Below are 125614 nucleotides of genomic sequence, written 5' to 3'. Positions count from 1 at the left end.
GGGCCCTTCACTGAACTGGACAGCAGATCTCTTGTTATGCTGCAGGGAAAGTTGGGTGACACGCTCTTGTGGAGTTGTAATGGCGGTGATTGATCAGTACCCAGCTTTCACAGGAACAGATATCATTATAAATAAATAGACAATAAAAGACAAATTGGGAGTTTGGGATTTGATGACTATAAATTCAAAGATTTACCAATTTCTCACATAAGGGTGACTGTCACTTTAAATCCACCAGGAGGGGCGGAGCCAGGCAGACAGAGGACCCGCCCAGGCTAGGAGAGGAGCTTTGCTGCAAAGCATCATGGTCCTGATTTTATTGCAGCATTACAAGTGGTTTCTGGGTCCCAGTAATGTCATATTTTGCCATGAGAACCCCGATATCTGTCTCTTCCTATTGGCCGATACTGCCACCAAAGAGGGAGGGGATTCTAAGCAATATAAAAATGGGGTCCCTCTCCTTCGATTATAAACTTGGAATATATTACTGCAAACCTGCAGCGACTGATAACCAAGGCCAGAGCGGAGGGCGATCACTACCGGGGTACCCGCAGGAGGAGGATCTGTTCCTCCATAGTGTCCCCGCTATTTTCACGTGTATCTAAGCCTATCATGTGTGATACTGTCTGTGTAGCCGCTGTATCTAATCTTGTCATGTGTGATACTGTCTGCTGAGCTGTGTATCTAATCCTATCATGTGCGATACTGTCTGCTGAGCGGTGTATCTAATCCTATCATGTGTGATACTGTCTGTGTAGCCGGTGTATCTAATCCTATCATGTGTGATACTGTCTGCTGAGCCAGTGTATCTAATCCTATCGTGTGATACAGTCTGCTGAGCTGTGTATGTAATCCTATCATGTGTGATACTGTCTACTGAGCCAGTGTATCTAATCCTATTATGTGTGATACTGTCTGCTGAGCCGTGTATCTAATCCTATCATGTGTGATACTGACTGCTGAGCTGTGTATCTAATCCCATCATGTGTGATACTGTCTGTGTAGCCGGTGTATCTAATCCTATCATGTGTGATACTGTCTGCTGAGCCAGTGTATCTAATCCTATCATGTGTGATACAGTCTGCTGAGCTGTGTATCTAATCCTATCATGTGTGATACTGTCTACTGAGCCAGTGTATCTAATCCTATTATGTGTGATACTGTCTGCTGAGCCATGTATCTAATCCTATCGGGTGATACTGTCTGCTGAGCTGTGTAATCCTATCATGTGTGATACTGCCTGCTGAGCCATGTATCTAATCCTGTCATGTGTGATCACAGTGATAACCAGTGGAGAATGGGTTAACCCCCCGCTTGCCATTAGAGCCAGGTAAGGTAACACCCAGTGAATTCCGTGTAGGGTGCTGCAGTCTACTCCTCTGCGCCCTGCCCGCCTTCCTCTGGAATATGTGAGTCTACGCCGTGCTTCTGGTAGTCAGCCGGGGTCGGTGCAGGTAAAATATGACATTGTCCCGTGCGCTGCAGGTCACGGCCCCTGGGGGCATTGTCACCTTTACCTCTTAGTATTATGTAACGCTGCACTTATAGGGTTTCATATGTAGTGGAGAGAAATGGAACGTTTTCACCTGTGGCCATATAGACCAATTAAAGGGATAGTTCAGTTTGTGTCTCTTCCATCCACGTGCCCATAGATAACCACAGTCTGAGGATCGGTCCTGTACAGGTGTATCTAATCCTGCATGGGGGAATATAGCAAGTGGATTCCCTGGTGGCCAGTGGTGGATTCGTCTTTCTTTCCCTGGGGGCCAGTGGTGGATTGATCTTTCTTTCCCTGGTGGTCAGTGGTGGATTGACCTTGCTTTCCCTGGTGATCGGTGGTGGATTGACCTTGTTTTCCCTGGTGATCGGTGGTGGATTGATCTTTCTTTCCCTGGTGATCAGTGGTGGATTGATCTTGCTTTCCCTGGTGATCAGTGGTGGATTGATCTTGCTTTCCCTGGTGATCAGTGGTGGATTGATCTTGCTTTCCCTGGTGATCGGTGGTGGATTGGTCTTCCTTTCCCTGGTGGTCAGTGGTGGATTCGTCTTTCTTTCATTGGTGGTTAGAGGTGGATTGATCTTTCTTTCCCTGGTGGTCAGTGGTGGATTGACCTTGCTTTCCATGGTGATCGGTGGTGGATTGACCTTGCTTTCCCTGGTGATCGGTGGTGGATTGATCTTGCTTTCCCTGGTGATCGGTGGTGGATTGATCTTGCTTTCCCTGGTGATCGGTGGTGGATTGATCTTGCTTTCCCTGGTGATGAGTGGTGGATTGATCTTGCTTTCCCTGGTGATCAGTGGTGGATTGATCTTGCTTTCCCTGGTGAATAGTGGTGGATTGATCTTGCTTTCCCTGGTGATCAGTGGTGGATTGATCTTGCTTTCCCTGGTGATCAGTGGTGGATTGATCTTGCTTTCCCTGGTGATCAGTGGTGGATTGATCTTGCTTTCCCTGGTGATCAGTGGTGGATTGATCTTGCTTTCCCTGGTGATCAGTGGTGGATTGATCTTGCTTTCCCTGGTGATCAGTGGTGGATTGATTTCTCTTTCCCTGGTGGCCAGTGGTGGATTGATCTTTCTTTCCCTGGTGGCCAGTGGTGGATTGATCTTTCTTTCCCTGGTGGCCAGTGGTGGATTGATCTTTCTTTCCCTGGTGTAAAGGATCTGCCAGGCACAGCTTCGGGGTTAACTCCCAGAACTAATCAGTCAGCACCTGAGAATACATCCCTGAGACTGACTCCTGCTTCCACCATTCAGGCTGGCAGGCTTAGGAGTGGGAGAGCCTATCGTAACCTGGCCAGACTCAGCTAGCTCCCGCCCTCGGTCTATTTAAGCCTGCACTTCCTGTCCCTCGGTGCTTGTTATTGCTTGTGTTTCCCTCCTTGTGGTTTCCTGGCCCAGCTACAGCTCCTTCTATTTTTGATCCTGCTCCATACAGACCCTGGCTTACCGACTACTCTTCTGCTTTTCGTTTTGTACCTCGCACACTCCTGGTTTGACTCGGCTCGTTCACCACTCTGGTTGCTCACGGTGTTGCCGTGGGCAACGGCCCCTTTTCCTTGCTTGTGTTCCTTTGTATGTTTGTCGTGCACTTACTGAGCGCAGGGACCGCCGCCCAGTTGTACCCCGTTGCCTAGGGCGGGTCGTTGCAAGTAGGCAGGGACAGAGTGGCGGGTAGATTAGGGCTCAATTGTCCGTCTCCCTACCCCCTGCCATTACACCTGGTGGCCAGTCGTGGATTGATCTTTCTTTCCCTGGTGGCCAGTGGTGGATTGATCTTTCTATCCCTGGTGGCCAGTGGTGGATTCGTCTTTCTTTCCCTGGTGATCAGTGGTGGATTTATTTCTCTTTCCCTGGTGGCCAGTGGTGGATTGATCTTTCTATCCCTGGTGGCCAGTGGTGGATTCGTCTTTCTTTCCCTGGTGATCAGTGGTGGATTTATTTCTCTTTCCCTGGTGGCCAGTGGTGGATTGATCTTTCTTTCCCTGGTGGCCAGTGGTGGATTGATCTTTCTTTCCCTGGTGGCCAGTCGTGGATTGATCTTTCTTTCCCTGGTGGCCAGTGGTGGATTGATCTTTCTATCCCTGGTGGCCAGTGGTGGATTCGTCTTTCTTTCCCTGGTGATCAGTGGTGGATTGATTTCTCTTTCCCTGGTGGCCAGTGGTGGATTGATCTTTCTTTCCCTGGTGGCCAGTGGTGGATTGATCTTTCTTTCCCTGGTGGCCAGTGGTTACATAGTTACATAGTTAGTACGTCTGAAAAAAGACACATGTCCATCAAGTTCAACCAAGGGATGGGAAAAGGGAAGGAAAAATTTCTACACATAGGAGCTAATATTTTTTTGTTCTAGGAAATTATCTAACCCTTTTTTAAAGCCAACTACTGTCCCTGCTGTGACCAGCTCCTGCGGTAGGCTATTCCATAAATTCACAGTTCACAGTGGTGGATTGATCTTTCTTTCCCTGGTGGCCAGTCGTGGATTGATCTTTCTTTCCCTGGTGGCCAATGGTGGATTGATCTTTCTATCCCTGGTGGCCAGTGGTGGATTCGTCTTTCTTTCCCTGGTGATCAGTGGTGGATTGATTTCTCTTTCCCTGGTGATCACTGATTTATTGATCTTGCTTTCCCTGGTGATCAGTGGTGGATTGATCTTGCTTTCCCTGGTGGTCAGTGGTGGATTGATCTTGCTTTCCCTGGTGGTCAGTGGTGGATTGATCTTGCTCTCCCTGGTGGTCAGTGGTGGATTGATCTTGCTTTCCCTGGTGGCCAGTGGTGGATTGGTCTTGCTTTCCCTAGTGGCCACCAGCCCAACAGGGGACATGAATGTTATATAAGACACTACATATCTGTAACATGTCACTGAGTATGTTACTTGGCACTGGGTATATACAGTATCTAGTACCTATGCCCAGTTACATACCCAGTGACGTTTTGCTGATCTTTAGGATCATATACAACATTTAGTCCCAGTGGTTCCCTGCTGGGCTGGTGGTCAGAAGAATGTAAAATGCCCATTGAAAAATGTATTTTTGAATTCCTGGTGCCTTTTGGTACAACATATATAAAATGCAGTGCCCAGTAACATATCCAGTGACTTAGTTTCTGAAATGTAGTGTCTTATACAACATTCAGGTCTCCTGCCGGGCTGGTGGTCAGTAAAATGTAAATGCCCATAGAAACATGTATTTTTTTAAATTCCTGGTGCCCTTTGGTACAACATATACAGCATCCAGTGCCCAGTAACATACCCGGTATTGGGTTGCTGATCTGTAGGGTCATATGCGACATTAAGTCCCCTGCTGGGCTGGTGATCAATAGTATAAAAAAATGTTGTGATTATTATATGCTGTGACCCCGTGTTATATACCCTGTGTTATATACAGTGCCCAGCTCACGGTACACAAGTAGTATATACCATATTCAGTCTCTTGGGGCAGGCTCACATTCTCTGGGTCCTGGGCAAGTATTAGTGACATCACCAAGCAGGCACGTCAGCGGAGACACTTAGCCAATCAGCATTGCTGGACCCTATGTGTGGGGCAAAAGAGTGCCTCGAGCCCTGCCTAGTTGCCCCACCACTCTGGTAAATGTTTGGGGTATATTAGTAGGGCCTATATTCCCCTATAGCAGTCCCTGCCTCGATGAACAAAAACAAGGAGAGCGTATAAAACTTTTGGTGTCCCCGAAGGGGTAGCCGTATGTGGAAGCCACTCACTTTCCCCAACTAATCCAAATGTGCATTTTATCAGTGCTATCAGGGCTACCACTCAGCTATTTAATGTGTACGGCTCCTTTAAGTGTCAGTCTTTACTGTGGTTCTAGGATTTTATTCATGAACCAGGAAGCTGAAAATGGACAATATGCAAAAAGAAATCTGTGGCATGTTATTAGATGTATGGTGACTTCAGCTCACGGTTTTGTAATGTGTATTGCTGCTTTTGTGTCAGTCTTTACTGTAATTCTAGAATTGTATTCATGAACCAGGGAGCTGAAAATCGACAGCTAGGAGTACAATATGCAAAATCAAATATGTGGCATGTTATTCGAAGTGTAAGGACTTCAACTCACAGCTTTGTAATGTGTATTGCTGCTTTGTGTCAGTCTTTACTGTGGTTCTAGAATTTTATTCATGAACCAGGAAGCTGAAAATGGACAGATAGGGGTACAGTATGCAAAAACATATCTGTTGCATGTTATTCGAAGTGTGAGGACTTCAACTCACAGCTTTGTAATGTGTATTGCTGCTTTGTGTCAGTCTTTACTGTGGTTCTAGCATTTTATTCATGAACCAGGAAGCTGAAAATGGACAATATGCAAAAATAAATCTGTGGCATGTTATTAGAGGTAGGAGGACTTTAGCTCACAGCTTTGTAATGTGTATCTCTGCTTTGTGTCAGTCTTTACTGTGGTTCTAGCATTTTATTCATGAACCAGAAGCTCAAGATGAGTAGTTAGGGGTACACCGGAAAGTTGTAGCCTCGGGGACCTTCTGGCTTGAGGGTGCAGGTGACTTTGAGTTTTGGACGTCTCTTCCTGGCATGAAAGACGGCGGATTACTGAGATCGGAGACAGGAAGAGACTGATCGCTAATTACCTGCTGCGCACACGAGCGGGAATCTCGGGTTTGATTACAAGATTACATGGAAATTGCGCATTTCCCAGAGATTCGGAAGAATGAAAAAAATAAATATTTCAATAATTATCCGGATGAATGCGGCGACCACATCGGGGGAGGGGAAATATTCGGCGCAGAACTTCTATACGTTTTATTTGTCTTGATAACGTAGACGAATAAAGTTTCTTAGTTGTGGGTTTGGGCATATATGGGCAGTTTCCTACTCGTTGCCAACCAGGGAAGATGGGCCCTGGAGCCTAAGGATGCCCAATAGTCCCCTGTGCCCCATATGAGGAATACCGTAAAGGACCTAGGCTAGGTTGGACCCTGGTCAACCGTCGGCACTCCATCTGTTGTAAAAACTACAACTCCCAGCATTCCCTGACACCCAAGGATATTGGTATTCCAGCAAAATGCTGTCAGAGAATGCTGGGAGTTGTAGTGTCACAACAGCTGGAGTGCGAAAGGTTGCGGACCCTCTGCTATCGGAATTACTCCCTTTATCAGCATTCAGATTTATCAGCCCGGTGTCCTGGATTCACTGATGAGAAGTGCATAACACTGTTATGGAGGAACATGAGCTGATACTGTTATGGGGCACTGTGTGGCACACTATGATGGAAGCACTGGAGCTGCAATTTATAAAGGGTGCAGTCAGTGGGGATGATACTGTTGAGGGGCACTGTGAAGCTGACACTGTTATGGTGGTGCTATTATGCATAAGCTGTCACTGACACTGTTATGGGGGATCAATGTGGCGGTCATTTTTATGGGTCCCTGTGTGGTCGCTTAAGGGAGAATGGTGGGTGACATTGTTGGGTGGGGGCACTGTGGTTGGGTCAGTTATGGAGGAAATGGTGGATGACACTGTAGAGGGGCACTGTGTCTGGCTCTGTTATGGGGGCACTATGTGGTTGGGTCAGTTATGGAGGGAATGGTGGGTTACACTAGGGGGGCACTGTGGCTTGCTCTGTATGTGGTTGGGTCAGTTATGGAGGGAATGGCGGGTGACACTGTTGGGGGGACTCTGTGGCTGGCTCTATTATGGGTCACTGTGTGGTTAGGTCAGTTATGGAGAGAATAGTGGGTGACACTTTTGGGGGGGCACTGTGGCTGGCTCTGTTATGGAGGCACTGTGTGGTTGGGTCAGTTATGGAGGGAATGGTGGGTGACACTGTTGGGGGCGCTCTTTGGCTGGCTCTGTTATGGGGGCACTGTGGGTGGAGCGGTCATGTGGTCAGCTGCCATACTTCTATGTACTGATCACTGTACAGCTTCACGAGCAGCACAACCTCGTGTACAATCCTGGAGAGCCCCGTCCAGAGCGCATACATAGGGCATGAACCCGCAGGTGTCCTGTATACGCACGGAAACAGTTAAAAATGTGGCGCTATCGGTGAAATTGATCCCGGCCAAAACCTTATCTGAATCAGTGATGGGGGAGGGGGTATCGGTTACAGAGGAGAACATGGAGCAGGCCTCGTGATGACGTGAATGGCCCGGAGTCATCTGGCCTGTGTACAACATAGGTGTGTCCCAGGGATCGGAAACAAGCCGAGGGTGCCGTACCTGACACAGGCCGCAGCACAACCCTCATAACATGAACAGTCCAGTAAACAGAATCCTCCTCTTCAGTCACCTGGTTCTGGGTGACCACCAATATGGCCGCCAATACGACCCCCTTACCTTGTGCCCGGTTATTACCAGTGATATGAATGCAGGGGAGGCACCAGCCCCCGTCTTCCCTGCCTCCTTCCAATGATACAGGAAATCCTATGACCTCGTGGCATTTTCATCGGTTTCTACATCGACCACCTAAATACAGAAGTGTCCCGTTTTATTTCCAGCCAATTTTGTAACGTTTTCCGTAGACCGTTCCGGCAGGATCTACCGCTTTATTCGTTTATTTAAATATTATATATGTTATATCTTATATATAGTATTATTTATTCCATCATATCATAACAGGGGGGAGACTGTCAATGCAGGTGACCGGGTGACCAAAGACTGTTCTCCATAACCTCCAATATGGCTGACTATGGCTACAATTTGGCTCTGTGTAATAAAAATGGCCACCATTAAAGAGACAGCAGTGAATTAATATCTCTACCCGCTGATATAACGCACTGCTAACGTTTATAATACAGTTTATTTCACTCGCCGGTTGCGTGAAACGCGACAATCTGTTTCCATTTGAGAACATCTGTCGCCAGGAAGCTCTTGGAGTTTGTCCCTTCGAGTAGTTGGGTTCCAAGTAGGACATCTTTATAAGGTGGCAGTGTGCCCGTAGGAACAGCTGTGCGGCTGCGACGTCGCTGACACCTCCGGTGCTCGGCTGGCAGGAGATGTTACAGCTGACGCGTTTCATTTTCCTAAGTACAGGAAATATTCCTATATGACAAGTGCAATAAAACGCAGATGAGCCGGGAAATGACTGCTGACTGGTCCTGGGGGACTCCATTACTGCTAATAAACTGCCTGCACGCAACATATCATTTCACCCAGCTTTCCCAGACTCCTGAATGGCAACTCTGCTTGATTATAAAGTGATAAATACACCGGCAGATTTACTGTTCAGGAGTCTGGTAAAGCTGGATGAACTGAACTGAGAGTAATAATGGCAGTCATATTGAATGTCACCCAGCTTTCCCAGAAACAAAAACAATCTCATAATACACACCTCAGCTGCTGCAGAACCTCATAATACTCACCACAGCTGCTGCAGAACCTCATAATACTCACCACAGCTGCTGCAGAACCTCATTATACACACCACAGCTGCTGCAGAACCTCATAATACACACCTCAGCTGCTGTAGAACCTCACTATACACACCACAGCTGCTGCAGAACCTAATAATACACACCTCAGCTGCTGCAGAACCTCACTATACACACCACAGCTGCTGCAGAACCTAATAATACACACCTCAGCTGCTGCAGAACCTCACTATACACACCACAGCTGCTGCAGAACCTCATAATACTCACCACAGCTGCTGCAGAACCTCATAATACACACCTCAGCTGCTGCAGAACCTCCTTACACACCTCAGCTGCTGCATAACGTCATAATACACCCCTCAGCTGCTGCAGAACATCATAATATACACCTCAGCTGCTGCAGAACATCATAATATACACTTCAGCTGCTGCAGAACATCATAATACACAACTCAGCTGCTGCAGAACATCATAATAGTCACCTCAGCTGCTGGATTTGGACTCCTGGCTGTTCTTTGCCTCTATTATGATAACGCTGCAGCCTGTACAGAGCGATTCTGATAGAAGAATCTATCTATCTATCTATCTATCTCATATCTATCTATCTCATATCTATCTATCTCATATCTATCTATCTCATATCTATCTATCTCATATCTATCTATCTATCTAATATCTATCTATCTAATATCTATCTATCTATCTATCTATCTATCTATCTATCTATCTATCTATCTATCTATCTATCTATCTATCTCATATCTATCTATCTATCTATCTATCTATCTCATATCTATCTATCTATCTATCTATCTCATATCTATCTATCTATCTATCTATCTATCTATCTATCTATCTATCTATCTATCTATCTATCTATCTATCTATCTATCTATCTATCTATCTCTCTCATATCTATCTATCTATCTCATATCTATCTCATATCTATCTATCTATCTCATATCTATCTATCTCATATCTATCTATCTATCTATCTCATATCTATCTATCTCATATCTATCTATCTATCTATCTATCTCATATCTATCTATCTATCTATCTACCTCATATCTATCTATCTATCTACCTCATATCTATCTATCTATCTCATATCTATCTATCTCATATCTATCTATCTCATATCTATCTATCTATCTATCTATCTATCTATCTATCTACCTCATATCTATCTATCTATCTCATATCTATCTATCTCATATCTATCTATCTCATATCTATCTATCTATCTATCTATCTACCTCATATCTATCTATCTATCTATCTATCTATCTATCTATCTATCTATCTATCTATCTATCTATCTATCTCATATCTATCTATCTATCTATCTATCTATCTATCTATCTATCTATCTATCTATCTATCTATCTATCTCATATCTATCTATCTATCTCATATCTATCTATCTATCTCATATCTATCTATCTATCTATCTATCTATCTATCTATCTATCTATCTATCTATCTATCTATCTATCTCATATCTATCTATCTATCTATCTATCTATCTATCTATCTATCTATCTATCTATCTATCTCTCTCCTTGACACAACCCTCATGTGGCCGCACGTCCGGTCTGTTCACCCCGACCAGTGCCAGGGAACAGGTGAGGGAGTTGTCTACCTGCTCGGCCTGCACCTCACTGCTTAAAGGGGAATTCCACTTTTAACAATTGCCTGGCATGTCCTAGGGGCAGGCCAGGAGGTAACACTGGTGGGGTCTTTGAGCTGCCACCCTCACTGATGCCCTGCGACTAGTAGTTGACCCCACCTGCCAGCTTATATACGATCACTTGTAATGGTGTGAATATCCCTTTAAGAGGGTATTGTTGTGGGGCACTGACCAGGGCATCCGTGGCAGGAAGTAATGGGTCACATAATGAATCTTCTGTGCCACTGCAATCTGGGGGGGGGGGGGGGGGAGTTATTTTGTAAATTTGGATGGCATCCATGCCTTCGCTGGTTTTCAGATTCTGCTGATGGGCATTCTTCTCGGAGACGGCGCGGGCACGGCGGCGGTAATGAAGCATTGCAGATTTAATTTACATGAAAGACATAATTACCCTCATTTCTTCTACAGCGGGGAGACGGGCGCTGCGTCCCTGAAATACACAAACAAAACGGCAAGCAGCCGACGCGCCTAGCGCCCGCTAGAGACGACGGAGATCGCCAATAACTCCCAGGGTCGTACCAACGACCTTGTCCGTTTATAGGGGTGAACCCCTATTAATATTGTAGATCCCCGTTCATAGAAGTCCCAATTCCTGAAACCCACTGGGCCGGGACCACCACATATAACATTGTGCCCACCTGAATCAATGGCGCCCTGGTCCACATGACATGGCTCATAGAGGGGGGTCTGGATGGGGTTGAACCCCCAAAAATGCCATGTTCCTATAGGGCAATTAAATACTTGTGCCATATGGGAATTTCAGCATCGACCACGCTTGGTGGCATCTCGCTATGCCACGGTATCCGCCAGCGCCGCGGTTGTGGCATCGAGTGTTTCGGGGGAACATAATAATTAATCGATCACGCATGACACCGGAATATCGCCCACCTCCCGATCCTCGCTCTGAATGTGTCGCTGGTGGGAGTTAGAGGAAAGGGGTGAGGGGCTGCCGGAGGGGGGGGGGCAGCTTTAACTTCTTTCAATTCTCTAAGGGGACGGCAAGTTTTATACAAAGCCTTTTCACTTTTATTCAATAGGACAGAAGGCGGTAGTCAGGGTCACCAGCCTGCACCCCCTCCTCCTGAAACTCACCCCCCACCCCCACCATTGACTACAACGCCAGCCTGCGGATTGGCTGCATTTCAAATTCTGCAAAAGAATAGGAAGGAGAATGGGGGGGGGGGTGTTAACTCCTTCTGCATCTCAAGGCTGCCGAATATTGTTCTAGAAGGCAGGGAGGGGCGGGAAGGAAGGAGTTAACAGGAAAAGCGAGACAGTAAATAAGTAACGAGGAGGCATTGTATAGAAATGTAATGTGATATATGAAGAGCGAATGTGTGAGCGGAAAGATAGATATGAGGTAGATAGATAGATAGATAGATAGATAGATAGATAGATAGATAGATAGATAGATAGATAGATAGATAGATTCCCTCTTTGTCGTGAGCTATAAGATAAATAGGGGTTTGACTATACGTAGTTGGGATATATACATGTGTTCGGATTATAGTAACATGCCGCCCCCTGGTGGTATATTGTAATGTTTGTTAGATAGCTAGAAGATAAGTTGTACTGTGCAGTATCCATATATACAGAATAATACAGATACTGGGAATTACACCCAGTATACAGGACAGGAGAAGTGGTACTGTGGAGTGTGTATATATATACAGAATAATACAGATACTGAGAATTACACCCAGTATACAGGACAGGAGAAGTGGTACTGTGCAGTGTATATATACAGAATAATACAGATACTGAGAATTACACCCAGTATACAGGACAGGAGAAGTGGTACTGTGCAGTGTATATATATACAGAATAATACAGATACTGAGAATTACACCCAGTATACAGGACAGGAGAAGTGGTACTGTGCAGTGTCCATATATACAGAATAATACAGATACTGAGAATTACACCCAGTATACAGGACAGGAGAAGTGGTACTGTGCAGTGTCCATATATACAGAATAATACAGATACTGAGCATTATACCCAGTATACAGGACAGGGGAAGTGGTACTGTGCAGTGTATATATATACAGAATAATACAGATACTGAGAATTACACCCAGTATACAGGACAGGAGAAGTGGTACTGTGCAGTGTCCATATATACAGAATAATACAGATACTGAGAATTACACCCAGTATACAGGACAGGAGAAGTGGTACTGTGCAGTGTCCATATATACAGAATAATACAGATACTGAGAATTACACCCAGTATACAGGACAGGAGAAGTGGTACTGTGCAGTGTCCATATATACAGAATAATACAGATACTGAGAATTACACCCAGTATACAGGACAGGAGGAGCGGGTGTGTGCTGTCTGTGTGTTGGAGGAAGCTCTTTCCGGGTGTCGGCTCTTTCCTCTCCAGGGAGAGAGTTTGCTGCTTGGGATGAGAGGAAGTTCTTCCCAGCCAAGTGCTTCTCAGCCTCCTGTTACCCGGTCTAGGCCGGCGGGTAGCGGGAGCGTTCAGCAACCGGCCGAAGTTGTGGGGGTGAGAAGATCTAGTCGGGGTCACAGCGATGTGGCCCCGATCCTGCCCCCGCCTGAAACCAGGTCAGAAAGCCAGGAAAGCCGCAAGGTTCCTGGTGTTGCAGCCAGCAGGATCGCTCCTGGAGATGTGCAGCAGAGCATGCATGATGGTGTGGAGGCAGATTGGGGTGAACTACGTGCCACGGAGTCAACAACCACCTTTAGCTCCCGTGTTGCGGAGTGCCTCCGTGGGTATGAGGACGCCGGGAAGGCCATTCGGAAGCTCCAGGAGGAGCTGAAAGCAGCCCGGGTTCGGTCGCACGTCACTTCTGGAGCAAAGAGGTTGGTAGTAATGGCGACTATCAGGGATCTCAAATCTGAGGTGGATGCCCTGAAAGAAAAGCGCAAGTTTATTTTGGAGAATAGTGGACCTTTCAAGGAGAAACTCCTTAATGATGATCGGTTCCGGGCAATGAAGGGTGTCTGTGACCCTGGAAAGCAGACGGATGATGAGGGTGAGGAGGAGGAGATGTGTCCGGGTGCGTCTGGTCAGTGGAGTACGTGCAGCGAGCTGCCTGCAGAGCAAGTGGCTTTACCCATGGACTCCAGCTCAGCCGGTGAGGGGGACACCTGTGACCAGGACATCAGCAGCAGCAATTCAGGTGGGAGACTGATGGCGGAAATACGGCAGCTCCAGTCTCCGGTGAGCCTGCAGCATTTTTCTTTTGGCGCGGACTTGGGTCCAGAGGAGAATGTTAATGCCAAGCGCGCAGCAAAGCGCAAAGCCCGGCGGCGACTAAAATCCAGAAAGGCTGGAAAAATCGTGGAGGAGGTCAGTTTTAAGTTTGTTCCCCACCCAGTGCTACCCCAGCTGGCCGCAGGGTCAGCTCGCTGCACAAGCCCCGTGATCCAGCCTAGCCCGGGCCCTGAAGTGGGTCCGGTGCAGGAAAGCGGGGAGATTAATGATGGCGTGATAATGGAGGCTGATGTCCCTGCTTGTCGTAGTAGCGGTGGCGTTTTTGGTGGCGTTTTTAAGGCGTCAATAGCGCCAGATAATGTTGGTGGCCCAGCGTTGGGTGCAGAACAAAGCTCTGGTGCTCAGGTTTCCTCCTCAGTAATGGGGGGCGGCCCGACACCAGAGCTGGCAGCGAATATTCCAGTGTCCCTGGAACCCGTTGGTGCTACTGAGCGGCGGCAGCATGAAGGGGCTGCTGGGACTGACGTCACGGTTGAATGTCCCCCCAAGCTTGCGGTCATTGGGTCCGGTGGCGCAGTCACTAGTATTCCTTTGGTGGCTGCGTCACATGAATCCCCAGCCCGGGAGCCAGCTTTGCCAGGGGTGAGGGCGAGTCTGGGCATTGCTGGCTCTAAGAAGGAAGGATTGTCTCAAGTAAATAAATGTCACGCTAATGAGGTTGAGGGGAAACCTGATGACACCGAGGCGATAACATCCGGCCCAGAAACCCTTTTTACTGCTGGTCCAGAGGGTGAGGGTATGAATGGTGCCGGTACAAGTGCTGCTAATAATGGTGAGGGTATGAATGGTGCCGGTACAAGTGCTGCTAATAATGGTGAGGGTATGAATGGCGCAGGTACGAGTGATATTGATAATGGTCCCTCTCCTGTGTCTGGGGCCGGGGTGAGTGGTGGGAATGTTACTGCCAGGGGTATGAGGTCTAGTGAGGCCGGTCCATCTGCCCCCCCAGGGGTGACTACTCGCAGTTATGCCAGTGTCACTGCTGGGGCCTCCTCCTCATCTTCAGGCTCTGGGGACGGTATTTTACAGCGGCGCCTCCTGGAGGCCCTTAAAAAGGGTGAGAGAACAATAATGGTAGAGGGCCGAGCGGTTGATCTGTCCTTCTGGATAGACAGGCATGGCCTGACTGCTTTCCGAGAAGAAAGGGAAGGGGAAACTGTGTGGACCCTTCCGACAGCTGGGCCTGGGGGGGCTCGTAGGAATGTTGTTCGTCTTCGCTGGAGAGGCAATGATACGTGCCCACCTAGGGCAAAAATAGTTGAGCTTCTGTTGAAGATGAATTTCAGGGCGATCGACATCTTTGCCCTGATACATCCCTATGGCACCCCAGTATTTGACATCAGCTTTGTTCGGCCGGAGGGCCTGGAGCTCTTTTGGTCAAATTATGAGCTGGTGAAGAATGAGCCCGGCTGGCGAGACTTCGCTGTACAAGCGTTGTCTCGTCAGAGCGAAATCAAGAAGGTGACCGTCCTAACTTGCAATGAGTGTCTTTCTTGTATGGACATTATGACCTGGCTCAGCAGGTACGGGGAGGTAACGGAGGTCCCCAAAAAAAACAGGGATGAATTTGGCATCTGGTCAGGGGCCTGGACCTTTATGGTTAAATTAAAGCGTTCAGGAAGTACTGTCACCCACATCCCTTCCTCAGCCTTTTTAGGAAGGGACCGAATCCTGGCCTTTTACCAGGGGCAGCCGAAGCTCTGCCACAGGTGTGGTGACCCCACGCACTTCAGTGCCAACTGCAGAGTGCAGAAGTGTGCGTTGTGCGGGGGGATAGGTCACCTTGCCACATCCTGTGGGGATATTCGGTGTCACCTGTGTGGGGATCTAGGTCACCCATTCAGTCGCTGCCCTCGTTCCTTTGCCAACGCCATGGCGGGCCCGGCAGGAGAAAGCCGAGAGGTTGCTCCTGCCGTGGTTGGCACTGGTGGAGGTGAAGGGGCTGAGGGGCCAGGGAAGAAAGGCAAGTCACCCTCCAAGTTAAGGCGATTGGAGAACCGTCGAAGGAGTAGGGAACTCGGGGAGCCCCAGGCAACTGGGGTAACCCTTGGCCCTGCTCCGGGGGCGAGTGTCATTGCTACTGAGGCCCTGGGGGAACAGGACTTGAATGAAGAGGTCAGGAGGTTGGAGAGGGAGGAGGAAGCCGCTTCTTCATGTTCCTCGCTATATGAAAGTATGGATGAGGACAGTAGACGGTGGCTAGATGAAAAGCGCAAGCAGGGTGCTAAAAAGAAAAAAAAGGGAGATAAGAAATCTTCTCCCCTGGTCCAGGTGCCTAAGGAAAGCCCAACCGACTCACCTCTTGTTGTTCTCTCAAACCGCTTTCAAACCCTGAGGGACATCTCCTCTTCAGATGAGGAGTGTGGGGGCGAGGATGTGGCGAAGGTGACGAGGGGGTCTGTGGGGGGCGTCCAGCTTCTTGCCTCAGGGCATGCGGAACCCTCAGGGAGAAGCGCTGTCCCGGAGCCTGGAGGTGAGGTTGATAGTGGTGCTGGTGAGGAGGTGGAGGAAGGGAAGGATATGGACACATCAGCATCCCTCAAAAGGGCCCTCGGCTCTTCATCAGACAGTGATAAAAACCAGGGGAAGGGCAAGGGGAAGGGGAAAAAGGTCATCTAATTCAATCACCCAGGATGGCGGCACCCACCCCGTTGACGCTGGCATCTATTAATGTCGCCAGCATTAAATCTGACAAGGCTAGATTTGCGGCCTTTGATTTTCTCGGCCGAATTGAGGCCGACATTTTATTTTTGCAAGAGACCAGGCTGACAGACTTGGCAGCCATACATAAAGCGAAAAAGGAGTGGAGGCGTGGACCATCTTATTGGTCTCTTGCGGCCGAGCCGGGTAGCGGGGTGGCGGTTCTTTTCACCGCATCGGTAGAATGCAGACGGGTTATTGAATTAGAAATGGGGAGGTGCCTGATCTTGGATGTCCTCATGAAGGGACAGGAGCTCAGGCTCATTAACATCTATGGTCCCCAAACCAGCTGGGACCGGAAAAGTCTCTTTATGAGGATCAAGCCCTATCTTTTTACGAGTCGGCAGGTGGTCTTTGGAGGGGACTTCAATGCTGCCACGAGGTCCCAAGATAGGGGAGGTTCCAGAGACAGGCTGACTTATGACTGTGTGGCCCTAAATAGGATAGCTAGTGAGGCTCGCCTGGTGGATGTCCACATCCGGCACACCCCAGGCCACGCGGGATTCACCTTTTATCGAGGTAGTTGTAGGTCTAGAATAGATAGGTTTTATTTAAAGGAGGATGCCATCTCTTCGGCAGTGTCCGTCGTTGAGGTGGAGTTCTCCGACCACTGTTTAATTTTATTTTCTCTGAATGTTGCAGAGACCCCCCGGATGGGAAGAGGCTTTTGGAGGCTCAATTCGTCTCTCTTGGAAGAAGCGGAGATAAGACGGTCCTTTGAGGATTTCTTTCAGAGCCAGGTACCATTACTGGATCTTTGTAGCAGTAAGTCGGAGTGGTGGGAGATGTTCAAAAAAAGGGTGGCGAGTTTCTTCCGCCAGCTCTCGAGCCTCAGGAGCCTGGACAGGTATCGCCTGTATCAGGGCCTGAGGAGGAAACTCGAGCATCTTGTCTCGACTGGAGGTGACCGCGAGGACATTTCCAGAGTGAAATCTTTGCTTAAGAGTTGCCAGTATGATAGACACGCATCTTTAGTTTTTGAGAGGGATTTTGGGAAGTACCGCTCGCCCGACCCCTACAAGAACTGCAAGATGTCAGTAAATAGTAAAGTGGTTTCAGGACTGATGGACAGTACAGGATCCCTGAAAAGGTCCAGATCAGGGATCTTGGAGGTCGTCAGATCCTTTTACTCGCACCTCTTGGGAAAGATGGATCTTGATCGGGATGCGATGTCGGCTTTCCTGGCTGAAACTGTCCCCGAACCAGGAGTAGACCCCTCTCTTGGTGTCTTGGCAGAGGCGATCAGGGAAGAGGAAGTGAGACTGGCGATTGAAGGGCTTGCCCTCAAGAAGTCGCCGGGTCCAGATGGCTTAACGTCTGAATTTTACAAGACCTTTAAGGACATTTTAGTTCCCCTGTTGACTGAGGTGTTGAATGAGTGTCTTTCCTCGGGCACTTTGCCGAAGTCAATGAGGAGGTCGGCCCTGATCATCCTGTCAAAGGGTAAAGACCCATCGCACATTGAGAATTGGCGTCCCATAGCGCTACTCAATGTGGACAGAAAGGTTCTGGCAAAGGTGCTGTTTAATCGGCTGGTGAAATTTGCACCCCGGCTCCTTTCGGGGGCTCAGCATTGCTCTGTTCCAGGCCGCAGCGCGTTTAGCGCTGTACTCGGTGTCCGAGAGGCAGTGGAGCAGAGTAGGGCGGGCCGTTGGAAGGGGTACTTGCTGTCCTTGGATCAGGCAAAAGCGTTTGATCGGGTTGATCACGAGTATCTCTGGTCGGTCCTTCTGAGGTATGGTCTGCCGGGGGGGTTTGTTGATTGGCTTAAGATCTTGTATGCAGGGGCAGAGAGTTTTCCGCTTGTGAACGGTTGGATTGGCCGCTCTTTTGAGGTTGGGTCTGGGGTTCGCCAGGGTTGCCCGCTGAGCCCGCTTTTATACGTGTTCGCGATTGACCCCTTCCTTAGGAGGGTAGATCGTGGACCGTTGGTGGGAGTCAGCATGGACTTGGCAGCCTCGGAAGCCACTCTGAGAGTGGTGGCGTATGCGGATGACGTCACCGTCTTTGTGTCCTCGAGAGGGGAGGCAGAGTGGGTGATGTCTGAAGTTGACCGCTACTCGGAGGCATCCGGGTCCATGATCAACCAGGATAAGTGTAAGAGTCTCTGGCTGGGAGGGGGAGATCCTACCTTTGATCTCTCGGACACTCTTCCAGGGCCTCAGGAGTTTGTAAAAATTCTCGGCATCGAATTTGGCCAGGGGGATTACCCCAAACAAAATTGGGACAGCAGGCTAAAGATCGCCGCTCAGAAGGTCGACCAGTGGAAGGGTTGGTCTTTGACCCTCAGGGAAAGGGTCAACTTGATCAAAACTTACCTGCTCCCTTTGTTAATCTATTTGGGCAGTGTCTGCATCTTGCCAGAACCTCTCTGGACTCGGGTCTACAGCTTGTTCTTCCAGATGTTATGGGGGAATAAGCTGAACCTAGTCAAGAGGGAGGTGACATACCGTACGAGGAGACTAGGGGGGTTGTGTATGGTCAACCCTGTGGTATTCCTGGTTAATACCTTTGTAAAGATCAACATGTCAAACCTCTGGCAAGAGAGGGCTCCTCCGTGGGTAGTCTCCTGCAGGGGGTGGTTTCGGCCTTTCTTCCAGGAATGGGAGACAGGAGGGCAAGTGAAGGACCTTCGCACGCCGCATGGGCATCTTCCGGCTTACGCTACCGTGGTTCTGAAAACAATTCGCCGGTGGGGTCTGGGGATGTGGGAGATCAGGACTCTGTCAAGGAGGCTCCTTGACAACAGAGTTCTGTTGACCCATTTCCAGAAGCCCCTGGCGCTCAGGGACTGCCCAAGTCGGGATCTGGAGGTTGGTTTGAGGGTTTTAAATTCTAGTAGGATCCCTTTAAAGTTTTGGGACTTGGCTTGGCGTTGCTTCCATGGGAAACTGTATGTGAGGGACAACTTGAAACACAGGAACCCTGAGGAAAGGGGTTGTCCCCGGGAGGAGTGTGGCGGCGTGCTGGAAAGCATGGAGCACTTCCTGCTTCATTGTCCCCTCAATACAGGGGTCTACAGCAGGGTGGGTGCCTCCATTGGTTGGCCTGGTCTGACCGGTCTCTCCTATGCGGAATGGGCCTATGGAACATTCAGACACCTGGGTGGTCGAGATCGGGGCACTTTATTCTTAGTCAGCTTAGCGGTCAGGTACGGCACGTGGAACGCACGGTGTTTTGTATCAACCAGACAAAAAACCCTCCCGGAGGAAGAGGTGGTGAGGAACATTCTCGGTGACCTGGGGAAGGTTCGTTCTTTGGAGTTCGAGAGACTGGGCACGAGTAGGGCCTCCATGCTTTGGAGGGGTTTCTCCTTCAGCGTGCCCTAGTCTAGTCGTCTCTATTCCTGGTGAGGGGCTAATGCTGTCACTGTAGCTTTTTGTTTTCTGTATAGTTGATGATGGATATAGGGCTTGCAGGTACCGAACCAGGGCCTTGTGGGTAGGATTTGTTAAGGATGTTTTATGTGTTATGTCAGGTAATGTAGGCCATTGTACAGGCTGAGTCTTTACTTACTATATCTTGTAGAGTGTAGTATTTTTGTATAGATGTGAGGGGGTTAGGTGTTAGGTGGGGAGGGGGGAAAGGGGGGTTCAAATAATAAGAAAAAGCCGGGCCCGATCAAAGAGACATTGAAGGATGGACGATGGTGTCGGTCGGAGCTTAGGTAAGGACTTTGGACTGGACATTGGTCTTGAATTGGGTATAATGTAGATATTATATATATATATATGTATGTTCAGTATTGTTTTGTATATATTGTATATATTGGTTACTAATTGGTATTCATATTGCGGATTTGTGGTTAAGAAAAAGGGTGGAGGGAAAAAAAAAATAAATAAAAAAAAAAAAAAATGTAAAAATGTAAAAAAAAAAAAAAAAATAATAAAAAAAAAAAATGTAAAAATGTAAAAAACAAAAAAAAATTATAAAAAAAAAAAAAAAAAAAAAAGGGGGGGTTATTTGCCGATTAGGCTCATGTTGTGTTTTCTCATGTAGGAATTTCTCATTTTTCCTTGGTAATATATTTTGATGGGCACATGGACCGGTTAGGGTCAGTTTTTGGTTTTATTGTGGTTTAACAATTTTATTTATTTTATTTTTTAGACTGTTACTGATTTTGTTCTTTTGAGGCGTCTGGATTGATGTTGTGACTATGAGTTTTGTGTATTTGTATTTATACTGATGTGAGTGACGTGTGGATGATGAGAGTGATGTGTGGATGATGTGAGTTATAATACAGAAGACTGAGTGCTGGTAGGAATGTGATCTGGACCAGAGAGGAGACGGCCGAGATTCATAATGTGTTTAGAACTTGTTCGTTTTGTGTTGGTTTATGACCCGTGTATTGTATGTGCGGATTTATGGCATGTGTATGTTTAACATTTATTAAAAAGATGAGAAGTGGTACTGTGCAGTGTCTATATATACAGAATAATACAGATACTGAGAATTACACCCAGTATACAGGACAGGAGAAGTGGTACTGTGCAGTGTCCATATATATACAGAATAATACAGATACTGAGAATTACACCCAGTATACAGGACAGGAGAAGTGGTACTGTGCAGTGTCCATATATATACAGAATAATACAGATACTGAGAATTACACCCAGTATACAGGACAGGAGAAGTGGTACTGTGCAGGGCTCTGATATTTTTACATATACTGAATATGTACACATCCTAAATGCAACAAATTATAGGAAGTGATACTTTGCATACACAATGACAAGCCAATATGTATGTCTAGTACTGATCAGACATTTCCCACTGTGCCAGGTAACAATTACATCTTCTGCCATAATAGTTATATACTTCTACATAGGGGGTAGTATATAGGAGTTCTATTCTTGTATATAGGGGGCAGTATTATAGTAGTTATATTCTTGTTTATAGGAGGCAGTATTATAGTAGTTATATTCTTGTATATAGGAGGCAGTATTATAGTAGTTATATTCTTGTATATAGGGGGCAGTATTATAGTAGTTATATTCTTGTATATAGGAGCAGTATTATAGTAGTTATATTCCTGTATATAGGGGCAGTATTATAGTAGTTATATTCTTGTATATAGGGGCAGTATTATAGTAGTTATATTCTTGTATATAGGGGCAGTATTATAGTAGTTATATTCTTGTATATAGGAACAGTATTATAGTAGTTATATTCTTGTATATAGGAGCAGCATTATAGTAGTTATATTCTTGTATATGAGGCAGTATTATAGTAGTTATATTCTTGTATATAGGGGCAGTATTATAGTAGTTATATTCTTGTATATAGGGGGCAGTATTATAGTAGTTATATTCTTGTATATAGGGGCAGTATTATAGTAGTTATATACTTGTATATAGGGGGCAGTATTATAGTAGTTATATTCTTGTATATAGGGGGCAGTATTATAGCAGTTATATTCTTGTATATAGGAGCAGCATTATAGTAGTTATATTCTTGTATAAGTTGCAGATTCTGCTGCGGATCTGCCCAAAATGTGCAGTAAATTGATGCGGACTAGCTGCTGCGGACTGCGGTAAAAGTACTTCCCTTCTCCCTATCAGTGCAGGATAGAGAGAAGGGACAGCACTTTCCCTAGTGAAAGTAAACGAATTTCATACTTACCGCCCGTTGTCTTGGTGACGCGTCCCTCTTTCGGCATCCAGCCCGACCTCCCTGGATGACGCGCCAGTCCATGTGACCGCTGCAGCCTGTGCTTGGCCTGTGATTGGCTGCAGCCGTCACTTAGACTGAAACGTCATCCTGGGAGGCCGGACTGGAGACAGAAGCAGGGAGTTCTCGGTAAGTATGAACTTATATTTTTTTACAGGTTGCTGTATATTGGGATCGGTAGTCACTGTCCCGGGTGCAGAAACAGTTACTGCCGATTGCTTAACTCTTTCAGCACCCTGGACAGTGACTATTTACAGACGTCTCCTAGCAACGCTCCCGTCATTACGGGAGCCCCATTGACTTCCTCAGTCTGGCTGTAGACCTAGAAATACATAGGTCCAGCCAGAATGAAGAAATGTCAAGTTAAAAAAGCAAGACGCATCCGCAGCACACATAACATGTGCATGACAGCTGCGGACTTCATTGCGGAAATTAGAATCTCCATTGAAGTCAATGGAGAAATTCCGCCATGAGTCCGCCACTGCTCCGCAACAGACAGAGCATGCTGCGGACACCAAATTCCGTTCCGCAGCCTATGCTCCGCAGCGGAATTTTACGCATCGTCTAAACGAACACTGCTAAATTAAAGTGTAAGTCAATGGACAAACGGCTCCGCTGCGGAGTGTCCGCAGCGGAATTTAAGTGAAATTCCGCCACGTGTGAACCCAGCCTTATAGTAGTTATATTCTTGTATATGGGGGTAGTATTATAGTAGTTATATTCTTGTATATAGGAGCAGTATTATAGTAGTTATATTCTTGTATATAGGGGCAGTATTATAGTAGTTATATTCTTGTATATAGGGGGCAGTATTATAGTAGTTATATTCTTGTATATAGGAGCAGTAGTATAGTAGTTATATTCTTGTATATAGGGGGCAGTATTATAGTAGTTATATTCTTGTATATAGGAGGCAGTATTATAGTAGTTATATTCTTGTATATAGGGGCAGTATTATAGTAGTTATATTCTTGTATATAGGAGCAGTATTATAGTAGTTATATTCTTGTATATAAGGGCAGTATTATAGTAGTTATATTCTTGTATATAGGAGGCAGTATTATAGTAGTTATATTCTTGTATATAGGGGCAGTATTATAGTAGTTATATTCTTGTATATAGGGGGCAGTATTATAGTAGTTATATTCTTATATATAGGGGGCAGTATTATAGTAGTTATATTCTTGTATATAGGGGCAGTATTATAATAGTTATATTCTTGTATATAGGGGGCAGTATTATAGTAGTTATATTCTTGTATATAGGAGCAGTATTATAGTAGTTATATTCTTGTATATAGGGGCAGTATTATAGTAGTTATATTCTTGTATATAGGGAGCAGTATTATAGTAGTTATATTCTTGTATATAGGAGCAGTATTATAGTAGTTATATTCTTGTATATAGGGGCAGTATTATAGTAGTTATATTCTTGTATATAGGAGCAATATTATAGTAGTTATATTCTTGTATATAGGAGCAGTATTATAGTAGTTATATTCTTGTATATAGGGGCAGTATTATAGTAGTTATATTCTTGTATATAGGGAGCAGTATTATAGTAGTTATATACTTGTATATAGGGGCAGTATTATATAGTAGTTATATTCTTGTATATAGGAGCAGTATTATAGTAGTTATATTCTTGTATATAGGGGGCAGTATTATAGTAGTTATATTCTTGTATATAGGGGCAGTATTATAATAGTTATATTCTTGTATATAGGAGCAGTATAAGGCTGGGTTCACACGTGGCGGAATTTCACTTAAATTCCGCTGCGGACACTCCGCAGCGTTAATCCGCAGCGGAGCCGTTTGTCCATTGACTTACACTTTAATTTAGCAGTGTTCGTTTAGACGAGGCGTAAAATTCCGCTGCGGAGCATAGGCTGCGGAGCGGAATTTGGTGTCCGCAGCATGCTCTGTCTGTTGCGGAGCAGTGGCGGACTCATGGCGGAATTTCTCCATTGACTTCAATGGAGATTCTAATTTCCGCAATGAAGTCCGCAGCTGTCATGCACATGTTATGTGTGCTGCGGATCCGTCTTGCTTTTTTAACTTGACATTTCTTCATTCTGGCTGGACCTATGTATTTCTAGGTCTACAGCCAGACTGAGGAAGTCAATGGGGCTCCCGTAATGACGGGAGCGTTGCTAGGAGACTGTAAATAGTCACTGTCCAGGGTGCTGAAAGAGTTATTCGATCGGCAGTAACTGTTTCTGCACCCGGGACAGTGACTACCGATCCCAATATACAGCAACCTGTAAAAAAATATAAGTTCATACTTACCGAGAACTCCCTGCGTCTGTCTCCAGTCCGGCCTCCCAGGATGACGTTTCAGTCTAAGTGACGGCTGCAGCCAATCACAGGCCAAGCACAGGCTGCAGCGGTCACATGGACTGCCGCGTCATCCAGGGAGATCGGGCTGGATGCCGAAGGAGGGACGCGTCATAAAGACAACGGGCGGTAAGTATGAATTTCTTTGACTTTCACAAGGGAAAGTGCTGTCCCTTCTCTCTATCCTGCACTGAATAGGGAGAAGGGAAGTACTTTTACCGCAGTCCGCAGCGGCCAGTCCGCATCAATGTACTGCACATTTTGTGCAGATCCGCAGCAGAATCTGCAACGCAGATTCTGTGCGGCATTGATGCGGACAGTTGCGGAGGAAATCCGCCACGTGTGGTCATGCCCTTATAGTAGTTGTATTCTTGTATATAGGGGGCAGTATTATAATAGTTATATTCTTGTATATAGGGGGCAGTATTATAGTAGTTATATTCTTGTATATAGGAGCAGTATTATAGTAGTTATATTCTTGTATATAGGGGCAGTATTATAGTAGGTATATTCTTGTATATAGGGGCAGTATTATAGTAGTTATATTCTTGTATATAGGGGCAGTATTATAGTAGTTATATTCTTGTATATAGGGGGCAGTATTATAGTAGTTATATTCTTGTATATAGGGGCAGTATTATAGTAGGTATATTCTTGTATATAGGGGGCAGTATTATAGTAGGTATATTCTTGTATATAGGGGCAGTATTATAGTAGGTATATTCTTGTATATAGGGGGCAGTATTATAGTAGTTATATTCTTGTATATAGGGGGCAGTATTATAGTAGTTATATTCTTGTATATAGGGGCAGTATTATAGTAGGTATATTCTTGTATATAGGGGGCAGTATTATAGTAGTTATATTCTTGTATATAGGGGGCAGTATTATAGTAGTTATATTCTTGTATATAGGGGCAGTATTATAGTAGTTATATTCTTGTATATAGGGGCAGTATTATAGTAGTTATATTCTTGTATATAGGAGCAGTGTTATAGTAGTTATATTCTTGTATATAGGGGGCAGTATTATAGTAGTTATATTCTTGTATATAGAGGCAGTATTATAGTAGTTATATTCTTATATATAGGGGGAAGTATTATAGTAGTTATATTCTTGTATATAGGAGGCAGTATTATAGTAGTTATATTCTTGTATATAGGGGCAGTATTATAGTAGTTATATTCTTGTATATAGGGGGCAGTATTATAGTTGTTATATTCATGTATATAGGAGCAGTATTATAGTAGTTATATTCTTGTATATAGGAGGCAGTATTATAGTAGTTATATTCTTGTATATAGGGAGCAGTATTATAGTAGTTATATTCTTGTATATAGGGGGCAGTATTATAGTAGTTCTTTTCTTGTATATAGGGGCAGTATTATAGTAGTTATATTCTTGTATATAGGGGCAGTATTATAGTAGGTATATTCTTGTATATAGGGGGCAGTATTATAGTAGTTATATTCTTGTATATAGGGGGTAGTATTATAGTAGTTATATTCTTGTATATAGGGGCAGTATTATAGTAGGTATATTCTTGTATATAGGGGGCAGTATTATAGTAGTTATATTCTTGTATATAGGGGGCAGTATTATAGTAGTTATATTCTTGTATATAGGGGCAGTATTATAGTAGGTATATTCTTGTATATAGGGGGCAGTATTATAGTAGGTATATTCTTGTATATAGGGGCAGTATTATAGTAGTTATATTCTTGTATATAGGGGCAGTATTATAGTAGTTATATTCTTGTATATAGGGGGCAGTATTATAGTAGTTATATTCTTGTATATAGGGGCAGTATTATAGTAGGTATATTCTTGTATATAGGGGGCAGTATTATAGTAGTTATATTCTTGTATATAGGGGCAGTATTATAGTAGTTATATTCTTGTATATAGGGGCAGTATTATAGTAGGTATATTCTTGTATATAGGGGGCAGTATTATAGTAGTTATATTCTTGTATATAGGGGGCAGTATTATAGTTGTTATATTCTTGTATATAGGGGCAGTATTATAGTAGGTATATTCTTGTATATAGGGGGCAGTATTATAGTAGTTATATTCTTGTATATAGGGGGCAGTATTATAGTAGTTATATTCTTGTATATAGGGGCAGTATTATAGTAGGTATATTCTTGTATATAGGGGGCAGTATTATAGTAGTTATATTCTTGTATATAGGGGGCAGTATTATAGTAGTTATATTCTTGTATATAGGGGCAGTATTATAGTAGTTATATTCTTGTATATAGGGGCAGTATTATAGTAGTTATATTCTTGTATATAGGAGCAGTGTTATAGTAGTTATATTCTTGTATATAGGGGGCAGTATTATAGTAGTTATATTCTTGTATATAGAGGCAGTATTATAGTAGTTATATTCTTATATATAGGGGGAAGTATTATAGTAGTTATATTCTTGTATATAGGAGGCAGTATTATAGTAGTTATATTCTTGTATATAGGGGCAGTATTATAGTAGTTATATTCTTGTATATAGGGGGCAGTATTATAGTTGTTATATTCATGTATATAGGAGCAGTATTATAGTAGTTATATTCTTGTATATAGGAGGCAGTATTATAGTAGTTATATTCTTGTATATAGGGAGCAGTATTATAGTAGTTATATTCTTGTATATAGGGGGCAGTATTATAGTAGTTCTATTCTTGTATATAGGGGCAGTATTATAGTAGTTATATTCTTGTATATAGGGAGCAATATTATAGTAGTTATATTCTTGTATATAGGGGCAGTATTATAGTAGTTATATTCTTGTATATAGGGGGCAGTATTATAGTAGTTATATTCTTGTATATAGGGGCAGTATTATAGTAGATATATTCTTGTATATAGGAGCAGTATTATAGTAGTTATATTCTTGTATATAGGGGGTAGTATTATAGTAGTTATATACTTGTATATAGGGGGCAGTATTATAGTAGTTATATTCTTGTATATAGGGGGCAGTATTATAGTAGTTATATTCTTGTATATAGGAGCAGTATTATAGTAGTTATATTCTTGTATATAGGGGCAGTATTATAGTAGTTATATTCTTGTATATAGGAGCAGTATTATAGTAGTTATATTCTTGTATATAGGAGGCAGTATTATAGTAGTTATATTCTTGTATATAGGGGCAGTATTATAGTAGTTATATTCTTGTATATAGGAGCAGTATTATAGTAGTTATATTCTTGTATATAGGAGCAGTATTATAGTAGTTATATTCTTGTATATAGGAGCAGTATTATAGTAGTTATATTCTTGTATATAGGGGCAGTATTATAGTTGTTATATTCATGTATATAGGAGCAGTATTATAGTAGTTATATTGTAGTATCGGCTCTGCTCCGAGACTCTGGAATTCCCTGACATCACTGTCCACATATGAACAGCGATGTCTGGGGTTTCCCCAGAGCCGGAGTCCCCAGCAGAGCGCTAGTATAGGCTCTGCTCCGGGACTCTGGGAAGCCTCTGACATCGCTGTCCTTACATCGACAATGATGTCAGGGGCTTCCCCAGATCAGGAGTCCCAGTGATGTCAGGAGCTTGCCCAGAGCTGGGGTCCCGGAGAAGAGCCTACTAGCGCTCTGCCCGGGACTCCAGCTCTGGGGTTGCCTCTGACATCTCTGTGCATATATGGACAGAGATGTCGGGAGCAGAGCTGGAATCCCAGGCAGAGTGCTAGAAGTGGCTCTTCTCCGGGACCCCAGCTCTGGGCAAGCCCCTGACATCACTGTGGCAGCATCTGCGGAGGTCACTGTGGCAGCATCTACAGAGGGCACTGAGGCACTATCTAGAAAGGGGCTGCCCAATCTTAACATGTGTGTCTGCCAAACGCTGCCAACTGAGCCGCCGGACTGCATTTAGCGACACTTAAACTGGAAAACTGGATTGTTGAAATAAGCACGTGGAGAAATATCTCAAATTTTAAACCTAGCGCTATTATTATAGTAATATAGTGTTATAGTAGTTCAAATAACTAATTGATTAACAATAATTTTGTATTGTATCAAATTTGAAAGTAATGCGGCCCGTCAATTTCCCATTTTTTCTATATGCGGCCCACTTACCCGGCCGAGTTTGAGACCCCCGATGTAGATAGTATTATTGTGACTCTTATACTACGCAAATACATTTTAAATGACTAACAGAACTTGTGAATTCCATCAACTAAAACACAATGAGTGGAAGGGAAACAATAAAAAAGGAATTAAGAGTTAATTTACTAAGTGATCTACCTTTACTTACTTTTATAATGTTTGTTTCTATATCTTTGCATTTTTTAAATATTTGAATTTGCTGTTTTTGTTACTGTGCTATTTATTTATTTTTTTTGCTTACTTCATCTGTATCATATTGGGGTTCACAAACTTCATGAAGGGTACGCCACAATATATTGAAGACAAGTGCATAGAGTAAAATAAAACTTGTTGCCGAAAACTGAATTTTGTGTCACAAAATAAAAAAATATCACACAAAAAATTATTCTGTGTCACCAAAAAGAAATGTCTTAAAAAAGAAAATCCGATTCACAAAATGGTAATATGTTAAATATATTAGTAATGTTACTTTGTCTTCTCATGTTCATTAAACTACATGTAACGTCTGATGTCCTCCTTTTCTAAACGTGGAGTGTCGCCAAAAGTCTCAACTTTCATATGACCATGTTTACTTACATTTGAACACTAGGTGGCAGTAAAGGCTAAAGATGTTGTTGGTAAGGTGTGTCCCCCTGTATAGTGACAATAAAAAAATGAAATAACAATAACATAATATTACTTTATGAAAAGGATGAGGTCAGAACTGCAGCATAAAATATTTTCCTCATTTCTATCATATATAATTTTATACCAAATTAAAAGGCGTAACTCCAATCAGTATATAGCTATACACGGAGTCCTTGCAGGTAAAACAAATTAGAAAAAACTCTTCTTTTATTTCATTTGTTTTTTTTTAAAATTGTAACAAGATGTGAGACCATAATGTTTTGCAGTAGGAAATGATCAGCTACTCGACTAGAAAAATTGTCCTGTCATGTTATTACTTATATATAACTGTAATACTGCCCCCTATATACAAGAATATAACTACTATAATACTGCCCCCTATATACAAGAATATAACTACTATAATACTGCCTCCTATATACAAGAATATAACTACTATAATACTGCCCCCTATGTACAAGAATATAACTACTATAATACTGCCCCTATATACAAGAATATAACTACTATAATACTGCCCCTATATACAAGAATATAACTACTATAATACTGCCCCTATATACAGGAATATAACTACTATAATACTGCCCCTATACACAAGAATATAACTACTATAATACTGCTCCTATATACAAGAATATAACTACTATAATACTGCCTCCTATATACAAGAATATAACTACTATAATACTGCCTCCTATATACAAGAATATAACTACTATAATACTGCTCCTATATACAAGAATATAACTACTATAATACTGCCCCCTATACACAAGAATATGACTACTATAATACTGCCCCCTATATACAAGAATATAACTACTATAATACTGCCACTATATACAAGAATATAACTACTATAATACTGCCCCTATATACAAGAATATAACTACTATAATACTGCCCCTATATACAAGCATATAACTACTATAATACTGCCCCTATATACAAGAATATAACTACTATAATACTGCCCCTATATACAAGAATATAACTACTATAATACTGCTCCCTATATACAAGAATATAACTACTATAATACTGCCCCCTATATACAAGAATATAACTACTATAATACTGCCCCCTATATACAAGAATATAACTACTATAACACTGTCCCCTATATACAAGAATACAACTACTATAATACTGCTCCTATATACAAGAATATAACTACTATAATACTGCCCCATATATACAAGAATATAACTACTATAATACTGCCCCTATATACAAGAATATAACTACTATAATACTGCCCCCTATATACAAGAATACAACTACTATAATACTGCTCCTATATACAAGAATATAACTACTATAATACTGCCCCATATATACAAGAATATAACTACTATAATACTGCCCCTATATACAAGAATATAACTACTATAATACTGCCCCCTATATACAAGAATATAACTACTATAATACTGCCCCCTATATACAAGAATATAACTACTATAATACTGCCCCCTATATACAAGAATATAACTACTATAATACTGCCCCCTATATACAAGAATATAACTACTATAATACTGCTCCTATATACAAGAATATAACTACTATAATACTGCCCCATATATACAAGAATATAACTACTATAATACTGCCCCTATATACAAGAATATAACTACTATAATACTGCCCCTATATACAAGAATATAACTACTCTAATACTGTCCCCTATATACAAGAATATAACTACTATAATACTGCCCCCTATATACAAGAATATAACTACTATAATACTGCTCCTATATACAAGAATATAACTACTATAATACTGCCCCTATATACAAGAATATAACTACTATAATACTGCCCCCTATATACAAGAATATAACTACTATAATACTGCTCCCTATATACAAGAATATAACTACTATAATACTGCCCTCTATATACAAGAATATAACTACTATAATACTGCTCCTATATACAAGAATATAACTACTATATGTAATGGCCGGAAGGAGGTGAAGGGAAAGTGAGCCCTAATCTACCCACCGCCCTGTCCCTGCCTACTTGCAACGACCCGCCCTAGGCGACGAGGTACAACTGGGCGGCGGTCCCTACGCTGTCTAAGTGCACAGGGAAACAAACAGGGAACATGCAAGGGAAGGGGCAGTAGCCACGGAACGCCACGAGGAAACGGAGCGGCGAACGGACAGTCAGGACCAGGACGAAGTGAGTACACCCAAGCGGGCAAGGAGACAGAAGCAAGCCAGGGGCAAAGCAAAGCAGGTCAAGCAGAACTGCAGCAAGGCAGAAGCAAGGCAGAAGCAGGCTGGAGCAAGCAGCAGTGGGGCCAGGAATCCAAAAGAATTACAAGCACTGAGGGAGAGAACAGGGCAGGTAATAAAGGACAGGGGGCGGAGCTAACTCCGACAGACCAGGCCGCGATAGGCTCTCCCACTCCTGAGCCTGCCACCCTGGTTGGTGGGAGATGGTGTCAGTCGAACAGGTCTGGCCTCAGGTGTGGATTGATTAATCCCAGGAGTATACCTAGATGACGTACCTGGCAGATCCCTAACAGTACTCCCCCTTTTATGAGGGGCCACTGGACCCTTACTAAGGGGACCCGGTTTAGTGGGGAAGAGAAGGTGGAACCTCCTGATCAATACCCCAGCGTGAACATCACGGGCAGGTACCCAAGTCCTCTCCTCCGGCCCGTATCCTCTCCAATGGACCAGGTACTGGAGGGAGCCCTGGACCATCCTACTGTCCATAATCTTGGCCACCTCGAATTCCACCCCCTCAGGGGTGAGAACGGGAACAGGAGGTATCCTCGAGGGGGACCAGGACGGGGAGCAGCGTTTAAGGAGGGAGGCATGGAAGACGTCATGTATGCGAAATGATGGGGGGAGCTCCAGACGGAAGGATACAGGGTTGAGGACTTCAATGATCTTATAAGGTCCAATAAATCGGGGAGCAAACTTCCTGGACGGGACCTTAAGGCGCAAGTTCCTGGACGACAACCAGACCAAATCCCTGACGACAAACCGGGGGTTAGCAGAACGTCTACTATCCGCCTGAATCTTTTGTGCGCTCTGGGACGCCTCTAGGTTCTTCTGAACCTGGGCCCAGACAGTGCACAGTTCCCGATGAACATCCTCTACCTCAGGATTATTGGAACAACCAGGGGAGACGGAGGAGAATCTTGGGTTAAACCCGAAATTACAGAAAAACGGGGAGACCCCTGACGAGTTACTGACCCGGTTATTCAAGGAAAATTCAGCAAGGGGAAGGAATGAGACCCAATCGAATTGACAGTCAGAGATGAAACATCTTAAATATTGTTCCAGGGATTGGTTGGTCCTTTCCGTTTGGCCATTAGTTTCGGGATGGAAGGCGGAGGAGAAGGACAGATCAATCTCCAACTTTTTACAAAAAGCTCTCCAAAATAAGGAAACAAATTGTACCCCTCTGTCAGAAACGATATTGACTGGGGCCCCATGGAGACGCAGGATGTGTTTCACAAACAAAGAAGCTAACGTCTTGGCGTTAGGTAGCTTCTTAAGGGGCACAAAGTGGCACATCTTGCTGAAGCGGTCGACTACCACCCACACCACCGACTTGCCCTGAGATGGAGGCAAATCGGTGATAAAATCCATGGAGATATGGGTCCAAGGTCTCTGGGGAATGGGCAAGGAACGTAGTAGGCCCGCAGGTCGGGACCTAGGGGTTTTGGACCTAGCGCAAACCTCACAAGCGGCGACGTAAGCCCTAACGTCTTTAGGCAACCCAGGCCACCAATAGTTTCTGGTAATGAGGTGTTTGGTGCCCAAGATGCCAGGATGACCAGATAGAGCGGAGTCATGGTTTTCCCTGAGTACCCTCAGCCGGTATTGCAGAGGAACAAACAGTTTGTCCCCAGGGACGTTCCCGGGAGCTGCACCCTGATCAGCCGCGATATCAGAAGCTAAATCAGAATCCGTGGCAGAGACGATTATACCAGGGGGTAAAATACAAGCAGGATCCTTCTCGGAAGGAGGATTGGCCATGAAACTACGTGACAGAGCATCAGCCTTAATATTCTTGGACCCAGCCCTATAGGTAACCAAGAAATTAAATCTGGTAAAGAATAGTGCCCACCGAGCTTGTCTAGGATTAAGCCTCCGGGCCGATTCTAGGAAAACCAGATTCTTGTGATCCGTAAGGACCGTTACCTGGTGTCTGGCCCCCTCCAGGAAGTGCCGCCACTCCTCAAAAGTCCATTTAATGGCTAGAAGTTCGCGGTTGCCAATATCATAGTTACTCTCCGTGGGCGAAAACTTCCTAGAGAAGTAAGCACAGGGGCGGAGATGGGTGAGGGAGCTGGTACCCTGGGACAAGACGGCCCCCACTCCGACCTCGGATGCGTCAACCTCCACAATAAATGGCTCCTCTTGGTTGGGCTGAATCAGCACGGGGGCCGAGATAAAGCACTTCTTGAGGGTCTCAAAGGCCAGGACGGCCTCAGGGGGCCAATGGAGGATATCAGCACCCTTGCGGGTAAGGTCCGTAAGAGGCATAGCGACGACCGAGAAGTTGGCAATAAATCTCCTGTAATAGTTGGCGAACCCTAAAAAACACTGTAACGCCTTAAGGGAGGCAGGTTGGACCCATTCCGCCACAGCCTGAACCTTGGCAGGGTCCATGCGGAATTCATGAGGAGTGAGGATTTGCCCTAAAAATGGTATCTCCTGTACCCCAAAGACACATTTTTCAGTCTTAGCAAACAGATTATTCTCCCGAAGGACCTGGAGCACCTTCCTGACATGCTCCACGTGGGAGGACCAGTCCTTGGAAAACACCAGTATGTCATCAAGGTACACAACAAGAAAATTACCCAGGTACTCTCTCAGGATTTCATTAATAAAATTCTGGAAGACAGCAGGGGCATTACACAACCCAAAGGGCATGACCAGGTATTCGAAATGACCCTCGGGTGTGTTGAACGCAGTTTTCCACTCATCCCCCTCTTTGATGCGGATAAGGTTATATGCCCCCCGTAGATCGAACTTAGAAAACCATTGGGCTCCCTGAACCTGATTAAAAAGTTCCGGAATCAAAGGAAGTGGGTATTGGTTCCTTACGGTGACCTTATTCAGGTTACGATAATCAATGCACGGCCTAAGACCACCATCCTTCTTCCCCACGAAGAAGAAGCCAGCACCTACAGGAGAAGTCGAGGGGCGAATGAAACCCTTGGCCAGGCATTCTTGGATATACACCCTCATGGCTTCACGTTCAGGACATGAAAGATTAAATATCCTACCCTTAGGAAGCTTGGCACCAGGCACCAAATCGATAGCGCAATCGTAATCTCTATGGGGGGGCAACACCTCGGAGGCCTCCTTAGAAAACACATCGGCGAAGTCCTGAACAAACTCAGGAAGCGTGTTTACCTCCTCCCGGGGAGAAATAGAGTTAACAGAAAGACATGACATAAGACATTCATTACCCCATTTGGTGAGATCCCCAGTATTCCAATCAAACGTGGGATTATGCAACTGCAACCAGGGAAGACCTAATACCAGATCAGACGATAATCCCTGCATCACCAGTACAGAGCACTGCTCCAAATGCATGGAGCCAACAAGGAGTTCAAAAACAGGAGTATGCTGAGTAAAATAACCATTAGCAAGGGGAGTTGAGTCGATTCCTACTACAGGGATAGGATAAGGTAAATCAATACAAGGCATCTTTAGAGACATAGCAAATTCCGCAGACATGATATTAGCAGATGACCCTGAATCCACGAAAGCACTGCCCGTGGCAGCCCGGCCAGCAAACGAGACCTGAAAGGGAAGCAAAATTTTATTGCGTTTCACATTAACGGGAAATACCTGTGCGCCCAAGTGACCTCCCCGATGATCACTTAGGCGCGGAAGTTTTCCGGCTTCTTATTCTTGCGCCTGGGACAGGTGTTCAGTAGATGCTTGTCGTCCCCACAGTAGAAGCAGAGACCATTCATTCTGCGAAACTCCCTACGTTGTCGAGGGGACATGGAGGCCCCGAGTTGCATAGGTACCTCCGAGTCCTCCGTGGAGGGGCGAGGAGACGGGACCTCGGGGGGGAATCGCAGAAAAGTCAGAGGGGAGCACACTGAAGCGTTCTAGCTGACGTTCCCTGAGACGTCGGTCAAGTCGTACTGCTAGGGCCATAACCTGGTCAAGGGAGTCAGACGAGGGGTAGTTAACCAGCAGATCCTTCAGGGCGTCAGATAATCCTAACCTAAACTGGCACCTTAGGGCCGGATCGTTCCACTGAGAAGCTACGCACCACTTCCTAAAATCAGAACAGTATTCCTCAACCGGTCTCCTACCCTGACGTAAGGTCACCAGCTGACTCTCGGCTAAGGCAGTCCTGTCAGTCTCGTCGTAAATGAGGCCGAGGGCAGAGAAAAAACGATCAACAGAGGAAAGTTCAGGGGCGTCAGGAGCCAAGGAGAAGGCCCACTCTTGGGGCCCTTCCTGGAGTCGGGATATAATGATACCCACCCGCTGGTTCTCGGAACCTGAGGAGTGGGGCTTTAGGCGGAAATACAGTCTGCAACTCTCCCGGAAGGAGAGAAACGTCTTACGGTCCCCTGAGAACCGGTCAGGTAACTTGAGGTCGGGTTCTAGAGGTGAGGTGAGGGGTACTACTAAAGCAGCGTCACCTGATTGACCCTTTGGGCCAGGGCCTGGACCTGTAGGGAGAGGCCCTGCATCTGCTGGGCCAGGGTCTCAAGGGGGTCCATGATAGCGTCAGCGTAGGAGAAATGGGTAGACTAGGTAAGGGCTTGTAATTATGTAATGGCCGGAAGGAGTTGAAGGGAAAGTGAGCCCTAATCTACCCACCGCCCTGTCCCTGCCTACTTGCAACGACCCGCCCTAGGCGACGAGGTACAACTGGGCGGCGGTCCCTACGCTGTCTAAGTGCACAGGGAAACAAACAGGGAACATGCAAGGGAAGGGGCAGTAGCCACGGAACGCCACGAGGAAACGGAGCGGCGAACGGACAGTCAGGACCAGGACGAAGTGAGTACACCCAAGCGGGCAAGGAGACAGAAGCAAGCCAGGGGCAAAGCAAAGCAGGTCAAGCAGAACTGCAGCAAGGCAGAAGCACGGCAGAAGCAGGCTGGAGCAAGCAGCAGTGGGGCCAGGAATCCAAAAGAATTACAAGCACTGAGGGAGAGAACAGGGCAGGTAATAAAGGACAGGGGGCGGAGCTAACTCCGACAGACCAGGCCGCGATAGGCTCTCCCACTCCTGAGCCTGCCACCCTGGTTGGTGGGAGATGGTGTCAGTCGAACAGGTCTGGCCTCAGGTGTGTATTGATTAATCCCAGGAGTATACCTAGATGAAGTACCTGGCAGATCCCTAACACTATAATACTGCCCCTATATACAAGAATACAACTACTATAATACTGCTCCTATATACAAGAATATAACTACTATAATACTGCTCCCTATTTACAAGAATATAACTGCTATAATACTGCCCCCTATATACAAGAATATAACTACTACAATACTGCGTCCTATATACAAGAATATAACTACTATAATACTGCTCCCTATATACAAGAATATAACTACTATAATACTGCTCCTATATACAAGACTATAACTACTATAATACTGCTCCTATATACAAGAATATAACTACTATAATACTGCCCCCTATATACAAGAATATAACTACTATAATACTGCTCCTATATACAAGAATATAACTACTATAATTATCTTTTTTATTTGAAAACTTGCAACAAAATATTACAATACCTTTGCAATACACTCATAACAGATAAAGAAAATAAACGTATGTCTCTTAATAACATCACAATCATTAAACAAACCATAATATATGAATATTGCTCCAGTATAGATTGTTTCAACTATTTTCCATGATATTATTCTAGACAGTATTCCAGGAGAGTTCTTCTTTATTGGTGACCGGGCAGCATCGCGCACACCACAGAGCGTACACGGTCACCACATTTATGACATATAGTGAACCTCTATGACATAAACTGAGTTCGGGGTAGAAGTCTCCATACAGCAGCTGAGAGTTTCACTGTCCCAATAGATGTGGTGACTGCAGGGACAGGGACACAGCAGGGACATTACTCTGTAGATAAGTCTCTTGTATAAAGAGGACATTGGTTTTGTCGTCAGACAGACGCTGGAATATTGCCTGCCGCCTGCTCCTATTCTTCACACTGTTCACATTGATGGAGGTGATTTTCAGCCTCATCCTGGTTACATGTCTTTCCTACTTTTTTTCCTTCTTCCACTGCTATGTCCTGTAACACCCCATCTTTTGGTGGACATTGGGGGGTCAGCATCTTCATCCTGGGGTTCGTCATCTGGGTTGTGTGAGGAGACTTGCTCCATCTCTGCTTCTTCTTCCTGGTCATCTTCTCCCAGCGCACAGTAACGTCCCCCAGTTATCGCCAGCACTGGAGACTCCGGTGATTTCTTTGCAGTAGTGATTTTTTTCCTAGAAGAATCATCTGTTTTACTTCTCCTTTTAACCGTCTGAAATCCCTCCTCATCCATACTGGTCGCTGCGGCTGGATCAGCTGGTTTTTTACTGGTCGCTGCGGCTGGATCAGCTGGTTTTTTACTGGTCGCTGCGGCTAGATCTGCTGGTTTTTTACTGGCCGCTGCGGCCGGATCAGCTGGTTCCTTACTGGTCGCTGCGGCTGGATCAGCTGGTTTTTTACTGGTCGCTGCGGCTAGATCAGCTGGTTCTTTACTGGTGTTGGGCAGATGTTTAGATGTTTTGGTGACAGAGCGACTGGATATTTTGCTTTTAGCATGACCTCTCTTTTCAGTGGCTGGTGACACTTGTGCAGCATCCACAGATGGGACATTCGTCTCTGGAGCAGGGTCTCTGCTACTTTGGCTCACATCATCGTTGGGACTTCCAGGTTCTGGGGTTGTATCTACACATATGGAGACATCCTCCTGCTCTTCCTCCATGGCTTCTTTAAAGGTCTCCTCCTTATTATGTTCTGCATGCGGACACTCCCGGAATGTATGTCCAGGTCCTAAGCACAGGTTACAGATGACGGGTCCTGTACAATCGTCCTTCACATGCCCAAACTGACCACATAGTGAGCACTTAATACGGGAACAGTTGAATGCCAGGTGCCTGCCCCCACATCTATGGCACAGTCGCGGTTGACCAGGGTAGTAACATACGCCTCTCTCCGAGCCCAGGTAGAAGGAGTGCGGCAGATGTCTGGTCACTCCATTCTCCTGAACCAGCTGGATCTTGACAGAATATCCTCCATTCCAGATCTCCTCCTCATCATAGATCTTTGTTGGCAGTCTCTTCACCTCACAATATCTGCTCAACCAGTGCTGCAAATCTGCCAGAGCCACCACCTCAGACTGGAACAGGACGGTGGCGGTGACTACCTGGGGTTTAGTCAGCTGGATGACATGTAGATGCTCCCACATCGCGTGCTCCTTTGTATCGTTATAAATACTCCAGAATAAGTCTAGACTATATTGCAGCTTGAAACTTATGTCATAATTCCTGCTGGAGGGAACGTGGATCAGAGCGAACACCTCAGAAGCTTTAAACTTCATAAACTCCTTCAACAAAACTTTCCCAATGTAGAGTCTGGAGGGGAGGTTTTCCTCTGGTCCTGAGTACCTGATTCTGACCGCGTTCCTCCTCTGAGGTGTGGGGTTAGTCGGTCTTGTGACGCTGGAGAACAGTCTCCTGTACTGAGGTCTGTCAGCAGGTGGGTCAGGACTGGACCTCTCCTCAGCTGATTGTACTGCAGATCCTCCTGTGTCTGCTCCTGATCGCTGTGTAACCTGCACTCCATTCACTGACACTGCGGACGGCTGAACCTCCAGGACAGGGACCGCAATGTCCACCTCAGCCTGTGCCGCTGGTTCATCAGATATCAGACTGTCAATCACCGCGCTGAGCGAGGTCTCACTTACAATATCAGGACATGAGGCACTTTCTTGCTCACTCCCAGGAGTACCACTCGCATTCACTTCATCTGTACTGCACATAGAGTCTACTGCCGTTAACCCCTCGTCAGCTGGCACACATTTCTCTGCAGCTTTAGCAGCATTTGTGTTGGCCGATTGCACAGACCCCACACATGATGGGAGATGTGATCCTCCAGCCACTGCACACTCATATCTTCCAGGGTTTCCCTGCTACACAATATTATACACAGTCTTATAGTCAGTGTCTTTTTTTGCAATGATATTTTTTCTCTTCACAGTTTGGGCTCTAGTCTCCCTTTTATTCTCCATTGCCCGGTTCTTTATTTTGGGTACTGTGCATGATTCTTTCTGCAATCTCTCCTTCAATATCACCAGCTCACGTGTGCAAACATCCAGACACTCACATTTCATCAGCTTTGCCTTTGGATCAGTCTCTTGGTTAATTTCAGTTCTCAATTTGCGAACTTGCATTTCCATTTTAAAGATATTTTTCTTTGTCATTTTTGTGCACAATTCACCAACATCATGAGATTCAGTTGACTCACCAGCCACCATTTCCAGATCATCACCTCCACCATCTCCATGCTGCAGGCCAAACTCCAGACTCTGGGCTTTCCCAGGATCATCAGCCCAGGACCCCTCCCCTCCACCTGGGTCAGAAGCCATGCATAGTCCTAACAGGGAGCTCACAAGCACACGTCTATCCTCTCCTATGGACAAGAATAGGACTACTATAATACTGCCCCTATATACAAGAATATAACTACTATAATACTGCCCCTATATACAAGAATATAACTACTATAATACTGCCCCCTATATACAAGAATATAACTACGATAATACTGCTCCTATATACAAGAATATAACTACTATAATACTGCCCCTATATACAAGAATATAACTACTATAATACTGCCTCTATATACAAGAATATAACTACTATAATACTGCTTTATATACAAGAATATAACTACTATAATACTGCTCCTATATACAAGAATATAACTACTATAATACTGCCCCTATATACAAGAATATAACTACTATAATACTGCCCCCTATATACAAGAATATAACTACTATAAGACTGCTCCTATATACAAGAATATAACTTCTATAATACTGCCTCCTATATACAAGAATATAACTACTATAATACTGCTCCTATATACAAGAATATAACTACTATAATACTGCTCCTATATACAAGAATATAACTACTATAATACTGCCCCCTATATACAAGAATATCACTACTATAGTACTGCCCCTATATACAAGAATATAACTACTATAATACTGCTCCTATATACAAGAATATAACTACTATAATACTGACCCCTATATACAAGAATATAACTACTATATTACTGCCCCCTGTATACAAGAATATAACTACTATAATACTGCTCCTATATACAAGAATATAACTACTATAATACTGCCCCTATATACAAGAATATAACTACTATAATACTGCTCCTATATACAAGAATATAACTACTATAATACTGCCCCTATATACAGGAATATAACTACTATAATACTGCCCTCTATATACAAGAATATAACTACTATAATACTGCCCCCTATATACCAGAATATAACTACTATAATACTGCTTCTATATACAAGAATATAACTACTATAATACTGCCCCTATATACAAGAATATAACTAGTATAATACCGCCCCTATATACAAGAATATAACTACTATAATACTGCCCCCTATATACAAGAATATAACTATTATAATACTGACTCCTATATACAAGAATATAACTACTATAATACTGCCCTTATATACAGGAATATAACTACTATAATACTGTTCCTATATACAAGAATATAACTACTATAATACTGCCCCTATATACAAGAATATAACTACTATAATACTGCTCATATACACAAGAATATAACTACTATAATACTGCCCCTTATATACAAGAATATAACTACTACAATACTGCTCCTATATACAAAAATATAACTACTATAATACTGCCCCCTATATACAAGAATATAACTACTATAATACTGCCCCCTATATACAAGAATATAACTACTATAATACTGCTCCTATATACAAGAATATAACTACTATAATACTGCCCCCTATATACAAGAATATAACTACTATAATACTGCCCCCTATATACAAGAATATAACTACTATAATACTGCCCCCTATATACAAGAATATAACTACTATAATACTGCCTCCTATATACAAGAATATAACTACTATAATACTGCCCCTATATACAAGAATATAACTACTATAATACTGCCCCTATATACAAGAATATAATTACTATAATACTGCCCCCTATATACAAGAATATAATTACTATAATACTGCTCCTATATACAAGAATATAACTACTATAATACTGCCCCTATATACAAGAATATAACTACTATAATACTGCTCCTATATAGAAGAATATAACTACTATAATACTGCACCTATATACAAGAATATAACTACTATAATACTGCCCCCTATATGCAAGAATTATACTACTATAATACTGGCCCTATATACAAGAATATATTTACTATATTACTGCCCCTATATACAAGAATATAACTACTATAACACTGCTCCTATATACAAGAATATAACTACTATAATACTGCCCCCTATATGCAAGAATTATACTACTATAATACTGGCCCTATATACAAGAATATATTTACTATAATACTGCCCCTATATACAAGAATATAACTACTATAATACTGCCTCCTATATACAAGAATATAACTACTATAATACTGCCTCCTATATACAAGAATATAACTACTATAATACTGCTCCTATATACAAGAATATATTTACTATAATACTGCCCCCTATATACAAGAATATAATTACTATAATACTGCCTCCTATATACAAGAATATAACTACTATAATACTGCCCCTATATACAAGAATATAACTACTATAATACTGCCCCCTATATACAAGAATATACCTACTATAATACTGCTCCTATATACAAGAATATAACTACTATAATACTGCCCCTATATACAAGAATATAACTACTATAATACTGCCTCCTATATACAAGAATATAACTACTATAATACTGCTCCTATATACAAGAATATAACTACTATAATACTGCCCCCTATATACAAGAATATAACTACTATAATACTGCCCCTATGTACAAGAATATAACTACTATAATACTGCTCCCTATATACAAGAATATAACTACTATAATACTGCCCCTATATACAGGAATATAACTACTATAATACTGCCCCTATATACAAGAATATAACTACTATAATACTGCCCCTATATACAAGAATATAACTACTATTATACTGCCCCCTATATACAAGAATATAACTACTATAATACTGCCTCCTATATACAAGAATATAACTACTATAATACTGCCTCCTATATACAAGAATATAACTACTATAATACTGCTCCTATATACAAGAATATAACTACTATAATACTGCCCCCTATATACAAGAATATAACTACTATAATACTGCCCCCTATATACAAGAATATAACTACTATAATACTGCCCCTATATACAAGAATATAATTACTATAATACTGCCCCTATATACAAGAATATAACTACTATAATAATCCTCCTATATACAAGAATATAACTACTATAATACTGCCCCTATATACAAGAATATAACTACTATAATACTGCCCCTATATACAAGAATATAACCACTATAATACTGCTCCTATATACAAGAATATAACTACTATAATACTGCTCCCTATATACAAGAATATAACTACTATAATACTGCCCCTATATACAAGAATATAATTACTATAATACTGCCCCCTATGTTTGTTAATCATCTGGTGTAGTGTATTAAAGCAGCAGAGTTTGTGTGGTAGTAGACGGGGGTTCTCTCTGGCATGAAGAGGTACGGGCAACCTGTAATCTTCTCTACTAGCCTGGCTTCCATACTGTGTGGCATGCCAGTCTGGCACCATTGCATTATGTAAAGTGTCTGCCAACCTTGTGTAACAGATGTTATGGAAAGCAGGATCAAACCTACACAAGTCGGAGACATGTAAACAGCCACATAAAAAATTGCGCCCTCGCTTAAAAGGCCGGGTAAAATGCCCTCCGGGGCCGCTCAGACATCGCTCATTGTTTCTTAGTATATAATAATAATAATGATAATAAAGAATGCTGTGATTTATTTCTGCAGTCGATTAGCTGCCACTCTGGGTACTTGGGTGCCAGTCCAGGAACGCAGATGGCAGCGCCACAAAGACCCGTGTTATGAAACAAAGTGTGCAAACAAATTCGTGTGTGCACACAAGATTATTCCGGGGTGTGCGCGGCATCGGAGCAGCTGCTCTCCCGACGACTTCTATAGGAAAATTCAATCCCAAAGTCAATAGCGGGAAACAGATGAGACCCTCACAGAGAAGACCTTGAGGATCTGGAGAGCGCGTGTTATACCGGCTGATGACAGACAGGGGGCAGCACAAGACGTCTACAGGCTTCCACACACTGCCCCCCCCCCACCCCCTGATATATACATAGTGATGTATCCTGCAGACTATTACACCACTGACCTCTCTACAGATCTGCAGAACATCGCTCCTCCACCTCCTGACAGATACATAGTGATATATCCTGCAGACTATTACACCACTGACCTCTCTACAGATCTGCAGAACATCGCTCCTCTACCTCCTGACAGATACATAGTGATATATCCTGCAGATTATTACACCACAGACCTCTCTACAGATCTGCAGAACATCGCTCCTCCACCTCCTGACAGATACATAGTGATATATCCTGCAGATTATTACACCACTGACCTCTCTACAGATCTGCAGAACATCGCTCCTCTACCTCCTGACAGATACATAGTGATATATCCTGCAGATTATTACACCACTGACCTCTCTACAGATCTGCAAAACATCGCTCCTCTACCTCCTGACAGATAGATAGTGATATATCCTGCAGATTATTACACCACTGACCTCTCTACAGATCTGCAGAACATCGCTCCTCTACCTCCTGACAGATACATAGTGATATATCCTGTAGATTATTACACCACTGACCTCTCTACAGATCTGCAGAACATTGCTCCTCTACCTCCTGACAGATACATAGTGATATATCCTGCAGATTATTACACCACTGACCTCTCTACAGATCTGCAGAACATCGCTCCTCCACCTCCTGACAGATACATAGTGATATATCCTGCAGATTATTACACCACTGACCTCTCTACAGATCTGCAGAACATCGCTCCTCCACCTCCTGACAGATACATAGTGATATATCCTGCAGATTATTACACCACTGACCTCTCTACAGATCTGCAGAACATTGCTCCTCTACCTCCTGACAGATACATAGTGATATATCCTGCAGATTATTACACCACTGACCTCTCTACAGATCTGCAGAACATCGCTCCTCCACCTCCTGACAGATACATAGTGATATATCCTGCAGATTATTACACCACTGACCTCTCTACAGATCTGCAGAACATCGCTCCTCTACCTCCTGACAGATACATAGTGATATATCCTGCAGATTATTACACCACTGACCTCTCTACAGATCTGCAGAACATCGCTCCTCCACCTCCTGACAGATACATAGTGATATATCCTGCAGATTATTACACCACTGACCTCTCTACAGATCTGCAGAACATCGCTCCTCTACATCCTGACAGATACATAGTGATATATCCTGCAGATTATTACACCACTGTCATCTACAGATCTGCAGAACATCGCTCCTCCACCTCCTGACAGATACATAGTGATATATCCTGCAGATTATTACACCACTGACCTCTCTACAGATCTGCAGAACATCGCTCCTCTACATCCTGACAGATACATAGTGATATATCCTGCAGATTATTACACCACTGACCTCTCTACAGATCTGCAGAACATCGCTCCTCTACCTCCTGACAGATACATAGTGATATATCCTGCAGATTATTACACCACTGACCTCTCTACAGATCTGCAGAACATTGCTCCTCCACCGCCTGACAGATACATAGTGATATATCCTGCAGACTATTACACCACTGACCTCTCTACAGACCTGCAGAACATTGCTCCTCTACCTCCTGACAGATACATAGTGATATATCCTGCAGACTATTACACCACTGACCTCTCTACAGATCTGCAGAACATCGCTCCTCTACCTCCTGACAGATACATAGTGATATATCCTGCAGATTATTACACCACTGACCTCTCTACAGATCTGCAGAACATCGCTCCTCCACCTCCTGACAGATACATAGTGATATATCCTGCAGATTATTACACCACTGACCTCTCTACAGATCTGCAGAACATTGCTCCTCTACCTCCTGACAGATACATAGTGATATATCCTGCAGATTATTACACCACTGACCTCTACAGATCTGCAGAACATCGCTCCTCTACCTCCTGACAGATACATAGTGATATATCCTGCAGATTATTACACCACTGACCTCTCTACAGATCTGCAGATCATCGCTCCTCTACCTCGTGACAGATACATAGTGATATATCCTGCAGATTATTACACCACTGACCTCTCTACAGATCTGCAGAACATCGCTCCTCTACCTCCTGACAGATACATAGTGATATATCCTGCAGATTATTACACCACTGACCTCTCTACAGATCTGCAGAACATCGCTCCTCTACCTCCTGACAGATACATAGTGATATATCCTGCAGATTATTACACCACTGACCTCTCTACAGATCTGCAGAACATCGCTCCTCTACCTCCTGACAGATACATAGTGATATATCCTGCAGATTATTACACCACTGACCTCTCTACAGATCTGCAGAACATCGCTCCTCCACCTCCTGACAGATACATAGTGATATATCCTGCAGATTATTACACCACTGACCTCTCTACAGATCTGCAGAACATCGCTCCTCCACCTCCTGACAGATACATAGTGATATATCCTGCAGATTATTACACCACTGACCTCTCTACAGATCTGCAGAACATTGCTCCTCCACCTCCTGACAGATACATAGTGATATGTCCTGCAGATTATTACACCACTGACCTCTCTACAGATCTGCAGAACATCGCTCCTCTACCTCCTGACAGATACACAGTGATATATCCTGCAGATTATTACACCACTGACCTCTCTACAGATCTGCAGAACATCGCTCCTCTACCTCCTGACAGATACATAGTGATATATCCTGAAGATTATTACACCACTGACCTCTCTACAGATCTGCAGAACATCGCTCCTCCACCTCCTGACAGATACATAGTGATATATCCTGCAGATTATTACACCACTGACCTCTACAGATCTGCAGAACATCGCTCCTCTACCTCCTGACAGATACATAGTGATATATCCTGCAGATTATTACACCACTGACCTCTCTACAGATCTGCAGAACATCGCTCCTCCACCTCCTGACAGATACATAGTGATATATCCTGCAGATTATTACACCACTGTCCTCTCTACAGATCTGCAGAACATCGCTCCTCTACATCCTGACAGATACATAGTGATATATCCTGCAGATTATTACACCACTGACCTCTCTACAGATCTGCAGAACATCGCTCCTCCACCTCCTGACAGATACATAGTGATATATCCTGCAGATTATTACACCACTGTCCTCTCTACAGATCTGCAGAACATCGCTCCTCTACATCCTGACAGATACATAGTGATATATCCTGCAGATTATTACACCACTGACCTCTCTACAGATCTGCAGAACCTCGCTCCTCCACCTCCTGACAGATACATAGTGATATATCCTGCAGATTATTACACCACTGTCCTCTCTACAGATCTGCAGAACATCGCTCCTCTACCTCCTGACAGATACATAGTGATATATCCTGCAGATTATTACACCACTGACCTCTCTACAGATCTGCAGAACCTCGCTCCTCCACCTCCTGACAGATACATAGTGATATATCCTGCAGATTATTACACCACTGACCTCTCTACAGATCTGCAGAACATTGCTCCTCCACCTCCTGACAGATACATAGTGATATATCCTGCAGATTATTACACCACTGACCTCTCTACAGATCTGCAGAACATCGCTCCTCTACCTCCTGACAGATACATAGTGATATATCCTGCAGATTATTACACTACTGACCTCTCTACAGATCTGCAGAACATCGCTCCTCTACCTCCTGACAGATACAGTGATATATCCTGCAGATTATTACACCACAGACCTCTCTACAGATCTGCAGAACATCGCTCCTCTACCTCCTGACAGATACATAGTGATATATCCTGCAGATTATTACACCACAGACCTCTCTACAGATCTGCAGAACATCGCTCCTCTACCTCCTGACAGATAGATAGTGATATATCCTGCAGATTATTACACCACTGACCTCTCTACAGATCTGCAGAACATTGCTCCTCTACCTCCTGACAGATATATAGTGATATATCCTGCAGATTATTACACCACTGACCTCTCTACAGATCTGCAGAACATCGCTCCTCTACCTCGTGACAGATACATAGTGATATATCCTGCAGAGTATTACACCAGTGACCTCTCTACAGATCTGCAGAACATTGCTCCTCTACCTCCTGACAGATACATAGTGATATATCCTGCAGAGTATTACACCACTGACCTTTCTACAGATCTGCAGAACATCGCTCCTCTACCTCCTGACAGATACATAGTGATATATCCTGCAGACTATTACACCACTGACCTCTCTACAGATCTGCAGAACATCGCTCCTCTACCTCCTGACAGATACATAGTGATATATCCTGCAGATTATTACACCACTGACCTCTCTACAGATCTGCAGAACATCGCTCCTCTACCTCCTGACAGATACATAGTGATATATCCTGCAGACTATTACACCACTGACCTCTCTACAGATCTGCAGAACATCGCTCCTCTACCTCCTGACAGATACATAGTGATATATCCTGCAGATTGGTACACCACTGACCTCTCTACAGATCTGCAGAACATTGCTCCTCTACGTCCTGACAGATACATAGTGACATATCCTGCAGATTATTACACCACTGACCTCTCTACAGATCTGCAGAACATTGCTCCTCTACCTCCTGACAGATACATAGTGACATATCCTGCAGATTATTACACCACTGACCTCTCTACAGATCTGCAGAACATCGATCCTCTACCTCCTGACAGATACATAGTGATATATCCTGCAGATTATTACATCACTGACCTCTCTACAGATTTGCAGAACATCGCTCCTCTACCTCCTGACAGATACATAGTGATATATTCTGCAGATTATTACACCACTGACCTCTCTACAGATCTGCAGAACATCGCTCCTCCACCTCCTGACAGATACATAGTGATATATCCTGCAGATTATTACACCACTGACCTCTCTACAGATCTGCAGAACATTGCTCCTCTAACTCCTGACAGGTACATAGTGATATATCCTGCAGATTATTGCACCACTGACCTCTCTACAGATCTGCAGAACATCGCTCCTCTACCTCCTGACAGATACATAGTGATATATCCTGCAGATTATTACACCACTGACCTCTCTACAGATCTGCAGAACATCGCTCCTCTACCTCCTGACAGATACATAGTGATATATCCTGCAGATTATTACACCACTGTCCTCTCTACAGATCTGCAGAACATCGCTCCTCCACATCCTGACAGATACATAGTGATATATCCTGCAGATTATTACACCACTGACCTCTCTACAGATCTGCAGAACCTCGCTCCTCCACCTCCTGACAGATACATAGTGATATATCCTGCAGATTATTACACCACTGACCTCTCTACAGATCTGCAGAACCTCGCTCCTCCACCTCCTGACAGACACATAGTGATATATCCTGCAGATTATTACACCACTGACCTCTCTACAGATCTGCAGAACATCGCTCCTCTACCTCCTGACAGATACATAGTGATATATCCTGCAGATTATTACACCACTGACCTCTCTAGAGATCTGCAGAACATCGCTCCTCTACCTCGTGACAGATACATAGTGATATATCCTGCAGATTATTACACCACTGACCTCTCTACAGATCTGCAGAACATCGCTCCTCTACCTCCTGACAGATACATAGTGATATATCCTGCAGATTATTACACCACTGACCTCTCTAGAGATCTGCAGAACATCGCTCCTCCACCTCCTGACAGATACATAGTGATATATCCTGCAGATTATTACACCACTGACCTCTCTACAGATCTGCAGAACATCGCTCCTCCACCTCCTGACAGATACATAGTGATATATCCTGCAGATTATTACACCACTGTCCTCTCTACAGATCTGCAGAGCATCGCTCCTCCACCTCCTGACAGATACATAGTGATATATCCTGCAGATTATTACACCACTGATCTCTCTACAGATCTGCAGAGCATCGCTCCTCTACCTCCTGACAGATACATAGTGATATATCCTGCAGATTATTACACCACTGACCTCTCTACAGATCTGCAGAACATTGCTCCTCTACCCCCTGACAAATACATAGTGATGTATCCTGCAGATTATTACACCACTGACCTCTCTACAGATCTGCAGAACATCGCTCCTCTACCTCCTGACAGATACATAGTGATATATCCTGCAGATTATTACACCACTGACCTCTCTACAGATCTGCAGAACATCGCTCCTCCACCTCCTGACAAATACATAGTGATATATCCTGCAGATTATTACACCACTGACCTCTCTACAGATCTGCAGAACATCGCTCCTCCACCTCCTGACAGATACATAGTGATATATCCTGCAGATTATTACACCACTGACCTCTCTACAGATCTGCAGAACATCGCTCCTCTACCTCCTGACAGATACATAGTGATATATCCTGCAGATTATTACACCACTGACCTCTCTACAGATCTGCAGAACATCGCTCCTCTACCTCCTGACAGATACATAGTGATATATCCTGCAGATTATTACACCACTGACCTCTCTACAGATCTGCAGAACATCGCTCCTCTACCTCCTGACAGATACATAGTGATATATCCTGCAGATTATTACACCACTGACCTCTCTACAGATCTGCAGAACATCGCTCCTCCACCTCCTGACAGATACATAGTGATATATCCTGCAGATTATTACACCACTGACCTCTCTACAGATCTGCAGAACATCGCTCCTCCACCTTCTGACAGATACATAGTGATATATCCTGCAGATTATTACACCACTGATCTCTCTACAGATCTGCAGAGCATCGCTCCTCTACCTCCTGACAGATACATAGTGATATATCCTGCAGATTATTACACCACTGACCTCTCTACAGATCTGCAGAACATCGCTCCTCCACCTTCTGACAGATACATAGTGATATATCCTGCAGATTATTACACCACTGATCTCTCTACAGATCTGCAGAGCATCGCTCCTCTACCTCCTGACAGATACATAGTGATATATCCTGCAGATTATTACACCACTGACCTCTCTACAGATCTGCAGAACATCGCTCCTCTACCTCCTGACAGATACATAGTGATATATCCTGCAGATTATTACACCACTGACCTCTCTACAGATCTGCAGAACATTGCTCCTCTACCTCCTGACAGATACATAGTGATATCCTGCAGATTATTACACCTCTGACCTCTCTACAGATCTGCAGAACATTGCTGCTCTACCTCCTGACAGATACATAGTGATATATCCTGCAGATTATTACACCACTGACCTCTCTACAGATCTGCAGAACATCGCTTCTCTACCTCCTGACAGATCCATAGTGATATATCCTGCAGAGTATTACACCACTGACCTCTCTACAGATCTGCAGAACATTGCTCCTCCACCGCCTGACAGATACATAGTGATATATCCTGCAGATTATTACACTACTGACCTCTCTACAGATCTGCAGAACATTGCTCCTCTACCTCCTGACAGATACATAGTGATATATCCTGCAGACTATTACACCACTGACCTCTCTACAGATCTGCAGAACATCGCTCCTCCACCTCCTGACAGATACATAGTGATATATCCTGCAGATTATTACACCACTGACCTCTCTACAGATCTGCAGAACATTGCTCCTCCACCTCCTGACAGATACATAGTGATATATCCTGCAGATTATTACACCACTGACCTCTCTACAGATCTGCAGAACATCGCTCCTCTACCTCCTGACAGATACATAGTGATATATCCTGCAGATTATTACACCACTGACCTCTCTACAGATCTGCAGAACATCGCTCCTCTACCTCCTGACAGATACATAGTGATATATCCTGCAGATTATTACACCACTGACCTCTCTACAGATCTGCAGAACATCGCTCCTCCACCTCCTGACAGATACATAGTGATATATCCTGCAGATTATTACACCACTGACCTCTACAGATCTGCAGAACATCGCTCCTCTACCTCCTGACAGATACATAGTGATATATCCTGCAGATTATTACACCACTGACCTCTCTACAGATCTGCAGAACATCGCTCCTCCACCTCCTGACAGATACATAGTGATATATCCTGCAGATTATTACACCACTGTCCTCTCTACAGATCTGCAGAACATCGCTCCTCTACATCCTGACAGATACATAGTGATATATCCTGCAGATTATTACACCACTGACCTCTCTACAGATCTGCAGAACCTCGCTCCTCCACCTCCTGACAGATACATAGTGATATATCCTGCAGATTATTACACCACTGTCCTCTCTACAGATCTGCAGAACATCGCTCCTCTACCTCCTGACAGATACATAGTGATATATCCTGCAGATTATTACACCACTGACCTCTCTACAGATCTGCAGAACCTCGCTCCTCCACCTCCTGACAGATACATAGTGATATATCCTGCAGATTATTACACCACTGACCTCTCTACAGATCTGCAGAACATTGCTCCTCCACCTCCTGACAGATACATAGTGATATATCCTGCAGATTATTACACCACTGACCTCTCTACAGATCTGCAGAACATCGCTCCTCTACCTCCTGACAGATACATAGTGATATATCCTGCAGATTATTACACTACTGACCTCTCTACAGATCTGCAGAACATCGCTCCTCTACCTCCTGACAGATACAGTGATATATCCTGCAGATTATTACACCACAGACCTCTCTACAGATCTGCAGAACATTGCTCCTCTACCTCGTGACAGATACATAGTGATATATCCTGCAGAGTATTACACCAGTGACCTCTCTACAGATCTGCAGAACATTGCTCCTCTACCTCCTGACAGATACATAGTGATATATCCTGCAGAGTATTACACCACTGACCTTTCTACAGATCTGCAGAACATCGCTCCTCTACCTCCTGACAGATACATAGTGATATATCCTGCAGACTATTACACCACTGACCTCTCTACAGATCTGCAGAACATCGCTCCTCTACCTCCTGACAGATACATAGTGATATATCCTGCAGATTATTACACCACTGACCTCTCTACAGATCTGCAGAACATCGCTCCTCTACCTCCTGACAGATACATAGTGATATATCCTGCAGACTATTACACCACTGACCTCTCTACAGATCTGCAGAACATCGCTCCTCTACCTCCTGACAGATACATAGTGATATATCCTGCAGATTATTACACCACTGACCTCTCTACAGATCTGCAGAACATTGCTCCTCTACGTCCTGACAGATACATAGTGACATATCCTGCAGATAATTACACCACTGACCTCTCTACAGATCTGCAGAACATTGCTCCTCTACCTCCTGACAGATACATAGTGACATATCCTGCAGATTATTACACCACTGACCTCTCTACAGATCTGCAGAACATCGATCCTCTACCTCCTGACAGATACATAGTGATATATCCTGCAGATTATTACATCACTGACCTCTCTACAGATTTGCAGAACATCGCTCCTCTACCTCCTGACAGATACATAGTGATATATTCTGCAGATTATTACACCACTGACCTCTCTACAGATCTGCAGAACATCGCTCCTCCACCTCCTGACAGATACATAGTGATATATCCTGCAGATTATTACACCACTGACCTCTCTACAGATCTGCAGAACATTGCTCCTCTAACTCCTGACAGGTACATAGTGATATATCCTGCAGATTATTGCACCACTGACCTCTCTACAGATCTGCAGAACATCGCTCCTCTACCTCCTGACAGATACATAGTGATATATCCTGCAGATTATTACACCACTGACCTCTCTAGAGATCTGCAGAACATCGCTCCTCTACCTCGTGACAGATACATAGTGATATATCCTGCAGATTATTACACCACTGACCTCTCTACAGATCTGCAGAACATCGCTCCTCTACCTCCTGACAGATACATAGTGATATATCCTGCAGATTATTACACCACTGACCTCTCTAGAGATCTGCAGAACATCGCTCCTCCACCTCCTGACAGATACATAGTGATATATCCTGCAGATTATTACACCACTGACCTCTCTACAGATCTGCAGAACATCGCTCCTCCACCTCCTGACAGATACATAGTGATATATCCTGCAGATTATTACACCACTGTCCTCTCTACAGATCTGCAGAACATCGCTCCTCTACCTCATGACAGATACATAGTGATATATCCTGCAGATTATTACACCACTGACCTCTCTACAGATCTGCAGAGCATCGCTCCTCTACCTCCTGACAGATACATAGTGATATATCCTGCAGATTATTACACCACTGACCTCTCTACAGATCTGCAGAACATCGCTCCTCCACCTCCTGACAGATACATAGTGATATATCCTGCAGATTATTACACCACTGATCTCTCTACAGATCTGCAGAGCATCGCTCCTCTACCTCCTGACAGATACATAGTGATATATCCTGCAGAGTATTACACCACTGACCTCTCTACAGATCTGCAGAACATCGCTCCTCTACCTCCTGACATACATAGTGATATATCCTGCAGATTATTACACCACTGACCTCTCTACAGATCTGCAGAACATCGCTCCTCTACCTCCTGACAGGTACATAGTGATATATCCTGCAGATTATTACACCACTGTCCTCTCTACAGATCTGCAGAACATTGCTCCTCTACCTCCTGACAGATACATAGTGCTATATCCTGCAGATTATTACACCTCTGACCTCTCTACAGATCTGCAGAACATTGCTCCTCTACCTCCTGACAGATACATAGTGATATATCCTGCAGATTATTACACCACTGACCTCTCTACAGATCTGCAGAACATCGCTCCTCTACCTCCTGACAGATACATAGTGATATATCCTGCAGATTATTACACCACTGACCTCTCTACAGATCTGCAGAACATCGCTCCTCTACCTCCTGACAGATACATAGTGATATATCCTGCAGATTATTACACCACTGACCTCTCTACAGATCTGCAGAACATCGCTCCTCTACCTCCTGACAGATACATAGTGATATATGCTGCAGATTATTACACCACTGACCTCACTACAGATCTGCAGAACATCGCTCCTCTACCTCCTGACAGATACATAGTGATATATCCTGCAGATTATTACACCACTGATCTCTCTACAGATCTGCAGAGCATTGCTCCTCTACCTCCTGACAGATACATAGTGATATATCCTGCAGATTATTACACCACTGACCTCTCTACAGATCTGCAGAACATTGCTCCTCTACCACCTGACAGATACATAGTGATATATCCTGCAGATTATTACACCACTGACCTCTCTACAGATCTGCAGAACATCGCTCCTCTACCTCCTGACAGATACATAGTGATATATCCTGCAGATTATTACACCACTGACCTCTCTACAGATCTGCAGAACATCGCTCCTCCACCTCCTGACAGATACATAGTGATATATCCTGCAGATCATTACACCACTGATCTCTCTACAGATCTGCAGAGCATCGCTCCTCTACCTCCTGACAGATACATAGTGATATATCCTGCAGATTATTACACCACTGACCTCTCTACAGATCTGCAGAACATCGCTCCTCTACCTCCTGACAGATACATAGTGATATATCCTGCAGATTATTACACCACTGACCTCTCTACAGATTTGCAGAACATCGCTCCTCTACCTCCTGACAGATACATAGTGATATATCCTGCAGATTATTACACCACTGACCTCTCTACAGATCTGCAGAACATCGCTCCTCTACCCCCTGACAAATACATAGTGATGTATCCTGCAGATTATTACACCACTGACCTCTCTACAGATCTGCAGAACATCGCTCCTCTACCTCCTGACAGATACATAGTGATATATCCTGCAGATTATTACACCACTGACCTCTCTACAGATCTGCAGAACATCGCTCCTCCACCTCCTGACAGATACATAGTGATATATCCTGCAGATTATTACACCACTGACCTCTCTACAGATCTGCAGAACATCGCTCCTCTACCTCCTGACAGATACATAGTGATATATCCTGCAGATTATTACACCACTGATCTCTCTACAGATCTGCAGAGCATTGCTCCTCTACCTCCTGACAGATACATAGTGATATATCCTGCAGATTATTACACCACTGACCTCTCTACAGATCTGCAGAACATTGCTCCTCTACCACCTGACAGATACATAGTGATATATCCTGCAGATTATTACACCACTGACCTCTCTACAGATCTGCAGAACATCGCTCCTCTACCTCCTGACAGATACATAGTGATATATCCTGCAGATTATTACACCACTGACCTCTCTACAGATCTGCAGAACATCGCTCCTCCACCTCCTGACAGATACATAGTGATATATCCTGCAGATTATTACACCACTGATCTCTCTACAGATCTGCAGAGCATCGCTCCTCTACCTCCTGACAGATACATAGTGATATATCCTGCAGATTATTACACCACTGACCTCTCTACAGATCTGCAGAACATCGCTCCTCTACCTCCTGACAGATACATAGTGATATATCCTGCAGATTATTACACCACTGACCTCTCTACAGATTTGCAGAACATCGCTCCTCTACCTCCTGACAGATACATAGTGATATATCCTGCAGATTATTACACCACTGACCCCTCTACAGATCTGCAGAACATCGCTCCTCCACCTCCTGACAGATACATAGTGATATATCCTGCAGATTATTACACCACTGACCTCTCTACAGATCTGCAGAACATTGCTCCTCCACCTCCTGACAGATACATAGTGATATATCCTGCAGATTATTACACCACTGACCTCTCTACAGATCTGCAGAACATCGCTCCTCTACCTCCTGACAGATACATAGTGATATATCCTGCAGATTATTACACCACTGACCTCTCTACAGATCTGCAGAACATCGCTCCTCCACCTCCTGACAGATACATAGTGATATATCCTGCAGATTATTACACCACTGATCTCTCTACAGATCTGCAGAGTATCGCTCCTCTACCTCCTGACAGATACATAGTGATATATCCTGCAGATTATTACACCAGTGACCTCTCTACAGATCTGCAGAACATCGCTCCTCTACCTCCTGACAGATACATAGTGATATATCCTGCAGATTATTACACCACTGACCTCTCTACAGATCTGCAGAACATCGCTCCTCCACCTTCTGACAGATACATAGTGATATATCCTGCAGATTATTACACCACTGATCTCTCTACAGATCTGCAGAGCATCGCTCCTCTACCTCCTGACAGATACATAGTGATATATCCTGCAGATTATTACACCAGTGACCTCTCTACAGATCTGCAGAACATCGCTCCTCTACCTCCTGACAGATACATAGTGATATATCCTGCAGATTATTACACCACTGACCTCTCTACAGATCTGCAGAACATTGCTCCTCTACCTCCTGACAGATACATAGTGATATCCTGCAGATTATTACACCTCTGACCTCTCTACAGATCTGCAGAGCATCGCTCCTCTACCTCCTGACAGATACATAGTGATATATCCTGCAGATTATTACACCAGTGACCTCTCTACAGATCTGCAGAACATCGCTCCTCTACCTCCTGACAGATACATAGTGATATATCCTGCAGATTATTACACCACTGACCTCTCTACAGATCTGCAGAACATCGCTCCTCCACCTTCTGACAGATACATAGTGATATATCCTGCAGATTATTACACCACTGATCTCTCTACAGATCTGCAGAGCATCGCTCCTCTACCTCCTGACAGATACATAGTGATATATCCTGCAGATTATTACACCAGTGACCTCTCTACAGATCTGCAGAACATCGCTCCTCTACCTCCTGACAGATACATAGTGATATATCCTGCAGATTATTACACCACTGACCTCTCTACAGATCTGCAGAACATTGCTCCTCTACCTCCTGACAGATACATAGTGATATCCTGCAGATTATTACACCTCTGACCTCTCTACAGATCTGCAGAACATTGCTCCTCTACCTCCTGACAGATACATAGTGATATATCCTGCAGATTATTACACCACTGACCTCTCTACAGATCTGCAGAACATCGCTTCTCTACCTCCTGACAGATCCATAGTGATATATCCTGCAGAGTATTACACCACTGACCTCTCTACAGATCTGCAGAACATTGCTCCTCCACCGCCTGACAGATACATAGTGATATATCCTGCAGATTATTACACTACTGACCTCTCTACAGATCTGCAGAACATTGCTCCTCTACCTCCTGACAGATACATAGTGATATATCCTGCAGACTATTACACCACTGACCTCTCTACAGATCTGCAGAACATCGCTCCTCCACCTCCTGACAGATACATAGTGATATATCCTGCAGATTATTACACCACTGACCTCTCTACAGATCTGCAGAACATTGCTCCTCCACCTCCTGACAGATACATAGTGATATATCCTGCAGATTATTACACCACTGACCTCTCTACAGATCTGCAGAACATCGCTCCTCTACCTCCTGACAGATACATAGTGATATATCCTGCAGATTATTACACTACTGACCTCTCTACAGATCTGCAGAACATTGCTCCTCTACCTCCTGACAGATAGATAGTGATATATCCTGCAGATTATTACACCACTGACCCCTCTACAGATCTGCAGAACATCGCTCCTCTACCTCCTGACAGATACATAGTGATATATCCTGCAGATTATTACACCACTGACCTCTCTACAGATCTGCAGAACATTGCTCCTCTACCTCCTGACAGATACATAGTGATATATCCTGCAGATTATTACACCACTGACCTCTCTACAGATCTGCAGAACATTGCTCCTCTACCTCCTGACAGATACATATTGATATATCCTGCAGATTATTACACCACTGACCTCTCTACAGATCTGCAGAACATCGCTCCTCTACCTCCTGACAGATACATAGTGATATATCCTGCAGATTATTACACCACTGACCTATCTACAGATCTGCAGAACATCGCTCCTCTACCTCCTGACAGATACATCGTGATATATCCTGCAGATTATTACACCACTGACCTCTCTACAGATCTGCAGAACATTGCCCCCTCTATCCCCTGATATATACATAGTGATATATTCTGCAGATTATTATTATTGGATGGTACTGGGAACACTGGATGGTACTCGGGGCACTGTGGATGGTCCTAGGAACACCGGATGGTACTGGGGGCACTGTGGATGGTACTGGGGGCACTGTGGATGATACTGGGACACTGTGGATGATACTGGGAACACTGGATGGTACTGGGAGCACTGTTGATGGTACTGGGGTACTGTGGATGGTACTGGGGGGCACTGTGGATGGTACTGGGGCACTGTGGATGATACTGGGAACACGGGATAGTACTGGGGCACTGTGGGGTGGTACTGGGAACACTGGATGGCACTGTGGATGGTACTGGGAACACTGGATGGTATTGGGGGCACTGTAGATGTTCCTAGGAACACTGGATGTACTGGGGGCACTGTGGATGGTACTGAGGGCACTGTGGATGGTACTGGGAACACTGGATGGTACTTGGGGCACTATGGATGGTACTGGGGTACTGTGGATGGTACTGGGGGCACTGTGGATAATACTGGGAACACGGGATTGTACTGGGAACACTGGATGGTACTGGGGGCACTGTGGATGGTACTGGGGTACTGTGGATGGTACTGGGGGCACTGTGGATAATACTGGGAACACGGGATTGTACTGGGAACACTGGATGGTACTGGGTCACTGTGGATGATACTGGGAACACTGGATGGTACTAGGGGCGCTGTGGATGGTACTGGGGCACTGTGGATGATACTGGGAACACTGGATAATACTGGGGCACTGTGGATGATACTGGGAAAACTGGATGGTATTGGGGCACTGTGGATGATACTGGGAACACTGGATGGTACTGGGGCATTGTGGATGATACTGGGAACACTGGATGGTATTGGGGCACTGTGGGTGATACTGGGAACACTGGATGGTATTGGGGCACTGTGGATTATACTGGGAACACTGGATGGTACTGGGGGCACTGTGGATGGTACTAAAAACACTGGATGTATTGGGGCACTGTGGATTATATTGGGAACACTGGATGGTACTGGGGGCACTGTGGATGGTCCTGGGAACACTGGATGGTACTGGGGGCACTGTGGATGGTACTGGGGGCACTGTGGATAATACTGGGAACACGGGATTTTACTGGGAACACTGGATGGTACTGGGGTACTGTGGGTGGTACTGGGAACACTAGATGGTACTGGGGGCACTGTGGATGGTACTGAGGCACTGTGGATGGTCCTGGGAACACTGGATGGTACTGGAGGCACTGGATTGTACTGGAGGCACTGGGGATGGTACTGGGGTCACTGCGGATGGTACTGGGTCACTGTGTATGATACTGGGAACATTGGATGGTACTAGGGGCGCTGTGGATGGTACTGGGGCACTGTGGATGATACTGGGAACACTGGATAATACTGGGGCGCTGTGGATGATACTGGGAACACGGGATAGTACTGGGAAAACTGGATGGTATTGGGGCACTGTGGATGATACTGGTAACACTGGATGGTACTGGGGCACTGTGGATGATACTGGGAACACTGGATGGTACTGGGGACACTGTGGATGGTACTAAAAACACGATGTATTGGGGCACTGTGGATTATATTTGGAACACTGGATGGTACTGGGGGCACTGTGGATGATACTGAGAGCACTGGATGGTACTGGGGACACTGTGGATGATACTGGATGGCACTGGGGGCACTGTGGATGATACTGGGAACACTGAATGGTACTGGGGACACTGTGGATGATACTCAGAACACTGGATGGTACTGGGGGCACTGTGAATGATACTGGGGCACTGTGGGTGGTAATGGGAACACTGGATGGTACTGGGGCACTGTGAATGATACTGGGGCACTGTGGGTGGTAATGGGAACACTGGATGGTACTGGGGCACTGTGGATGATACTGGGGCACTGTGGATGGTACTGGGAACACTGGATTGGGGCACTGTGGATGGTACTGGGAACACTGGATGGTACTGGGGCATTGTGGATGATACTGGGAACACTGGATGGTACTGGGGCACTGTGGATGGTACTGGGAACACTGGATGGTACTGGGGGCACTGTGGATGATACTGGGAACACTGGATGGTACTGGGCCACTGTGGATGATACTGGATGGCACTGGGGGCACTGTGGATGATACTGGGAACACTGGATAATACTGGGGCACTGTGGATGATACTGGGAAAACTGGATGGTATTGGGGCACTGTGGATGATACTGGGAACACTGGATGGTACTGGGGCATTGTGGATGATACTGGGAACACTGGATGGTATTGGGGCACTGTGGGTGATACTGGGAACACTGGATGGTATTGGGGCACTGTGGATTATACTGGGAACACTGGATGGTACTGGGGGCACTGTGGATAGTACTAAAAACACTGGATGTATTGGGGCACTGTGGATTATATTGGGAACACTGGATAGTACTGGGGGCACTGTGGATGGTCCTGGGAACACTGGATGGTACTGGGGGCACTGTGGATGGTACTGGGGGCACTGTGGATAATACTGGGAACACGGGATTTTACTGGGAACACTGGATGGTACTGGGGTACTGTGGGTGGTACTGGGAACACTGGATGGTACTGGGGGCACTGTGGATGGTACTGAGGCACTGTGGATGGTCCTGGGAACACTGGATGGTACTGGAGGCACTGGATTGTACTGGAGGCACTGGGGATGGTACTGGGGTCACTGCGGATGGTACTGGGTCACTGTGTATGATACTGGGAACACTGGATGGTACTAGGGACGCTGTGGATGGTACTGGGGCACTGTGGATGATACTGGGAACACTGGATAATACTGGGGCGCTGTGGATGATACTGGGAACACGGGATAGTACTGGGAAAACTGGATGGTATTGGGGCACTGTGGATGATACTGGTAACACTGGATGGTACTGGGGCACTGTGGATGATACTGGGAACACTGGATGGTATTGGGGCACTGTGGATTATACTGGGAACACTGGATGGTACTGGGGGCACTGTGGATGGTACTAAAAACACGATGTATTGGGGCACTGTGGATTATATTGGGAACACTGGATGGTACTGCAGATTATTACACCACTGACCTCTCTACAGATCTGCAGAACATCGCTCCTCCACCTCCTGACAGATACATAGTGATATATCCTGCAGATTATTACACCACTGACCTCTCTACAGATCTGCAGAACATCGCTCCTCCACCTCCTGACAGATACATAGTGATATATCCTGCAGATTATTACACCACTGACCTCTCTACAGATCTGCAGAACATTGCTCCTCCACCTCCTGACAGATACATAGTGATATATCCTGCAGATTATTACACCACTGACCTCTCTACAGATCTGCAGAACATTGCTCCTCTACCTCCTGACAGATACATAGTGATATATCCTGCAGATTATTACACCACTGACCTCTCTACAGATCTGCAGAACATCGCTCCTCTACCTCCTGACAGATACATAGTGATATATCCTGCAGATTATTACACCACTGACCTCTCTACAGATCTGCAGAACATTGCTCCTCTACCTCCTGACAGATACATAGTGATATATCCTGCAGATTATTACACCACTGACCTCTCTACAGATCTGCAGAACATCGCTCCTGTACCTCCTGACAGATACATAGTGATATATGCTGCAGATTATTACACCACTGACCTCTCTACAGATCTGCAGAACATCGCTCCTCCACCTCCTGACAGATACAAAGTGATATATCCTGCAGATTATTACACCACTGACCTCTCTACAGATCTGCAGAACATCGCTCCTCTACCTCCTGACAGATACATAGTGATATATCCTGCAGATTATTACACCACTGACCTCTCTACAGATCTGCAGAACATCGCTCCTCTACCTCCTGACAGATACATAGTGATATATCCTGCAGATTATTACACCACTGACCTCTCTACAGATCTGCAGAACATTGCCCCCTCTATCCCCTGATATATACATAGTGATATATTCTGCAGATTATTATTATTGGATGGTACTGGGAACACTGGATGGTACTCGGGGCACTGTGGATGGTACTGGGAACACTGGATGGTACTGGGGGCACTGTGGATGATACTGGGAACACTGGATGGTACTGGGAGCACTGTTGATGGTACTGGGGTACTGTGGATGGTACTGGGGGCACTGTGGATGGTACTGGGGCACTGTGGATGATACTGGGAACACGGGATAGTACTGGGGCACTGTGGGGTGGTACTGGGAACACTGGATGGCACTGTGGATGGTACTGGGAACACTGGATGGTACTGGGGGCACTGTAGATGTTCCTAGGAACACTGGATGGTACTGGGGGCACTGTAGATGTTCCTAGGAACACTGGATGTACTGGGGGCACTGTGGATGGTACTGGGGGCACTGTGGATGGTACTGAGGCACTGTGGATGGTACTGGGAACACTGTATCGTACTGGGAACACTGGATGGTACTTGGGGCACTATGGATGGTACTGGGGTACTGTGGATGGTACTGGGGGCACTGTGGATAATACTGGGAACACGGGATTGTACTGGGAACACTGGATGGTACTGGGGGCACTGTGGATGGTACTGGGGTACTGTGGATGGTACTGGGGGCACTGTGGATAATACTGGGAACACGGGATTGTACTGGGAACACTGGATGGTACTGGGGTACTGTGGATGGTCCTGGGAACACTGGATGGTACTGGGGTCACTGTGGATGGTACTGGGTCACTGTGGATGATACTGGGAACACTGGATGGTACTAGGGGCGCTGTGGATGGTACTGGGGCACTGTGGATGATACTGGGAACACTGGATAATACTGGGGCACTGTGGATGATACTGGGAAAACTGGATGGTATTGGGGCACTGTGGATGATACTGGGAACACTGGATGGTACTGGGGCATTGTGGATGATACTGGGAACACTGGATGGTATTGGGGCACTGTGGGTGATACTGGGAACACTGGATGGTATTGGGGCACTGTGGATTATACTGGGAACACTGGATGGTACTGGGGGCACTGTGGATGGTACTAAAAACACTGGATGTATTGGGGCACTGTGGATTATATTGGGAACACTGGATGGTACTGGGGGCACTGTGGATGGTCCTGGGAACACTGGATGGTACTGGGGGCACTGTGGATGGTACTGGGGGCACTGTGGATAATACTGGGAACACGGGATTTTACTGGGAACACTGGATGGTACTGGGGTACTGTGGGTGGTACTGGGAACACTGGATGGTACTGGGGGCACTGTGGATGGTACTGAGGCACTGTGGATGGTCCTGGGAACACTGGATGGTACTGGAGGCACTGGATTGTACTGGAGGCACTGGGGATGGTACTGGGGTCACTGCGGATGGTACTGGGTCACTGTGTATGATACTGGGAACATTGGATGGTACTAGGGGCGCTGTGGATGGTACTGGGGCACTGTGGATGATACTGGGAACACTGGATAATACTGGGGCGCTGTGGATGATACTGGGAACACGGGATAGTACTGGGAAAACTGGATGGTATTGGGGCACTGTGGATTATACTGGGAACACTGGATGGTACTGGGGACACTGTGGATGGTACTAAAAACACGATGTATTGGGGCACTGTGGATTATATTTGGAACACTGGATGGTACTGGGGGCACTGTGGATGATACTGAGAACACTGGATGGTACTGGGGACACTGTGGATGATACTGGATGGCACTGGGGGCACTGTGGATGATACTGGGAACACTGAATGGTACTGGGGACACTGTGGATGATACTCAGAACACTGGATGGTACTGGGGGCACTGTGAATGATACTGGGGCACTGTGGGTGGTAATGGGAACACTGGATGGTACTGGGGCACTGTGAATGATACTGGGGCACTGTGGGTGGTAATAGGAACACTGGATGGTACTGGGGCACTGTGGATGATACTGGGGCACTGTGGATGGTACTGGGAACACTGGATTGGGGCACTGTGGATGGTACTGGGAACACTGGATGGTACTGGGGCATTGTGGATGATACTGGGAACACTGGATGGTACTGGGGCACTGTGGATGGTACTGGGAACACTGGATGGTACTGGGGGCACTGTGGATGATACTGGGAACACTGGATGGTACTGGGCCACTGTGGATGATACTGGATGGCACTGGGGGCACTGTGGATGATACTGGGAACACTGAATGGTACTGGGGACACTGTGGATGATACTCGGAACACTGGATGGTACTCGGGGCACTGTGAATGGTACTGGGAACACTGGATGGTACTGGGGGCACTGTGGATGATACTGGGAACACTGGCTGGTATTGGGGGCACTGTGGATGGTATGTAGGGCACTGGATGGTACTCTAGGCACTGTGGATGATACTGGGAACACTGGATGGTACTGTGGGCACTGGGGATGAGACTGGGAACACTGGATGGTACTGGGGACACTGTGGATGATACTCAGAACACTGGATGATACTGGGGCACTGTGGATGATACTGGGAACACTGGATGGTACTGGGGATGATACTGGGAACACTGGATGGTACTGGGAGCACCGTGGATGATATTGGGAGAATCATCAATGGCACTGGGGGTTCTGTGGACACTGGATAGCACTGGGGGCACTGTGGATGGTACTGGGGAATAATGAATGGCACTGGAGGTACTTTGAATGGTACTGGAGGAACTGTGGATGGTACCAGGAGTATCATAAATAGTATTTGGGGTATTGTGGATGGTACTGGGGATACTGTGTATGGTACTGTGGATGGTACTGGGGGCCCTGTGAATGGCATTGGAGATACTGTGACTGCTACTAGGTGCACTGGGTATTTTACTGGGAGCACTGTGGTTGGTACTGGGGACACTGTGGATGGTACGGGAGTCACGAGGGATGGGAATGGGGTCACGATTGATGGTACTGGGGTTACTATGGATGGCACTGTGGATGGCACTGGGAGCACTTTGGATGGGACTAGGATCACTGTGGATAGTACTGGGTGCACTGTGGATGACCCTGGGGTCACTGTGAATGGTACTGGGGGTACTGTGGATGGGACGGGGGTCACTGTGGATGGCACTGGAAGCACTTTGGATGGCACTGGGGTCACTGTGGATGACACAGGTCACTGTGGATGGTACTGGGGTCACTATGGATGGCACTGGGGGCACTGTGGATGGCACTCTGGTTAGCTCTATTGTGTGCTTCAGCCTGCTACCACTAGTGAGTCCTTGGCGTCTCTGTGGCTTGGCTGGTAAAGCTCAAGTAGAATAAGTTTGTGAACCCCTTACTCTAGATCCCTTCTTCTGCTCCCTTTACCTTCCTGTCTCAAGGCCTCTGATCTCCTCTCAAGTGTCATGTCCTCCTCCTGCTCCCTGTTCACACTTGTCTCATACATATGAATACATTCTGTAGATAATCCCCTATAGACAGCAGATTATTACATCACTGTCCTCTCTAGACATCTGCAGAACATTGCTGTTTCCACTCTCCATAGACAGAGATATATTAGTATAGAATAACATGTGTCATATATATGGGCCTTAAGCCTTAAAGGGGAACTCCACTCTGCACTGATCGTTCTGTTTTCAGCAGAGTTATACTTGATGACTCACTCCCAAAATTATTTCTACTTCGGTTCTTTCACAGAAGCAATACGAGAAAGGCAAAAAAAAACAGTGACTACTCTCTGACTACGACTACAGTTACCACAGAGGTGGTCATCCAGTTTTCCTAGTGTTCTAAATTGCAAATCTGCTTAGTGAGGGAGTGATACAGGAGTGGCTGATGCAAACTTACCAATAGTCCTGTTTTCATAGGACTGTTCCTTGAACTAAACCTAAAAAGGGGCGTCCCTGGGTAGAGTGGGGGTGGAGCTTTAAAATGTATTGTGATTTGAGACTTATGGGGTAAAGCGAGTGGGGGTCATAATGGTGGCCATGTTGGTTATCACTTTGCTTTCCAGATATTTTTCATATCTCTTTCTGGGTGACAACCAATATGCCCACCGTTACGGCCCCCACAGGGGTAGTCACCCAGCTTTCCTAGGGCCCTGAATAGTAATATGTAGGCAGATTTGCCATTCAGAACTCACAGAAAAGTGGGTGACCACACTGGTGGGGCCCATAATAGCGGCCATAGTGGTTGTCACACAGCTTTAAAGGTAAAGGACATCATTTTTTTTTTCTTTTAAGTTAAGGCGGAAATGCTGTGACCCTATATTGAGACTGGAGGTGAGCAGAACTCATGGCAGCGGGCGGGCGGGCGGGCAGGCATGCGCTTCTTTTCCACGGGGACATTCTGCCGCTGTGATTGTGCGGCGTAGAGGGTTCTTGCCAGCGCAGCTCATCAGTCCTTTCCCTTTCAACATCTAATGAAACCGACGTGGCCAAACAATTGAATTTCATTCATTTCGCTAAAACGGTTCTCTAGTCCAGCTGTGCCCGGGCCCGGAGACCACTCACGCAGCCTCTTCAGGACACGGCTCCCCCTCCCGGCTCTTCTTCTTCTTCTTGGAATGAACATAGTGAGAAGCCAGTCTGTCGGCATGATGAGGCCGGACCGTGGAGCTGATTGGGCATTAAGTGGAGGCTTTGTGTGGCGCACAATGGCGACCATATGTCAGCAGCGGGAACAATGGACGTCCCAGAAGGCCGGAGCGGCGGCAGAATGTCCACACGCCGCACAGCACGTTCATCTATCGCTCTGCACACACTTCATGCAACCTCTGGGGGAGCAAAGATGGGGGGGGGGGTCCCCGGCCTGGTCCCTATTTATCATTACTGCACTGGAGCTCAGGAGAGGGGGACAAATTGGATTTATATGAGATGTGACAAAAAAAATTCCATTGATCATGAGCTTGTAATAGTAGAAGAGGCTGGAGGCGCTGCCAGGAAGTGTTATCTCTTACAGGGGCCGACCTGAAAGTCACAGGAGTCTCTGCTTCTAGAGGGAAGAGCGAGGGGTCAAAGGGATTAACTAGTGTTTGATGTCCTGATATCTATCTATCTATGTATCTCATATCTATCTATCTATCTCATATCTATCTATCTATCTATCTATCTATCTATCTATCTATCTCATATCTATCTATCTATCTATCTATCTATCTATCTCATATCTATCTATCTATCTATCTATCTCATATCTATCTATCTCATATCTATCTATCTCATCTCTATCTATCTATCTATCTATCTATCTATCTCATATCTATCTATCTATCTATCTATCTATCTCATATCTATCTATCTCATATCTATCTATCTATCTATCTATCTATCTCATATCTATCTATCTATCTATCTCATATCTATCTATCTATCTATATATCTATCTATCTCATATCTATCTATCTCATATCTATCTATCTCATATCTATCTATCTCATCTCTATCTATCTATCTATCTATCTATCTAATATCTATCTATCTATCTATCTCATATCTATCTATCTCATATCTATCTATCTCATCTCTATCTATCTATCTATCTATCTAATATCTATCTATCTATCTCATATCTATCTATCTATCTATCTCATATCTATCTATCTATCTCATATCTATCTATCTATCTATCTATCTATCTATCTATCTATCTATCTATCTCATATCTATCTATCTATCTATCTATCTATCTATATATCTATCTATCTCATATCTATCTATCTCATATCTATCTATCTCATATCTATCTATCTCATATCTATCTATCTCATCTCTATCTATCTATCTATCTATCTATCTATCTATCTATCTATCTATCTATCTATCTATCTATCTATCTATCTATCTATCTAATATCTATCTATCTATCTCATATCTATCTATCTCATATCTATCTATCTCATATCTATCTATCTCATCTCTATCTATCTATCTATCTCATATCTATCTATCTCATATCTATCTATCTATCTATCTCATCTCTATCTATCTCATCTCTATCTATCTATCTATCTATCTATCTCATATCTATCTATCTATCTATCTATCTATCTATCTATCTATCTATCTATCTATCTATCTATCTATCTATCTCATATCTATCTATCTCATATCTATCTATCTATCTATCTCATATCTATCTCATATCTATCTATCTCATCTCTATCTATCTCATATCTATCTATCTCATCTCTATCTATCTATCTATCTATCTATCTATCTATCTATCTATCTATCTATCTATCTATCTATCTATCTATCTATCTATCTATCTATCTATCTATCTATCTAATATCTATCTATCTCATATCTATCTATCTCATATCTATCTATCTCATATCTATCTATCTCATCTCTATCTATCTATCTATCTATCTATCTATCTATCTATCTATCTCATATCTATCTATCTCATAATCTATCTATCTCATATCTATCTATCTATCTCATATCTATCTATCTATCTATCTATCTATCTATCTATCTATCTATCTATCTATCTATCTATCTATCTATCTATCTCATATCTATCTATCTCATATCTATCTATCTATCTATCTCATATCTATCTATCTATCTCATATCCATCTATCTATCTATCTATCTATCTATCTCATATCTATCTATCTCATATCTATCTATCTATCTATCTATCTATCTATCTATCTATCTATCTATCTATCTATCTATCTATCTATCTATCTATCTCATATCTATCTATCTATCACATATCTATCTATCTCATATCTATCTATCTATCTATCTCATATCTATCTATCTCATATCTATCTATCTATCTATCTATCTATCTATCTATCTATCTATCTATCTATCTATCTATCTCATATCTATCTATCTATCACATATCTATCTATCTCATATCTATCTATCTATCTATCTATCTCATATCTATCTATCTATCTCATATCTATCTATCTATCCCATATCTATCTATCTATCTATCTATCTATCTATCTATCTATCTATCTATCTCATATCTATCTATCTATCTATCTATCTAATATCTATCTATCTAATATCTATCTATCTATCTCATATCTATCTATCTATCTATCTATCTATCTATCTATCTATCTATCTATCTATCTATCTATCTATCTATCTATCTCATATCTATCTATCTATCTCATATCTATCTATCTATCTATCTATCTATCTATCTATCTATCTATCTATCAGATCTCTTCATTTATTTTCTGAAATTAATTTTAATAATAATAGCTGTGTTTTAATGGTTTATATGAAGCTATTCACTCTGTGATAACACTAAGCTGCCTGAGCACAAGCACAAGAAGAGTTGTCATGGGGACACAGGTTCATAAGCTCATACAAGTTCTGTTACTTTAATCTTTGATAACTTGACAATGGAATAAGAGATTTAAAGGGAACTGAATGCAAATAATTAAAGTGGACGCTCAGCTGTGGTCTAAATCCCTTTCCCTGGGTAATGCTTACCTGCTATTATTTTATTTAGTATCAGCCTCATTAGGGCACAGCTATGATTAATGACTCCAGCCTGGCTGCAATGCCTTGTGGGGGTCTAAGGTAGTCTAAAATCCATTTATAGTCTTATTTCCCCCATGCTTTATACTGCAGCTCTTCTTCTTCTTCACATTGGCTGTTCTTTAAAAGCACAAAGATAGTAGTTCATTGAGAGCTGATCGCTCTTCATTAGTCAGGACAGTCCTTATTGGTTAGTCCGATATATACTTGCACTTAGGGCTACATGGCGACTTCAGATGCGCAAAAGTTAATTCGCCGCATCCTATCGGCATTACTAGAAGAGCGCTGTATCCCGGGCTTTATAAATACTCGGCTTTAGACGGATCAGCCGTCTTTTCTCACCTTTGTCGCTGTTCTAAAGGTCACGTCTGCCGAGTTTATTTATCACGCATCCTAAACTACGAATTTCCATTTGTCATAACGCGGTCGGCTCATCCGGCGTCTAATCCCAAACATTTTTTTTTTTTAAGTCTCTGCGTAAAATATACAACGACGACTAATAACATTTCCGAATTTGCAATTTTTCGAAGATCCCCCTGTGTTGACCTAAAGATCTCCGGTGGCGTCTCGGACACTTCTTGCTCCCGTCGAGACATTATCTCCAGCGCGGTAAATATTCAGCCAGGCGACAGGTTCAATCTCCAGGCCCCCCTCTGTGTTCCCGTCTACTCTTCATCCCCGGGGAGATGCGGTGGCTTGAGAGGGTCATAAGCTTTAGCAAAACATTGGTTTATATAGACCCCGGCATGAGACGAGGAGGTCTACCTTGACCCGGTGACTCGTCTTCTTCACTTGGAAGCTACGAGGGTCCGATGGTTGGCCGCTCAGTGGAGCGGTTATTAAAATTCATCTCCTTGGATGGCGGATGGCCATTTCACACTTCTTCACTCGATTTTTCACTCTGATGTTGCCTATTTTTTGATCTAATGCATCCCTGCTGGGAAGCGATGCTACCGTGTCCAACCGATTCTCTGAAGAAATTTGGAGCAACTGAACGAACAGCTGCAGCCCTCATTTCCCTGAGGGGACCCCCATGTTCTGAGGGTAAACAAAAGCAAAACCATGGTAGAACTAACCCCTTCCTCCCCGGTCACAGGCATTGTGTGTCGACAAGACATCTTCATGCGTTCCGGACTGTTTCGTTGGCTCTGTCCTATTTCCCGGGCAGGGGGTAGACAACCATTGTCCAAAAAACAGTGATCTCTAATCATCCTTATTATGTCGGAGATATATGATCGTTCATGGTGGCTCGGCTTATATTGGGTCAATAGTAAAGCCACCTGAGATATTTCACCTCTAAAAATTGGACATGGATGTCCAGGGCTCATGCTTCAAGTATCGACTCCGAATATTGGTCAACAACCTTCTCAATGGGAGGCATTTGGGATCCAAGGGTTGTCCGGATATGTCTGGGGAAAAAAGGACGAGAGGCGACTACGATGTAGGACCAGACATGAAGAAGGAAGGTTCCTCAAGACTTTGTCCTTCTTACTGCTCTACAATAGGAAACCGATTGATAGGAAGACAAATTATCAATAAGAATATCCTACTTGATGGCCATGAAACTTCTACTATATGACTAGATAAGAACCACTGATCGCTGGGCCGAGGGTTGGAAGGAGTAGACCATTAATTCTTGAGCGGTGGGACTCGAAAGCTGAACTTTCCATGAAATTTAGCAGTTTCCTTTCCATAATTAGCTTTTGATGATTGATCTGCAAAGTGACTTTCGGTGACATCATCGATCCAGGTTCTTGGACTTTTCTAGGACCACCCATAATTAGTCCTCAGCTATAATCTATAAATATCAAGAATCAGGAGGGTGACATTCGGTGACATCATCGATCCAGGTTCTTGGACTTTTCTAGGACCACCCATAAAAAGTCCTCGGCTATAATCTATAAATATCAAGAATCAGGAGGGTGACATTCGGTGACATCATCGATCCAGGTTCTTGGACTTTTCTAGGACCACCCATAATTAGTCCTCAGCTATAATCCATAAATATCAAGACTCAGCAAGGGTGACATTCGGTGACATCATTGATCCAGGTTCTTGGACTTTTCTAGGACCACCCATAATTAGTCCTCAGCTATAATCTATAAATATCAAGATTCAGGAGGGTGACATCATCGATCCAGGTTCTTGGACTTTTCTAGGACCTCCCATAATTAGTCCTCCGCTATAATCTATAAATATCAAGATTCAGTAAGGCTGGAAACCTAATGTGTGTGAGGGTAGCCCGAATGTCCCCCAACATCTGTCGTCCGGGATGTATGACCAATATTTGGGGGATAAAGGCTACCATGGCGGCAGCTTGAAGGGTAACTAAACCTTTACAAAACTTTGATATGTCAGAAGTTTTGATCGGTGGGGTGAGCGCTGTGCCGCTTTGTTTTTCATCGTCTTTTCTCGGCTTTCAGCGGTGTACAGGCTCAATAGAAAGTCTATGAATGCCCCATTGCTGGAAACTGCCACCAAAAATCATAACCTCACCAAGATGCTGGGGTAAAGCAAAATCCCTGGATCGGCAAATATAGGAAGACTTCAAAGTACCCCTCCCCGAATTACAAAATAAACTTTTCATACACAGACGAGGTCCATACAGAGAGCGAGAGGTCCTGAGTGTATTAACGCCTTATGACTTAATACGCCCTTTAAAGAGGACCTGTCCCCTCTCCTGACCCGTCTGTTTTAATAAATAATTGTATTCCCAATGAAAAAAACATTATTTTCTTAAATTGTGCCGTTCCTTTGTTATTCTTCCTAGAAATGTAAGAATAAATTGACAACTGGGTGTTACCAGTTGGGGGCGTGTCCCTACACAGACTGACCATATCCAATCAGTGCTGACAGTGTGAGACTGTGTAGGGACACGCCCTTTTGACAAGGGAAATGGTAACGCCCAGTTGTTAATTTATTCATACATTTCTAGGAGGGATAACAGAGGAACGGCACAATGCAGAGCTCTGAGAAAATACGTTCCAGAATTGTTATTTCACGGGGAATACAAGTATTTACTAAAATAGACCTGTCAGGAGGGGTGACCGGTCCACTTTAAAAAGCATTTCCCACTAAGATTAAAAAAAAATTTAAATCACCCGAATGCACAAATGCCACTACTTCTCCCACAAGGTTGTCACCCAACTTTCCTAGGCCCCTGAATGGTACATCCACCTAAAGATTTAGATGTTCGCATTTCATATAACTAGGTATATTTGCCATTCAGAGTTGAAGGAAAGATGGGCGACCACTCCGGTGGATGCTGTAATGGGGGCCACATTGGGGGTCACCCAGCTTGCCAAATAAATCAACTGAATAGAAATAAAGGTGGAGGACACGGAGATTGAACCTGGAGCGGTTCGTAGTTTTGTAAGGGGGGGATCTGCAGTTGTGTAAGGGTTAATTCGTGGACAGCTGCGACCGGGGGTTCCCAAATGAGAATCCGTCAGATGTGACCTCTGGAGCGAGATCGACGGCGGATGATATTAACGAGGCGTCTACCAATCACAGCCACTTCAAAGACTCAATTACAAGTATTGATCAGGCGCAGGCCGGGTCACCTCGCGAGGGTGGGCTGAGCAATATAGAAATGACCCCCCTCTCCTGGCCGGCTCCTTTGTTTGGTAATAAATGGGCACACCTCTCCGCCTGTCGCCTGCTGTTATCGCCATCTACACCAGACCGGCCAACGCTCTCTCCAGGGAAAACAGCTGACCCCGGCTCGTGCCATCTTAAGTCATGGAGGATCCTGTCTCCCCGTCAGATCTCCCTCCCCCCCCCCCTCTATCGCCCCTCCGGCTTTTAATCATCACGCCTCCCCCCCCCCACCTTCATACAAAGTGACAGAGACTCCAGCTGTGCGAGGGAAGTCGCCGCTCAGGCTGAACAATAACCGAGATCTATAATGTGCGCGAATACAAATCCGTGTCTGAACAGCAACCAAGCTATAAGTCAATCTGGCGAATCTACACACGAGCACTTTACCCGCAACTCAATGCGTCGGCGATACATGTGATCACCACTAGGTGTCCCGGGCCGGGCGATCCTACTACAAGACGGTTGTATCCTGTCGGATGATGTCACAGCGTGAGCGGAGGGGTCACGTGATGTAAGACATTTTTTTTCACAGAAAATGGCGCCATCTGGGGATATTTATAAAATGTCATCCAGCCTGTAGACGGCGGGCCTCCTACCGGCGTTCGACCGGTTGACTTATAATGGATGGCCGAAGCCTCCATAGCTTTTTTTTGCTTCGTCATAACAATAGAATAAAAAAACGGATGCGTCGGAGCCATTAGCATGACAGACAATAATGGCGTCTGATGGAACCCAATGACTTCAGTCAGATTTCCGTCATGGTGTACGGAATTTTATCGGAAAAAATGGTGCCGCATGCCGCGCTATTTCTTCCGGAATTGTTCACTGGATCCACGTCGGAGCCTCCGACGCAGGTGTGAACAGAGCCGTAACCATGGTTCCCAATGCATAGCTGCCGCTGTGATGTTCCTCCATAGAGGAGGACTGACCATTTTGCACAAAGACCCCAAAACTAGTCCCCACTCTACCCAGAAAATGTTTATGTGGGAACCATGGAAGATTCATGACCAATGTACGGGCTACCATGCTCCATAAAACCACCTGAAATGTGGTGTAAATTTCGGCCAAGGCTATTTATTAAATTGTAAACCAATTGTACAAAAATCGTTAGCCGGCCATATCAACCGCGTAAAATTTGTTAACCAAAATAAAACATGTAAATTAATAACATACCGGAAGGGGTTCGTCATTGTGCCCCACCCAGTTTTACCAACTGAGTGAGCATGCGCTCCCATTTCCAGCCTAAAAACATCCCCCAGGCTGACTACCCCCGCCAAGAGCCAGTCGTATGACACCTCATGCCGGCTGCGCTCCCCCACCAACAGCCAAGGCCTCTTCCAGGCCGTCCTGCAGCCCCACATTGAAGATATCCAATTTCCGTCAGATGAACCCCATCTGGACGGAACAAACCGGTCGCCGCGCCTTCCAATAAGCGGTGACGCACCACAACACCCCCGAGGAGACGCATAAAGGCTGCCATCTCCTTGTTGACTTTGCCCCGGGACCTAGCCAACGCTAATGGGTCCCTGGCGTGTAGCCACACCAACCTCGGCACCATCTCCGACCAGACCAATCGTACACCTGGCAAGAGAGCCGGTGAGCGAACCACATCCCTCTTCATCGCTTTCAACAAATCTCGCTGAGACAGTTTTCCGAGGTCATTACCTCCTACCTGCAGCACCAATATCTTCGGAACTCCAACCAACCGGGATATGCTGACCACTTCTGACACCAGAGTGTCCCACCGAAGACCCCTGTAACCAAACAACCGCAGTTCCAGCTGGTCCTTCGAAAAGCCGAGCCGTTCGCCATTCTTCCTCACTCCAGCTCTCCTATGTGCCCAATAATTGTATGAGTGTCCAACGATCTATGCCCCCACCGGACATGAGGCTGCGGAGAGATGCACCAACCAACACAACATCAGCCCTAAATCGGAAAATACAAAAAAAAACATTCACCCCACCGCAAACCCAGTCACTTTTCAGGCACCCACACTCGCCCTGGGAGTTCATACCTCTTATAGGCACCCAACTTCCAACGACCAATGCTCTTCACTCGATCCACACTCAGACCAAAGCGAGATGCTTCGGTGGCGGCACCCACTCTAAACGAATGGGTGCCGAACTCCCACGCCGCACCTCCTAAACTGCTAATACACTTCCGAAGAACGGTCAGAAATTGAAAGCGGGACAAAAAGGACCCATCAGAATGCACAAAAAAAGGGCCCAAACTGACAGGAATCCTGATCTGGCGAAATGACAGAAAAAGAGTAACCGGACAGATCCGTTTATCCGCGATGGCGGACAGGGAAACTGACACCCCCTTCCCATCGTGATCCGTCTTGGAAAAATGAAGCCAAATGTTCACTGAGCCAAAATCCAGAACCAAGCTCAGTACATATATACAGCACCAGAACCAAGCTCAGTACATAAACACAGCACCAGAACCCAGCTCATTACATATATACAGCACCAGAACAAAGCTCAGTACATAAATACAGCACCAGAACCAACATCATTACATATATACAGCGCCAGAACAAAGCTCAGTACATATATACAGCACCAGAACAAAGCTCAGTACATAAATACAGCACCAGAACAAAGATCATTACATATATACAGCGCCAGAACAAAGCTCAGTACATAAATACAGCACCAGAACAAAGATCATTACATATATACAGCGCCAGAACAAAGCTCAGTACATAAATACAGCATCAGAACCAAGCTCATTACATAAATACAGCTCCAGTACCAAGCTCAGTACATATATACAGCGCCAGAACAAAGCTCAGTACATATATACAGCGCCAGAACAAAGCTCAGTACATATATACAGCATCAGAACCAAGCTCAGTACATAAATACAGCTCCAGTACTAAGCTCAGTACATATATACAGCGCCAGAACAAAGCTCATTACATATATACAGCACCAGCACAAATACAGCTCAATTTAGTGCAACCCCTGCCATATAGGTTTGCACTCATTTGTTTCCAGCTCCCAGCATGGCCCAAACAATGCAGATCATACAGTGACTACAGTGCTGATTAGAGGCAGAATGAACATTTACATTAAGTGACTCACCGGTGACATCTCAGATTCTAGTTCTTTTTCTCCATCTGGTCCAGACCTCTATGATGACTTCTCCCGGTCACAGCCCATTTCTGCAGTTTGCCGCTCACATGTCTTCAGCTTCTCACTTTTCCAACATTTCTACACCTATAAATAAATATAAAGTTCTCATTATACCACACACTACCCCCCTAAATATAATCGTGCCATACACCACCTCTAATTATAATAGCACCATACACCGTGTCCCACACACACACCGTGCCCCCTGTAGATAGTGCCCCCATATAGCCCACCCCTATAGTGTCCCACAAATAGCTCCCCCTATAGTGCTCCACAGATAGCCCACCCCTGTATATAGCCCCCCTGTAGATATAGACCACCCCTGTATATAGCCCCCTGTAGATATAGCACACACCTGTATATAGTGCCCCACCTATAGTCCACCCCTGTATATAGTGCTCCACAGATAGCCCACCCCTGTATATAGCCCCCTGTAGATATAGCCCACCCCTGTATATAGCCCCCTGTAGATATAGCACACACCTGTATATAGTGCCCCACCTATAGTCCACCCCTGTATATAGTGCTCCACAGATAGCCCACCCCTGTATATAGCCCCCCTGTATAAAGTGTTCCATAGATAGCCCACCCCTGTATATAGCCCCCCTGTAGATATAGCCCACCCCTGTATATAGTGCCCTGCATATAGTGCTCCATAGATAGCCCACCCCAGTATATAGCCCCCCTGTTGATAGAGCCCCCCCCCCCCCATAGATAAAGCCACACACTTTTTTATTACAATAAAATAACAGACTATTTAAACTCACCTTAATCCCGTCCGGCAGCGATGGAGACCTGCTCTCTTCCTGCTCTCTTCCTGCTCTCTTCCTGCTCTCTTCCTGCTCTCTTCTGCGCAGGTCTCCTGGGGTTGAACGAAGCGTCTATGAAAGGTGCTGATTGGCTGGGCAGGATGACTTTGCCTGCCACTCAGCGCCTTTCAACGACGGAAGCGGCTGATCTCAGGTCTCTCCTCTCTCCTGCCTCCTCCTTCCCGCCGCTCTGCGTCATCCTCCTGTCACGGGTGGGCTCACCCCCTTCCGCCTGCTCACTCGATGAGTGGGGCTTGGACTCCTCCGTCTCCGACCAGGCCGCACCAGACTGGGACTCAGCCTGACAGGCAGCCTCACATTGCGCGCCGGCCGAGCACTGACATCCGCCGCTGCCTGCATCCCAGACACCTGTTCCGCCAACCAGACAGCTCCTTGGCTAAGGCCCTCCCGCTATCCATCAGTTCTTCCATCTTCAAAAAGGCGCGAGCCCTCCGCAACACTTCCTCCTTTGCTCGTTTGGCGCCTCTGCCCAAACTCCGCCCCTTGACGTCAGGCGCTACGTCTCCCCACATGGTCAAGCCGTTCCTCCCCTGATGTGCCTTTGTTCCGGAGCTTCCCTGAAAACGGTCTTTGTTGCCTATAGCAACCAATCACAGAGCAGCTTTCATTTCTTACAGTGCTCTTGAAAAATGAAAGCTGCGTTGTGATTGGTTGTTATGGGCAACAGTTTTCCTGAATCTGCCCCATGTTATAGGGGATTGTGCTGCCGTGGCTACCACTATTATGGGGTACTGTGGTTGTTACTCGGGGGGGCCGGGAGCCCTCTCAGTTAACCCCTGTTCTTCATTTGATACCACGGCAGATTAGCCGGACCATTAGGTATTGGATTATCGGATTATACACTTTTCTTCCCTATTAGCAGCGGTCGGGGGAGGGGCCTTGAAGTTGGGGCACAGATGGTACTACGGGAAAAAAAAAGTGGGATTGCCCTTTAAATTATTAAAAGATAAACAATCTATCGGACTGGCGGCCATTTTATACCCGGTATATCACACATACAGACAAAAATGTAAATGAAATTCCGCCTTCGCCATTCCTTGTCATTATCTTCTCCGGGATACAGTTTACCTGGCGGCGCGGCGTCCTGGCATCCCGGCGCAGAGATATTGGTTCTGTCAGCAGCCATTATGTAGCAGAGTTAATAACCGCGCAGATCGCACATCTTCTCTTAGAAATTCAATTTCCTGATTAATCTTGTCATCCTGTCACACCGGCAAAATCACCTTTCATTTACGAAGAATGAAATCTCAGGTCCGTCCCCTGGAAATTCATCTGCCCCCGTCCTCATGAATTATGTAGAGTGCGGAAACAACAGATGTAACCCCCCCCCCCCGCCCCCGCCAATATCACTACATCACTATCTATGGTAACGCGGGCGCCGAGTCGCGGTGGGCGGGGCTCTCTGAGCTGAAGTTGGTATTCGCGCCCTTTGGTCACGGTGGCGCACTTTCTCTCGCCCGCGCCTCGGGCCGCAGAACCAGTGAAATAAGTGGTGCTTGTAGGATACACTGTTCTCTGTCCCCTGGGATGTTATGTGGTGTACCCCAAAATAAGGATGTTCCAGGAGACAGGGTTCAATAAACTTTCACAGTAGTTTTACTGGGCACATATGCTTGGTGGTTACTTCTGTTACAGAGGCAATGTCTTTAAGTAGAATAAACATATCACAGGGTATTGCAAATGGTGGTCCCTGCTTCACCTCCCTGACTCTGTCTGTAATTCCTCCAAGTGTGCTGTGAGTTCTGCTCCTCTTTCTTCTCTATAATGTGCTGGAAGGTGCGCTGCTGACTGTCCCGTGTGCTGCTGACTGTCCCGTGCGCTGCTGACTGTCCCGTGTGCTGCTGACTGTCCCGTGTGCTGCTGACTGTCCCGTGTGCTGCTGACTGTCCCGTGTGCTGCTGACTGTCCCGTGTGCTGCTGACTGTCCCGTGTGCTGCTGACTGTCCCGTGTGCTGCTGACTGTCCCGTGTGCTGCTGACTGTCCCGTGTGCTGCTGACTGTCCCGTGTCCTGCTGACTGTCCCAATCCAGTTGCACAATCACAGAGGAATGGTGTCCCTTGGGGATTCTAGGCTGTGTGCAAGCTCCTTGCTTTGCTCTAGGCACTCTCAGTCGTGTCCAAGCTCCCTGTCTGGCTTCTGTGCCACATGCAACACACACTGACCTGCACTCCTTTCACTTCCACATGGCTGCTGCTGATCCTCTCTGCTGCAGCATCTCACTGAATCCAACTACAGACACTGACTTGTCTGCTCTCCTCTGCCTGCACGCTGCTGCACACTTCTCCTCACTTCTGCTGAACTGTGTATCTAATCCTATCATGTGTGATACTATCTGCTGAGCTGTGTATCTAATCCTATCATGTGTGATACTGTCTGCTGAGCTGTGTATCTAATCCTATCATGTGTGATACTGTCTGCTGAGCTGTGTATCTAATCCTATCATGTGTGATACTGTCTGCTGAGCTGTGTATCTAATCCTATCATGTGTGATACTGTCTGCTGAGCTGCTGTATCTAATCCTATCATGTGTGATACTGTCTGCTGAGCTGTGTATCTAATCCTATCATGTGTGATACTATCTGCTGAGCTGTGTATCTAATCCTATCATGTGTAATACTGTCTGCTGAGCTGTGTATCTAATCCTATCATGTGTGATACTGTCTGCTGAGCTGTGTATCTAATCCTATCATGTGTGATACTGTCTGCTGAGCCCCTGTATCTAATCCTATGATGTGTGATACTGTCTGCTGGGCTGTGTATCTAATCTTATCATGTGTGATACTGTCTGCTGAGCTGTGTATCTAATCCTATCATGTGTGATACTGCCTGCTGAGCTGTGTATCTAATCCTATCATGTGTGATACTGTCTGCTGAGCTGTGTATCTAATCCTATCATGTGTGATACTGTCTGTGTAGCCGGTGTATCTAATCCTATCATGTGTGATACTATCTGCTGAGCTGCGTATCTAAGCCTATCATGTGTGATACTGTCTCAGCGATTATGCGGTCGGTGTGGTCTCTGTACTGGGGTAGACTCTGTCTCTATGACAATGATAAGCGGCGGCCATTCTTCAGATGTTTACCTCCGGTGAGCAGTCAATGGCTTCTCCTCACCAGTCAGTGTTATGGAGCATTTCACAGGCTGAGTCCTCACAATACAGATGAAGTGATTACTCAAGAGCCGCTCTCTCCTCCTGACACAAAATGCTAATTTAGGGTTAATACGAGGCCACGACACAGCTCAGCAGACAGTATCACACATGATAGGATTAGATACACAGCTCAGCAGACAGTATCACGCATGATAGGATTAGATACAGCGGCTCAGCAGACAGTATCACACATGATAGGATTAGATACACAGCTCAGCAGACAGTATCACACATGATAGGATTAGATACAGCAGCTCAGCAGACAGTATCACACATGATAGGCTTAGATACACAGCTCAGCAGACAGTATCACACATGATAGGCTTAGATACACAGCTCAGCAGACAGTATCACACATGATAGGATTAGATACACAGCTCAGCAGACAGTATCACACATGATAGGATTAGATACACAGCTCAGCAGACAGTATCACACATGATAGGATTAGATACACAGCTCAGCAGACAGTATCACACATGATAGGATTAGATACACAGCTCAGCAGACAGTATCACACATGATAGGATTAGATACACCACCGCAGCAGACCGTATCAAACATGATAGTATTAGATACCCCAGCTCAGCAGACAGTATCACACATGATAGGATTAGATACACAGCTCAGCAGACCGTATCACACATGATAGGATTAGATACACAGCTCAGCAGACAGTATCACACATGATAGGATTAGATACACAGCTCAGCAGACAGTATCACACATGATAGGATTAGATACACCACCGCAGCAGACCGTATCAAACATGATAGTATTAGATACCCCAGCTCAGCAGCCAGTATCACACATGATAGGATTAGATACACAGCTCAGCAGACCGTATCACACATGATAGGATTAGATACACAGCTCAGCAGACAGTATCACACATGATAGGATTAGATACACAGCTCAGCAGACAGTATCACACATGATAGGATTAGATACACAGCTCAGCAGACAGTATCACACATGATAGGATTAGATACACTGCTCAGCAGACAGTATCACACATGATAGGATTAGATACACAGCTCAGCAGACAGTATCACACATGACAGGATTAGATACACAGCTCAGCAGACAGTATCACACATGATAGGATTAGATACACAGCTCAGCAGACAGTATCACACATGATAGGATTAGATACACGGCTCAGCAGACAGTATCACACATGATAGGATTAGATACACGGCTCAGCAGACAGTATCACACATGATAGGATGAGATACACATCTCAGCAGACAGTATCACACATGATAGGATGAGATACACAGCTCAGCAGACAGTATCACACATGATAGGATTAGATACACAGCTCAGCAGACAGTATCACACATGATAGGATTAGATACCCCAGCTCAGCAGCCAGTATCACACATGATAGGATTAGATACACAGCTCAGCAGACAGTATCACACATGATAGGATTAGATACACCACCGGAGCAGACAGTATCACACATGATAGGATTAGATACACAGCTCAGCAGACAGTATCACACATGATAGGATTAGATACACAGCTCAGCAGACAGTATCACACATGATAGGATGAGATACACCACCTCAGCAGACAGTATCACACATGATAGGATTAGATACACAGCTCAGCAGACAGTATCACACATGACAGGATTAGATACACCACCGGAGCAGACAGTATCACACATGATAGGATGAGATACACATCTCAGCAGACAGTATCACACATGATAGGATGAGATACACAGCTCAGCAGACAGTATCACACATGATAGGATTAGATACACAGCTCAGCAGACAGTATCACACATGATAGGATTAGATACCCCAGCTCAGCAGCCAGTATCACACATGATAGGATTAGATACAAAGCTCAGCAGACAGTATCACACATGATAGGATTAGATACACCACCGGAGCAGACAGTATCACACATGATAGGATTAGATACACAGCTCAGCAGACAGTATCACACATGATAGGATTAGATACACAGCTCAGCAGACAGTATCACACATGATAGGATTAGATACACCACCGGAGCAGACAGTATCACACATGATAGGATTAGATACACAGCTCAGCAGACAGTTTCACACATGATAGGATTAGATACACAGCTCAGCAGACAGTATCACACATGATGGTATTAGATACACAGCTCAGCAGACAGTATCACACATGATAGGATTAGATACACAGCTGGCAGTATCACACGATAGGATTAGATACAGGGCTCAGCAGAACGTATCACACATGATAGGATTAGATACACAGCTCAGCAGGCAGTATCACACATGATAGGATTAGATACACAGCTCAGCAGGCAGTATCACACATGATAGGATTAGATACACAGCTCAGCAGAGAGTATCACACATGATAGGATTAGATACACAGCTCAGCAGAGAGTATCACACATGATAGGATTAGATACACAGCTCAGCAGACAGTATCACACATGATAGGATTAGATATGCAGCTCAGCAGACTGTATCACACATGATATGATTAGATACACAGCTCAGCAGACAGTATCACACATGATAGGATTAGATACAGCGCTCAGCAGACAGTATCACACATGATAGGATTAGATACACCGGCTCAGCAGTCACTATCTCACATTAGAGGATTGGATACACAGCTCAGCAGAGAGTATCACACATGATAGGATTAGATACACCGGCTCAGCAGACAGTATCACACATGACAGAATTAGATACACAGCTCAGCAGACAGTATCACACATAATAGGATTAGATACAGCAGCTCCGCAGACAGTATCACACATGATAGGATTAGATACACAGCTCAGCAGACCGTATCACACATGATAGGATTAGATACACCGCTCAGCAGACAGTATCACACGATAGGATTAGATACACCGGCTCAGCAGTCACTATCACACATTATAGGATTGGATACACAGCTCAGCAGAGAGTATCACACATGATAGGATTAGATACACTGGCTCAGCAGACAGTATCACACATGATAGGATTAGATACACAGCTCAGCAGACAGTATCACACATGACAGAATTAGATACACAGCTCAGCAGACAGTATCACACATGATAGGATTAGATACAGCAGCTCAGCAGACAGTATCACACATGATAGGATTAGATACACAGCTCAGCAGACAGTATCACACATGATAGGATTAGATACACCGCTCAGCAGACAGTATCACACATGATAGGATTAGATACACCGTCTCAGCAGACAGTATCACACATGATAGGATTAGATACACAGCTCAGCAGACAGTATCACACATGATAGGATTAGATACACAGCTCAGCAGACAGTATCACACATGATAGGATTAGATACCTAAATTAGCAGACTGTATCACACATGATAGGATTAGATACCTAAATCAGCAGACAGTATCACACATGACAGGATTAGATACACAGCTCAGCAGACAGTATCACACATGACAGGATTAGATACACAGCTCAGCAGACAGTATCACACATGACAGGATTAGATACACAGCTCAGCAGACAGTATCACACATGACAGGATTAGATACACAGCTCAGCAGGCAGTATCACACATGATAGGATTAGATACACAGCTCAGCATACAGTATCACACATGATAGGATTAGATACACAGCTCAGCAGACAGTATCTAGCATGATAGGATTAGATACACAGCTCAGCGGACCATATCACACATGATAGGCTTAGATACACAGCTCAGCAGACAGTATCACACATGATAGGATTAGATACACAGCTCAGCAGACAGTATCACACATGATAGGATTAGATACACAGCTCAGCAGACAGTATCATACATGATAGGATTAGATACACAGCTCAGCAGACAGTATCACACATGATAGGATTAGATACACAGCTCAGCAGACAGTATCACACATGATAGGATTAGATACACAGCTCAGCAGACAGTATCTAGCATGATAGGATTAGATACACAGCTCAGCGGACCATATCACACATGATAGGATTAGATACACAGCTCAGCAGGCAGTATCACACATGATAGGATTAGATACACAGCTCAGCAGACTATCACACATGATAGGATTAGATACACAGCTCAGCAGACAGTATCACACATGATAGGATTAGATACACAGCTCAGCAGACAGTATCACACATGATAGGATTAGATACACAGCTCAGCAGACAGTATCACACATGATAGGATTAGATACACAGCTCAGCAGACAGTATCACACAGGATAGGATTAGATACACAGCTCAGCAGACAGTATCACACATGATAGGATTAGATACAGCGGCTACACAGACAGTATCACACATGATAGGATTCCATTTTCGCCTGGAGTTGCACTTTAATGATCTCCTTGCCTAAAGTTGTCCATACACAGTCTGTGGGATGGTCCTATATTCTGGTGTATGGGACCCTCCGGACCGCAGCCTATATGTACTATATATATCAATATCACGTATAAATGTATCCTAAAATATAGCAAAAACAAATAAATAGACCGAAACGTGTTTCTCCTTTAAACTTTTTTTAATTGAATCTTTCAACTTTTTTAAGAAATCATAAATAGTCTGTATCCGTTCTAAACACATAAAACATCGTCAAAGTATTTACAGAAATGTCTTTTCTTCATTTCAGGAGCTCATTTAGAGGTCATCGAACAAATCTACAGAAAATCGAGGCTCTCGGCGGCGAAACGGAGGTAAGACTTGAGTCCTGGTCGGCTGTGCTCGGAGGCCAGAGCCCAAGTCCGTGTCAATTTTTGTCACATTTTTGAATTTTTCCTCATAAAAAGTGCACAACACAGCAAATAAATAATGACTCGTATAAATAAATAAAAATAAATAAATTAACTAGTTCATTCCTGGCACATACATTTTAGGTCTCTCAAAGGGGACGAACATGAAACAAAAGGCGACAGTAACCACCAAGGGAAAGATGATGGTCTGAGGGTGTCGGTGTAGCACTAACATGAGGTGAGAATTTGACCTTCAACCAATGGGTTTTGGGGTTTTTCACAACATCTAGGGATTGGTAGTGTTTAACCCTTTCTGTTCCTTTTTACGTTACCCCAGGCTCAGAAATCCAAGGTGGAATTTTCATCATTGCTCAGTATATTTTAGGGACTGAAGAAGGTCCTATGAGATTTTCATAGGTACTTGGGTTAAGTCACACAAAAAGTTAGAAGACAAGGTGGTGAGTACATCCAGGAGAGGGGGTCCCATAGCCAATGTAAAAAATGTAACCATATATGGTCCCAGAACTTGTTCCCTCTCCCTTCCCATACCATGTAGGGTAGTGTGACTCTTTGGCCTGTTCACCCCATCTTTTGAGTAGCCTGGTGCTGGTCTACACCACCCATGGGTAGCTAGGAGTACTGGTTCTCCTCTCATAGTTCCAGCAAAGAACTGCTTTCATGGTAGGTACGCCCTTGTAGAGAAGGTACAACATCTGCAAAAATTAAAAATGTCCAAACTTAATCTATCTAGATATCCAGGAGAAAACTACATTACCTTTGGCTATGAGGTCATTTTATAATCTACATTGTTGTCCATCATGCTCCTATCTAGGGTAGGTAGTATTGGTTGTTGCTTTGAGTCTTTAGAGGATAAGTTACTTGAGGTCGGAGATAGAAAAGCAGATCAACTGTATGATATTTGCCATAGATGAGTTAGAGGAAAACTTTAAGGATGTCATCGATGTAGCGTATCATAATGTCATCGATGTGACATTCCATAATGCATGAAGTTCTCCTTTAACTCATAAAGACAGAGGTTTAAAGATGTCCGTTGGGTTTGGTAACCCATCCGGGAAGTGTTAAATGACCCATTAAGACGTATATCAACCAACCACAAGCAACTTAGACTTTTAGACTCAGCTTTCTTCATGACCGTCCAATGAATAAAGACTAATAAACTAGATCTTGACTTTCATATGAAAGGAAAGTGCACAGTTGATACTATATTCTTAGTAAGTTACTTCATACCTAGAACCGGACTATTTATTAAACTCTACCAATAGAAGACTGTACATGGGGGGGGGGGTTGTAGTAACCTTTTGATGGGGCAAGAGGTCATTCTATGTAGGACATATGATTTAAACATGAGTGCCACATGGTCTCCGTATAAGCCATATGGATGCATGGATCAATTAATGGAGCTCTAGAAAGAGTAAAGGAGAGAGATTCACCCTTGGGAGAAGCCCCTCACCCATGCTTGTCCATCTCATGGTGCTTGTAGAGACGAAGAACCCTGCAATGACTCATACTGCTGATGTCTCCATCCCCTCAGGCCTCATAGAGCTTTCGTACGTGTGCCCTGTGCATGTCTCTCTTGGTGGAGGTATCTTTAAACCAAGTTCAAGTGCAACTTGACCAGAAGTATACAGTTTTAGCAATGATTCGAGACCCTTAAGGAAGTCTTTAGAGTTCTTCATGGACGAATGGTTATTTTAAAGCAGTCTTGCAGGTAGCTAAGAATGATGGTCTTGATTCCGTGGGATAATCTCATCAAATCCATATATCAACAATAGGAGTCTGTCTGAGCTGTGACTCTGTTTGTGGAGAATGAGTGGTGACCAGAATGGGTGATATCTTAAAGGCAGGAGCTTTACATTCTAGGTTGGGAGGTGGGACTCTACAAAAATCCATGACAAAGAAGGAAACATATGGTCTCACAGGTTCTCCTTTGTCATAAAGTCCTAGTTTGTAGCTGAATACAGCAGCATAAAATAAGAGGTTGAGCTATAACTCCATTTAGTGCACTTTGGAGCTATCACACATCTAAGACGTGGTTGAGATAGGAGATGTAGCAGATAGCTAGTCGGAGAATCTCAATTTTGGACAGTTTCTTGTCGGGAGGAAGAGTTGGCAGAAGTTTCCGCAACTCTGCAAAAGCCATATTGAATGCTTCCACCCGTATGCGTTCTCGTGTAGCATGCGCCGTGCGGTATTTCGCTGTGGCTCTCCTCCGTCTTCGCCTCTCCTCTCGAGTTAAGTGCTGAAGCTCTCGTTTTACTGTGTCACTCGATTCGCAAATCCGCGTTTCTCCACATAAGCTGATGCCACCTGCGTCATTTAGTCCCCCACAATCACTAAATACGGATTCAGTCTCTGAATGAGCCGGGATTTCTGTTTGTTCGGAGTTTAACATCATTCCCCTGTTACGATTTTTAGATTGTGTCCCCTTGGATACCCCAGATCAGTAGATAAAGTGCTTCACAAAAGACAGCGTCTTCCGGATCTCATGGATCACCTCGAAATGAATGGCTATGCTGCGAAATGCGTGGCTTTCAGGCACTTGACACTTTTGTGGGCTCCCACAATGCGCTTAAGAGAAAATATTTAACTCATAAAAGTGTTCAGCTGAGATTAGGCTTTTATTTTCCTCTTTGTCTCTCGTTCTTGTTTTTCCCCCTGGGACAAAAGAGAAATAGAGAAATTATAAAAGGGTTCCTTAACGGCTATGAAGGGAATTGTGCCAACAAGATAAAAAGCAAATTTAATGGGAGTTAGATAATATGGTATGGAGTAGAAGAATAAAACCATAGAAAAGACTATAAAGCTAAATAAAAAAAGAAGTAATGCAATTAGAAGCCTCGTAAAACCTACAGCGAGTCAACAGAGGTTTAGTCGAGGCATAATAAAAAGATCAATTGTTGATATTAAATATTACGCAGATCATGGCAACACAGTAATCCCTCGTACCACACAGATGCAAAGATATTTTTCTATCGTTGGAACAACTTTTGTACAGTATTATTGTTCCAACATTCCAAATTGAAAATTTCGATAAATTTTTTGAGGTCCAAAATTTCCAGAAAAAAATCTCCACTCTCGTTAACATGGACTATTACTACTTTGGTCTTTGGATATTATTGCCTTTAAATTGGCTATGTATGGACAGATATCTCAGCAAGACCAACAAAGTCTTGAATTGGAAATGTCTATGTGTGGGAAAAAAACCTTTTCCAACATTTGAAATTGGTTGCTAAGTTTTCCCTTGGTAGATCCGGACCTTAGAATATCAGTGGATTAGACTATTTAATTGGTCCATAATCAGTAAGTGTATGGTCAACACTTTCTTTGTTTACCCCTCTTGGTTTGAGGTGGAAAACAAGGTTCTGGTACCATAATGGGGTCCAGATCAAGCCCATTCCTTCTCCTTGATAGATTTGTGACCTTAGCAAGAATAATGGAATAGGGCATTTCTGTAATTACATGGTGTATGAAGCTGTAGTGTATATTATAAAAAGGCATCCAAGGTAGGTGTTACAATAAAGTTGTCTCTTGGGTAATCAGGCATGAACCAGGAGGTGATGTAGGACCCATGGCGTGACCACATCCCAGATACAATGAAAATTTTATATCACATCTGTTTATAAAGCGGGTATGCATCCCTGCACAACTACATGTGCCACTCTGGAGTCTGAAAAAGCTGGGAATCTCCTGTGGGCGCTGTAATGGCAGCCATATTGGTTATCACTCAGCTTTTTTTTTATTTTTAGAAACGGATACAATTAACATACATCTGAATTCACAAAAGAAAATGACTCAATGACTTACGCTCATAGGGAAATGTTTGAGTTTCTATAAGGGGCATATATGTCTATATACACATGTACACTCTAACGCATTAGTCATGAAAAATAAGAAGTCATAGTAATGGCAGATATATTATGTGTCGGGGGGAAAGTGACAGAAACATTAATGGAGAGAAAATAACCCAGAAACGAGGAAAAGATGGATGACAGGCCAATGAAAAATGCGCTGATATCACCGTCAAAGATTATTTTGAGAATAAAGTGTCTTCTCCTCTCACACTAAGTGGAGCTGACGGGGAGGACAAATGAGAGAGATGGAAGCACCCAGAGGCACTGGCCGGAGCCCAGAGGGAACGTCGCACATTTCATAAAGATAGATGTAAATGAAAATGCATTTTTCTCTCTGGGGTCTCCTGAGACAGGACAGGTGGTGGATGGATGGGAAGGAGACAGAGGGAGGGGGAAGGAGAATGGGTCTGGGGTGGGGGATGTATATTAAATTAGCCCGTATGTCACAGATTCTACCACTGGGAGACATATGGAACCCAACACAGCTGTTTTATGCAATGTGTCTGAAAAGGTCTCAACTCCATGGGGGTCCCAGTGGGAATGTGACATAGATAGAAACTCCTCCCAGTATAGCCTCCTTATGGCCCATGTAAACAACAGTTTGTCTATCTATCTATCTATCTATCTATCTATCTATCTATCTATCTATCTATCTATCTATCTATCTATCTATCTATCTATCTATCTATCTATCTAATATCTATCAATCTATTATATATATATCTCATATCTATCTATCTATCTATCTATCTATCTATCTATCTATCTATCTATCTATCTCATATCTATTTATCTATCTATCTATCTCTCAATCTATCTATCTATCCCAAATGTGAGAGAACCTGGAGAAGCCGCATCCACAGGTTGTCCATGACTATAACGGAAAGTAACTGCAGGCAAACTAGGGATGAGGGGCTGGCGGCTACACAATGTTCTCCTAATCTACCGTAAACTCCACATTTCATGCTTTACCTAGCACCAACAGCTGGGATTACTGTTAACCTTTTCACTGCTGAGGTCCAACAATGTCATGAGTTCTATCTATCTATCTATCTATCTATCTATCTATCTATCTATCTATCTATCTCATATCTATCTATCTATCTATCTATCTATCTATCTATCTATCTATCTATCTATCTATCTATCTATCTATCTATCTATCTATCTATCTATCTCATATCTATCTATCTATCTATCTCATATCTATCTATCTATCTATCTATCTATCTATCTATCTATCTATCTATCTATCTATCTATCTATCTATCTATCTCATATCTATCTCATATCTATCTATCTCATATCTATCTATCTATCTCATATCTATCTATCTATCTATCTATCTATCTATCTATCTATCTATCTCTCTCATATCTATCTATCTCATATCTATCTATCTCATATCTATCTATCTCATATCTATCTATCTCATATCTATCTATCTATCTCATATCTATCTATCTATCTATCTATCTATCTATCTATCTATCTATCTATCTATCTATCTATCTATCTAATTATATGATCCTCCTTTGTTTGTGTAGTTCCTATCTATAGATCCTATAGCTGTAAGGTTCTATAGGATGATCTAGACGTAGGACGGGTGAACTCTACATATTAATCTGCCCCAGTTGTACATCCTCGGATAAGAAGCCTCACCATTTGGAATAAGTGCTCGTACTCACTAGAGAATTATTCTAGATAATACCCCCCCCCCCCCCCCTCCCCATCCTATTCCACAGTGACATGGAGTTAGGTGGAGGGGCGGGAGATGATTAATGGGCACACCTATTGTCAGGAGGAAAACAGGATAAATATGGCCTCTTTTCTGTACCGGGCCTGGGAATTTCATCTGATTACCGTGGCCGAGCGCTCCGGATTGCAGAGCACCTCGCTAATCACTAATGCAATCTTTACAGATTAGATTCTGGGACACTGAGGGGATTAAGGTGCAAAATACATGGAGCAGAGAAGACATTATTTCATTTCGGCATCCATCATCCATAACAATTGTCATCATCAAATTACAGCGGGCACAACACATGTGTATTCAGACCTATGTGCCTATTGTCAGCGCCGACCTAATATAAATAAAGTTTAGCAAAAAAAAAAAAAGATACATAGATAGGCTGTAGTCACAGAAGTTTGGCCATACATACAACTATGGGGTTTTTCATACAATTTAGTGAGGGGGCTGGGGGGCATCTAATGCGACCCAAATTGGCCAAACTTGTATCATGTGTCTCAAGAAGGGCGGCCGCCGTTCATCGGGGCAAATAAAACATAAGTAAGCACCGGCCTTAAAGAACACAAAATTAAGGGGGGGGGGTTATTTTTTACTTTTTAGTATATAAGTCGGGAGAAGCAGTTTATCCTGTCCGATAAACTTTCCGACAGATTTCCAATGATCAAACGCAATTTCTTAATCACGCTGACGACTCAATCTCGGACAGATTCGCCAAGTTATTGTTATGTCTATGGCCACCTCCAATCAGGCGGACAGGAAGTAACGCGTGCACTGGAGAAATGTTTCCTCCCACGGTACCTTTGGGTATCTGAGGACTTTTTTTTTATCTATCAATTTATCTATGTTTTACTTCAAGGTATTTCCAATTTTTTTTTATCTAATATAATTTGTATTTTAGGCTATTTTTGAAAAAGAAAAAAAAATTTTTAATACATTTTCAGAGGAAAATGCAAAAATCCAAAAATAATTATTGGTTCTGAATATGGAGGAGATGATATATTTTTTTTAATGAGTGAGGTAGCTCTAGTCTCAGCTCCTTAGTGAGGACGATGGGATTAATGTCCTGAAATTTCTCCGGGATCTAATGGGATTTTGCCGGCATTAGTGCGGTTTTAAGATCTCGTAAAGTTGAAGAACCTTCTTTCGTTACACGTGTCATACTCAAGCCAGAAAACGGCGCATTCTGAGATGTTTGCGGCGTCCAGTTTACACCGGCTGCTGTCTCTGTATATAAGCAATCACACGGCCCACTGGAGCCTCGTTAGAGGTGTTTATTGCTTAATGAAATGTGAGCGTCTGAAAAAAAACAAAAAAAACTACCCTGGAAGAACAAGGAAAGTTGGGATTTAACATGATCCGAGAAAGTTCCCTAATTGCTTGTAAATCTATGTAATGGAGTAAAGTTGGGAATACGGAGAGTTCCAGGTTGTAGGACTGTAATGGGGCTCTAAGGGGTTAATATCACTTTAATGGGGGGGAATTATTCTGTAATATGTGGGAAATAATTTAGTATTAAAATAAAAATATACTTCTATGGAGATATGAGATAGATAGATAGATAGATAGATAGATAGATAGATAGATAGATAGATAGATAGATAGATAGATAGATAGATAGATAGATAGATAGATAGATAGATAGATAGATATGAGATAGACAGATAGATAGATAGATAGATATGAGATAGATAGATAGATATGAGATAGACAGATAGATAGATATGAGATAGATAGATATGAGATAGACAGATAGATAGATAGATAGATAGATAGATAGATAGATAGATAGATAGATAGATAGATAGATAGATAGATAGATAGATAGATAGATAGATAGATAGATATGAGATAGATAGATAGATAGATAGATAGATAGATAGATAGATAAATAGATAGATATTACATAGATAGATAGATAGATAGATAGATAGATAGATAGATAGATAGATAGATAGATAGATAGATAGATAGATAGATAGATAGATAGATAGATAGATAGATAGATAGATAGATAGATTACATAGATAGATATGAGATAGATAGATATGAGATAGATAGATAGATAGATAGATAGATAGATAGATAGATAGATAGATAGATAGATAGATAGATAGATAGATAGATAGATAGATAGATAGATAGATAGATATGAGAGAGATAGATAGATAGATAGATAGATAGATATGAGATAGATAGATATGAGATAGATAGATAGATAGATAGATAGATAGATAGATAGATAGATAGATAGATAGATATTACATAGATAGATATGAGATAGATAGATAGATAGATAGATATTACATAGATAGATATGAGATAGATAGATAGATAGATAGATAGATAGATAGATAGATAGATAGATAGATAGATAGATAGATAGATAGATAGATAGATAGATAGATAGATAGATAGATAGATAGATATGAGATAGATAGATATGAGATAGATAGATAGATATGAGATAGATAGATAGATAGATAGATAGATAGATAGATAGATAGATAGATAGATAGATAGATAGATAGGAGATAGATAGATAGATAGATAGATAGATAGATAGATAGATAGATAGATAGATAGATAGATAGATAGATATTACATAGATAGATATGAGATAGATAGATAGATAGATAGATATTACATAGATAGATATGAGATAGATAGATAGATAGATAGATATGAGATAGATAGATATGAGATAGATAGATAGATAGATAGATAGATAGATAGATAGATAGATAGATAGATAGATAGATAGATAGATAGATAGATAGATATGAGAGAGATAGATAGATAGATAGATAGATAGATAGATAGATATGAGATAGATAGATATGAGATAGATAGATATTAGATAGATAGATAGATAGATAGATAGATAGATAGATAGATAGATAGATAGATAGATAGATAGATAGATAGATAGATAGATAGATAGATAGATAGATAGATAGATATTACATAGATAGATAGATAGATAGATAGATAGATAGAGATAGATATTACATAGATATATAGATATTACATAGATAGATATTACATAGATAGATATATTAGAGAGGTGACATGAGTGCAAGAGCTTAAAAAATGTAAACTTTGAGTAAATATTTTCATGATTTCCTATATATTATATTATTTTTTACATCTGTTTGGTGTTCTACATTTTTAATATTAAGTCTTTATAAATGTAATTTCTTATAATATTATCTGAATGTTCATCCTAATGGAGAAAACGACGCGACTTCCACGTAGAAAAACTTCTTGTTTAGAGTTAAAACAACTTCATTTTAAATTAGTAATTACTTCTTGGACAAATTAGAATATTAAAACAAAATTAGAAATATTATTTTTATTAATTACATTTTTTTTAACTTTTTGTTTTCTTACAATTTGAATGGTTGAATTGAAATATTTGGGTATAAAAACACAATAAAATAAATAGGACAATTATAAATAATTTACATGTTTAAAATCATAATATTAAAATGAATACTTTTTCAGTTTTTCTCCTTCTATTTGGACAGCATTTGGGATCAGCCTCAAATTTTTAAATTTTTTTTTTTTTTTAAATTTTGTATTAAATTGGAAAATTCTGAATTGTATAAACTGTTTTGAAGGCGACGTTCAACAGGGTGAAAAGATCTGAAAAGATTTCCAAACTGACATACGGCTCTGCGTTGAATCGTCCATCTGTCACAAGTTCGGAGTTTGTCAGTGATCAATTGTACGGAATTAGTAATTGTCCCTTTGTGTAAAATATCGACTGCCAAATGCTCACAGACATCTACCTTCTATGTAACACAAATATATATCTAAAAAAGCATAATACAAAATAAAGATTGCAATTATAAATCATCTAAAAGTAATAACAAATAAATAATAATACTACAAATAATAATAAAAAAGAGAAAAAAAATACAACAAAAAAAATAATCAGAAAAATGATAAAAAATAATATAAAAAATAATCAATACAGATAATATTAAAAAAATATAATACATATAGTAAAAATATAATAAAAGTATAATAAAACCTAATAATAAATATAGTAAAAATATAATAAAAATAATATTACAAAATATTACAAAATAAAGATTGCAATTATAAATCATCTAAAAGTAATAACAAATAAATAATAATACTACAAATAATAATAAAAAAATAAATAAATGCAACAAAAAAATATAATCTGGAAAAATGATAAAAAATAATATAAAAAATAATCAATACAGATAATATTCAAAAAATATAATAAATATAGTAAAAATATAATAAAAGTATAATAAAACCTAATAATAATTATAGTAAAAATATAATAAAAATAATATTACAATAATGATGACAAAAAGTAATAACAAAAACCATCTAAAAAATAATAAATATAATAATAAAAAAATATATATATAATAAAACATAAATGATGAAAATATTTAAAAAAGATAAAAATAATGCAATTTAGTTTTGCCGCAATTAAAACCCAATTTTAGGAGTAAATTATTCATCAAATTGTCAATAGATTTGCACAAAATAATTGTATAAATGTAATTATAATAACTTTATTATGTGCGCAGTTCTATTAACATACAGTGTAGACCGTCATAAGCCCCAGTTTGCGCCATCATCAGACAGGTTGATCCGGTTAGATTGTAAGCTCTTATGACCAGAACATTTGTCACCTCGTCTCTTCGCACTATCCCCAGATTTCATACTAAATATACGCATATGGGATAAAATAACTTCTAGAATATTGTCCGGTGACTGTTGTGTTCCCTCTCCGGGCTGTCAGTAGCAAATCGCAGTTTGATTGACAGCTGTCATTCAGAAAATGATGTTACATTGGACGTGCTCTGCTGGGAGTTAACTGTTTGGTGACCGTGTGAATACTGAGTAAAGGGATAAAGACTGCGGCCCATGCCAAGTGGGAAATGGCGTTGTGGTTCTGAACGTTGTTTGTTGTTGTCAGTGGAGAGGAAACCACCCTAGACGGGGAGGAAGCGTATGACTACTATACTAAGCGACACCACCATTACCCTGACAGATGCTGGGGGTGAGCGCGGCCACTGACTCACTATAACCACATCCACAAAGTTTCCAGACAAAGGGACTTATTAACCCTGCCTGGCCCAGTGTAGAGAGAGATCATAAGGATAGACCGATAGGAGTTAGACTGAAAGCTAGATAGATAATGATATAGATATTAGCGATAGATAGATAGATAGATAGATAGATAGATAGATAGATAGATAGATAGATAGATAGATAGATAGATAGATAGATAGATAGATAGATATGAGATAGATAGATAGATATGAGATAGATAGATAGATAGATAGATAGATAGATAGGAGATAGATAGATAGATAGATAGATAGGAGATAGATAGATAGATAGATAGATAGATAGATAGATAGATAGATATGAGATAGATAGATAGATAGATGATAGATAGATAGATAGATAGATAGATAGATAGATAGATAGATAGATAGATAGATAGATATGAGATAGATAGATAGATAGATAGATAGATAGATAGATAGATAGATAGATAGATAGATAGATGATAGATAGATAGATAGATAGATAGATAGATAGATAGATAGATGATAGATAGATAGATAGATAGATAGATATGAGGATAGATAGATAGATAGATAGATAGATAGATAGATAGATAGATAGATAGATAGATAGATAGATAGATAGATAGATATGAGATAGATAGATAGATAGATAGATAGAGAGATAGATAGATAGATAGATAGATAGATAGATAGATAGATAGATAGATAGATATGAGATAGATAGATATGAGATAGATAGATAGATAGATAGATAGATAGATAGATATGAGATAGATAGATATGAGATAGATAGATAGATAGATAGATAGATAGATAGATAGATAGATAGATAGATAGATAGATAGATAGATAGATAGATATGAGATAGATAGATAGATAGATAGATAGATATGAGATAGATAGATATGAGATAGATAGATAGATAGATAGATAGATAGATAGATAGATAGATAGATAGATAGATGATAGATAGATAGATAGATAGATATGAGATAGATAGATAGATAGATATGAGATAGATAGATAGATAGATAGATAGATAGATAGATACATAGATAGATAGATACATAGATAGATAGATAGATAGATAGATAGATAGATAGATAGATAGATAGATAGATAGATAGATAGATAGATAGATAGATAGATAGATAGATAGATAGATAGATATGAGATAGATAGATGATAGATAGATAGATAGATAGATAGATAGATAGATAGATAGATAGATAGATAGATAGATAGATAGATATGAGATAGATAGATGATAGATAGATAGATAGATAGATAGATAGATAGATAGATAGATAGATAGATAGATAGATAGATAGATAGATACATAGATAGATAGATACATAGATAGATAGATAGATAGATAGATAGATAGATAGATATGAGATAGATAGATAGATAGATATGAGATAGATAGATGATAGATAGATAGATAGATAGATAGATAGATAGATAGATAGATAGATAGATAGATAGATAGATAGATAGATAGATAGATAGATAGATAGATAGATAGATATGAGATAGATAGATGATAGATAGATAGATAGATAGATAGATAGATAGATAGATAGATAGATAGATAGATAGATAGATAACGCCATACTATATTCTTCCACTACAAGCTTTTCCCCTTTTCCCTGCTCGCTCTTATTCCGGAATTACTTGACTTTATAATAAATTCACATATTTCATTCATGTCATTTAGTAAAGTTTCTATTGCCGGTGGAGCGTCCGCCTTACCTGCACATTGTCGTGTTACACCGCAGCCCCCTCCTCAGGTATCCATGTACGCAGGAGTCGCTCAGTGCCAGGTAAAGTTTCCTTCCTCAGGTAACAGGGGGAACTTTCATGCCTCGGATCCCACACACACACACATAGGACGGCCGCGCACACACACCCATGTGTATAGGAGTCCCATATATTTATATATATAGGGTGACACGGAGCACACCACATGAGGAAGAGGTGGCGGCTCTCATTGGCCACCGCAGAGCCCTCCATCATACATATTAAACAGCTGGGATGGCAAGACATTGGCTGGCAGAACAGGAAGACCCTGGGGATGGGAGAGGGAGGCGTTGGAACAGCTCCTGTGACTTGGCTGAGGGGCAGAGGGAGAGGACCAGGACTGGCTGGGGGATGAGGACATCTGTTCGGCATGCATATTTCATAAAGAGAAGGGGGAGAGAGCCGGGATACACAGGCCGGGGACGGTCAATCAGGGGAAAGTGGCAGACGGGATGAGCTCCCATATTAGAACCCCCCTACAAGGGAACGGCACCACAACACCCCACCCCCCACCCCCCACAACCAGATCTTGAGACTTTCTCCTTTAGTAAAGTTTGATTTCGGACTGAACTTTTGCACCATTCAAAAAAAACAAAACGACAACGTTAACGGGGAACGCCACGCAACGGGTCCCATGCTGGGGGGAGCGCGCGTACCGCAGCAGCAGTCTCCGTGGCACTCTAGACACCACCAGATAGTGAGCGCCGCCCCGTCATATTATTATTATTATTACTTCATGGGGGGGGGGGGTGAGTTATGCAGAAAATACGTTTCCTTTCGATTTCTCTTTTCCTAATAATTCGCTTTGCTGTTTGCTTTAATTATTTAGCGGCTTGGAAAAGCGTTGCGTCTGCCTGTCAGGTGACCGGGTACGAAGCGGCGGGTAGGATTGTGAATGTCTGCGGCACTGCGAGGCAGGTGAGGGGCGCAGGTGGGAGCGCAGCAGGCGAAGAGTTAAGGATAGAGATTATTCGCTGGATTTTTATTTTGTTTACAGGCATTGAGGACAGAGCGATGTTCTGCAGATCTGTAGAGAGGTCAGTGGAGTAATAATCTGCAGGATATATCACTATGTATCTGTCAGGAGGTAGAGAAGCGATGTTCTGCAGATCTGTAGAGAGGTCAGTGGTGTAATAATCTGCAGGATATATCACTATGTATCTCTCAGGAGGTGGAGGAGCGATGTTCTGCAGATCTGTAGAGAGGACAGTGGTGTAATAATCTGCAGGATATATCACTATGTATCTGTCAGGAGGTGGAGGAGCGATGTTCTGCAGATCTGTAGAGAGGTCAGTGGTGTAATAATCTGCAGGATATATCACTATGTATCTGTCAGGAGGTGGAGGAGCAATGTTCTGCAGATCTGTAGAGAGGACAGTGGAGTAATAATGTGCAGGATATATCACTATGTATCTGTCAGGAGGTGGAGGAGCGATGTTCTGTAGATCTGTAGAGAGGTCAGTGGTGTAATAATCTGCAGGATATATCACTATGTGTCTGTCAGGAGGTAGAGGAGCGATGTTCTGCAGATCTGTAGAGAGGTCAGTGGTGTAATAATCTGCAGGATATATCACTATGTATCTGTCAGGAGGTAGAGGAGCGATGTTCTGCAGATCTGTAGAGAGGTCAGTGGTGTAATAATCTGCAGGATATATCACTATGTATCTGTCAGGAGGTAGAGGAGCGATGTTCTGCAGATCTCTAGAGAGGTCAGTGGTGTAATAATCTGCAGGATATATCACTATCTATCTGTCAGGAGGTAGAGGAGCGATGTTCTGCAGATCTGTAGAGAGGTCAGTGGTGTAATAATCTGCAGGATATATCACTATATATCTGTCAGGAGGTAGAGGAGCGATGTTCTGCAGATCTGTAGAGAGGACAGTGGTGTAATAATCTGCAGGATATATCACTATGTATCTGTCAGGAGGTAGAGGAGCGATGTTCTGCAGATCTGTAGAGAGGACAGTGGTGTAATAATCTGCAGGATGTATCACTATGTATCTGTCAGGAGGTGGAGGAGCAATGTTCTGCAGATCTGTAGAGAGGTCAGTGGTGTAATAATCTGCAGGATATATCACTATGTATCTGTCAGGAGGTAGAGGAGCGATGTTCTGCAGATCTGTAGAGAGGTCAGTGGTGTAATAATCTGCAGGATATATCACTATGTATCTGTCAGGAGGTGGAGGAGCAATGTTCTGCAGATCTGTAGAGAGGTCAGTGGTGTAATAATCTGCAGGAGATATCACTATGTATCTGTCAGGAGGTGGAGGAGCGATGTTCTGCAGATCTGTAGAGAGGTCAGTGGTGTAATAATCTGCAGGATATGTCACTATGTATCTGTCAGGAGGTAGAGGAGCGATGTTCTGCAGGTCTGTAGAGAGGTCAGTGGTGTAATAATCTGCAGGATATATCACTATGTATCTGTCAGGAGGTGGAGGAGCAATGTTCTGCAGATCTGTAGAGAGGTCAGTGGTGTAATAATCTGCAGGATATATCACTATGTATCTGTCAGGAGGTAGAGGAGCAATGTTCTGCAGATCTGTAGAGAGGTCAGTGGTGTAATAATCTGCAGGATATATCACTATGTATCTGTCAGGCGGTGGAGGAGCGATGTTCTGCAGATCTGTAGAGAGGTCAGTGGTGTAATAATCTGCAGGATATATCACTATGTATTTGTCAGGGGGTAGAGGAGCGATGTTCTGCAGATCTGTAGAGAGGTCAGTGGTGTAATAATCTGCAGGATATATCACTATGTATCTGTCAGGAGGTAGAGGAGCGATGTTCTGCAGATCTGTAGAGAGGACAGTGGTGTAATAATCTGCAGGATATATCACTATGTATCTGTCAGGAGGTAGAGGAGCGATGTTCTGCAGATCTGTAGAGAGGTCAGTGGTGTAATAATCTGCAGGATATATCACTATGTATCTGTCAGGAGGTAGAGGAGCGATGTTCTGCAGATCTGTAGAGAGGTCAGTGGTGTAATAATCTGCAGGATATATCACTATGCATCTGTCAGGAGGTGGAGGAGCGATGTTCTGCAGATCTGTGGAGAGGTCAGTGGTGTAATAATCTGCAGGATATATCACTATGTATCTGTCAGGAGGTAGAGGAGCGATGTTCTGCAGATCTGTAGAGAGGTCAGTGGTGTAATAATCTGCAGGATATATCACTATGTATCTGTCAGGAGGTAGAGGAGCAATGTTCTGCAGATCTGTAGAGAGGTCAGTGGTGTAATAATCTGCAGGATATATCACTATGTATCTGTCAGGAGGTAGAGGAGCGATGTTCTGCAGATCTGTAGAGAGGTCAGTGGAGTAATAATCTGCACGATATATCACTATGTATCTGTCAGGAGGTAGAGGAGCGATGTTCTGCAGATCTGTAGAGAGGACAGTGGTGTAATAATCTGCAGGATATATCACTATGTATGTCAGGAGGTGGAGGAGAAATGTTCTGCAGATCTGTAGAGAGGTCAGTGGTGTAATAATCTGCAGGATATATCACTATGTATCTGTCAGGAGGTAGAGGAGCGATGTTCTGCAGATCTGTAGAGAGGACAGTGGTGTAATAATCTGCAGGATATATCACTATGTATCTGTCAGGAGGTAGAGGAGCGATGTTCTGCAGATCTGTAGAGAGGTCAGTGGTGTAATAATCTGCAGGATATATCACTATGTATCTGTCAGGAGGTAGAGGAGCGATGTTCTGCAGATCTGTAGAGAGGTCAGTGGTGTAATAATCTGCAGGATATATCACTATGTATCTGTCAGGAGGTAGAGGAGCGATGTTCTGCAGATCTGTAGAGAGGTCAGTGGTGTAATAATCTGCAGGATATATCACTATGTATCTCTCAGGAGGTGGAGGAGCGATGTTCTGCAGATCTGTAGAGAGGTCAGTGGTGTAATAATCTGCAGGATATATCACTATGTATCTGTCAGGAGGTGGAGGAGCGATGTTCTTCAGATCTGTAGAGAGGTCAGTGGTGTAATAATCTGCAGGATATATCACTATGTATCTGTCAGGAGGTAGAGGAGCGATGTTCTGCAGGTCTGTAGAGAAGTCAGTGGTGTAATAATCTGCAGGATATATCACTATGTATCTGTCATGAGGTGGAGGAGCGATGTTCTGCAGATCTGTAGAGAGGTCAATGGTGTAATAATCTGCAGGATATATCACTATGTATCTGTCAGGAGGTAGAGGAGCAATGTTCTGCAGATCTGTAGAGAGGTCAGTGGTGTAATAATCTGCAGGATATATCACTATGTATCTGTCAGGAGGTGGAGGAGCGATGTTCTGCAGATCTGTAGAGAGGTCAGTGGTGTAATAATCTGCAGGATATATCACTATGTATCTGTCAGGAGGTAGAGGAGCGATGTTCTGCAGATCTGTAGAGAGGTCAGTGGTGTAATACTCTGCAGGATATATCACTATGTATCTGTCAGGAGGTAGAGGAGCGATGTTCTGCAGATCTGTAGAGAGGTCAGTGGTGTAATAATCTGCAGGATATATCACTATATATCTGTCAGGAGGTGGAGGAGCAATGTTCTGCAGATCTGTAGAGAGGACAGTGGTGTAATAATCTGCAGGATATATCACTATGTATCTGTCAGGAGGTAGAGGAGCAATGTTCTGCAGATCTGTAGAGAGGTCAGTGGTGTAATAATCTGCAGGATATATCACTATGTATCTGTCAGGAGGTAGAGGAGCGATGTTCTGCAGATCTGTAGAGAGGTCAGTGGTGTAATAATCTGCAGGATATATCACTATGTATCTGTCAGGAGGTGGAGGAGCGATGTTCTGCAGATCTGTAGAGAGGTCAGTGGTGTAATAATCTGCAGGATATATCACTATGTATATGTCAGGAGGTAGAGGAGCAATGTTCTGCAGATCTGTAGAGAGGACAGTGGTGTAATAATGTGCAGGATATATCACTATGTATCTGTCAGGAGGTGGAGGAGCAATGCTCTGCAGATCTGTAGAGAGGTCAGTGGTGTAATAATCTGCAGGATATGTCACTATGTATCTGTCAGGAGGTAGAGGAGCGATGTTCTGCAGATCTGTAGAGAGGTCAGTGGTGTAATAATCTGCAGGATATATCACTATGTATCTGTCAGGCGGTGGAGGAGCGATGTTCTGCAGATCTGTAGAGAGGTCAGTGGTGTAATAATCTGCAGGATATATCACTATGTATCTGTCAGGAGGTGGAGGAGCAATGTTCTGCAGATCTGTAGAGAGGTCAGAGGTGTAATAATCTGCAGGATATATCACTATGTGTCTGTCAGGAGGTAGAGGAGCGATGTTCTGCAGATCTGTAGAGAGGACAGTAGTGTAATAATCTGCAGGATATATCACTATGTATCGGTCAGGAGGTGGAGGAGCGATGTTCTGCAGATCTGTAGAGAGATCAGTGGTGTAATAATCTGCAGGATATATCACTATGTATCTGTCAGGAGGTAGAGGAGCAATGTTCTGCAGATCTGTAGAGAGGTCAGTGGTGTAATAATCTGCAGGATATATCACTATGTATCTGTCAGGAGGTGGAGGAGCGATGTTCTGCAGATCTGTAGAGAGGTCAGTGGTGTAATAATCTGCAGGATATATCACTATGTATATATCAGGGGATAGAGGGGGCAATGTTCTGCAGATCTGTAGAGAGGTCAGTGGTGTAATAATCTGCAGGATATGTCACTATGTATCTGTCAGGAGGTAGAGGAGCAATGTTCTGCAGATCTGTAGAGAGGTCAGTGGTGTAATAATCTGCAGAATATATCACTATGTATCTGTCAGGAGGTAGAGGAGCGATGTTCTGCAGATCTGTAGAGAGGTCAGTGGTGTAATAATCTGCAGGATATATCACTATGTATCTGTCAGGAGGTGGAGGAGCGATGTTCTGCAGATCTCTAGAGAGGTCAGTGGTGTAATAATCTGCAGGATATATCACTATGTATCTGTCAGGAGGTAGAGGAGCGATGTTCTGCAGATCTCTAGAGAGGTCAGTGGTGTAATAATCTGCAGGATATATCACTATGTATCTGTCAGGAGGTGGAGGAGCGATGTTCTGCAGATCTGTAGAGAGGTCAGTGGTGTAATAATCTGCAGGATATATCACTATGTATCTGTCAGGAGGTGGAGGAGCGATGTTCTGCAGATCTGTAGAGAGGTCAGTGGTGTAATAATCTGCAGGATATATCACTATGTATCTGTCAGGAGGTGGAGGAGCAATGTTCTGCAGATCTGTAGAGAGGTCAGTGGTGTAATAATCTGCAGGATATATCACTATGTATCTGTCAGGAGGTAGAGGAGCGATGTTCTGCAGATCTGTAGAGAGGTCAGTGGTGTAATAATCTGCAGGATATATCACTATGTATCTGTCAGGAGGTAGAGGAGCGATGTTCTGCAGATCTGTAGAGAGGTCAGTGGTGTAATAATCTGCAGGATATATCACTATGTATCTGTCAGGAGGTAGAGGAGCGATGTTCTGCAGATCTGTAGAGAGGTCAGTGGAGTAATAATCTGCAGGATATATCACTATGTATCTGTCAGGAGGTGGAGGAGCGATGTTCTGCAGATCTGTAGAGAGGTCAGTGGTGTAATAATCTGCAGGATATATCACTATGTATCTGTCAGGAGGTGGAGGAGCAATGTTCTGCAGATCTGTAGAGAGGACAGTAGTGTAATAATCTGCAGGATATATCACTATGTATCTGTCAGGAGGTGGAGGAGCGATGTTCTGCAGATCTGTAGAGAGGACAGTGGTGTAATAATCTGCAGGATATATCACTATGTATCTGTCAGGAGGTAGAGGAGCGATGTTCTGCAGATCTGTAGAGAGGTCAGTGGTGTAATAGTCTGCAGGATATATCACTATGTATCTGTCAGGAGGTAGAGGAGCGATGTTCTGCAGGTCTGTAGAGAGGTCAGTGGTCAGTGGTGTAATAATCTTTTGGATATATCACTATGTATCTGTCAGGAGGTAGAGGAGCGATGTTCTGCAGATCTGTAGAGAGGACAGTGGTGTAATAATCTGCAGGATATATCACTATGTATCTGTCAGGAGGTAGAGGAGCGATGTTCTGCAGATCTGTAGAGAGGTCAGTGGTGTAATAATCTGCAGGATATATCACTATGTATCTGTCAGGAGGTAGAGGAGCGATGTTCTGCAGATCTGTAGAGAGGTCAGTGGTGTAATAATCTGCAGGATATATCACTATGTACCTGTCAGGAGGTAGAGGAGCGATGTTCTGCAGATCTGTAGAGAGGACAGTAGTGTAATAATCTGCAGGATATATCACTATGTATCTGTCAGGAGGTAGAGGAGCAATGTTCTGCAGATCTGTAGAGAGGTCAGTGGTGTAATAATCTGCAGGATATATCACTATGTATCTGTCAGGAGGTAGAGGAGCGAGGTTCTGCAGATCTGTAGAGAGGTCAGTGGTGTAATAATCTGCAGCATATATCACTATGTATCTGTCAGGAGGTAGAGGAGCGATGTTCTGCAGATCTGTAGAGAGGTCAGTGGTGTAATAATCTGCAGGATATATCACTATGTATCTGTCAGGAGGTAGAGGAGCAATGTTCTGCAGATCTGTAGAGAGGTCAGTGGTGTAATAATCTGCAGGATATATCACTATGTATCTGTCAGGAGGTAGAGGAGCGATGTTCTGCAGATCTGTAGAGAGGTCAGTGGTGTAATAATCTGCAGGATATATCACTATGTATCTGTCAGGAGGTAGAGGAGCGATGTTCTGCAGATCTGTAGAGAGGTCAGTGGTGTAATAATCTGCAGGATATATCACTATGTATCTGTCAGGAGGTAGAGGAGCGATGTTCTGCAGATCTGTAGAGAGGTCAGTGGTGTAATAATCTGCAGGATATATCACTATGTATCTGTCAGGAGGTGGAGGAGCAATGCTCTGCAGATCTGTAGAGAGGTCAGTGGTGTAATAATCTGCAGGATATGTCACTATGTATCTGTCAGGAGGTAGAGGAGCGATGTTCTGCAGATCTGTAGAGAGGTCAGTGGTGTAATAATCTGCAGGATATATCACTATGTATCTGTCAGGCGGTGGAGGAGCGATGTTCTGCAGATCTGTAGAGAGGTCAGTGGTGTAATAATCTGCAGGATATATCACTATGTATCTGTCAGGAGGTGGAGGAGCAATGTTCTGCAGATCTGTAGAGAGGTCAGAGGTGTAATAATCTGCAGGATATATCACTATGTGTCTGTCAGGAGGTAGAGGAGCGATGTTCTGCAGATCTGTAGAGAGGACAGTAGTGTAATAATCTGCAGGATATATCACTATGTATCGGTCAGGAGGTGGAGGAGCGATGTTCTGCAGATCTGTAGAGAGATCAGTGGTGTAATAATCTGCAGGATATATCACTATGTATCTGTCAGGAGGTAGAGGAGCAATGTTCTGCAGATCTGTAGAGAGGTCAGTGGTGTAATAATCTGCAGGATATATCACTATGTATCTGTCAGGAGGTAGAGGAGCGATGCTCTGCAGATCTGTAGAGAGGTCAGTGGTGTAATAATCTGCAGGATATATCACTATGTATCTGTCAGGAGGTAGAGGAGCGATGCTCTGCAGATCTGTAGAGAGGTCAGTGGTGTAATAATCTGCAGGATATATCACTATGTATCTGTCAGGAGGTGGAGGAGCGATGTTCTGCAGATCTGTAGAGAGGTCAGTGGTGTAATAATCTGCAGGATATATCACTATGTATCTGTCAGGAGGTGGAGGAGCGATGTTCTGCAGATCTCTAGAGAGGTCAGTGGTGTAATAATCTGCAGGATATATCACTATGTATCTGTCAGGAGGTAGAGGAGCGATGTTCTGCAGATCTCTAGAGAGGTCAGTGGTGTAATAATCTGCAGGATATATCACTATGTATCTGTCAGGAGGTGGAGGAGCGATGTTCTGCAGATCTGTAGAGAGGTCAGTGGTGTAATAATCTGCAGGATATATCACTATGTATCTGTCAGGAGGTGGAGGAGCGATGTTCTGCAGATCTGTAGAGAGGTCAGTGGTGTAATAATCTGCAGGATATATCACTATGTATCTGTCAGGAGGTGGAGGAGCAATGTTCTGCAGATCTGTAGAGAGGTCAGTGGTGTAATAATCTGCAGGATATATCACTATGTATCTGTCAGGAGGTAGAGGAGCGATGTTCTGCAGATCTGTAGAGAGGTCAGTGGTGTAATAATCTGCAGGATATATCACTATGCCTCTGTCAGGAGGTAGAGGAGCGATGTTCTGCAGATCTGTAGAGAGGACAGTGGTGTAATAATCTGCAGGATATATCACTATGTATCTGTCAGGAGGTAGAGGAGCGATGTTCTGCAGATCTGTAGAGAGGACAGTGGTGTAATAATCTGCAGGATGTATCACTATGTATCTGTCAGGAGGTGGAGGAGCAATGTTCTGCAGATCTGTAGAGAGGTCAGTGGTGTAATAATCTGCAGGATATATCACTATGTATCTGTCAGGAGGTAGAGGAGCGATGTTCTGCAGATCTGTAGAGAGGTCAGTGGTGTAATAATCTGCAGGATATATCACTATGTATCTGTCAGGAGGTAGAGGAGCGATGTTCTGCAGATCTGTAGAGAGGACAGTGGTGTAATAATCTGCAGGATGTATCACTATGTATCTGTCAGGAGGTGGAGGAGCAATGTTCTGCAGATCTGTAGAGAGGTCAGTGGTGTAATAATCTGCAGGATATATCACTATGTATCTGTCAGGAGGTGGAGGAGCAATGTTCTGCAGATCTGTAGAGAGGTCAGTGGTGTAATAATCTGCAGGATATATCACTATGTATCTGTCAGGAGGTGGAGGAGCAATGTTCTGCAGATCTGTAGAGAGGTCAGTGGTGTAATAATCTGCAGGAGATATCACTATGTATCTGTCAGGAGGTGGAGGAGCGATGTTCTGCAGATCTGTAGAGAGGTCAGTGGTGTAATAATCTGCAGGATATGTCACTATGTATCTGTCAGGAGGTAGAGGAGCGATGTTCTGCAGGTCTGTAGAGAGGTCAGTGGTGTAATAATCTGCAGGATATATCACTATGTATCTGTCAGGAGGTGGAGGAGCAATGTTCTGCAGATCTGTAGAGAGGTCAGTGGTGTAATAATCTGCAGGATATATCACTATGTATCTGTCAGGAGGTAGAGGAGCAATGTTCTGCAGATCTGTAGAGAGGTCAGTGGTGTAATAATCTGCAGGATATATCACTATGTATCTGTCAGGCGGTGGAGGAGCGATGTTCTGCAGATCTGTAGAGAGGTCAGTGGTGTAATAATCTGCAGGATATATCACTATGTATTTGTCAGGGGGTAGAGGAGCGATGTTCTGCAGATCTGTAGAGAGGTCAGTGGTGTAATAATCTGCAGGATATATCACTATGTATCTGTCAGGAGGTAGAGGAGCGATGTTCTGCAGATCTGTAGAGAGGACAGTGGTGTAATAATCTGCAGGATATATCACTATGTATCTGTCAGGAGGTAGAGGAGCGATGTTCTGCAGATCTGTAGAGAGGTCAGTGGTGTAATAATCTGCAGGATATATCACTATGTATCTGTCAGGAGGTAGAGGAGCGATGTTCTGCAGATCTGTAGAGAGGTCAGTGGTGTAATAATCTGCAGGATATATCACTATGCATCTGTCAGGAGGTGGAGGAGCGATGTTCTGCAGATCTGTGGAGAGGTCAGTGGTGTAATAATCTGCAGGATATATCACTATGTATCTGTCAGGAGGTAGAGGAGCGATGTTCTGCAGATCTGTAGAGAGGTCAGTGGTGTAATAATCTGCAGGATATATCACTATGTATCTGTCAGGAGGTAGAGGAGCAATGTTCTGCAGATCTGTAGAGAGGTCAGTGGTGTAATAATCTGCAGGATATATCACTATGTATCTGTCAGGAGGTAGAGGAGCGATGTTCTGCAGATCTGTAGAGAGGTCAGTGGAGTAATAATCTGCACGATATATCACTATGTATCTGTCAGGAGGTAGAGGAGCGATGTTCTGCAGATCTGTAGAGAGGTCAGTGGTGTAATAATCTGCAGGATATATCACTATGTATGTCAGGAGGTGGAGGAGAAATGTTCTGCAGATCTGTAGAGAGGTCAGTGGTGTAATAATCTGCAGGATATATCACTATGTATCTGTCAGGAGGTAGAGGAGCGATGTTCTGCAGATCTGTAGAGAGGACAGTGGTGTAATAATCTGCAGGATATATCACTATGTATCTGTCAGGAGGTAGAGGAGCGATGTTCTGCAGATCTGTAGAGAGGTCAGTGGTGTAATAATCTGCAGGATATATCACTATGTATCTGTCAGGAGGTAGAGGAGCGATGTTCTGCAGATCTGTAGAGAGGTCAGTGGTGTAATAATCTGCAGGATATATCACTATGTATCTGTCAGGAGGTAGAGGAGCGATGTTCTGCAGATCTGTAGAGAGGTCAGTGGTGTAATAATCTGCAGGATATATCACTATGTATCTCTCAGGAGGTGGAGGAGCGATGTTCTGCAGATCTGTAGAGAGGTCAGTGGTGTAATAATCTGCAGGATATATCACTATGTATCTGTCAGGAGGTGGAGGAGCGATGTTCTTCAGATCTGTAGAGAGGTCAGTGGTGTAATAATCTGCAGGATATATCACTATGTATCTGTCAGGAGGTAGAGGAGCGATGTTCTGCAGGTCTGTAGAGAAGTCAGTGGTGTAATAATCTGCAGGATATATCACTATGTATCTGTCATGAGGTGGAGGAGCGATGTTCTGCAGATCTGTAGAGAGGTCAATGGTGTAATAATCTGCAGGATATATCACTATGTATCTGTCAGGAGGTAGAGGAGCAATGTTCTGCAGATCTGTAGAGAGGTCAGTGGTGTAATAATCTGCAGGATATATCACTATGTATCTGTCAGGAGGTGGAGGAGCGATGTTCTGCAGATCTGTAGAGAGGTCAGTGGTGTAATAATCTGCAGGATATATCACTATGTATCTGTCAGGAGGTAGAGGAGCGATGTTCTGCAGATCTGTAGAGAGGTCAGTGGTGTAATACTCTGCAGGATATATCACTATGTATCTGTCAGGAGGTAGAGGAGCGATGTTCTGCAGATCTGTAGAGAGGTCAGTGGTGTAATAATCTGCAGGATATATCACTATATATCTGTCAGGAGGTGGAGGAGCAATGTTCTGCAGATCTGTAGAGAGGACAGTGGTGTAATAATCTGCAGGATATATCACTATGTATCTGTCAGGAGGTAGAGGAGCAATGTTCTGCAGATCTGTAGAGAGGTCAGTGGTGTAATAATCTGCAGGATATATCACTATGTATCTGTCAGGAGGTAGAGGAGCGATGTTCTGCAGATCTGTAGAGAGGTCAGTGGTGTAATAATCTGCAGGATATATCACTATGTATCTGTCAGGAGGTGGAGGAGCGATGTTCTGCAGATCTGTAGAGAGGTCAGTGGTGTAATAATCTGCAGGATATATCACTATGTATATGTCAGGAGGTAGAGGAGCAATGTTCTGCAGATCTGTAGAGAGGACAGTGGTGTAATAATGTGCAGGATATATCACTATGTATCTGTCAGGAGGTGGAGGAGCAATGCTCTGCAGATCTGTAGAGAGGTCAGTGGTGTAATAATCTGCAGGATATGTCACTATGTATCTGTCAGGAGGTAGAGGAGCGATGTTCTGCAGATCTGTAGAGAGGTCAGTGGTGTAATAATCTGCAGGATATATCACTATGTATCTGTCAGGCGGTGGAGGAGCGATGTTCTGCAGATCTGTAGAGAGGTCAGTGGTGTAATAATCTGCAGGATATATCACTATGTATCTGTCAGGAGGTGGAGGAGCAATGTTCTGCAGATCTGTAGAGAGGTCAGAGGTGTAATAATCTGCAGGATATATCACTATGTGTCTGTCAGGAGGTAGAGGAGCGATGTTCTGCAGATCTGTAGAGAGGACAGTAGTGTAATAATCTGCAGGATATATCACTATGTATCGGTCAGGAGGTGGAGGAGCGATGTTCTGCAGATCTGTAGAGAGATCAGTGGTGTAATAATCTGCAGGATATATCACTATGTATCTGTCAGGAGGTAGAGGAGCAATGTTCTGCAGATCTGTAGAGAGGTCAGTGGTGTAATAATCTGCAGGATATATCACTATGTATCTGTCAGGAGGTGGAGGAGCGATGTTCTGCAGATCTGTAGAGAGGTCAGTGGTGTAATAATCTGCAGGATATATCACTATGTATATATCAGGGGATAGAGGGGGCAATGTTCTGCAGATCTGTAGAGAGGTCAGTGGTGTAATAATCTGCAGGATATGTCACTATGTATCTGTCAGGAGGTAGAGGAGCAATGTTCTGCAGATCTGTAGAGAGGTCAGTGGTGTAATAATCTGCAGAATATATCACTATGTATCTGTCAGGAGGTAGAGGAGCGATGTTCTGCAGATCTGTAGAGAGGTCAGTGGTGTAATAATCTGCAGGATATATCACTATGTATCTGTCAGGAGGTGGAGGAGCGATGTTCTGCAGATCTCTAGAGAGGTCAGTGGTGTAATAATCTGCAGGATATATCACTATGTATCTGTCAGGAGGTAGAGGAGCGATGTTCTGCAGATCTCTAGAGAGGTCAGTGGTGTAATAATCTGCAGGATATATCACTATGTATCTGTCAGGAGGTGGAGGAGCGATGTTCTGCAGATCTGTAGAGAGGTCAGTGGTGTAATAATCTGCAGGATATATCACTATGTATCTGTCAGGAGGTGGAGGAGCGATGTTCTGCAGATCTGTAGAGAGGTCAGTGGTGTAATAATCTGCAGGATATATCACTATGTATCTGTCAGGAGGTGGAGGAGCAATGTTCTGCAGATCTGTAGAGAGGTCAGTGGTGTAATAATCTGCAGGATATATCACTATGTATCTGTCAGGAGGTAGAGGAGCGATGTTCTGCAGATCTGTAGAGAGGTCAGTGGTGTAATAATCTGCAGGATATATCACTATGTATCTGTCAGGAGGTAGAGGAGCGATGTTCTGCAGATCTGTAGAGAGGTCAGTGGTGTAATAATCTGCAGGATATATCACTATGTATCTGTCAGGAGGTAGAGGAGCGATGTTCTGCAGATCTGTAGAGAGGTCAGTGGAGTAATAATCTGCAGGATATATCACTATGTATCTGTCAGGAGGTGGAGGAGCGATGTTCTGCAGATCTGTAGAGAGGTCAGTGGTGTAATAATCTGCAGGATATATCACTATGTATCTGTCAGGAGGTGGAGGAGCAATGTTCTGCAGATCTGTAGAGAGGACAGTAGTGTAATAATCTGCAGGATATATCACTATGTATCTGTCAGGAGGTGGAGGAGCGATGTTCTGCAGATCTGTAGAGAGGACAGTGGTGTAATAATCTGCAGGATATATCACTATGTATCTGTCAGGAGGTAGAGGAGCGATGTTCTGCAGATCTGTAGAGAGGTCAGTGGTGTAATAGTCTGCAGGATATATCACTATGTATCTGTCAGGAGGTAGAGGAGCGATGTTCTGCAGGTCTGTAGAGAGGTCAGTGGTCAGTGGTGTAATAATCTTTTGGATATATCACTATGTATCTGTCAGGAGGTAGAGGAGCGATGTTCTGCAGATCTGTAGAGAGGACAGTGGTGTAATAATCTGCAGGATATATCACTATGTATCTGTCAGGAGGTAGAGGAGCGATGTTCTGCAGATCTGTAGAGAGGTCAGTGGTGTAATAATCTGCAGGATATATCACTATGTATCTGTCAGGAGGTAGAGGAGCGATGTTCTGCAGATCTGTAGAGAGGTCAGTGGTGTAATAATCTGCAGGATATATCACTATGTACCTGTCAGGAGGTAGAGGAGCGATGTTCTGCAGATCTGTAGAGAGGACAGTAGTGTAATAATCTGCAGGATATATCACTATGTATCTGTCAGGAGGTAGAGGAGCAATGTTCTGCAGATCTGTAGAGAGGTCAGTGGTGTAATAATCTGCAGGATATATCACTATGTATCTGTCAGGAGGTAGAGGAGCGAGGTTCTGCAGATCTGTAGAGAGGTCAGTGGTGTAATAATCTGCAGCATATATCACTATGTATCTGTCAGGAGGTAGAGGAGCGATGTTCTGCAGATCTGTAGAGAGGTCAGTGGTGTAATAATCTGCAGGATATATCACTATGTATCTGTCAGGAGGTAGAGGAGCAATGTTCTGCAGATCTGTAGAGAGGTCAGTGGTGTAATAATCTGCAGGATATATCACTATGTATCTGTCAGGAGGTAGAGGAGCGATGTTCTGCAGATCTGTAGAGAGGTCAGTGGTGTAATAATCTGCAGGATATATCACTATGTATCTGTCAGGAGGTAGAGGAGCGATGTTCTGCAGATCTGTAGAGAGGTCAGTGGTGTAATAATCTGCAGGATATATCACTATGTATCTGTCAGGAGGTAGAGGAGCGATGTTCTGCAGATCTGTAGAGAGGTCAGTGGTGTAATAATCTGCAGGATATATCACTATGTATCTGTCAGGAGGTGGAGGAGCAATGCTCTGCAGATCTGTAGAGAGGTCAGTGGTGTAATAATCTGCAGGATATGTCACTATGTATCTGTCAGGAGGTAGAGGAGCGATGTTCTGCAGATCTGTAGAGAGGTCAGTGGTGTAATAATCTGCAGGATATATCACTATGTATCTGTCAGGCGGTGGAGGAGCGATGTTCTGCAGATCTGTAGAGAGGTCAGTGGTGTAATAATCTGCAGGATATATCACTATGTATCTGTCAGGAGGTGGAGGAGCAATGTTCTGCAGATCTGTAGAGAGGTCAGAGGTGTAATAATCTGCAGGATATATCACTATGTGTCTGTCAGGAGGTAGAGGAGCGATGTTCTGCAGATCTGTAGAGAGGACAGTAGTGTAATAATCTGCAGGATATATCACTATGTATCGGTCAGGAGGTGGAGGAGCGATGTTCTGCAGATCTGTAGAGAGATCAGTGGTGTAATAATCTGCAGGATATATCACTATGTATCTGTCAGGAGGTAGAGGAGCAATGTTCTGCAGATCTGTAGAGAGGTCAGTGGTGTAATAATCTGCAGGATATATCACTATGTATCTGTCAGGAGGTAGAGGAGCGATGCTCTGCAGATCTGTAGAGAGGTCAGTGGTGTAATAATCTGCAGGATATATCACTATGTATCTGTCAGGAGGTAGAGGAGCGATGCTCTGCAGATCTGTAGAGAGGTCAGTGGTGTAATAATCTGCAGGATATATCACTATGTATCTGTCAGGAGGTGGAGGAGCGATGTTCTGCAGATCTGTAGAGAGGTCAGTGGTGTAATAATCTGCAGGATATATCACTATGTATCTGTCAGGAGGTGGAGGAGCGATGTTCTGCAGATCTCTAGAGAGGTCAGTGGTGTAATAATCTGCAGGATATATCACTATGTATCTGTCAGGAGGTAGAGGAGCGATGTTCTGCAGATCTCTAGAGAGGTCAGTGGTGTAATAATCTGCAGGATATATCACTATGTATCTGTCAGGAGGTGGAGGAGCGATGTTCTGCAGATCTGTAGAGAGGTCAGTGGTGTAATAATCTGCAGGATATATCACTATGTATCTGTCAGGAGGTGGAGGAGCGATGTTCTGCAGATCTGTAGAGAGGTCAGTGGTGTAATAATCTGCAGGATATATCACTATGTATCTGTCAGGAGGTGGAGGAGCAATGTTCTGCAGATCTGTAGAGAGGTCAGTGGTGTAATAATCTGCAGGATATATCACTATGTATCTGTCAGGAGGTAGAGGAGCGATGTTCTGCAGATCTGTAGAGAGGTCAGTGGTGTAATAATCTGCAGGATATATCACTATGCCTCTGTCAGGAGGTAGAGGAGCGATGTTCTGCAGATCTGTAGAGAGGTCAGTGGTGTAATAATCTGCAGGATATATCACTATGTATCTGTCAGGAGGTAGAGGAGCGATGTTCTGCAGATCTGTAGAGAGGTCAGTGGAGTAATAATCTGCAGGATATATCACTATGTATCTGTCAGGAGGTGGAGGAGCGATGTTCTGCAGATCTGTAGAGAGGTCAGTGGTGTAATAATCTGCAGGATATATCACTATGTATCTGTCAGGAGGTGGAGGAGCAATGTTCTGCAGATCTGTAGAGAGGACAGTAGTGTAATAATCTGCAGGATATATCACTATGTATCTGTCAGGAGGTGGAGGAGCGATGTTCTGCATATCTGTAGAGAGGACAGTGGTGTAATAATCTGCAGGATATATCACTATGTATCTGTCAGGAGGTGGAGGAGCAATGTTCTGCAGTTCTGTAGAGAGGTCAGTGGTGTAATAGTCTGCAGGATATATCACTATGTATCTGTCAGGAGGTAGAGGAGCAATGTTCTGCAGATCTGTGGAGAGGTCAGTGGTGTAATAATCTGCAGGATATATCACTATGTATCTGTCAGGAGGTAGAGGAGCGATGTTCTGCAGATCTGTAGAGAGGTCAGTGGTGTAATAATCTTTAGGATATATCACTATGTATCTGTCAGGAGGTAGAGGAGCGATGTTCTGCAGATCTGTAGAGAGGACAGTGGTGTAATAATCTGCAGGATATATCACTATGTATCTGTCAGGAGGTAGAGGAGCGATGTTCTGCAGATCTGTAGAGAGGTCAGTGGTGTAATAATCTGCAGGATATATCACTATGTATCTGTCAGGAGGTAGAGGAGCAATGTTCTGCAGATCTGTAGAGAGGTCAGTGGTGTAATAATCTGCAGGATATATCACTATGTATCTGTCAGGAGGTGGAGGAGCGATGTTCTGCAGATCTGTGGAGAGGTCAGTGGTGTAATAATCTGCAGGATATATCACTATGTATCTGTCAGGAGGTAGAGGAGCGATGTTCTGCAGATCTGTAGAGAGGTCAGTGGTGTAATAATCTGCAGGATATATCACTATGTATCTGTCAGGAGGTAGAGGAGCGATGTTCTGCAGATCTGTAGAGAGGTCAGTGGTGTAATAATCTGCAGGATATATCACTATGTATCTGTCAGGAGGTAGAGGAGCGATGTTCTGCAGATCTGTAGAGAGGCCAGTGGTGTAATAATCTGCAGGATATATCACTATGTATCTGTCAGGAGGTAGAGGAGCAATGTTCTGCAGATCTGTAGAGAGGTCAGTGGTGTAATAATCTGCAGGATATATCACTATGTATCTGTCAGGAGGTAGAGGAGCGATGTTCTGCAGATCTGTAGAGAGGTCAGTGGTGTAATAATCTGCAGGATATATCACTATGTATCTGTCAGGAGGTAGAGGAGCGATGTTCTGCAGATCTGTAGAGAGGTCAGTGGTGTAATAATCTGCAGGATATATCACTATGTATCTGTCAGGAGGTAGAGGAGCGATGTTCTGCAGATCTGTAGAGAGGTCAGTGGTGTAATAATCTGCAGGATATGTCACTATGTATCTGTCAGGAGGTAGAGGAGCGATGTTCTGCAGATCTGTAGAGAGGTCAGTGGTGTAATAATCTGCAGGATATATCACTATGTATCTGTCAGGAGGTGGAGGAGCGATGTTCTGCAGATCTGTAGAGAGGTCAGTGGTGTAATAATCTGCAGGATATATCACTATGTATCTGTCAGGAGGTAGAGGAGCGATGTTCTGCAGATCTGTAGAGAGGTCAGTGGTGTAATAATCTGCAGGATATATCACTATGTATCTGTCAGGAGGTAGAGGAGCGATGTTCTGCAGATCTAGAGAGGTCAGTGGTGTAATAATCTGCAGGATATATCACTATGTATCTGTCAGGAGGTAGAGGAGCGATGTTCTGCAGATCTGTAGAGAGGTCAGTGGTGTAATAATCTGCAGGATATATCACTATGTATCTGTCAGAAGGTAGAGGAGCGATGTTCTGCAGATCTGTAGAGGTCAGTGGTGTAATAATCTGCAGGATATATCACTATGTATCTGTCAGGAGGTGGAGGAGCGATGCTCTGCAGATCTGTAGAGAGGTCAGTTGTGTAATAATCTGCAGGATATATCACTATGTATCTGTCAGGAGGTGGAGGAGCGATGCTCTGCAGATCTGTAGAGAGGTCAGTGGAGTAATAATCTGCAGGATATATCACTATGTATCTGTCAGGAGGTGGAGGAGCGATGTTCTGCAGATCTGTAGAGAGGTCAGTGGAGTAATAATCTGCAGGATATATCACTATGTATCTGTCAGGAGGTGGAGGAGCGATGCTCTGCAGATCTGTAGAGAGGTCAGTGGTGTAATAATCTGCAGGATATATCACTATGTATCTGTCAGGAGGTGGAGGAGCGATGTTCTGCAGATCTGTAGAGAGGTCAGTGGTGTAATAATCTGCAGGATATATCACTATGTATCTGTCAGGAGGTGGAGGAGCGATGTTCTGCAGATCTGTAGAGAGGTCAGTGGTGTAATAATCTGCAGGATATATCACTATGTATCTGTCAGGAGGTGGAGGAGCGATGTTCTGCAGATCTCTAGAGAGGTCAGTGGTGTAATAATCTGCAGGATATATCACTATGTATCTGTCAGGAGGTAGAGGAGCGATGTTCTGCAGATCTCTAGAGAGGTCAGTGGTGTAATAATCTGCAGGATATATCACTATGTATCTGTCAGGAGGTGGAGGAGCGATGTTCTGCAGATCTGTAGAGAGGTCAGTGGTGTAATAATCTGCAGGATATATCACTATGTATCTGTCAGGAGGTGGAGGAGCGATGTTCTGCAGATCTGTAGAGAGGTCAGTGGTGTAATAATCTGCAGGATATATCACTATGTATCTGTCAGGAGGTGGAGGAGCAATGTTCTGCAGATCTGTAGAGAGGTCAGTGGTGTAATAATCTGCAGGATATATCACTATGTATCTGTCAGGAGGTAGAGGAGCGATGTTCTGCAGATCTGTAGAGAGGTCAGTGGTGTAATAATCTGCAGGATATATCACTATGTATCTGTCAGGAGGTAGAGGAGCGATGTTCTGCAGATCTGTAGAGAGGTCAGTGGTGTAATAATCTGCAGGATATATCACTATGTATCTGTCAGGAGGTAGAGGAGCGATGTTCTGCAGATCTGTAGAGAGGTCAGTGGAGTAATAATCTGCAGGATATATCACTATGTATCTGTCAGGAGGTGGAGGAGCGATGTTCTGCAGATCTGTAGAGAGGTCAGTGGTGTAATAATCTGCAGGATATATCACTATGTATCTGTCAGGAGGTGGAGGAGCAATGTTCTGCAGATCTGTAGAGAGGACAGTAGTGTAATAATCTGCAGGATATATCACTATGTATCTGTCAGGAGGTGGAGGAGCGATGTTCTGCAGATCTGTAGAGAGGACAGTGGTGTAATAATCTGCAGGATATATCACTATGTATCTGTCAGGAGGTGGAGGAGCAATGTTCTGCAGATCTGTAGAGAGGTCAGTGGTGTAATAGTCTGCAGGATATATCACTATGTATCTGTCAGGAGGTAGAGGAGCGATGTTCTGCAGGTCTGTAGAGAGGTCAGTGGTCAGTGGTGTAATAATCTTTAGGATATATCACTATGTATCTGTCAGGAGGTAGAGGAGCGATGTTCTGCAGATCTGTAGAGAGGACAGTGGTGTAATAATCTGCAGGATATATCACTATGTATCTGTCAGGAGGTAGAGGAGCGATGTTCTGCAGATCTGTAGAGAGGTCAGTGGTGTAATAATCTGCAGGATATATCACTATGTATCTGTCAGGAGGTAGAGGAGCAATGTTCTGCAGATCTGTAGAGAGGTCAGTGGTGTAATAATCTGCAGGATATATCACTATGTATCTGTCAGGAGGTAGAGGAGCGATGTTCTGCAGATCTGTAGAGAGGTCAGTGGTGTAATAATCTGCAGGATATATCACTATGTATCTGTCAGGAGGTAGAGGAGCAATGTTCTGCAGATCTGTGGAGAGGTCAGTGGTGTAATAATCTGCAGGATATATCACTATGTATCTGTCAGGAGGTAGAGGAGCGATGTTCTGCAGATCTGTAGAGAGGTCAGTGGTGTAATAATCTGCAGGATATATCACTATGTATCTGTCAGGAGGTAGAGGAGCGATGTTCTGCAGATCTGTAGAGAGGTCAGTGGTGTAATAATCTGCAGGATATATCACTATGTATCTGGCAGGAGGTAGAGGAGCGATGTTCTGCAGATCTGTAGAGAGGTCAGTGGTGTAATAATCTGCAGGATATATCACTATGTATCTGTCAGGAGGTAGAGGAGCGATGTTCTGCAGATCTGTAGAGAGGTCAGTGGTGTAATAATCTGCAGGATATATCACTATGTATCTGTCAGGAGGTAGAGGAGCGATGTTCTGCAGATCTGTAGAGAGGTCAGTGGTGTAATAATCTGCAGGATATATCACTATGTATCTGTCAGGAGGTAGAGGAGCGATGTTCTGCAGATCTGTAGAGAGGTCAGTGGTGTAATAATCTGCAGGATATGTCACTATGTATCTGTCAGGAGGTAGAGGAGCGATGTTCTGCAGATCTGTAGAGAGGTCAGTGGTGTAATAATCTGCAGGATATATCACTATGTATCTGTCAGGAGGTGGAGGAGCGATGTTCTGCAGATCTGTAGAGAGGTCAGTGGTGTAATAATCTGCAGGATATATCACTATGTATCTGTCAGGAGGTAGAGGAGCGATGTTCTGCAGATCTAGAGAGGTCAGTGGTGTAATAATCTGCAGGATATATCACTATGTATCTGTCAGGAGGTAGAGGAGCGATGTTCTGCAGATCTGTAGAGAGGTCAGTGGTGTAATAATCTGCAGGATATATCACTATGTATCTGTCAGAAGGTAGAGGAGCGATGTTCTGCAGATCTGTAGAGGTCAGTGGTGTAATAATCTGCAGGATATATCACTATGTATCTGTCAGGAGGTGGAGGAGCGATGCTCTGCAGATCTGTAGAGAGGTCAGTTGTGTAATAATCTGCAGGATATATCACTATGTATCTGTCAGGAGGTGGAGGAGCGATGCTCTGCAGATCTGTAGAGAGGTCAGTGGAGTAATAATCTGCAGGATATATCACTATGTATCTGTCAGGAGGTGGAGGAGCGATGTTCTGCAGATCTGTAGAGAGGTCAGTGGAGTAATAATCTGCAGGATATATCACTATGTATCTGTCAGGAGGTGGAGGAGCGATGCTCTGCAGATCTGTAGAGAGGTCAGTGGTGTAATAATCTGCAGGATATATCACTATGTATCTGTCAGGAGGTGGAGGAGCGATGTTCTGCAGATCTGTAGAGAGGTCAGTGGTGTAATAATCTGCAGGATATATCACTATGTATCTGTCAGGAGGTAGAGGAGCGATGTTCTGCAGATCTGTAGAGAGGTCAGTGGTGTAATAATCTGCAGGATATATCACTATGTATCTGTCAGGAGGTGGAGGAGCAATGTTCTGCAGATCTGTAGAGAGGTCAGTGGTGTAATAATCTGCAGGATATATCACTATGTATCTGTCAGGAGGTGGAGGAGCGATGTTCTGCAGATCTGTAGAGAAGTCAGTGGTGTAATAATCTGCAGGATATATCACTATGTATCTGTCAGGAGGTGGAGGAGCGATGTTCTGCAGATCTGTAGAGAGGTCAGTGGTGTAATAATCTGCAGGATATATCACTATGTATCTGTCAGGAGGTAGAGGAGCGATGTTCTGCAGATCTGTAGAGAGGTCAGTGGTGTAATAATCTGCAGGATATATCACTATGTATCTGTCAGGAGGTAGAGGAGCGATGTTCTGCAGATCTGTAGAGAGGTCAGTGGTGTAATAATCTGCAGGATATATCACTATGTATCTGTCAGGAGGTAGAGGAGCGATGTTCTGCAGATCTGTAGAGAGGTCAGTGGTGTAATAATCTGCAGGATATATCACTATGTATCTGTCAGGAGGTGGAGGAGCGATGTTCTGCAGATCTGTAGAGGTCAGTGGTGTAATAATCTGCAGGATATATCACTGTATCTGTCAGGAGGTAGAGGAGCAATGTTCTGCAGATCTGTAGAGAGGTCAGTGGTGTAATAATCTGCAGGATATATCACTGTATCTGTCAGGCGGTGGAGGAGCGATGTTCTGCAGATCTGTAGAGAGGTCAGTGGTGTAATAATCTGCAGGATATATCACTATGTATCTGTCAGGCGGTGGAGGAGCGATGTTCTGCAGATCTGTAGAGAGGTCAGTGGTGTAATAATCTGCAGGATATATCACTATGTATCTGTCAGGAGGTGGAGGAGCGATGGTCTGCAGATCTGTAGAGAGGTCAGTGGTGTAATAATCTGCAGGATATATCACTATGTATCTGTCAGGAGGTGGAGGAGCGATGTTCTGCAGATCTGTAGAGAGGTCAGTGGTGTAATAATCTGCAGGATATATCACTATGTATCTGTCAGGAGGTAGAGGAGCGATGTTCTGCAGATCTGTAGAGAGGTCAGTGGTGTAATAATCTGCAGGATATATCACTATGTATCTGTCAGGAGGTGGAGGAGCGATGCTCTGCAGATCTGTAGAGAGGTCAGTGGTGTAATAATCTGCAGGGTATATCACTATGTATCTGTCAGGAGGTGGAGGAGCGATGTTCTGCAGACAGTAGGAGAACACATGGAGCTAGAAGGTGTGAAGGTTGCTGCTTCCCTGGGGATGAGGTAGAATTGGTGACATCAGATTATAATCCTGCTGGCAGTCACTGGAGCGTCACCTTCTGTGTAATAATATTTCACCAAATAATTCATAATCCGGAGGATTACAACTTCCCATCAATCAGCCGCCGGTCCTACATCTTGTGCCGCACTGTATAAATTACCATTATTGATACATTTATTCTGATAATTCTTATTACAGGACACCAGTCACCGGTCACATCCTTAAAGGGAATCTCCACCTTTGATCATGACTTCTGCGAGGATTAATTTATTATATGTTTTTCTGACACAAAGGTCCAAATCCCCTGCATAGGCAGAGCAATAATATACAATTCTGTCTTCCTGCAGCCACCACAAGGGGAGCTTAAATAGTAGACAATATACAGCCCTTTAAATGCCCCCTTTTACCTCCCCTCACGCAGTGTAGAGATGATGAGTGTTTCTGGCTTTCCCACTCTATGGCAGAAAGAGCCACAAAGACAGGTAAATGCTGCTGCTTAGATATGGGACAGAGAGATAACTAGATAGGTAGAGAGATACGAGATCTCGCTCCTGGAGAAGCCCCTGACGTCACTATCCATATATGGACATTGACATCAGGGGCTCCTCCTGAAGCGGAATACCCGTCCAAAGCGTCGGCAACCTAGAGGGAGCCCCCAATGGCGCTACCTACAGGGAGGGGGCCTGTGTGGCACTACCTGCGAGGGGGCCTGTGTGGCACTACCTGCGAGGGGGGCTGTGTGGCACTACCTGCGAGGGGGGCTGTGTGGCATTACCTGCGAGGGGGGCTGTGTGGCACTACCTGCGAGGGGGGCTGTGTGGCACTACCTGCGAGGGGGGCTGTGTGGCACTACCTGCGAGGGGGGCTGTGTGGCACTACCTGCGAGGGGGGCTGTGTGGCACTACCTGCGAGGGGGGCTGTGTGGCACTACCTGCGAGGGGGGCTGTGTGGCACTACCTGCGAGGGGGGCTGTGTGGCACTACCTACAGAGGGCACTAAATATAGGGGCACAAACTAGGGGCCTAACTTCTATATGGGGGCACAAACTGCCGTTTTAGTGCCACTGTGAGTTCCCCCGCAAAGGGGCCCAAGGGCGAACATAATCCTGGAGCCTGATTAGATAGAGAAATCATGAGATAGATCATGAGATAGATCATGAGATAGATCATGAGATAGATCATGAGATAGATCATGAGATAGATCATGAGATAGATCATGAGATAGATCATGAGATAGATCATGAGATAGATCATGAGATAGATCATGAGATAGATCATGAGATAGATCATGAGATAGATCATGAGATAGATCATGAGATAGATCATGAGATAGATCATGAGATAGATCATGAGATAGATCATGAGATAGATCATGAGATAGATCATGAGATAGATCATGAGATGAGATAGATCATGAGATAGATAGATAGATGAAATGTCGTATTACTTGTAAACCCTGTTATACATTAGGACTAGACCCACCAGACCAGGAGCCATTCGGACTTAGCAGCTCTCTGCTGTAGCTCATTGAGGGGGGTCAAGACCAGAGCATCACCCTGACAATTCCTTTGAAAAAAATCACATGGCTTCATCAACCAGTAATTAATAAGAGCCCTAACAAATTCACTTGACTACACCAACCTATAGCTAATGAGAAATTTAGAAAGGTCCCATGACTGGATGAATCAGCAGCCATCCAGGGTGTAGAAAAACCTATAGCCTATCTGAACATTTGCATGGGAAGAAGTAAACTGTAGCCAATCAGAAGCTTAGAATAGTGACATGATTAGAATAACCTATAGTCAATATCAGACTTAGAATGACCACATGACTACATCAACATCTACCTAACTATTGCCTTCCAAAGATCAACTCTACCTCAACCTGTAGCAGACCAACAGCTAAGAAAATTGTCATGACTACATCAACCAAAAGAGCCTTAAAAAAAGATCCCATGTCTACCGAACTATTGTCTTGGAAAAATTACGTCTACCTCAACCTGTAGCTAACCAAGACCTAAGTAAGTTGTCATAACTACATCAACCAAAAGAGTCTTATAAAAGATCCCATGGATGGATCAACCAGAAGATTCTTGTCTACCCAACTACCGTCTTAGAAAGATTATGTCTACCTCAACCCATAGCCGACCAGGATTTCAGTAAATTTCTATTATTACATCAACCAGTAGAGTCTTAAAACGATTCCATGGAGATATAAACCTGTAGATCATCGTCTACCAAACAGCCACCTTAGAAAGATCACGTCTACCTCAACCATTGGCCAATAACGACCTTAGTAAATTGGCATGACTACATCAACCAAAAGAGCCTTAAAAAAGATCCAATGGATGGATCAACCAGAAGATCACATCCTACCCAACAACCATCTTAGAAAGATCATGTTTACCTCAACCCATAGCCGACTAGGACTCAGTAAATTTCCATTATTACATCAACCAGTAGAGTCTTAAAAAGATCCCATGGAGATATAAACCGGTAGATCATTGTCTACCAAATAACCACCATAGAAAGATCACGTCTACCTCAAGCTCTAGCCAATAAGGACCTTAGTAAATTGGCATGACTACGTCAACCAACAGTGCCTTAAAAAAGATCCAATGGATGGATCAACCAGAAGATCACTGCCTACCTGGAAATCTTACAGCGGTGGTTCAGCCAACTTTCATCTAATATGAATGGGTACCCTTAGAAATGGAAAGATCAACTAGTGGTCTTAGAAAGGCCACAAGAGTTGACCATTCCATAGTCAACCTGCTTCAGATAATCTATGAGGTTATATCAATGTCTAACCACTGGAAATTCTTAGAGAAAGCTTGAGCGCACAATATCAGAAATTCTTCAAACGAGCCCACTTGGAGGCCAATTCGAGCCTTAGAAGATTCACAGCACCCTTAACCCAGAAGACAAGAACGTTCATGGAGCCGGCTCATAACGACTTGAGGTTCATAGATCTACTTGATTATTATTCAAGTAATTCGCCTCCTGACATATCATTGAGTCTTGTGAGACACGGGGCTGAACATTCTTTCTTCTCCATTGATCTCTTAATACAATGGGTCATTTATTACGGAGCTGACAGATTGTCCTCTTGTCCAACCTGTTGGCTGTGACGAGGGTCTTTCTTCTGTGGTTTCCTTTTTTTAACAGCTGCTTTACACCATCTCCATTAAACACGTACTTTTTTCTTAACCCGGAATCAGATGTTGCTGGTTTAACGTTAACTGTTAACCCTTTTGAAGACCTTCTGCAAAAATTAACCCAAATTTTGGTAAAATTTTATTTTTTTAATTTTTGGATATTTTGCACATGATATTTGTACGGACTGTTCTTAAACATTTATATGATGATTTTAACATCCCAGATTCTAACTTTGTAATTGAATAGTATTTTAATACTTATATTTTATTAACATCTGTAAATAATTTTTATATAAAGAAAATGTTTATTCAGGACGATTTAAATGATAAAAAAAATAGTACACCCCCTAAATATAGATTATTTTATGGATATTAGTGGCTATTTAAATAAATAACGCCACAAAATCCACACAAAATATTTGAGGGCCAGCAGTACTGAGAAATAGTTTTTTTC

The 125614-nt window shown here is 43.5% G+C and overlaps 1 protein-coding gene and 1 long non-coding RNA gene across 2 annotated transcripts; both read right to left on the bottom strand.

The window, feature by feature from the left end:
• Nucleotides 1-29184: 29184 nt before the first annotated feature.
• LOC142664688 (uncharacterized) lies at nt 29185-78538 on the bottom strand. The gene is made up of 3 exons (XR_012851357.1): nt 77867-78538; nt 77049-77183; nt 29185-29241 (listed from the first exon to the last, which is right to left on the bottom strand). It is a non-coding gene; the product is annotated as an uncharacterized LOC142664688 (long non-coding RNA).
• Nucleotides 78539-85591: 7053 nt separating this feature from the next.
• NHLH1 (nescient helix-loop-helix 1) lies at nt 85592-98438 on the bottom strand. The gene is made up of 2 exons (XM_075844913.1): nt 98274-98438; nt 85592-88485 (listed from the first exon to the last, which is right to left on the bottom strand). The coding sequence occupies exon 2, from the start codon at nt 88223-88225 to the stop codon at nt 87845-87847; it is 381 nt and encodes a 126-aa protein (XP_075701028.1). The 5' UTR covers nt 88226-88485; nt 98274-98438; the 3' UTR covers nt 85592-87844.
• Between the last annotated feature and the right edge of the window lie 27176 nt (nt 98439-125614).

The sequence above is a fragment of the Rhinoderma darwinii genome, chromosome 12, assembly GCF_050947455.1.
Source record: "Rhinoderma darwinii isolate aRhiDar2 chromosome 12, aRhiDar2.hap1, whole genome shotgun sequence".
Lineage (NCBI taxonomy): Eukaryota > Metazoa > Chordata > Amphibia > Anura > Rhinodermatidae > Rhinoderma > Rhinoderma darwinii.
This window is presented reverse-complemented; position numbering and strand designations above follow the sequence as displayed.

Bases quoted from the DNA above. Each gene is read 5' to 3' on its own strand.
- NHLH1 (XM_075844913.1), bottom strand. From the start codon at position 88,225: ATGATGTTAAACTCCGAACAAACAGAAATCCCGGCTCATTCAGAGACT.